This window comes from Sparus aurata, chromosome 10 (genome assembly GCF_900880675.1).
Source record: "Sparus aurata chromosome 10, fSpaAur1.1, whole genome shotgun sequence".
Taxonomy (NCBI): Eukaryota; Metazoa; Chordata; class Actinopteri; order Spariformes; family Sparidae; genus Sparus; species Sparus aurata.
In genome coordinates, this window is record NC_044196.1 from 19,313,602 (window position 1) to 19,415,195 (window position 101,594).

General features: G+C 42.7%; 3 protein-coding genes across 4 annotated transcripts in view; 2 read left to right on the forward strand and 1 right to left on the reverse strand.

Annotated features, from left to right (window-relative positions):
* The first annotated feature begins 20,476 nt into the window (after positions 1–20,476).
* rbpjb (recombination signal binding protein for immunoglobulin kappa J region b) lies at positions 20,477–69,794 on the forward strand. The gene is made up of 11 exons (XM_030431504.1): positions 20,477–20,713; positions 53,914–53,952; positions 62,244–62,339; positions 64,789–64,954; positions 65,213–65,387; positions 66,212–66,349; positions 66,625–66,737; positions 67,165–67,305; positions 67,613–67,768; positions 67,865–67,968; positions 69,258–69,794. The coding sequence occupies exons 1-11, from the start codon at positions 20,694–20,696 to the stop codon at positions 69,580–69,582; spliced, it is 1,473 nt and encodes a 490-aa protein (XP_030287364.1). The 5' UTR covers positions 20,477–20,693; the 3' UTR covers positions 69,583–69,794.
* Positions 69,795–77,631: 7,837 nt separating this feature from the next.
* On the reverse strand, positions 77,632–84,921 carry cckar (cholecystokinin A receptor). 2 transcript variants are annotated; one of them, XM_030429961.1, is made up of 6 exons: positions 84,839–84,921; positions 84,307–84,513; positions 83,593–83,844; positions 80,089–80,350; positions 79,531–79,658; positions 77,632–79,249 (listed from the first exon to the last, which is right to left on the reverse strand). In XM_030429961.1, exons 2-6 carry the CDS (start codon positions 84,434–84,436, stop codon positions 78,669–78,671), a joined length of 1,353 nt encoding a protein of 450 aa, XP_030285821.1. In that variant the 5' UTR covers positions 84,437–84,513; positions 84,839–84,921; the 3' UTR covers positions 77,632–78,668. The 2 variants fall into 2 exon arrangements, with proteins under 2 accessions (XP_030285821.1, XP_030285820.1); XM_030429960.1 differs by lacking the exon at positions 84,839–84,921 and having other exon boundaries at positions 84,307–84,671.
* Positions 84,922–87,405: 2,484 nt separating this feature from the next.
* tbc1d19 (TBC1 domain family, member 19) overlaps positions 87,406–101,594 on the forward strand; it is a 15,618-nt gene continuing 1,429 nt past the window's right edge. The window contains exons 1-20 of the mRNA XM_030432067.1: positions 87,406–87,615; positions 87,776–87,848; positions 87,951–87,996; positions 90,237–90,312; positions 90,487–90,561; positions 90,882–90,945; positions 91,840–91,886; positions 91,979–92,089; positions 92,261–92,333; positions 93,235–93,273; positions 95,504–95,616; positions 96,905–96,979; positions 97,426–97,488; positions 99,172–99,256; positions 99,445–99,489; positions 99,909–99,941; positions 100,057–100,166; positions 100,248–100,339; positions 100,980–101,095; positions 101,219–101,289. Of these exons, the coding sequence (XP_030287927.1) occupies positions 87,448–87,615; positions 87,776–87,848; positions 87,951–87,996; positions 90,237–90,312; positions 90,487–90,561; positions 90,882–90,945; positions 91,840–91,886; positions 91,979–92,089; positions 92,261–92,333; positions 93,235–93,273; positions 95,504–95,616; positions 96,905–96,979; positions 97,426–97,488; positions 99,172–99,256; positions 99,445–99,489; positions 99,909–99,941; positions 100,057–100,166; positions 100,248–100,339; positions 100,980–101,095; positions 101,219–101,289 (1,575 nt within the window). The 5' untranslated portion in view covers positions 87,406–87,447. The remainder of the gene's footprint in view (positions 87,616–87,775; positions 87,849–87,950; positions 87,997–90,236; positions 90,313–90,486; positions 90,562–90,881; positions 90,946–91,839; positions 91,887–91,978; positions 92,090–92,260; positions 92,334–93,234; positions 93,274–95,503; positions 95,617–96,904; positions 96,980–97,425; positions 97,489–99,171; positions 99,257–99,444; positions 99,490–99,908; positions 99,942–100,056; positions 100,167–100,247; positions 100,340–100,979; positions 101,096–101,218; positions 101,290–101,594) is intronic.

The following is a 101,594-nucleotide window of genomic DNA, read 5'->3' on the forward strand; positions in this document are numbered from 1 at the left end:
GGCCATCATTTCTATACATCGTCGTTACACTTTATTCAGGAAGTTGATTTGCTAATATCTTAGAATGTGGCCACAGTGCCAAAAAGAAGTAAAACAGGCATGAAACAAACAATGATGAAGAGTGTTTAGGGTTCATTACCAATACTTCAGGCTAATGCTAATTTCTGTTTTACCTAAAAATAAAAGGTTTTAGAGCACCTGGCTAACCTAATTATACCCAAAATGGTATAAACAGAACGTATTGGGTCCTTTTGGTTCTTGATTCAAAGGTAATGACAGTGGACCAATGTTAAACATGCAGAGAAAGCTTTTAGAATCATGTCACATCATACTAGCATGCTGAATACAGAGCACATCTTGTTATGAGACTTGCAGTTGTCTTAACGGTAAGAGGTCCGACCCCGGGTCACGTGACTTGGACTTGAGTAAGACTCGATTCACAATCTGGCGACTTCAGACTTAAGAGGAGAGGCGGACTCTGTGTTTACAACATCGATGCTCGGTGCTCACACACTGCAAAATGTGACACAGTGTTTCCGAGAAGATAAACTTTTGATAAGAAGCTGCCGGCCGCATTATCATCGCCATCTTGTTGCTGCTGTTGACATACATCCTGACGCAGATTTGAAATATGCATTACGTGTTCGTCTTTGTTTGGACTCACGGTATGGTAGGAATGTAAAAAAAAAAACATGAAAAAGCCCTCCCTCGAGCCAGTACTTGGTTTGTCTGTTCTGGGCCACTGTAGAAACATGGTGGTGAAACATGGCGGACTCTAATGATAGCATGATTATGTTTTGATCTTTATTTATGATAAACAATAAATCCCACACACTGTACCTTTTAAAAATATAATTCAAAATATATATTATTCAACATATAAAGTATTTTATATGACAGTCTTGTATTATATCACACTCTTTGTGAGTTAGTCACTGTTTAAGGAGTCTACTAGTCTTTGTCTAAATTGTTAAAGCTCCACTAAGAACCACTATATTATATACAATATTTCTAAAGGGTACTGCTACTTTCTTTTATTTACAATTTTTATTTTTGAGGAATTTTAATACACCTTATCTGAATCTCCCTCTCCACAGATCATATACTCCATGTCTGTGTTTGTCATGCGGTTACAGGTTCAGTTGGCGGTGGATGCTCACGTGACTTCTGCAGAAAAACGTGACGCATCATTTGACTCTCGGCCAAGTTTGAGCGCAGGCAATCAGATCGACCGTAAATGGGCCGCAGACTGTTTAACACGACGGACAGCTCCGTGGATCCTCGACGGCCTCGAGATGAAGCGCGTCTGAGCGTGTTCTTTTCACCCAATTCTAACTCACACTGATCCCTGAACGAAAAAAAAAACCTTTACGTGAAGATTTATCGAGCCATTAGTTACGTATGCACACTTCGCATATTAGCGCAGTCGCTCAAATGTAAAGCACTGAGGAAATGCACTTACTCTGCACTCCCAGTGTTATTTCACATATTTATTGCATCTTTTATTGTCTCTGCCTCCAATAATATTTAGATGGAAGGGGACTGATAGGAGCAGACGTCCAATAACACAGATAAAGTGCTCTGGGGGTGATTGTGCAGCGTTTTTTGAGGAGCGAGGCGTCTGCCTAAGTAAACTCGGCCCAACACTAAGGAATTGCGCTCTGGAACGTGGTGGTGTAACCGGAGCACGGGTTTGGGAATAGCCCAAGGGAACTGGGCTCAGTTTTCCAAAAGCCTCTATCTCCTGCGATATGTAGTGTGATTTGAGGAGAGTGTGTGCGTGCGTGCGCGTGTGTGTGTGTGTGTGTGTGTGCGTGCGTGTAACAGGGGAAGTGGATGGAGGGCTTACAGAACGGCTAAGTCAGGAAAACAAGTCTCAGGAAACCCTATACCTCACTCTGGCACCGACACAGACGTTCTTTCTTTCTCTTCCCCTGTCTCACCCTTTCTGTCTGTCTCTCTGTCTCTCTCAGCAACTCCTGTCTGTCTGTCTGTCTGTATATCTGTCTCTCTCCCCTCTCCGACTGCCTGTTCTGTAGAAAAAGAGGAGTGAAAGCAACAGCGGTCAGAGCAACAAGCGGACAAAAGCCACCCTTGACACTTCAGGAAACAGCTATGACCTTGTCGGGAGTTCAAACCTCTTTATACCAAGAGACTCTGCATGCTTTCTTTTTTCACAGTTATTTACCCTTTTGCGTCGCTGATTTTAGGAATTTCAATAACACTTACAAAACAATCAATGCACGAGCTAAAATATGAAAAAGATGTGAAAAACATGAAATCATTAGTCCCGCCTTTCATTTCGCGACTTTGTGACACCACGTCATGTCACCATGTCACACGTTTTGCATGATTAATGTGTAGAGGCTAGTTAGGCACGTAAGAATCGATTTAGCACAGCTGGCCTGTTGTTGTTAGCGATGCTGGCTCAGGCCTGTGTGAGCTGACCAATCAGAGGACATGGGGGCCTTAAAGAGGTTATTAGATTATTCTATTTATAATCATCTAATCAACTTTAAAATGAGCATTATACATCCCTTTTTAATTGCTCCTTGATCGTTGAGATGAATAAAGGGAGGGAGATTTTAAATTGGCATATCTTAAAGATATCATCCTAAATGTAACTAACTTCTCCATAAAGCAACTATTCAAATGTCATATGGGCAGGTCATAGTTATTTTTTATGATCTAATTATGTAATCCCAATTACATGTAATCAGTTCCTACCCAACCCTGTCATCTTTATTTTTCCTCTTTTTGCCTTTCCCTCTCTCTCTTCCTCTCCCCTGTCTGCACCCCTTTATCTCATCCCTTTTCCACTGTCCCTAGAGCCCTCCTCTGTCCCTGTCACCCCTATTTCCTTCGACTTTCCACTGCTTTTCCACTCTTTTCTTTCCTCCCTCTCCCAGCCCTAGGCTCTATCACCCCCTCGTCTTTCCACATCTCTGGACCCCTCGCTGCACCTCCCACAACAAACACACCTACTTACGACGCACCCCACTCATCTTTCTCCCCTTCTTTCCATTTGTTTGCTGCCATCTACTTCTCCCGACACCTCATTCTCCCTCTGTTTTCCTCCATCTATCACTATCGGCCTCTGTTTCCGTGTCTCCACCTTATCAGCTTGTCCTCTCTCTGCTCTCCCCCCACAGTTCTTTCCTCTGTCTCACCCTCTTCTCCTCTCTCCGTGTCCTCGGTGTGTCTGTGAGGGCAGCGAGTGGTCAGGCCTGCCTGCAGGCATCAACAGCACAGGGCCACTGCCTCGGGCTGTGTGTGTGTGTGTGTGTGTGTGTGTTTGTGCGCACACTAGGCTGATTGGCGCAATGCCCGGACCCACCTCCTGTGGTGAAACTCACTCCTTTTCTTCTTAGCAGTCTGGACTGATGCCCAGACTGACCCTCACCACACACACACACACATGCACACACAAAGATACAGGCACGCAAAACACATCCACAGATAGCCTGAGTGGCACACAGATGTGAGACATTAATACACAAAGTAACACACACACACACACACACACACACACACACAGATAAGTCTTATGAATATCCAGAGAGCAGAATCTCTTTTGGTTGGCCTCTGTGAGCCGTACATACACATGCATTTAAATGTGTTTGTGTGAGTATTTCTGCAGTGTGTGTGTGTGTGTGTGTGTGTGTGTGCGTGGTTGAGAGTTTCCTTGGCAGCCAGTGTGTGTATGCATGTCACACACAATGGGCCTGACTTCCACCCTCTCCTGTTCTACAAATTGACGTGTATATCGTTCAATTTAGGATGTTTGCATTAGATCAAACCGTACAGACAGAAAAATGCTCGCTTTTACAGTAAAGGAAAATTCCACCCTAAATTAATAACATCCGCGTGTGCTGCACAAGTAGTGTTATTTACCAGCATGGAAACAAGAGTGGAAAATAGTCTTGCGGTCTCACCACGAGGTCCATTTATATAGTTTATATTTTAATATGTATTGTGCATTAACATTTTTCGTCTAATTATTCTGTTTGCGACGTTCTTACTCTACAAGGAACAACTGTCACATAACCAAAGTATTTTCTGATTCTGGTTGTAGTCGCTGTTCTTTAGCTTTCGGCCACATCACATGGTTCTTCGTCAGCATGTGGTGTTGTCCAAGCCTTTGCAAATGTTCACTTCTTTTGGCATAAAAGCTATACTTGACTTCAAGAACAATTAACCCACAACGCCCACAGAATGCCACACAGGAAATGCAGGTGTAGGCGGAGGTGTGAAAGCAAAATTTTCTAGTTTACATTTTCCCAGTTTCACTAGGTTTTTCCGAAAAGTTGTGGCTATAACGACTTATTGTAAATCTCTTTCTATTGTATTTCTATGAATTCAAGTGAAAGCTATTTTTTCATCCCCCCCTCCCCACACCAGTCGTTTTTGTACAGTCCCTTACACTTAGGCATTTAGTTGAGAAACATTTTTCCACCGAACTTCGTTGTAACTGAACGGCACACATGCACACGTGCCATGACACTATCCGTTGCAACAGGAAATTCACTGCAGCAGACTACAAAAACTGAACCTTAATGTGAATGTTTCACAACTAAAAAGCAACGTGATGTAAGTTTCTGCAGAAAAATTGTTGGGTGTCTTTTCATCCATCCATCCATCCATCCAACCATCCATTACTGTGACCACTTATCACTTACAAGGTGTTGGAGTCGATCCAAGCTAACATTGTGCGAGTGGCGGGGTACGCCAGTCTCACGCCCCATATCACCAAATCTCAAAATGGATCTTTGGTGTTGGCTGTTGTGGCATCTTTCTCGAGGATTACTTTAAAAGTAACACAGTGTTGATTTGATGTCGAATTGTTTCTTCCTTTAGCATCCGTTTAGCAACAGAATCGGTACAGCAGGGACTCTTAACTGGAATCACGGGAGGAGGCGTCAGTGTTTTATCAGTCCCCTGGCACATCTTGCACAGCTGTGTCACTCTTTCCATGTCATGGTCAACTAGCGTGTGGCTGCTGGCCTCCACGCTCTCATATCTGCTCCTTGAGGCCGACTCTGAAATGTGAAAAGCCGTTATTTATTCAAGCCGTCTGTTGCGGTCTTGGTGTCGCTTGGTATCATTCCTTTTTTTCCCTCGGTGTCCACATCATTTAATGACTTTATTTTTTTTTTCTCTTAGTGGCTCCTCCCGCTCATTAGAGTAATAGATAGAAGGATAGATAGAAATAGTGAGAGCTACCACAATTCGTCCCAGATCCTTTCCCCAGATGTAACGCAAAACGAGGGCCAGCGTCAGGCCAACAGCAGCCCCGGCCCGGCTTGTTCCCTGACACTTGGATGCCAGCTCCTCTGTGGTTTTCAGCCAATGAGCTCACCCCTATTGAAAATAACAGCAGTGACATCACTGTTTTGGCCCATCGCTGATCCCACCCAGTCAGGAGTCAGAGGTAACCCGCAGTGAAGGCAGGAAAAGGGCTAAAAATGAACGGAAAGAAAGGGAGAAAAAGGGGGAAAAGACGGGAAGATGGTTTTTATTTAAAGGTAATAAGGTTGTTTTATAGGCAGAGTAAGGGGAAGGCGAAGGGTGAGGCCGGATTGAGCACAGACAACGCAGACACATATACACGTATATAAATAGAATCACATTTTTCTGTTGGCCTTCGCTGTGTTTTGGCTCCGTCGACCGACATTTAACTTCTTGTAGTGGTTTGGGCCAGTTTTTTTGTCTCAACCTTCAGACGCAGCTTTCTGTCTCTCCTTGCCCTCGAGGTCTCCGGCTGATGCGCCAGCTGCGCTTCCACGGCACTGACACCACCTCGCGTTGACCTCTTGACCATTCAACTTTGACCTTTGACTTCGATTGACTGGCCTGTAACACTCACTGCCACCAACTGACACACATTTATGAGGGCATCGGAACTCGTGCTCATAAGTAAAGAGGTCTAACAAGCTTCTGTTTCTTTTGCAAAATGTACAAAACTGCACTTTAAAGACAGGGTAGGGTGGTGAGAAGGCTGACACGGGACATGAAGCCGGCATTAAATAAAGCAAATTGTTGTCAACAGTCATTTCAGCAAGTGCCCCAAAACAACATCTGGTTATGTTCGAGTCATAAAGCCCTCTATTGGCCACATTAATTACGACAGAGGCAAAGGAGGAAGTCAGGTGACATTATTATAGAGCAACAAAGTCCTCGTAGGAAGAAGGTCAGGATGGATGGTTGAGTCAGCAAATCACGACACCTTGTTTCCTGTTTCAAAACTGGCTTGCGTGTTTCCTGTAAAAACAGGAAGCTATGGCGGGGACTGCCGTGGAATTTGATTGGCGTTTACGGTGACCACAAGCGCCCTCCTCACATGCCACCCCGGGCTGGGTCAACTGATGGTGCTAGCTGCACGGCTAAACCAGCTAATTAGCTATTAAGGGCAGCGACAGTTAGCAGCAGTTAAACGCTACTTTGGCAACGAGTAGAGCTGTCCATCAGGAAACTCCCTGATTCCCAGAGAGGAAATACTTTCTCCATAAAGTATGATCCAGTTTCAGTCGAATAAGTAAGTAAAGGTATAAAAGTGTGTTTTTGAAGACTAATCAGTGAGTCCGGGCCTCCAGAAACACTTTGGTGGACGACACTCTTGAGTCCAGTATGAGTTCCTTTTCTTTCTTTCTGTTTTTTTTTTTTTCATAGTTCCCAGGAAATGAAATAAGAAGAAAGAATACCTACAAACTGATTTTTTTCCATCATGGGACCACATACTGTACAGGCATGTACGTGTCATTTAAAAATCTATTTCTTATTTCATGGAAACTTTAAAGGGATCGATCCCTCACTTTATTTTACTGTCACAATGATGGTGAAGCTCTCCTCATGTTCATTTTTTGCCAAATTCCAACTGCCTCCCAACATCTGGTCACGTCGGGGTTCCTAATGGTTCGGCGACGGGGACACAAAATCAGAAAACGCTTCTGTATGTCATTCTAAAGGACGTGGACGGGCGGTATTTATAGTGTAATTTGGAGGGCTTTTTGACAAGTACAGCTCAAGATCTATGAGTGAAGGTTGAAAGAGGAACCATCATTGTCATCAAGACAAAACGAGGAAAAGTACGCGGAGGAAACGAAGAGGATCAATCAAAGAACCATTGATGTCAGAGACGCACCGCTATGCTCTTAACCTTTGCCACAGCAGGTACAAAGTAAAAACTCGAACTGCATTAAACCACACTGTCTTGCTTTGTTGGGAGGGCTGTGCGGCTCGTCACGATTTCTCCGAGACGTCCGCCGCCGTGATCTGAATCTCCAGCCCTGCGGTCGCAACCTCAGCTTCATTAACCTTGAGAAGGGTAATGTCACCCTCTCCTCCCAGTGATGTCATGTTTGGTGATGGGGCTCAGAGGTGTGAGGGAGGGTTTGTATGTGTGTGTGTGTGTGTGTGTGTGTGTGGACAGGGTGGTGACAGGGAGGAGGAAGACGAGGGGGATCCTATTTGTTTGTTTTGCCCTCCAGACGTGTCCGAGAGCAGATTAAGGGATTTAGCTTGAGGGGGGGCACGGACTTAAACTCCTCTCCCATTTGCATACCCGGTTGGCGAACACAAACACTCCAAGGAGGTCAGAGGAATCAAGAAGTTTCCCTTTGTTTGAAATGAAAGCAACTGCGGCGAGAGATAGACGGACGGAGGGACAGTGTTGACAAAACGGTGGCGTGACGGCGGAGGGGAAGGGGAGACCGGGGTGCCGTGTTGTTGACACTGCGATGCCTCTTCCAGTCGTCTGATCTTCCCTTGTTTTAGTGCTAATCCCAACTTTAAGCACCAACAGAATTAAAGACTCCAAATCCTGTAGCTTTGCCAGGTCTCGCACGCAAAGGCTTCTCTTAAAGTAGAGGAGCGTCTGTGTTAGCGAGCAGACACACGCCTCTTATCGCTGCACTGTTTTACGGCATTAGGTTAATTAATGAATGTATTTATTATGGCATAGCTAGAAATTTGCATGCGTTTGAGTTTCTTTATTAAGTGATGAACAGGGGACAGTTGTGAAATCTCAGGTATTTTCACTTAATGCTACTCTTTACTTCCGATGCCAGTGCTTGGGGTTAATGGTTTGGGTCCAACACCAAAGACACAGAGACCGGTGTACCCCGCCACTCGCACAGTGTCAGCTTGGATGGACTCCAGACCCTCACGACCCTGCAAAGGAGAAGTGGTTTATTGCAGACAATGGATGGACGGTTGAAACTTTTTCAACCATTGGAAATATGTTTTCCAAATGGACGTCTCCGTGTTGCTTTTTTCTTTGTCCAATTAACAGACCAAATGCCAAAGATATTATATTTGCAGCGATATAAAACTGAGAAAGTAAATGTTTTGGTGTCTTTTTTGCCCTACGAATCGCCGAAACGATTGTTGATTCATTCCCTGTCCGTCAGCCTCACTAAACCCTCAGATTAATCGCCCAATGGATTGAGCTGGGTTGCTTTTCGCTTCTTCTTCTCCGTCTTTTTTACGTCATCGCCTCCACCACCTGACGCCAGCCACGCGCGCACATTTGTGTGTGTATGTAATTGTGGTGGGGTTAAGAGGAGGGAGGACGGGTTTTTTTTTTGGGGGGGGGGGGAAGGGAGGGGTGCTGCAAACTGCAAACAAACGAATGAACGCCAAGCTCAAATTCAACCGCAGGTCGGCGGGGCAGGGCCCAGAGCCTGCCGTGGTGTGGCTTCTTTTGTAATGTATATCAAGTTCACCAAGGGCCTTTTCATCTGACAGGCCATTGTTAAAGGGAGGCTAGGCGGCGTTCTACCCCTCTCTTAACCCCGCCCGCCCGACACGGGAGCAGGTTGGCTTGCAATTGTTTTATGGAAATGCACGCGGGCCTGGCCGGGTGTCTGCCAGGCGAGGACTGAGAGGAGGGAGGGATTGTGTCTGTGTGTGTGTGTGTGTGTAGGATGGTGGTTGGGGAAGGGGGGTGAGGGTGGGGGGTGGTGTGACGCCGACCCCTTCGAACGCCCCTGACCCTGAGCAGATGGCGAGGCAGGGTCTCTCCGCTGAGCCAGAATTAATAGCGTGTGCCATGTCACATTGTCTGAGACAGGCTTGCTGAATCCCCCCCCCCACTCCTATCTTGATTTTTGCACCCCCTCTCCCCCCACCCCTCTCTCTCATCTCCACCTTTCTTCTATCGCTCCTTCCCGTACCCCTCCCCTCCTCTTCTTTACCTCCCATACATCACATCACTTGTCTCTTCCCCTCCTCTGATCCCCCCCCCCCAATACATCCCCAATCTCGTCCAGCTTCCCCACAGAGTGCTTACTCTTCCAGGCACTCGTTTGCTCATTCATTCACTCATTCATTTATTCATGTGTGCCTCATTCATCCCTCTCTTTAACAGACACTCATTCACAGGTTTGCCCACTCGCCGAGGCTTTATTGCAGGACAATTAAGGCACCTGCGTTTCTAAAGCTCCCCCGCTGAATGCCTGCCACCCCGTTTCCTCACCCGTCTGTTCACACTACTACTACTGTTCACCCGCTCACTTGTTCTCGTATCCGGCCCCCGCTCACTCGCTCATGTACAGTGTTGCTGGCTCAGCCCTATCGCTCTGTGTCACTCAGTCACGCCGCATAAATGCATATAAAATCTGAAACACGTCTTTTTTTTCATCAGTTTTTGGTCCTCCCAAACACAGAAAGCCTTTCACAAATGCTCCCAAATCCTAGCCTCACACTGCGGTGTGGATTGGGAGCTTTTGTCAGGTGCTGAGTTATGATTTCATAAGATGCACTTTTGAGAGTCGTGACTCTTGGGTGAAAAACATTTTCCTCTAAATCAATGAAAAGCCACTTGGCGGAAACGGTGCAAAAGTGCAGGTGCGGACTCAAGGGGCCCACATGTGTCCAAAAATGGGATTGTGCGAATTCAGTGTGGACTCCAAACTTTAATAGATGAGGACAAAACAGCCATGTCGCTAGAAGAGAATGTTGGCAGTTAACATTTCTGGAAACCACTCACACACTCGCATTTGTATCCGTCATACGTAACATCGAACATTTCAACATGACACATTACATCTTCATGACCTGACTTTCATATCAAGAGGTAGAGAGGCTGGTGGTGGAGATCCAGGCGAGATGGCTGCCAAGCCAGTGACAACTGTCCAAGACTGCGTTTCAGTGTTTGTAAGTGTGTAACCACTGGATCCTTTATTTTTAGTTGTTGTCATGAGTTCCACTTGTGATTAGATTTTTCTGAAGCTTTCAGTAACATCTTGTAGAGGATGGCGTTTGCTCAGCTCAGTCATAGAGATGGTTTGGTTGTTCTTGTGGTAGCTTAGTATGAAACTAAGGTCATGTTGTACAGCAACAAAACACTGTGAGCTTTAAACAATACAGAAACATAACACTCAGGGGTAAGAAGGTAAGAAGGTAAGTGTGGTAACAGTGGTGAAAACATTGTCAGTGTTCATGGTGAACGTGGTTAAGTTGGTTTAATTTAGTTACCATATGAGGTAGTAATGATGTGGACCCATACAGTCATATAAGTAGTAGCAGCCCTGCTGGAAATACCAGCATAGCCCAACACCAAAACTTGGTCTTGCTGCACCAAAACACATGCTGGTCTTGCTGGTGACTGGTCTATGCTGTTTTTTCCAGCAGGGAGTTTGAGACTTGAATGCCTCATCTCAGTGCACATCACTCTGCTAACAGAGAGCTACAGTTGCTAATGTTAACTTAGAAATGAAGTCCACTTACATAAACTAATGACTGGCTTCCAGCACAACAAGGAAATTCCACTTAATCCATTTAATGACAAGGTAAAAAGGTGTCAAATGTGGATCCCAAAGAGAACCTAGTCAATAAGCAAAATAATTGTCTACAAGAGTCATGCTAACAGTGTACAAGAATCGTGCTAACAATCAACAGATTCTATTAAAGTCATGCTAACAGTTGTGTGAGGCAGTACTTCAGCTAAATGCTTATGTCAGAATGCTAACTGTTAGCATTACTTAAGCTAAATGCTAGCTGTACTTCAGCTAAATGCTTATGTCAGAATGCTAACTGTTAGCATTACTTAAGCTAAATGCTAGCTGTACTTCAGCTAAATGCTTATGTCAGAATGCTAACTGTTAGCATTCTGACATAAGCATTTAGCTGAAGTACAGCCTCACACAACTGTTAGCATGACTTTTGTGGACTCTTGTCGACTGTTAGCATGACTCTTGATGATACATGTTTACAAACAGTCTACAAGATCCTAACAAGAGTCATGCTAACAGTCTACAAGAGTCTACAAGGGTTGTGCTAACAGTCTGTGTTAGAATGCTAACATGTTCACAATCACCATGCTAACATGGCGACGTTTAGCAGCTGTAATGTTCACCATGTTTAGCATTTTTGCTTAGCGTGTTTGAACGACAAGTTTTGCTGTTAAGGTAATAGTAACTGCCAGGTCACTGGAAATGTCATTAGTTTTGCAGGTTTTGGTTGTTCATCAGATCGTACATCAGGGGATCATCCAAGTTATTACAATTCACCCTGAGGGGAACATGAATGTCTTTACCACATCTCATGTCAATCCACCCAGTAATTGTTGAGATATTGCAGTCTGGACAGACTGACCGGCATTGCCATCCACAGCGCCACGACTGTGGATGTCCACTATCTAATCTGTGGGTGTGGATCCATCACAAATATTTGCAGGGCCTCCCTCTCTCTCTCTCTCTCCCTCTTTCCCTCCTGGAGCATGGTGGCTGCCAAGACTGGGACAGCGGGTCAGGGGTATGTTCAGCTCCCCCCCCTCATCCTAATCACCAGTCCTCTTCCTGCTCGCAATATGCCCCCCGCCGACCCCCGCCTCCTTCGCCTCCATCGGCCTCCAGACAAGACAGCCTGGGAGATGGAGGAGGAGGGGAGGAGTGCGCAGAGGGTCACGGCCTCAGCGGTGCAGTCACTTGGCCAGAGAGTGTGTGTGTGTGTGTGTGTGTGTGTGTGTTTGCATGCTCAATGTGTGGGCGTTTGTCAGTGTGCGTGTATGTTGCACTGTATCGCCTCCTCAGCCTTTGTGTGTGTCAGAGATTTTTTTCTTATTTTTTTTTGCAGACGAGGCAGCAAAATGTTTGCGAGTGTGTGTGCGTGCATGAGGAGAGCGAGCCAGTGTGTGGGCGTTAAAAGAGGCACAGGTCAAGGTTTTAGAGGTTCACTTGGCGGAGGTTTGTTCCCTCCGAACCCCCTCCCAACAGCCAAATATGCTGCGGTTAACAAAGTGAAGCTGTCTATCTAAACACTATCTCCCAAACAATTGCAACAGCAGCCCAGAAATGTTCAAAAAAAAAAAAAAAAAAAAGGTCGTATAAATATACAATATATCATGTTTTACAAGTTCATGAGTGCACGAGGGGCAGGAAAAATGAGAGCAAACTTGCAGGGATATTAGTTTAATAATCGCAGGCGCAATTATTCTTCTTCATTTCACCGAAACAATTCATCCCTAAGAAACAAAAAATGTATTTCTTTCATTGGGTCCGGGGTTGAGCTGACCAAACTACTTTGTACCCACTAATAACTGTCCATCAATCTTTTTGTCATGATATAATACAGCCCGTCACTCGCTCTTGTTAAAAAAACATTAACATTCAGCATTGTAACATTATCAGGCTGCTTCTGCTTCGAGCCTTCGCCGAGCTCTGGCTTTAGAAGTCTTAACTGACAGGGGCGGCAGGCCAAGCTAAACGAGTTATGCTCTTAGTTTACTGGATGTGAATATCCCAGGAGGGTTTTTCGCAAAGTGGAGCGCTTTACTTTTGTTGGAAGGGTCCATTGTTATGACATTTTGACCCTGTTCCTGATTAGTCTCTTAAGGGTTTGAATTTTGGAGGAGTTTTTTTTTTTTTCTGTCCTCTCCGAGAACACTGGCACTCGTCCTAGCTGACCGCGATACTGGATCTTTAGGCCCGGGAGATGATGTTTCAACCACATCCTGACAACAAACAAAATAACTTGTGTTGAGGTTTTTTTCGAGGATTCTTGCAGGTCCTTATAGCTTCCATAAATCAGGCTGTGGGATTCGTCCGAAAAACACAAAAGGGGGTCGAGAGGAGGCTTTTGTTTGGGGCTGCATGCATCGACTCAGATTTTCCGAGGTGGAACGTGGATGTCACTCACAGTAACACGCGTCCAGTGAAGCACTCCAGAAGTGAGAGTGACTGGATGCATCAGAGCTGAGTCATAAAAGAGAAGCCACTGATGGAGGGAAAAGCGCAAAGACAAAATCAACTCGGATTTCCTCTTCGCATGTTTAGTGATTAACCTCGCCTCTTTTTGTGTCGGTGTCTGATGCTATCATCGTTTTTGAGATGATTGCGCAAAAACACAGCAACAGCAATCTGACGTATGAAATGAATGATTTAGTTCATTTGGGCTTTATTTCTTAAAATGCTTAAAATGCTGATTCATCTTGGGGGGGGGGGGTCGATGAGTGTGCGTGCATTACCACATCATCTCAGAAAAACAGAGGAGTCGTGTTTCTGAGTTCCTGTGCCTGTCCTTGCTTTACTTAACAGCTACACTTGAGAAACAAGGATTTATTCTCCATGCGCTGCTTAAGGGAGTCTCGGTGGTGGTTTGCCGAAGGATTGGAGAGCATTACCTCACTAACAATCTCCCATCTGGACTGAGAACTGGAACCAGCAACCCTCAGGATGACTGTTTGGGCTGTTTTTGTAGATCCCTAATGCTCCTAATTCCTTACAATGTTTTTTTAAGGCTCTGTTTGAAGGAATAGCGTGCTTATTTGCATCTGTTCGGAGAGTAAGACAAGAAAGTCAATACCAATATCATGTCTGTGTGTTGATCTCAGACGGGGAGTTAGCCTAGCTTAGCATAAAGACTTGAAGCAGGGGGAAACAGCTAGCTAAAATCCATATAAAACGTACGGAGCTCATTTTAATCTCTTGGTTGATCCTGTACACAAACAGTGATTTGAAAATGACAGTTTGTGGTTTTAAGATAAGTTACATGCTGAAACTAGCCCGTGTCTCGATAAACAACAGTCTATCTTGTTTTGTGTAGCTTCTCTAGCTAGACTACAGGCTGTCAAATACAGTTGAGAAGCTGGGTTCATGGTAAGGTTTGCCATACAGGCACAGTGGTACCAAACCTGGCATCCTCACTGACGAAAAAATCCATGACAAGCTTTCCCCAAGTGTTATTTAACGGCAACTCACAAAGTAATGTTTTTATGTTTCTGCTTGTGTATAGATTAAACAAATTATACAAAAGTTGATATTTTTTACATCTTTAAAGTGGTTAGTAGACGTTTTTTTCTGACCAGATCCTGGCTAAGCTTACCTAACCAGTAGCTGGGTGGTTAGCCATGGCTAGCATTGTATACAACAGGGACACAAATCCCCTGTTTACAACAGCTACACCAATGCCATGCAAGATTAATACAGAAAATAAAACATGAAGAGCTAGCTAAACTGCTAACTTTAAGTTGAGAGCTTTCCTATAATTTTTATATTTTATTTTGTAGATAATGAGGTAGCGCAGGAGCGATGATTCCGTTGAGCACTATCAACAGACCATAGTGTGTCTAGCCCGATCAGTTTGCTAAGCAAAGCTAACCAGAAGGGTAACAAAAAATTAGGACATGATAGCAGTTTTTTAGGTAACATCCTCAGCTTTTGACCACTGAATGGTAAAAATGTGCAATGAACCAGACTGCTTGGTGGAAACTGTTTTTATTTTACTACCTGTTTGGATCCTAGCTGTTTCCCACGATTTTGTTTGTGCCAAACTAAGCTAACCAGCTGCTAGCTGTAGCTTCATATTTACCGAACAGACAGGAGTGTGGTATCAATCTTCTCATCTTACTCTCAGCAAGAAAGTGAGAGCATTTATTTCAGTTGATTTCTCTAAATGTCAAACTATTTCTTAACGCTCAGACATGAGTTCAATCTTCTCACTAACAGGGAAGAAAATAAATCAAGAATGAATCAACTTAATTTTACATTTAAGTTGGCCTAAAATGTACTGATTGAAGGTAATACCTCAGCTTAAAAAGTATGATATGTAAGTAAACCAAAGCCTCTGAACTAATCTGAGAAAAATCTTTAATATGTACTTTCAGAGCTTCCGTAGAACTTCTTGTAAAATGTTATACAATGTGTTTCATATAAAGAAGTCAAACTATATGGTTGGATGCCCACAAATGTGGGATTTCACTTCATTTAAACTCACTGACATACTTAAATTCCAAAAAATTCCCCCTTTTACAATGTCACATGTTTGTCAAGGGACAGTTTGGGAGCATAAATAAAGGCAACAAGCTGCTTTTTTACTTTACATAACATAATTCATTCAACATATTTTCGGAGCTCGTGATCAACTCTGCTTTTTTAATCAAAGCACAATACCCCGAGGCGGACACTGATTTAAAAAGATGGCGACAAGAAACGGAGCCAAGTCGGCCCAGACCGGCGCTCGTATAACTTTTTATGAAAAGACTTCCCTCTGGTGAAAACGAGAATGAAATCTTCCGTGAGCAATCCTCGGCAGGACGATCAGAGAAGTGCTATGGCTGCAGTGTTGACATCTCTCCTCGGGTAACGGAGGAAACACGCCAGGTTTTTGGTTTTTGTATCTAGCTGCTGATAACCATCGCACTAATGGATTTATGGGCCCTGGTGATTGTGTCATGCGTGTGAAAGCCCATAATCTGTCTCAATGAAAGGCTGTAAAATGTACACAGTGTGGGTGATTGCGCTTGATTATAAATTGGGGTAGCTATCAGATCATAAAGGCTTTCGCTTGGTCTAGAAACTCTCTGAAGGTGGACTCTACAAAGCCACTTTGGTATGAGTCAATCATATCGTCGTGCTTATTTTCCAATGTCACATTCAGGCCGTGTCAGAGCTGCCACATAGCGTGCCTGCGCAGCTCTCAGCCCGTATACGTTTGGCTTGAACTCACCGTGAACCGTACAGGTCCAGGAAAGGGGAAACGTCTCTTTCCTCATGCCTCTGATTCCCCCCCTGGCTTTCAAAAGAGAGTAAGCTTGCAAAACAGGCTTTCGTTCCCTCGACAGTCTGCAAACTTATCACCCTGTCACATTTTTCTCGATGCTGTTAGGCCCTGTGATGTCTCTGGTATCTAATTGTGATGACACTCATGTGATAGAAGTGGGAGTCTTTGAACAGAGAGCGGGAGGAGGGGGGGAGCGATTGTCCTCTACATTTGTCAAACCGCCTGCCCCCCGTCCACCTTTGGGTTTTCCCGTGTGGCTCGAGAGCAAGACAGATGGACCTAACGGACGGATGGACAGGCACGGACGCCCTTCCCTCTGCTGTGAACCCAGACTCACACGAGCCAGTTTTGATTAATCTGTGATTTATAATCGTGCGATGTTCGCCGAGGGAATATGATGAAGTCGCTCTGCAGTAAACACATGTAGGAGTTGTGCTAGCGGGCCAAATCCTGATTTCTTGTCTCTGTCTGGCACCCAGCCAATCCTTTCGTGTCAACGGCTCGTCTGCCTCGTCTAACATTTGACCGAGTGTCTCTCGACCCACCTTTTCTCCGCCTGCCTCTGATTCTCGCTCTGACTGTGCTCCATTGCTCATTTCAGGAAGTTTCACCACCCTCCGGTTGTATCAAATGACTTTGAGTCAAAGGGCTGCTAATCAGGGAAACCCAAACGGCACTTCCTTAATTGGCTCGCTCTGTTTTCACTCCTTAAAAATCTACAGATAAAAATCATTCCCCCTCTTTTATTTTAATAAGAAGTGCTAGTAGTGCTTGAGCTTAGCGGGATAAGCTGGATGTGAAAATTGCCCGGACCACAGCGCAAGACCTGTTAATTTCACAATTTCGGCTCAGCAAGGAATTACTAGATCTAACTGTCAATCTGCGCAACGCCTATCACAGAGTTGCTTCAAATTGGGTGACCCTTTAACCTCTCTATGAACAAATACAGGTGTTGGATGACAAATACGTGTATGTACGTCACACTTATATATATATAGAGAGAGAGATAACACAGATGGGGTGATCTCCTGCTGAGAGCGTGGAGTTTCCACATGGGGACAAGAATCTTTCTATCTCAATCCTTCATAGCCACGAGCTTAAGCAGTCAAGTGAGTGGATTTATAGACCCGAGGCTTATGGCTTAGTCACGATTGCTTGAATTGGCTCTGTCTCAATTAAAATAAATGGTTTTTACTCCTAATGAGAGAATGGGACATGGGGGTGTGGGGGTTGGGACATTTGTAGGAGCTTGCTGATTTAAAAAAAAAAAAAGAAAAGCCGTGGAAATGTGCTTTTTGTGCTGTCAATGAACAAATGACACAGAAAAGAAGAAAAACTGCATGTTTGAGGCAAGACCTATGTACTTGCTCTTTAAAGCATGCCAGGAAAGGTCAATGTTCAAACCCCGAACACGTCTAAATATAAAGTTAACATATCCTCAAAATAAGGGGCCTCTTCTCCTTTCCTATTCCACTCCCATTTTCTCTGAAAGGCTCTTGCACTTGTGTAGTCTCTCTTTTTTTTCCTTTTTTTTTTTTTTTTTACTGTGTTCAGCTGTAAAACATTTGAGGAAACTTTATGCTTCCCCATTCAACTCCGAGTGTAACTGGAGGTTCTCCGCCGACTATAAAAAATAGAGGGAAAGGAAAAATGGTTGAGGGCAGGATGAGGTCCTCGTCTCTGTGTCTTCATAGTGTGGGCGGCGAGCCAGGCACACTCTCATGCAAAACCTCATCCCTGCAAACTCTTTTCTCTCCCTCCTTTTTTTTCTCTCTCTCTCCCTCTCTCTCTCTCTCTCCCCCCCTCTCTCTCTTTTGGCAGAACAGTGAAGCTCCATAAAAATGAATTATGCTTCTGAAAAATCTGAAATGTGTAGATTTTCTACAGCCGTACACTGACCGGGGGAAGATCTGCATCTGCTACTTTATCCGGAGAAAGTGTGTGGAAAAGTACGGACGTATTAGTTTGAGTCTTTTATTATTTATTAATGTGTTCTTCATTATATATGTGAATTCAAAGAAACAGTTTGATATTTTAGCGCGTTTATACGTTTTTGTGTTGAGAGTACTACTTTTATGTGTCTATGGTAAATATGAAGCTGGGGACAACTAGCTTAGCTTAGCTCAAAGGCTGAAAACAAGGGGAAACAGCTAGCATTGCTCAGTGCGCAAGTGACAAAATCCACCTACCAGCACCGCTGAAGCTCACTGTAAAATATATTCTTTCATCTTTCATGAAATACGCTCAGAATGTATTAGCTGTTTTGTAGTTCCTGGGTCTTAAACAAGGGGTCCAACCTTGTGTCCTCAGCGTTACTACAGGAGGGCCTCCAAGTTTTCTACGTTTTTATTTTGTCAGAAAAATGTAACGTGACTGAAAATACACATTAACATTAATCCAACATAACATTAGCAAAGATAAATGTATAATAAAAAAAAATATACACACCACAGATGATAAGTTACTCATGATTCCTCATGCGGTCATGTGAGCAAGCTAACCTGACAGTATGCTAAATCACTGTGCCCTTCCTATCCATAACTATGTATCACTGAAACATGTTTGCCAGTTACCTGTATTATCATTCCAAGTGTGCTTTCTTTCTTGTGAGCTACAGCGGATTGTTTCATAATGTATCGAGCAAGAGACCGACATACCCCCGCCTCAGAAACCACTGAAGAAATTGGGAGACGGGGGAAGCTAACGCGGATTACATTGGCCATGCTACACCTGCTGCCGACTTGTACACTGCATTACAGGCCACCCTGTACATTATCGTAGGCTGAGTTTAATATGCAGAATTTTATACCATAGTAGTACTACCACCGTAGTAGAAGCCCAAACTCCATCTCTCTATTAGCTAAGGGCTCCTTGTCCTAAAAAACACTGAAGACCCCTGTGCTAGCTAATTCGCAGTATGTGTGGTAGCTAGCTTACGCTCGGACAGGAATTTCGCGTAGCATTGCGCGACAATAAGCATAAATAAAAAAGGCTATTTTCACACCTAAGAAAAACTCCCACAATTGACAGGCTTGTGCTGGGGTAACACTACGGCAACACCACTGGGACAAACCACAGGCACAACTGTAGTACACTGAACAAGAAGTACTACTTATACTAGAACAAGTAGCAATACTAATGCCGATTTGTTAAATTGAGTAAGGATTATGATTGTATTTGCTGTTTCGGACAGCGATATGTAGTTGCTAATTTTAGCAGAGCTATGTAGCATTTTGAGGATATTTCAATATTTGGGGTTTTGGTGTCCTCTATACCTGTATCATGGATCATCCGTGCTTTAAATAGTTGCACCCACATATTTCCAGAATAAAACAACTAAGCCTGTAGTTTGAATTATTCAATCCATTTAAACATTGTGGCAACTCCACCAAATCTTTGTTTTGTGTTTGTCTTTTTTAGTCAGTTTAATTCATCCAACTGCAACTTTTTCCATAAAAAACAGCCACAGGCACAATGCACGCACGCACACACACACACACACACACACACAAAACATCTAACAAATGAGAGTGTTGACTTGCCGTCAGTGTGGTCTCAGAAGCCTTCACTTTTATCTTCAAGTTGGAAAAGCTCCCACTAGAAGTCACTTGTAAGGTTAACAAAGATTGCCAAACATATTTAAATGAAGGCTGTCGAGACAACAACACAGAGACCTGCATGAAGGTTTACGGCTTTCGGGCCCCACCCCAGATAAACAAGAGTGACCTGACCCGTTTGTGGTAGGGGTGATATAACACATCACACTTTTTTTTTTTTTTTAAATTGCAATCTGGCTGGAGGAGAAACCGAGGCAGTCACAAACGGAAAGGCTAATAAAGCTCATACCACATTTCCAAGCATGATCATTCTAAATAATAGCCTCCCTTGTACTGAGGCTGAGGTTTGGGCTGTGAGGAGGGTGGTCATGGGGCTCCCCAATGTGATGGCAAGGCACTAATCTGCCCTGTATGGCCCATTCACATGTGTTCACACCATTGTTTCCACATTCTAAACAGGAACTGCAATGTTACCCAGGGGAATAGTAAATGTGCTGTGCAGAAACCCTCCGTTAATTCCTCCTCTTATTTAAAGTCAGCGTGTCCTTGCAGTCTCATCGCCTCTCCTGCTTGTTGTCTATACTACTACTGGGAAGTAAAATAAAAGTCAGCTTTTGGCTGTAATTACATGCAGCTGTTAATGTTGAACGCAGCAGAGACGCTAGAGCAGACAGAACGCATAATGCAAAATGTGTGTGAGCCTGGGAAAACCGAGGATTTCCTAACCACTACCGTTTTTCCCCCAAACCAATCGGTGCTGTGATTTATTACCCGGTAAACACGTGGGAATAGTATTTCAGCGCCACAAGATAAACAACTACTCCACTCCACGCACATCTCGCGATACGGGACGCTCCCACTGTGCTCGCCTATTGTGAGAGTTTTCCAACCCTCGCGCGATCTCCGAAGTTTCCCACGCCTGTTGTTGTGGCGTCTGCCCTTTTCGCTCACTCTCTCTCTCTCTGTTGCTGCTACCCGCCGCCTCCCCTTTTTCTCTGTCTTCCTCACCCAGCCCCTTTCTCTCCGTCTCCCTCGTCCCTACACCTCCAGTCTGCTTCTGTTGTCTCGGCGGATTGTTGGGCTGTGGGAGAGAAAGGATATCGCGAGTATTGGAGTTTTGGTGAGAGTTTGTGGAAGATGGCGCCTGTTGTGACAGGGTGAGTCTGAAATTCGGGGCTGGTGGTGGGGAGCGGAGTTGAAGAGAATACAAGTTATTGCCATGAAACAGCTTATTTTAATCCATGTGCTGTAGCCTGGGCACACTGCAGTGTTTTGGCTACTGGTCTAGCGGCTGAAAGTCATTTCTTTGTCTGAGTGTGTTTGCGTGCGAGTGCTTTTTCTTTGACCAGTGAACGTTACTTGCCCGAGCTGACTGTTGCTGCAGTGTTTTTGTGAGCTAGCCCCGGCTAAGCGATACTTCACCCTCGGTGGTCTTTTTTTTCCCAGACAACGGCGAGCTGTTAGCTAGCGGGGCTAGCCAGCGAGCTAAACACAACCAGTGGGGCATGGTTTTGAAAACTCACACACCGCCTCCTTTTCCCCCCGACTGAAAGCAAATGTATAATTCATGGTGCTGAATTTGTTCCCGAAACGTGCCCACCGTTTAGCCGGGCAGCACGTTTGTGCGAGTTGGGTTCACGACTTAACACAGCTAGCTGTCCGATAATGGACGTCAGCTAGCGATATGTGACTGAAACACGTTGCGGCTTTGTGAGCAAGGCATCCTTTTTGGCATTGTTTTTTTTTTTTTACAAAAATGTAGAGTGAATTCGAGGACGCCGTGGGATAGTTTTGGCGTTGCTGTGAATATTTAAGCCCGGAGCTGCCACACACAGCGAAACGCACGTACTTTTATGACTTCAGACGACAGTGCTGGAAAAATAGTATTTACTACTCACACAGCGATCTGCGTGGAAACTCTGTTAGCACATATATCTAATGAAAACCCTGATCCCACCGCTGGTTATCCATAGACGAGGAGTGTATCCTTGGACAAAATTCACTGATAAACACCTTCAATGCTGTGTGCGTAACCCTATCCCCACTGAAAAACAAATCTAATCTGATTTAATGTCGCATTTGCAGTCTGTTGATGATAAAAGTGACATTTTCTGCCCTGGAGAACTTGAAATAAAGTCCCCCCGACCCCAGATGAGCTCTAAATATTGGATAACCAGCTGCTTCTTCCGAATTAGATTTAAAGTTCTTTGTATCTCTGAGATGGATACATTTCCCCAAATTAAAAGAGTTCATTAGGCTTAGTTCATGTTCAGTAATTGCTACTAGATAATACATCTGTGATAAGAATGTCAGCCTGGGCTTTTTAATGGGAAAATTGCCTTTATTAACATTTTCAAACTGCCCATTGAATTGATAGAGAATGTCAAGGATATCTTTCATGTAAAGCAGAGCTGCCTTGTTTTTTGTACGTCATTGCATCGCCAGTAATATGATCATGTTATTGAACATAAATAAGCCTGGACCTGGTGTTTGTGTCCCAGTGAGCCGATTTCCTTGACTCCATTTATCAGTCTGTGGAGCAAGCCCCGATTAAAAACGATTTCCCTGCATGTTAGCTAGACATAAACCTATTTTTTTTGTTTTTTTTTGTTTTGCGTTGTAGGGGCTGTAATCCCCACAGACAGCGCAGTGGGTGACAGACATTTGCTGGGCTTGTTGGAGGTGTGTGTATGTTGGTAGGAATAGGGAGGTGGGGTAGGGTGGGGTGGGCTGGTTCACTGTGCATGTTCATTTGGGGCTTTCCAGCAGACCTGAACTGATTTCGGTTGAGGAGGGGGGTTGTAGGGGGAGTCGGCAGAGGGAGGTAGGGAGGGAGGGAGGGAGCAAACTAGAGGGCAGGCGGGTCAGGTCTGGGTGGCTGGCCACCTGTCCAGATGATATCTCCAGATTTGTGTGTTTGGCTGTGTGTTTTTCTGCGAGTGGGGGGGGGGGGGGAAGAGGGAGTGGGGGTCAGCGTGCAAGAGGAAGATGGGGTGGGTTTGTGTGCTCGGGCGAGAGAGGTTTAACAGAAAATTAAAGTGCCATAAGGGGTCTTTTTAGCCGATGGCAGGACGTGTTCACAGTAACGGTCGGAGGCATCACAGATCCCGACCACAGCCCCATGCCCCTGTTTGAATGGTTCTGGCTTTACACAGGGAGGGGCTCACAACCATGGGCTTGTTAATGGTATTATGGCCCTCTTGTAATAGTATTACAGAGAGGCTGTGGTTCTCTGTTTCTGTCTGAATTTAAAAGTTGTAACTAATACTGAGACCACTGTCACTAAATTCAAAAGTTTTTTAAATATTTGACCTGTGTTTGTTAAACGTTTTATTATTTCTGCCCAGTTTAGTTTGCTGTCTGGAAATCTATTCATCAACCATCAAGTGTGGGTTCTGTGTCCGAACACCATTCTTGATGTTTGATACTGGATGTGCACAACTGTTGGTGGCAGTTACTAATTAATCTGATCTTTATTAAGTGCTGTAGTTTAGTTCGCCTACCATTCCATTTGATATATTACTCCTGTAATTGCCAAAAGAGCTGGCATGGACAAAATTCACTGTACATTTCAAGTATCAAACACTCCATGTAGGCTTTAAAGGTGGCTGTGAAGAGCTTGTAGCTTGTAGCAGCCATTGGCTTAAATTCATGTCAGTTACAGTTGATTTACATGGCTTATATTAAAGTGGTCTTCGCTTTGACATCCTTGCAATGTGTCATGTACCTTAGATCCAATGAGGAATATCATTTTAAGCCAAACATACACTCAAGTTGAGTGCTGCAACTAACAGTTATTTTAATTGTCAGTTCATTTTGATTAATTTTATTAAAATTTATATAAAATGTTAGGTGAAACATGTCCATCTGTGTTCTTCTCTCAACATCCAAGATGATGTCCTCAAATGTCATGTTTTGGCCACAGCCCATACATTGAGTGTACTGTCATAGAGAAGGGAAGAAACCAGAAAATAACCACATTAAAGAAGCAGGAATGAGAGAATTTGGAATTTTTCTAGCCCCAAATATTAAAACCGATGAATCAATTTTCATAATAGGCGAACCAGTAAGACATCAACTACTAATTAACTGCCCACGTCTTCTTTTTATATTAATATCTGTTTTGGATCCACACTTCAGCGCTGCATTGGATGTAATTGTTGAAAACAGATAACACGGCTAGTGAAATTTATGATATTAGGACTGCACCAACAACTAGCCTATTGTCACAATCAGTTAAATGACATTTCATTTAGTTTCCAAAGATATAGAACAGAGAGAAGCCGAATATATTAACTTTGAAAATCTGGCAATAGCAAATGTTTGGCACGTTCGCTTAAAACATGTCTCAAACGATTCATCAATTACCAGAGTACAATTTTCTCTCAGTTGACTAATCCTTTCAGCTCTAGTTGACAACTGTTGTAATACTCTAGTGTGTTGTCACAATGTGCAAATTAAACTCAAAATGTTCTTCCCCTGGTATATCTTGGTCTTACTCTGAATACTATGTGTTGCCACAATGACACAGTTGTCAAAAGACCTCCCGATTACCTCCCTTCATGTAGGTGAGAGGCACAAAAACAAAAGTGAAAAAAGGGGACAGTGTTGCTTTCGTAATTTCTCCTCCCCTCTGCCAGAAAAACTGATGAACTGATAGCTGAAAGAGCAGCACTGTTCACCTGGGATGATAAAAGCATGAATCACTTATTTCAACACGGCTCTGCCTTTGCTGTGCCCCTGGGGGACGGGATTCCATTTAGCTCGCCCCCCCCCTTCCATCCCTCTGCCAAAAAAAAAAACGATAGAGTCTTTCAGGCCAAAAGCCAAGCGTCTCCGTGCTGGTGTAATGATACCACTGAGCCTGTCTTTGAGGCGCAAACCTTGTGTTCTTGCATTTGTTAGCAGGAGCAAATGAGTGCGTGGTTTGAGCTCTGCGACTGGGTTGAAGGTGAAATAGTGTGTGTGTGTACCCCTACATAAAAGTTGATCTGCGTGTGTTTGTGTATGTGTGTGCACGTGCATCCATTCCCCAGGGTCCTCTCCTCTTCCCTGCTTCCCTTTATGAAAGGAGAGGTTCAGAGAGAGCAGCAGATGTCGAAGCGCTGACCTTTATGGTGGCAAAGGCTCGGGCTAGAGTTAAAAGGCACCCCGGCCCCCCGCCCCTCAAAGCAGCAGCCCCATGTCCACACACACACACACACACACACACACACACACACACACACACACACACACACACACACACACACACACACACACACACACACACTCTGCTACCTAGGCTGCAAGACTGATGGATAGGTTAACGACAGAGATGATACAAGCCACCTGATCTGTGTGTCACCTCAGTATCCTGCAGCCCCCAAAGCTTTGCTGTATCCACCCAGAGCTATGAAAATCTTCAAAGTGTGTGGTGTGTACGTGGGAGGGTTGGGTAGGGGGTGTACAGGCCAGGGGGAAGCTGTACAGAAGTCGCAGGCAAAGCACCAAAGCAAATGCGCCACGGCCAGACATCTTTAGGGGGATTTATTCTCATGCTTACAGTAGCCTATTGTTTTGGGAGTTCATGCATATCCATTACTTCACATGATTGAAATATCCCCCGAAGCCTACAGTTTCATTCAGGGTTCAGATTTGACTTGTTTGGTCGAGTGCTGATGGGGCCTCTTACAGCACCACACGCCCTGGTTGACTCAGTGTCTTCGTTCTCTTGTTTCCCCATTCAGCCTGTTTGTGTGCGTCTGTCTGTCTCAGGGGAACAACCACAGGAGACACCCAAGGGGATAGAAATGCACATTTTTGCGTAATTTGGCTTGGATCTCCGCCAGCTTGGCACTCCCCGTTCTTGGTCCTCAGCCACGTGCTCAAGTGTGCACAAACCAGATATACCATCATAGCACATCTGCCTCCTTCCTGCTTATTCTTAGCTAGGGTGGCACAATTCATCCAAGTACGATCACAATTTAAATGTGGCCAAAAGCAATATGCAAATTGTAAGCTGCAAAACAACAAAGCGAAAATCTGTGACAAAGCAGCAATACATGTACTGTATGGTGCTGCAGGGACGCCCTGGCCCACAGGTCCTGTTGTTAGTGAAGACCCCAACAGATGAAACCCATCACATTTGAGTAGTTAACTTCAAATGTTAACTTTTGAAATTGAAGTTGTGATGGAAAAATAATCATTCCCACGGAACATGAATTGTATCGCAATCACAATATCTGTCAAAATATTCGCAATATGATTTTTTGTAGGGGAGTTGCAGGCTCTACACTCTCTGTGGATGTGTCATTACAGAGTCATTGGGTCTACTTGTTGACCCAGCCGGCCTTCATACAGTCTGAGGGCAAATATTGTGCTTTTCACTCCGTTACCTTTTTTGATAACTTAAGTTACAAGTTACTTTTGCAGAATCACATTGGATGGAGAATATTTCAATTCCGTTGTTGTCGTCCAAAAAAAAAAAAGCTTAATATTGGATCCGACAATCGGCCAGGCCAGGCCAATAATCTTGGATCTCCAGGTTAGGTTTGTATCAGTGATGCCTGTGATACCTCCTACCATGCTGAAATCTGTGACTTCAAATTGCTTCTTTTGTCCAACCAACAGTTCAAGGCTCTTTATTTACTATAATTTGCTATAATTAATGAGAGCAAATGTTTGACGTTTTCGCTTGGATGAATTTCGCTTGCATTACAGTCATTACATGACTGTAATGCTTAGAGGATTATCAAACTGGTTGACAAATAATTTCCTTTCAATCACCAAAAACATTAATCTACCATCATGCAGTTTTAGTTCCAAGCAGCGTCTCGTATGCAACCTCAAGTTTTTTTTCTCTGCACAACTAGCCAATATCCATGAACTGTGAGCAAAATAGTGTAACTTCAGGCACATCCGTGACAAACCATCCATACAGGATGAGTAGTATACAGTTGTTATTGGCCAATACATAAGGTGCAGGTATTGAAAATCAGTTCAGGAAGGAAAATGGTAAAAAATTATCTGTTGAAGGGCTTGTTTTGCCTAATGTCTCCAAGCCGTGGGCCTAATAAAGGGTTTGGATTTCTTGTACAAAAGCCACGACAATGGGGCATTTATTTACTTGTGCAAGACTTGGAATGCATTAGCCTGAGCTCATACTTTTTTCTCTTGGTCTTCCAAAAAATCTTGCTGCTGTTTGCTTCGGCGAGGATGGGATCGGAACATTCTGATGTAAATCTAAAGCCAGTGTGGTTTTGAAAACAGCCCTGGCGTCATGTTTGATAGAGGCCCAAGTCTTCTCGGTGTTGATGTTGGCATCTGCTTCCTGCTTAGCTAAGACAAGAGAGACGGAAAGCTAACGCGAGGCAAATGTGACAGGCGGTGGAAGTACGTACCTATCCGCTGACTCTTGTTTTGGAGTGGTAAGGCGTCTTTTCTCGCGCCCACTCTCCTCCAAGAGAGTTTCCTCAGCCCCAGCGTTCGCCTTTCCCTGCCCCTGTTCCTTTGCTGTTTGTAGCGATTACAGCTTCGCCAAGGGAATGGTGGTTTCTACTGTGTCAGCAGCTTTTGCCCCCGCTGTCCCTCCACATTCAGGATGTTTCATTCAGAAAACATGAACCAGTTCCCCCTGTCTGACTCCTGTTTGCTTTCATTCAGCTTCAGTGAGCAAACTCTTACCTACTTCCTATGGTGGAGCAGCTGAAATTCAGAGGAAGCCAATGTGAACAGTATTGACACTTATGTGTTTGTTTCTCTGTCTCTCTCCTTTGTTTTTCTTCATGTCATTTTTTTTCTCCACAGGGATGTCAGAAGGAGGTCTGTATTTTGAAGCTGTCTATTACTGATGCCAGGCCTGTGATGTATTGTATAAGATGAGAATATGCTGCTCTAAGCTTCCAGGAGAATTCACCAGAGAGCCATGCGTAAAGAGAAAAGCTTTATTTTCTTATCCTGTTGGCCCAAATAGTTGCTTTGTTGTTCTCATCTGTGGTACTGAGGGCCCAGAAGCATTGTTCAATGGTCTCGCTGCTTTTTTCATTCAGTCTGTTCTCCAACGACCATACAGAGCCACTTCTTCATCCCATCAGAGAAAGGTTGCAAATATACACAGGTTCTCCCGTGTTGGGAAAGCCCCTAACGAAGCCACCTCCCATGGCTGTAAGCAACTGCCACTATTACTGTATTAGATAAGGAGGGAGTGGCAAGCAGCGAGCCAGCCTGTAGTAAACCTCCCTGACCGAAATACTGTTGTAACCTTGGGACTCATAGTGGCATCATATAAAGTCTGCTGAGACCACAGAGCAGTTGCTCATCCTCTTTGGGTAAATGGTTTGTAATTGATGAAGACATGACGTCATCTTCTGCTGCTAATTGATCCTTGCAAGCCTTTGAACTGAGATCATTATAGCTATTTTATTGACTTTTTTAGAACTGAACGCATCAGTGCAGGTATTTTAATCAGACTTTTTAGCAGTACATTGTCAAATAGATTGTAGGCTACATCATGCAGATTCTGTGCAATGTTATTATGATACGATTTGCCTTTCCCTACATTTTGTTTCTTGCTCACAAATGCCTGTACAACCTTCGGTTGTTGGATATGAGTATTTGTATGTAAAGATTAATCTAAGCTTGTGAAATAATATGAATTGCTGGCGAGCTTGTTTTATTGCACAAGCAAGACAAATCTAATGCCATATGTTTGTTTCACAAAAGTAGGAATTTGTGGTCTGGGAAATATGTATATCGTTATCATGATATGGCACTATATATTGACTCTATCCTTATATCGTGTAGAGGCCGACAAGTTGGCCAGTATTTGCCTATCACAGATATATCTGTATTGGTGTATATGTTCGATATGTGCCAATATGAAGCTTTTTTTTTTTTGATAGCGGAAGAAATTTTAATGCAGAGGGTAATTTAATTATTGTGTTTCCCAGTAAGTTTAGTGTTTCAGGACACTACTCATCTCTATAAAAGCAAGGAATCTCTGTCTGTCTGTCTGTCTGTCTGTCTGTCTGTGTGTGTGTGTGTGTGTGTGTGTGTGTGTGTGTGTGTGTGTGCCTCAAATATCTCTGCGGATCAGGATCAGACTGACCTGAGAGTTTCATCATGGCTGCTGCTTGGTTCAAGGGTGTGCAACGTCGGATTTGTTTGGACTACAATGATACCGTGAATGAATTATTTCAGAAATGCTTTACGAGTTCCGCTAGCATTGCTAACCATAGCCTACATAGTCAAGTGCGCACCAGAGCCAATCACTGCACACTGTAGCCACGTGCGCACCAGAGCCAATCACTGCAGAGCCCACCGTCACCACCCACCTTAAGAAACAAGCAGATTTATAGCTGCAGGGCGCGAGCTAGACCGGGATTTTGCCGGCGGTTCGGTCCCGTTCTGTGTATCTAAACTGACTGTTGTGGATTTATGAGACTGAACGAGTCCGGGCCGAGTCTGTTCGGGTCTGAGGAGATCCGGACACGCAAGGACAACAAACTGTGGATGTTCATGTGTAGCTAGCTGCTAGCAACAGGGGGAAGTTGTCGGAGGGACAGTGACGGTGGCAGGAAGGAGCTGGGGGAAACATATCACTACGTATAACTTTGTAAATTTCAATTTTTTTTTAGCAAACAGCAATTTATATATTTGCATTATACGTAATAAAAATAGTTCATTAAACATATTTGTGGTTTTCACAGTAAAATATCTCAATTTTATCTACTCAGATTTGATGTTTTTTGTGATTTAAGGTCCACTGTGTTATAACAGTTTGTCAAAATGAAAAAATAACTGTACAGTAATTAGTTGTTAAGGTGAAATATAATGGCAAAATCAAAAATAGTCAAAAACTGGCAATTATATCCTGGAATATCGGATTTCACAACAAGCCTAAATATCCCTGATGTCTCACCTTCAAACACAGCGTCATTTGGCCATCCATGAAAAAGCTACTTAACCTCCCACTTTTCTATAGGAATACATATTTCCTACGGGCACTGCACTAGTCCATTGAAACTCCAAAATATCCTGCCTCCATTACATTTCTTTATCACAAAGATTTGATGATGAAATTTAAAGAGTATTTGGTAAAAAACGTGTCTGTGAATTGGCCAATATATCAATATTGTTATTGGAATTCTATACTTCCTCCCAATTGGTATTGGCCCCAAAAAACCAAGTATCAGTTTGGCTCTTGATGTTATAATTATATAGGGGTTCATATTTTATTCAAGTACCAATTGTTATCCCAACAATATTGTTGCAATTATCAGTCTCAAGCTAATGAAAATAATGGTTAGTTGCAGACTATGCTCCAGCCCATGATTTCTGCAAGCCATCCTTCACTTTGGCGTTTTCTAAGGCAAGTGATTGCATCCAGGGGGAGACTAGCAGCCTGCATCAACCCTCTGAAAGTGAGAGGTTTTGAGAAAGAGCGAGAAGGGCATGAAAAGGAGTTATCAAGTGTCAGGAAAATATTCCAGAAAAGAACAAAGAGCGAGAGAGGGGTTGGGATTCCAGGAAAGGCACAGTGTTATCTCCAATTGTTTCTTTGCATTGTCTGGTTGTTTAACTAAGGCTGCCGGAGAGTTTTGCTGAAGAATCCACCTGGTGGCATTCCTGTGGCTGTTGACGTCAGGAGGCTTTGGCCTTTGCTTTAGAATCACAATGAAGTAATAGACATGTGTGTCATTTTGTGGAACGGTCTATTGATTGTGGTTGAGGAAACAATGCTTTTTTTTTTCCCCGAAGAGCCGGGTTGTTCATGTTGTGGTTGATCATCTTGCACTTGTGGCTATAGCTCGATGTTCTTTACCGTTGCCATCATGTTGGAAGCACTGATCAAGAATGTACGTGAGGTTTCACATGAGCTCATGGAAGGAAACTAACTTGTTGGTTTATCCTAATAAGTCACCAGCAAAGTCTCTCTATTTATCACCCTGCTGGGTTTATTAGAATTGGACCTCAAATATTCTAACCTCAACCCCAACTCGCCTAAGCGTCTGTAGACAAATGAGCCCAGATTTGCCATAATTTACCAACTGGTGTTTTTTTTTATTCACCTCCCAGCATGAGAGTCTAACAGATTTTACTTTTGAAAGCATTCTAGGTTCAAGACAAATTGGTGTGTGTGGTTGGAATTTAGGAAACCATCTCTTGTCTCACATCTTGTTAATGACTGAGTAAACTATTTTAGAAAGACGGCATGTTTTGAAGAGGAACATGTAGCAGGAACAACAGCCCTCCTTCCCCACCACGACAACAACAGTGAAACCAGACAGCAGCCCTGAGCTAACAAAGTCGATGCTGAACTACACACACACACACACACACACACACACACACACACACACACACACACACACACACACACACACACAAAAAGTGTGTCGCGGTCTCTACATTTGGTTTGGTTTGCTGAGGATCATCTCACAGCATGTGGGCTAAAGGTCAGGTCTCTCTCTTTCTGTGTGTGTGTGTGTGTGTGTGTGTGTGTGTGTGTGTGTGTGTGTGTGTGTGTGTGTGTGTGTGTGCGTGTGGGTGGATGTGTGTGTGTGTGTGTCGCTCTCTGTTTCTGCCAGGAATTCTATTTTTTTCTCTTGTTGCAGTGCAGCCGGTCCTTTGAGTGGTTTTGAGGCAAGGGCAGGGCATGACAGTGGTTAGTTTGCCTGAGCTGATAGATGTCCAGAGAGACTGTGGCTCGTTTTCGACAGTCCCATTTTTATAATTAAAGCTTGTATGCTGGAAAGATCCAATCATATAGTTGTAGAGCTGAAATGACTAGCTATTTAATCGATTAACTGGCAAGTTTTTTGATAACCTGCTATTCATTTCAATGTTTTTTTCTGGTTTTAGCCCCTCCAATTGTGAAGATTGGCTGCTTTTCTCTATCTTATATCATTGTTTCCAATTATCTTTTGGTTTTGGAAAGTTGGTTGAACAAAACAAGACATTTAAAACCAAAGCGAGGGCTGCAAGATGTGTTTAAATGTAATTTGCAAGATGGAATGATCAGTTATTCATTACAGTTTTCATTGTCACAGAAAGAACTAGGCATTTATTTGTGTTTGAGCCAGATAAACGTGTGTTGTTTTCTTACATCTGGACAACAAGATTTGTAGGCAAGGGCATCTCTGCGGCACCACAGTACCTTATTCCAATGCTGTTTGTCACACATTTTAACCTGATCAAAAATTTGCACCTTTTTTAATCTGGGATGTTGGACACGACCGAACAGTTAATCAAGAAAAGACTGCACTGAATTAAGCTAAAACAATTACTTGAATGATCAATTTGGTGATGACATAAAACTATTAAGCAACTACTTAGATACTCAATTAACTCGCCATCTTTTTATTCCAAAGCAAAATTGGCAAAATTTCACGTTCTGACTTTTTACATGTAAATATTTGCTGTTTTTCTTACTCAATGAATTGAATGTGATTTGGGTTTTGAATAGTTCGATGCCTTTTTTTCGCTCTAGGAAATCATGACAGACATTTCTCAGACAAAATTGAGAACATATTTGCTTGATTCATCAGTAAATAAAAGGTTGCAGCATTGTAGTCTCAAGGCCAACTTACTAGTTGGATGATGAAGAAAAGTTCCCGACAAACCTATTCACTATTCAAATGGCTGCATGATATGAAACACCTGGGTGCTGAGGTTGTCGGCGGCTTCGGTGAAGAATATTGACTCATCAAGAGTTGCTTTAGTATGAGTTAATCAAGGCACAAATACAAGAACTGGTCTGGGCAGTGTGATCAGTGCCGGTGGAAAATAAATGAGAGTGAAATTCAGTAAGGAGGCAACAGGGTTGCATAGTGAGTAGGAAGGCCACCTTTCAACAAGGAGAGTTGTGATGACAAGCATCTGCCCTGCTAATGCACTCAAACCCCAACGGCCCCAGTGAAGCTAACTGCTCTGAGCTTTGTGGAATAAAGCTTAAGATCATCTCCTTGTCGTGTTTACGAGTATAATAGGAGAATTTAAATAAAGACGGCAACATACTTCTGCTTATTTGAGATGTAACATGTATGATATGTTTAAGGTAGCTCCAAAAATATGTGGTGTAGCAAAGCTGCTAACTGCAACTCTTTACACTCTTTGCTCTTACTCTGTAGCTGTAGCGACTATATGCCAATAGTAGGTTAGCTCAGTTAGCCTTGGGCCCTATTAGCTGGCAGTGGTGTACGTGGACCATGTACAAGCAGGTAATGTTTGCACTTCTGTCTGTTTGGTGGGTGGTTTGTCAGCAGGACTACAAAACTACTGAACAGATGTCTATGAAACTTGAAAAGAAGGATGGGTCTCAGTCGACAGTAGACCCCATTGACTTTTGGTGTGCATCCGGATAAAGGGACAGATCCAGTAATGTGTTTTCTTTCTGTAACATTGCAAGAAAGGACTAATTTCAACAATGAAAAATATTAGGTGTATTTGGGAGTCTATTATCACTCAGTACGTTTACAAGCACAGCATAGTCGGATTTCAGCCATAGTTTGACTGTGCTACTCAATTGGACAACTGCAAATGTCCGAGTATACATGCCACTGAGAAAATCGAATTATTGGCCGAAGCATGTCATACCCCGGTACTATGGGCGGCGCTGTACCTATTTCAACTAGTGGTAATAGAGCCACCTCCGACTGACCTCTTTACATCACCAGCAACAACAAACTCTGCCTCGGCATTCGAGAAAGATGGCGTACAAAGAGCGAGACGAAGCTACATCTTTGTACATTTCGTATATGGTGTACATGATAATTACACAAACTAGATGCACAATGGCGCTCTTGCTTGCGGTTATTTCGGAGGAAAAACACCGCCGCCGCCGTCCTTCTACTTCCGGCTCACGGCCCTGGGAAAAAATCTCGAGCCTGCGCAGAACGCAAAATCCGAATCCAATCTGATAAGAACGTATACATGCACGAGTAATGCGACTATCAATCGAATAATCTCTGTGTTTTAATCCGATTATGAGAGATCCAATCCGGTGCAGTTTTAGTCACTAAGGTGTATACATGCATCTTAAAAATCCGATCATAGTCTGACTAACCCAATAATTTGGTTTTCTCAAGTGTCATGTAAACACACTGATTGAGTGGACTTCTACGGAGGTATGTCTGCTCTGCTGAATGCCATTCTAGTTTAAGCGATTGTGATGGACATTTTTCACTACTTTCTGACATTTTCATGGACACAACAGTGTGTTGGGGCTTCAGCTGCTTGTTTTTTGTTTAGTTTTTTTCAACCAAAAGATCAGAATCCAAAGAAATTCAATTAATCATCACAAGAAGAAACGGCAACATCCTCACGCTATCTGGAAGAGGTGATGAATTTGTTTTCATTATAGCCGCTGATTAATTTTCTTCCTCTGTGCCAATTTTTAGCTTGAGATCCAAGAGTTTGACAAGGATTGGATAGATTGCTCTGCAAACTAAGAAGTTTGAGTGCAGAGCAGTTTCTTTGTACCCTCCAGAAGGGCAAGAAAAAGCCACTGAGCTTTCGCAAGGCAAAGGTGCATCAACACATGGTTTATAAAAGGGAATCATTGGTTGACACTTGTTGACTTGTGGTCAGCCATGTGTTTTGCAAACAAATGTGTGCAAACAGAGTGAAGGCCTCGAGTTTGATCCTCACAGCAGCCAGTGTGGTTATCATATCCTTTACCAGAAACATTACCTGCCCCCTCATTGTCGGCTGTTGTGCACAAGAGCACAAGCTACAGTAGTGCTGCTGCGGTCGATCTCGACAACTTACAATCCTTTCCCCCTGGGTTCCCTCTCTCGTTCCAGCAGTGAGTCATCAGCTCAGCAGAGAGTGAGAAGCGGGGAAAGGGGAGCGGGAAAGGGTGGTTCATTCAGGGTTCAAGGCTCCCTCGCCTCGTCCCTCGCTCCGCTCTCCTGACAGTTTCCCTAGAGCACATGACCCGTCTCAACCCTAAACCCCAGCGTTTCTGTGTGGCTCTTTTGCTACAGTCACACTTGTCACCTCGGTGCAGTTTTTTGTTATGAATGTCTAATTACGTGAGATCACTTTTCTGTGTCTTTGCGCTTGGCCTGAAAATGTTCTGTTCTGTGTCTCCTGCGGCTGTGTTTACTTAGAAAAGCCCATGTGACGTTGTCTGGTTCTTCCAATCTTTTTACACTTCTAATGTGAGTGAGTGGACTTGCAATAGCCAGCTGTTCAGGACGTAGTGGTTCAAGAAGTTTGTGTTTTCCAGAAGGTACTTTTGTTTAACTTGTCCTTAAACTAAATACTGTTGTGGTTGGATTGTCTCTTGATTAGATACACTTTCAGCCCAACACAGACTGATGACTTTCTTTTTCTGTGTGTACAGACATGTTGTAACTGCACTCTGACAAGATTGGACAGCAAAACTCATGTTTATTATAGTCCTAAAAAGAGAGATTGTGCAAGGATGAGACTGCTACTTCTACTGAAGTTTGCGTGCAATCCAGCTAGCCCCTTGTGGTCTGGCTAACTGCACAACAAATGAGCTGATAAGCTAACAGGAGCTACAGTCGTGGATGTATAAAATGAAAACAGTTGGTAGCGGTTCGCGGTTACTCTTGTGATATGCTGCCCCTATTTGTTGGGAGTCTCATATCACAATAATAAGACGATATCAACGGGGATCTGACTCACGTGTAAAGAAAGAAAGATATAAGTGTAAAATGTTCACTAAGTGACTCAAAATAGCATTTTTCCTTCCTGATACTGACTCGTCGAGTTTAGTACGTGCAGACCTCTTATAAATTACGTGTTACTGAATTGTGACAGGGACGAGGGCAATAGTGATTTCAACATTTTAGGTGGTAGCAGAGGCATTCGTATACTGGTATCTGAACATCCTTAATTTCACTCTCATGTAAACCACAATCACACTTTTGGTATCTGAAGAGGTTCCTTTGCTGTGTGTCTCAACCTGTTGGAGGTGTGATGATGCAATACATGTCTTGTGTTTCCTCTATCGTCTGTCTGCCTGAACAGAAAACACTCATGGACTCTACATTCATGGCCCAGAGCTCAAGCTCTGTCAGACCGGGGTGAGGTGATTTTTACCTTGTGTTCAGTAATACCTTGTTCTCTATTGAATTTTTTTCATTGAGGCAAATAAGTTCAGCGATGACCTCTTTGCGGATCCACTGCGTCTGGTCAGACATGTCGGACTATCTTGATTGAGGACACATGTTATCTGAGAATTGAATGGAGCCAGGTGGCACGCAGTATAGAGAAAACAGTCAGACCTGCAGGATTCACAAAGGAGACTTCATTAAAGATAGAACAGGCATCAGGGGAGGGCGTTATATGTGTGTGAGTGCAGGTTGGCTCCACAGCGCACACTGGAAATTTCATTATGTTGTGTTCACGACATGTTGTATGTGCAAAAGAGTATGTTCCAGCCTGAGCGCCAGATTACACTCGTTAATGTGTACCGTTGATGTGCAAGTGAGTGTACGTCTCGATGTCTTATTGATTGTGTGCCAGGCCAAGACGAGTTTTAAAAGTCTGTCCAGAGAGCTCCATATGGAGCATTGATGTCGGAGTGTGCGGTCAAGAGGGGGAGAGACGGATGGAAGGAAAATTAAGGGAGGGAGGGAGGGAGGGAGAGGGAGACAGAACGAGGAGGCCTTTTCTTTGGCTTTTCTGCCTCTGTCATTAAGCTCTCCCATGTCAAAGACAGATGGAGCTGGTGCCCTGTGTGTGTGTGTGTGTGTGTGTGTGTGTGTGTGTGTGTGTGTGTGTGTGTGTATTTGTGTATGGAGGCACTTGCAAGTGCAGACTGATGTGACCCACCCAACTCTAGAGACAGACACACACACACACACACACACACACACACACACACACACACACACACACCATTGAGCCCTGCCCTTGATTCTGCCTCCAGCGGGGCATCTCAGGGCAGCTACCAGACCTCTGCCATCTGCAGTCAGTCAGCCTTGAGGGTCGGACAGCTCATCAGTAGTCAGTTAACTCCATCAACTAAGTTCTCTCTGTTTGGGCTCCTATCTGCTCATGCAACATTAAATTCTAAAAGATAATGTTCAAGACCCTTAATGATTCAGATCACATCTTCCTTAATTTTTTTTTTTTTTGTTTCATTTTGCCCTTCTCTTTTAGGATGGCAATCAGAGTGGCTTAATGTTAGGGGAGATGTTGAAAGTAGAAATTCTTTTTAAACGCTTAAAGCCGTGCTTGACTCATTCAACCCACACATTGGTCAGTGGTTTGCCTGCTTACAAAACAAAGGCATTTGGGTGTTATTTGGACGTAAGGAAAAAGGGCCAAGCAAGGGCATGTGTGACATAGTAAAGCCGTATTTCACATCCAGTGTTCCTAGGTTTCTTAGGCGCAATAATTTGGGTTTAGGGGGGGCTTCCCGAAAATGTAGGGAAATAGTACATTTCATTATTTAAAAAAAATGCAGTTTCACATCATTTTGGACCATTATTATTACCATATATGTGAGCAAACAACTGAAAACGTGCTGAAGAAGTTCACTAGTGACTAATAACAACCATTAAATCTGTCATTTAGTTACTTTTGATGCTCTCCAAATTGATTTTACATTTATTTGACTTAGATGGTGTAAAGAGCATGTAAATAGAACTGCCTTCAAGAAAGGGAATGGACTCCCCCTAAAATTCAAGGCACACACGAATAACTAAAATTAGTCATGTAGCCACAATCATGCGCTGTGCCCTTTCATGTGACAGTATGTGGCCCACGACACTGCTTTTACTTTCAGATCCATGTAGTTTATTGTAAATCCAGTAAGACACTCAACCCACACATTGGTCCTTTATTGATCTTCCTCTGTTTTCTTGCTCGTGTATCCTCTCCCTTTCCTTGTGGATAGTTGTGGTTGCTTCATAGCTCCATATATTTGTAGTGACTCTGCCCTCACCACTCCTAGTTGGCTGCTGCCATTGTTGGCATGGACGGTGGCACATGCCGGGCAGCAGTGCCAAGCACACAGAGCGAGCCTCCACATCTCTCTGTTGTCTGGGAGACTTTCTGTCCACTTGTCTTCCCCCAATTTAAGTCCCTCACATCGTCCCTCTAGCCTCCACCCCCTCTTTGAAGCCCTTGTCCAGGGTTGACTTAGGATACGAGTTTACTGCCCAAACTTGGCCCACCTTCACTGCGACAGTTTTTTCTCAATGATTAAATACGTGCCTGAAGGATGTGTGCGTAATACCCTCGCTGCAGGCCACACACAGCATGGCAGGGTGCTGCTGAGGAAGTGAGCCTATGAGTTAAAGGAAAAGTCTGCTGTTCATGGTTGGTGTGTGTTCTAACTGCGTAACAGTGTGTGTTGGGGTTGTGACATCAGTATGCAGGTATTTTTTTTCAACAGGCTGCCAGAGCAAATGTAGCCAGCGGGCACACATTTCCAAATTTCTCTCACTTAGTCCCTTCCACACAAACACATTCACTTGCCTGGTGAGACATGTTATTTCCACCCATTTTTTACTCTGTCCGGTCTTGAAAGTTTTGAAATTACGCCATACGCAGGTAACTATAACAAGGAGCACAGTGTCTCGATCCCAGCCTGTTCGTGTCTTTCAGGTAGTGCTGAATGTTGGCAGGACTTCACGAAATAAAGCTCCCAGGCATGAGTTGGTACTTCTCAGAAGTCTTTTTTGAGCTCGATAACAGGTTAGCTTGTCAATGCCAGACCATTATTTTGCTTTGCTTATTGTGTCTGGTGAATATCAATAAGCTTGTTGACAGGTGTAAGTTCATGTCAGCTGTACAAAAGGTGGCTGTCAGCTCCCTCCGTCGCACACATCAACATGAGTACCTTCTGCACCTGAACGCACCACTGACTAGACTGCTGTCTTTGTTTCTGTGAAATAATCCATACATTTTGAGATTCATGCTTGTTTTTTTTAAAGATACTTTGAAAACGTCTTTTTGATTGTTCTTGTTTTCTGAGTGGCGAAGTCACCTGAACACTGGGACAACACAAATTGCTTCAATTATATTGTATTTACTTGTAACCTCTGTATTTCAGTATTAATGGTTTTCGTATTTCACCGCAATCTTTCTTCAGAATCGCTGTAGGAGTTTGCCTGCAGTACTTGTTACTTTAATTGTCTACTTTAATGCATGCATTCTGGCTTGCCTCGCTTTTCTGTTTCTCTCTCCTGTCTGCTTTTTCGACAACACCACGTTATCTAAAGTCAACTTAGAAGCACTTTTTCACCCGCGATTCAGTTGTCGCAACAGCAGGTGAGCCGTGTGTCAAGGAAGCCGTTCAAAACCAACGCACACCAAACGGCATCACAACAACCAGGCACACTTACAAGATTGTACAAAACAATGGCATACGTAGGCGTAGTTGTAGATGAACATCTTATATCAGAGAGCGTTTCTATCTCTGCATAGCATGTGTGATTGACAGTAGACGGAAGGGAAGAGCAAAGGCAGATCACGGATGGCATCGTTCCATCTTGGGCAGATAAAAAACAATTAAAAGTATGAAATGCTAAAATTGGTTACCAAATACACTTGGGTGCCGCCCGCCCAAGTCAAGTCTAGGTGTGTGAAACGCTGATAATGCAGCCGAAGACGCTTTGTTTTATTCATGATTATTGAATACCTAGTGACGTCTAAAGTTTCAGTGCACTGATTTAAATTTGGACAATACGATTTATAGTCAAACTGTGAAAATATCCCACCTCTGTTACATCTCGTTGTCACATGTTTTTGATCACCAAATTTAAGGGATCATTGCAAAAAATATGTGTATATTAGCTGATATATCTTCAGCGGAATTTCCTTCTCCCTCCTCAATATTGGCATCGGCCCAAAACTCTAGTATCGGTCGTGCTCTAATGTCAATATTGTGGTTATCACCACGCCCCTAGTCAAACTGCAGGAATTCATTTGCTTGGTTATGCTGTATGACTTTGATTAGCTTTAAGACCCATTTAGGCTTCCAAGTAGAGTGCACTCGATGGACTGTAGCTGATTTAGACAAATCTAGAGATGACATGTAGATTTTCTTTTATCCCCCATCGACCAATTGATTGGATTTGCCTCAAAAATAAGCCTGCCCTGGTAAACTCTATGTATAAGCACCTTGTTTTCCGCTAAAGGTTAGAGCCGGGATCATACATTTGGTGTCACTGAGACAGCCCATGGCTATTGAGGCCAGTGGAAGCTGTGAGGGAGCATGATGTTGATAATGAGGTGTACAGCCACTCCGAGGAGTTGTGATATCTGCTATCAGCCCTCAGGCAGGGAAACCAGACACCTTTTTATAGGCCTAATCCCTCTTCCCATCCCTCCTCTCTCCCTCACACTGCTGTTTGTGTGCGCTGTCCTGGAGCTCTGTGTGTATAGTGTGTGCGCGTAAATGCAAATCCACCTACACAGTCTCATATTCACACAGGGCCTGTGTCAGAGTGCAGATGACCCACCCTGGTGACAGATGTGTGAAAAATGGTTTAATTAGGTGCAGATTGAAGCTTGCCCTCAATGAATCTAGCACTTTTTATATCTTGATGTAATGATATAGTACGAACTATTTATGAATATGTTTTGGGGGGTATTTATGATTATGACATCATCAGAGAAGATTATTAACAGCTGTGTTTATTAATAGTATAATCTGTTTCAGGCCACATCCACATGGATGAACACACATTGCCTGCCAGTTGACCTCAGAGGTCACACCCTAACCCTTGACCTTGAGCATATGAATGATGGCGTCTGGCGTCTGTGGGGTTGTGTTTTGGTCCCCAGGGAAGCTCTAGGTCCACAAAAGATGGATATGTGTGTGTTTGTCCATCTGAAATGTAGACAAAACATGAAAGTGCTCCGCCAAATGTGTCAACCATTATTAATTTCACAACATCAGAGATGAAGTTTACACAATGCAGCCAATATTTTCTTTTAAACTGATCTAATCTTTGAAAGGAAATCATTTGTTTATCTTGCGAAACAAATTAATTTACATTTTTGAGTAGATTCCAAAGAACTCTGTAGTTTTTGATTCTTGTCAACTCCGTGTGATGCATAGATTGTTATCTCGCTCTGACCCGAATTTCCTTTGCTCTACCATATATTTTGCAGTCTTACATGGGGAGCATTTTACTGTTGCTGCAAGAACAAGAGCATTTCGCAAACCAGTTACTAACACCCAGGCTATTCACTAGAAGTCAAACATTCTTGAGCAACACAGAAAAGCGCAGTCACTGCACATCAGTTTGGATAAGAGCCTTCAGCAGTGTCATCTGTAGTGCAGGTTAACTGGGTTCTACTATGATCAATTGATTTCACAGTCATATTTCTTACATTCATATTTGTGCCTTTTTGTCCCCTGGAAACAATTTCCTTTGTAATCCGTGTTTAATGATTTGGGGATTGCTGATGGTGAGATCCCTCGTGAGAATGTAGCATTGTTTTTCAGATGTTTGTCTCAGGGTAATTGTTTCTTTCCTTAGTTTTTCATGTGATGTTATTTTGGTGCATTTAATTTATGTAGTGTAAGAGTTTAATATACCACAACTGATCCTTTTCCTCTGGAACATCTGCCCAGGGTTACAGATGAAAAGTAGCTTTGGTACAATACGTGTATTGTGCATTTTTCCCTTCGGAATAAATAATAAACAATAAACAGTTTCTGGTAATAAAAAAAGACATATTTTAACTTTTAGCCGAAAAACAATAATAAAATATTGGTGATAAAACTTGGCTGACCTTCAAAATATTAATTCTCAAGGCTGATCTTGTCTGAGAACATTAATCTAGTCATGTTGTTGTTACCACAGAAAAGTTTGTGAGACCCAGAAAACTGAACTCCTCCTGTTTTGATTTATTAGAGATGTATCAGGTACATGCCTGAGCAACAGAGCAAAAACTGTATGTGTATCCGTGCGCTTTTTGCATAAGAGCATGTGTCTCTTGAGAAGTCTGACACACAGTGCTGAGGACATGTCAGGGTGTGTATTTCGGTCTCTTCTGAGCCTTCGGGTGTTGATGTGTGTTTTTTTCCTCCGCACTGTTTGGACTGTCAGTCATAGCTGTCAAACACATCCCCGTATGAACGGCAGGCTGGGTTCACACTCTCTCAATCAACCCCCCGTTGCGTGTGCATGTGTTGACGTGTGTTAATGCGTGTTTGTGTGTTAGCATGTGGAGGTGGGTGGTCGCTGCTCTATTCATAGCAACTGCCACCCCACTCTGTCACCAATACCTCATATGTCAAACTACCTGTCAAAGAGCGATGCGAGAACCCCTGGGTTTTCCCTCCGTGCTCTACTCAGGTTAATTTTATTCTATTATTATTTATTCAATCTATCTGTGCTCTGTAGATTGTATATATAAGTGAGGGAGACTTCTGAAAAAGTGATTTATCAATGAAACTAAGAGCTAGATTTGGTGTTCATTTTTAGTCTCCTGTGGCAACACAAATTGAATTCCAATTTCAGGAGTCACATTCTCACAGTCTTTCATCCATAAAATATCTAATGTTTTAGATCATCAACGTGACGGCTTTTAACCAGGGCCGTCAGTATATGCTTTAAGTAGCTTGTGGAAAATAAGATATGCCATATTCGGCAGTCTGCAGCTGTTTTTACGGTGTGTAAGATAAATAGTCAATCACACGTATTATTTTCTGCACAAGAAATGAAGTAAGTTCTGCCTTTTCAATTTCAGGTTGTAGTTTAAGTGGGCAGCAGTATTTTTTTTTTTTTAGGTAAAGATGACTAGGGGATCCGTCTAAAATTGTTTAATGTCAGTCATTTGTTAGTTGGAACATTTTAAAGCAACAAAATGGAAACTGCAGGTCTCAAGACTAATGGCATCCTGTTTTAGTTCTGCAAGTGTGTATGCATGGCTGTTGCTTAGCAAATAACTGAACTGAAGTGCTGACAACAACTGAGCGTGTCTTCTCATGTTGTTGCCATAGTTACTATCATTGCCTGGCTACTCAGCGCAATACCAAAGTAAAATATGACAAAGTGAAATCTTTAGAGTAGGCATTATACGCACTTTCGACACAGGGACAAACCCTGTTTTCCCGGATATAACACTCTAACATCAAATATGGGTTGAAATCGCGTGGAGAGCTTGTTAGCTGTCGGCGTTAGTAGTTCCTGCAGTGTGTTTGGCTGAGGGAGCTAACAAAGCTAACTCAATAGCTAACAGTGCAGGACTGAAACTGAGAATTTCTGTTCAGACCAACGTGAAGCTGTTTTGATTTGACAGCGGGTTTACAGTAAATAAGTCGTACTTCAGCTGAGTACAGTTTGATTGTAAAACTTTGGAAAAATTGTACTTTGAATGCTAATACTTTAACTAAGGATTTTATTAAACTAAAACACTTTATTGCATTAGCCAACATATATTGCAGAGTTGATGTTGGCACCTCAAGAATGCTGTAAAACAAACCAAAGTAAGATTTAGTTGACTTTTAAAACATTTATCAGATTCTTTTGAAAAAGCTGCATTTTATTTGTATCTTTATATTGTTAGAATATTTCGTAACGCTGACATGTTGTGACTTTTCAGTCTAAAACAAGGTTGCGGTGCAGCTCAACAAAATCGGGCACAGTATGGAAAAAGTAATTGTTTTTGAGGTTTTAAATTCACATGTTTTGTTGTGAAGTAGAATCTTTATCCACACAGTAATTGTGGTTGTCTTATTGCTGGCCACTATTAACAAGTGTAACCACCGGCCAAAACCTTCATATCAAATGAAGATACACGACTTTGAAAAGGAGAATGTTTGTAAATCCTGATAAACTGTAGATAAAAATCTAACCCCCTTTTGACTTCGATAACTCCCATCTCATTTCTAGATGACTGGATGTCTGCCGCTTACTGTCAGCCGGCCTCTGGTCCAGATTTGACAAATATATTTTTTTTCCTTCCCAGAGATGCTCACTATGAGTTTGTGGTTGCGTGTGTGCTCTGTGAACGAGGCCTGAGGGGAGGTTTGGTATGGAGTTTCACTCTGCGCCTTCGAGTCGTGCCTGCTGCTGGTTAGAGGTGTGGGGTTTTAATAAGCTACCACAAAAATACGGTCTGTCACCCTCCGACTGCTGGTGTGTTTAGCCTCTGAGAAATTAAAGTGTCAGTCTGATTGTCAGCCTCTGCGTATGTGTCGCAATCTGTGTATGTATTCTAAAGAAGCCAAAACGATAGAAAATGTATATTGGGAATAAAGTAAGCAGAATTGCCAATCTGCAGTAGGTTTTTCAATATTGCCAGTTGTGTTAGTTTATTAAATGCTAGCTGTCATATTTTTGGACTGGTATGCAGGAGTAGGAATCTCCTGAAAGACAATATTCTGTTTTATTCTTAACATTTTAAAGCCTGCATACTTCCAAAAACCTTACAAGCTTTTTATTTTCCCTCAGAATATTGTTGTTGGCAGGGCGGAAGCGCTTTTATCAATTTTCCCATGGCTCTCAGGCTACAGTGTAGTTCCAACCAGCGCAGACAACAATTTGGTTGGCGAACGTAATCCATCACTGTAAAAGAGAAGCTGACAATCTCGCTTTGCAAAGTTGCATCAGACTGGAAATCTCAGGCTGTAAACTTTTACACCATGAAGGATGTTCCCTTCGTGTCACGGTCAGATTAATGTGTGCGCTCAAGCAAACAAGCAGGTGACATGACGGGGGTGAGTCTGCGATACTTCCATGTTCTACTTCTCTGATTTTTGTCTGTCTAAAAAGTTTTAACCAATAGTGAGTGCTCTCTGTGGTTCAGTTGTGAGGACCCTCATTCTGTCAGTCACAAGCCAGTCAAGCCAACAGATGAAGCAAAGCAATGTGCCTCTGCCAGCCATCGTCCTTCAGATTAAATGGAACAGAAATCCAGTTACAATTTACCTTCTTTCCTTTACAGTGGTATCTTTCGGTCTTCATACAACTGGTACATTAAGTTGTTGTACAGTTAGACATTTAATGAGAAGGTTAAACAAAAATTTGCCAGTATTGTCTGACCAACATAAAATTAATTGTATCACAGGAAACCTGCCTGGTGACTGGAGAAGGAGCAAAAGGGGAATTTTTATTGGCCAGTATTAATAGATGAAATCAGTTGGGTACATCCCTGCTAGAGTGGCAGCCATGATCAGAGCCAAGTTTGCTGATAACTGTAGTTATCTGATTAAGCGGCTTACCTCTACATTTAAAAAATAATGGTAGAATTTACATATAAAAATGCGATTTTTAGAGTATGAGCTTGCTGATAACTGTCACTGTATTTTTTTCTTTTTTAAATACCTCAGATTTTCTCTCTATAAAGGGGCAATGTAATATTCTATGCTACACATGTTTTGTTTGTTAAATGTCAGAAAATAGTGAAAATTAATGTTAGTTTCCCACAACTAAATTATATGACACCTGTTTTAAAAGTAAAGTACAAACAAAAGCATAATTTTGCTAGTTACAAAGCTGTAACTAGCAAATGTGTTCGTGTTGTGCATTGTTGCTTGGAAAATTAGTGAAATAATCATCAAAATGGTTAGATGAATCGACTTGTTGTTGCAGCTCTATTTGAAACCAGAATTGTTTACGAAATAGGGTCACAATGAAATCTGACTGTCTGGTGTTAGCATTAGGGCTGCAACTAGGGTTTATTTTCATTATCAGTTATATTTTTACGATTTAATTTAGTTCACAAACTGTCCAAAAGACACTTCTCAGAGCCCGAAGTGCTGTTCTTTTCTCTTCTTTGGTCTAGCCAACAGTCCAAAACCAAAAGACTTTTCATTTACTAAAGATAACAAAGAAATGCAGCAAATCCTTATTTTTAAAGTGAAACTCTCGCCAAAAAGCAACCGAGGCTTTATTTGTGATTGAATATGAGTCAAACTTTCGTGTAAATGCATAATTACGACGAAAGAGGCACTTTTAAGATTAACCGTAGTTTCGTTTTTGGGAAAGCCAATTTTCAGTGGAGTGCATGGGGCACTGGCACGCTAGCATGAAAATCGCTATTTTTAAAACGGTAAGCAGGCTCGACACAACATGAAACTTTGCTTGTAGTATCACCAGGGACTCTACACATGAACATGAGCATTGTTTGTGTACGCAGAGTTTACTAAAGAGATCGTAGGAGCTGGATCTCCGGCGCGTCGCCATCATGGCAGACAAAAAGTGTCGATCCCCGAGTGCGACCTAACAGGCAGGAGAGTAATGGTGGACCTCCTTCCTGTTAGGTTGCACTCGTAATAATTTCGTCGTAATTATGCATTTACAGGAAGGTTTGACTCATATTCAATCACAAAGAAAGACTTTGTTTCTTTTTGGCGAGAGTTTCACTTTAAGAAGCAGGAACAACTAACTTTTCGCATGAAAAATGACTGAAGCGAAACATTGATTGTCATTATAATTGGTATTCATTTTATTTTGACTTTCTTACTGGTATATCAGAAAAAAAGTTAGCATTAAGCACCAGCCTTCTTTTTTCTGGCTCAGTGCAGTTTAATCCAAACGTTTGTCCTGCTTTGATATTTACCAAAGTTAATGCCCTCCAAGTACTTGATAGACACAGGCTCGACACCCTGTGAGCCAACAGTGACATCACTCTCACTTCCCAGTGAAAGCCCCGAGTCAGGACATCCTCTTCCACTGTAAATGGAACAACAGTTTGTCTCATCTCATACCACTCGGCTGGCCTTGGCACACTCACCCATGAGTAACCATGCCAGGGTAAGCTACCTGCTGTTTAATGGGCCTATCGTGTTCCTAATGGGATATCGGCAAAGTGAAAAGGGCCTATTTGAGGCTCCATAAACAGGCCTGGAAGGGACGAGGAGTGTGTGGGACATGAGCTTGGTGGTTTACAAGGCTTGAAAAGCAGCACTTCTCTCTACACAACTAAAGCTCTTTATAGTGTGCCGTTGATATTAAAATAACTCTTATTTGATTTGGAAGCAGTGATGCTGGTATAACCATATTTTCTCAGTATAGTTAGTATAGTCTTTTTGTTCAGGTTTAGACTTTTGTAGGCTCTGTTTTTAACAAAACCACCAACAAACTCCAGTACTGTTGTCGAAGATTAATCTGCAAAGTGGTCATACTTGACTTTAAAATGATTGCTTCCTCATATTCTTTTTTTGGTGGATGATTTTTTTCAATGGCAGAAGTGCAGCCAGTACATCAGTTTCACATCATATACTGCTGAAATACGCCTGAAATAGTGCAGCTGGAGGCAATGTTGAACGAAGAAGTTTCTATTGGTTCTGTATTTTGCTTTTTTGGTCTCAAATTTAATGCTTTGGCTTCTTTTCCTTGTCCCCATAGGTACTTAATTGATAAATGAGACCTGGTTTCAGCAGAAATCACGCGTTTGTGTTACTATTTTCCTGCTAGTATAACCCTCTGTATGCTGTGGTATTGTAGTGAATCCCGTCCCGTCGCTTGATTTGTCACCACTGCAGCTCGACTGCAGTGTTTGTCACCCTCGTTGTATCCTGCGGAATCGGTGATAGTAAGCAGGAGGTGAGGAGGAGGGAAGGGAGAGTGGTGATAACGGATGGAGAGCAAATCAGACAAAACTCATCTAACACCGCTTCCTTTTCCTCCATTGACCTCCGGCTTCACTTGAGTGTCTGCGTGTGTGTCAGAGGCATAGTAATAGTCACTTTTCGTCCTCAAGGTTGGCTGCATTCGGTAATGCAGCTCGCGTCAAGGGGTATTATTCGCAAAGGAAAAAGATGAGACAAATTTTGGGTGTGAGCGCTTGTTAAATAGCTGCGTGTGTCGCACTCGCAGAGATGGAGCCCTCTGTGCCTCACAAAGTGGGATTCAAATGTGTAAACAAAATTATAGAACAGAAGTAGGCCATATGAGTTTGAACATTGAACACATTTGAAAGTGACTATCTTGCTTCAATGGACAAGAAGGCTTTAAGTCAATCTGCAACTAAATGCCTCTTTTGGCTTTTATGCGGCTCATTACAATTGATATAAGTCAGATTTGACACTTTCATGTGCCTGAACTTTCTTGAACTTTGCTACAATGCATGTCATTTCATACTAAGGCCTACCCTTCATAAACTGCAGATGCAACAGTCAGCATGCCTTTTTTTTTTCTTTCTGCAACTCTACCTTTTGCGGTTTCCTGTGTTTGGTCTCCTTTGTCTTGTTGGTATTTGTGTCTCAAGTGAATGCGTCGAAGTGAGCGCGTGGAGGTGACGCGAAGCGGCGGTTTTTCACAGAACTTGCAAACCCAACACTTTAACACATCTGACCGACTTCGCCTCTCTTTTTACACATTGCTCCTTCGCAGTAAAACCGGCCTTAATGTCTGCAGTAGTTTCCTAGAATCACATCAAAGTACTTGAAGCTTTTTAGAGATTAGGATGCAGATTTTGATGCATGCATACTTTACTTTCATCAGGCTTTAATTTTCATGATCGATGTTACAAAATCTTCAAAAAGTAGCGTGTGAAAGCAGCCTCGACTGATTCGAGTTTCTTGCGCCCTCTCTCCCCTATTTCACCTTCCTTTTCTCTCTCTATATCCACCAAATCCTTCCACTTCAGCTCGGCGTGGATCCCATTCTCCCTCTCTCCACAACGTATTCGCTTCTTCTTGCCTCGCCTTTAATCTCACCCCACACTCCCCGCAGTATCCTCTCCTTCATCGCTCCGTCTTTGCAGTGGCAGGGGTGAGGTTAAGAAGAGGGGGGGGAGAGAGGATGGGGAGAGAGGATGGGAGGGAGAAGAGAGCCGTCTGGAATCCATTAGCCAGTTGAGGCATCAGTGTTTCGCTGTGGGAACCTTATTGATTGCCCTCCTTTATAATTATTCCACCTCCACTCCCTCCTTCTGGCTCTTGCACCAATCATGCTTTCAGTTTTTTTCTCGCTTTCTCCTGCCCTTTATCCCCTCTCTGCCTCTTCTCCCTTGCTTTTTTTATTGCTATTTTCATCCCTCTGTTTGTGTTTGCGTGCCTCTTTTTTCAATTTCGCACCATGCTTGCGTGCCAAAACTCCTCACCAACCGCGCGACACACCATCGGTGTGTTTATAGATGGCATGTAAGGTGTATTGACACACTTATCAGCAGCATGCAACGCTACCACATCCTACCCAAGGAGAAAGACTGACTCACACACACACACTCCTCTTGACACACACCCCTCCGTACAGTCACCTCCATGTGCTGCATGCATCCTCTTTATGCCAGCCATGTGCCTTTATCTGCGTGTTATTGTAGTGCATCAATAGACGGATGTTGATAGGTCAATGTTTGTTACCCCTGAAAAGTGGTGCATTGCCATAAAAAGGAAGGCACTCAAAATGTTTCCATGTAGTCAGTGAGCTATTAAAGGAAACAAAAGGCCAGTTGCAGCGTTTTAACTTTACTACAAACCTACAGTATGTGCATTGGCATTGTAGTGCTGCTTAGGAACAGTTTGTCGCGTATCTGCAGTGACTTGCGCTGCCATTGTTTGCTGTTGCTGCATCAAGAGGCTGATGGAACGCTGTGGGGACTTTGACCTCAGTGTGTTTGTCACAAGCTCTGGAAATTAGTTTAGCCACGAAACTGGGAGGGCATAGAATTTAACATTTTTATGAATACATAACAAGGTTATTACATGACAACAAGATATAACTTTTCCTTCCTTAGCTAGTAGCAGAGAACAGCGAAGAAACTCTAGTTAACCTTAAACATCACAGTTTATCTGTAGCTATATTATGTATAATGGTAAATACATCAGTTACAGATGCATTGTCTATTATTCACAATTAATGGACTGTAAGTTCTTTTTCAGGCTAACAGCATACTTTGTACAACTGTCACAGTTATACAGCGTTGAGCTGCATGGAACTATAGCTAGCTGGCTAACCTTAGCTTGCTTGCTCACTGCTGTTATCGCAAGCAAAATACTTGTTGCTATAAATACGCATTAGGGTCCGTGCAGTGGCGGAATTAATGAATATTGTTGGCGCCAGGAGTGCAAACGGTTACTGTTTGCCCACATTGCCGTCTGACGTCAACAGAAACAGAAATAATTCTGCTGCCCATGATTTTTGACATGGGCCGTTTTTGTTGGGTGCTGTCGCACACAACCAGCCTGCAGCAGCGCATGTGCATTGCATGAAAATGTTAGCTTGAGCTTATATATGGTTAAGAATAAGGCATAATAGAATAAAACAGAACCTGTGAAGCATTTATTCAAATGTAGAAATAAGAATTCATTGGGACCAAAAGGATGACATGACATGAATACACATGAGGGTTTTATTCCGTGAAATAGTATCGCTGGAAATACGCACCATCAGCCTCTGAGCATCTGCAATCCACATCAGCTTCATAGAAAAAAACACAAAATAACTTACTTTAACCAATTTTCTTTGTTGATACAGTAAATATTTCTTTAATATATTTCCACGAGGCCCTTCTTCACAGATCACAGGCAACGAACTTGGCATATGATATTCCTCACACTCGCAGCTGTAGCACAGTCAGCGAGCTGCATGTTGATTGAGTCCAGTTCTTTTGTGATCATTATTTTTTTTTTATCATTATTGATACCACAATATAATACATTTAAGCAGTCAGGCGGTGAACCCAAATTTATACGTCTTGTCTGGGACAAGCTGGAGCAGTAGGTGCCAGTGGAGGCTGCCTTTTAGTTGCTGCAAGAGGACTTAAGATCAGTGAGTTGGCCTTCAGCTCACCAAGAAAGTTTGCATCCATCGAGCCTGTGGAAGCTGATGGGCGAGAGCTCAAGTCTGCCGGTGTTCACCTTTTCTTGTTGTCTCTGCATCCTGAAAGTAAACGGCTAACATTACACTCAGGGTTCTCCCCAGAAATTATTAGTGTAGCGGCGCACCGTCTGTCCGGGGGGGGGGGGGTGCGAACGCTCGTCAACGTCAGTCCGGTGGGGGGGGGGAGACACGGACGGACAGACGGTCATCAACTCCGTCAGCCGGGGGACGGACGGACGCTCATCGCCGTCAGCCGGGAGCTCCTAGCCGTCAACCGGGGGACGGACGGACGGACGGATGGACGGACGGACGTCACCGTCACGCGCGAAGTATAGCGGCGCTTACCTAGCGGTATAGCGGCGCAGCGCCGCTGTTCCACCGTCTGGGGAGAACCCTGACACTATAAACAAACTACACTATTGCCACATGACTTCAGTGTCACAACCACTAAAGTTCGTACTATACACACACTTTTGTACATTGATCAATCTGTGCGTTTGAATGTTAGATTCTTGAGTTAGGAAAGTTTGCAAGTAGATCCATCCTTTAACGTTTCATGTCCCCGCCGTCCTCTGTAGTTTCAATACAAAACACTTGTCAGCAACCGCCTTTTTCATGACAGTCCTGATGTAAATATACAGTTAGATTAGGGCTGATGTAATATCAGATTTTCACTACACAAATATCACAGCTTAAGAAATTCATGCTAACAGTATTAAGTCGATCTTTAGTTATAAGGCAACCAGATGAACTCACAAACAAAAACTGCACAAGGCCGAACATCTTGACTGGATTACTCAGACGACGTTATCGCGTGTATTATTAACAGTCGAATTGTTTGCTGCAGTTCTTTATAATATGTTTTGCTTCTGTTTCTTGGTGCCACGTTCTAATTCAGATTTGATTCCCGCTCTGACCTAATGAAGGCCAAACAGACCGAAATGTTGTATAAATAAATATTTTAAGTGTAAGCGAGACAGCGTGTGGGTGTTCTTCTCATTGTTCTCGGTTCAGTAAATAGAAAACAAGGCACTATTTTCCTGGCTCCATTTCCTGCACACTGTGTACCAATACGAATTTTTTTTTTTTTTTTTTTTTTTACACTCACATTTTTAGATTGCAAATGAGGCGTACAGTCAAGCTAAATTGATGCATTTGACGCCTGACCAGTCAACAAAATAACAGAGAACAATGTGAAAATATTAACAGGAGGCATGTTTAGTCTACTAAGTCTACTATCTGTATATGAATAATTTAAGCGTGATGTCTCGTTAAACAGATGTTAGTCTACATGTTCTAGGTGTGTTTTTTCTTTTTTCGGATGTTTGCTTTAGCTGCAGTATTTCCAGAGGTAAATGGTATTGGGATGCTCTTGGAGCTCTCTCTATGGATGATACTGGCTGAAGGCGGTAGCCAGCGTGTCAATAACTGACACAGTGCCAAAGCTCTCCAGGTGGAACTCACACTAGTGAATCCAGCCTCTGCACGTGCCAAGACGCAGCCTGTATTTTTACTTTATGAGACTAATAAGGCTGTGATTATTTGGCTGAACGCGGAGCTTTGTACTGGCTGACAGCTAATGACAAACGTGTGAGGCGTTAATACCCTCAGGTGAATCAAAAGGAAGTCAATGGTTCTGCTCCACTCTTTTTAACCTTTGACTCTTGTGGCCATTATCTGCATCTTTTTATTATAGTTTTTCTTTTTTCTCTGTTAAAATTGCCACTTTAGTCAGTTTGCATATTAATTAAACAAAGAAGTGAAACTGCTTGACAATTCAGATGTATGCTCTGAGGGAGAAGCAGGAGAAAAAACAAGCAAAATTAAAGCGTTTGCACTTCTTATCGATCTGTGATTACTCATGAAAAAGTTCAGAGTACAGGTCGTGCACGTCACTGCTTTACCAACAACCCCAAGAAGTTGACCAGAAAACAGTCATCCCCGGCACCGATATGTTACGTTGACGGCCTTTTTGTGGTGCTTGCAGTGGTTTCCTTTTACATGCAATCTATGACTTGGAGCTTTCAGGTATGACTCAGTTACACTTCGCTGAACTTTAGGACAGTATCTTTATAGTGAGCAAAGTTATATGATGCTGTCATGATAGTGAAAATGAATGATTAATCACTGGAGAGGCGACGCCAGGGAAATGTAGAAATGCTTGAAGAGTTAAATAAGTTGTCACTCATGTGTCATCCTCTCAGTTTTAGATGACAGGGATCACCCTCCGCTTTTCTTTGCATTTTGAAGCGTGTCAGGGGGCTCGTCGCTGCTACGCAACCCGTGGCATTTTAACTGACTGTCAAAATATGATTGAAATACTCAGCGGAAAGTTGATCTGAGTTTCCTGTGTGTCATGCCTTGGACAGGCAGCAGGACTTTTTTTTTAAAAAAAAAAGCCTAAACGATAGTTTCCACAGCGTCTTTATGGGCAGGAGAGAAAAAGAAAACCTATGTTAGTTTCCATCTTCTAATATTTTGACAACAATTTCCATTAATTGGAAGTATTTGCCTGAGGGCTGACCCAAATGCTAGAAAGCCTGTACCATTGCCGTGGTGTTTGACATCCAAATCGTTTTTCGAAGGACGGAGACGATGCGCCGGCTGTACCAAAAAGAGGCAAAGGACTGATGGAGAAACCAAAAATTAAATAACTTGTTTTGCCGCTAATGTTAAAAGAGGTGCTGCTTGTTTTTGCCGTCTCGTTTCTTTGGTCTGGAATCAATGAGTAAAAAATTAGCTTGTAAGAATGATTTTCAAACATTTTCATTTTCACAATTTTTGACACACATCAAGCTGAATTTGCACACTCATTTGAACGAATCTGTCTTCTTGTTGAAGTCAGATTTTCCACCACTCTCTCCATCTTGAGATCACTGTGAAGAGATAAAGTGAGCGCGGTATCTCATATCTTTTTAGAAATACAGAAGCATTTACCCTGTTGCAATCCCAGCGGCATTTAGTTTTCAAAATGCTGCATGTTGCCTCGGACCAAGTAAAATCTGCCATCAGCTACTGTGCACCACTGAACTGAAAGCAGTGTCAGAGATGAAGTCAGAGAGCTTTTGCGGTTGTTATCGGGTTGCTTTTATTAGCTTTGTACGCTCGATGCATTTAATGCTTTGTTGTCCCACATTGAGGTCTGTATCAGCACCACATCTATTAGATGTTCAAAGCTGACGACTTGGATAACTAGTCATCCCCTGAGTGCTCAGCGTCTCAAGCCTTCCAGCCCTTATTGTTGAGTTTGCCATCAAGGAATTAATTTTATTCTGCAATATGATAAAAATGGTGTCTAAACATGCTCAATGACATCTGAAACAGAAGTGGGTTTTTTTCTGATGATGCACAACCTGTTTTGACATGCCATCAACATGAGTTAGATCGTGTAGACCTCAGTGTCTGTACACCTGCTATCACCTGCCTGCTTTCATGAACACACGAAAACATCCACAGACACGTCCTGTCACTTGGCTTTGTTTGAGCACAGAGCTGCTGCATGCTGTCAAGGCCACAGCGGCGTGTGTGTGTGTGTGTGTGTGTGTGCGTGCGTGTGCGCGTGCGTGTAGGTGCACCATTGTGTAATGCTGTGTTTACTCTGTGTGTTTTTGTGGTTGATAGCCAGCCCACTCATGTTTTCTTCTCACTCTGTGTCTTTGCAGGAAGTTCGGGGAGCGCCCTCAGCCACAGCGCCTAACAAGGTGAGTGCATTAATACACACACACACACACACACACACACACACACACACACAACGCATTCTTTCCTTAAGACCTTGTTGTATTGTCATAGTGGTATTTGTATGTCTTCCTGTTTGTGGAGGGTTTCTTGTTAGTAAAATGATTCAAATGTTGCCTAAAAGAAATTGCATCTCATTTCAGATACACACAGTATTTTTAGGTAAAAACGTTAAACCTTACAGATTAAATTATACTCAATTTTGAGTGTTTTCTTACTCTGAAATGAGTCCACGAGTCTCAGTGTAAACCTCCATTTAAATACGAGGAATTAGTTCTTGCCTGTAACTCACCAAAATAATTTAACAGAGATTTTTCCAGCTGTGCGAAGGCTCCAGGATGCGACTGTTTCGGTTGCACATATGCCGAAATATCTATCAAGTGTGACTAAACATTTTCATTGGTCGCACCAGTGCACCTGATATTTAGAGATAAAAAGATCAGATTAAAAAATGTGTGCAAATATTTTTAACAAACACCAACCACATATTCATTTAAACAGTCATTTACATAATGTGTTTAGAAATCAAATGAGAATACATTATTGGGTGAAGCTACATTATGCTACATTAAAGTTAGAATGCCAGTACTCAAAACAAATTACTTCATAAAATCCATAATTTTGGCTCTGAGGAGCTAGTGACTATTTCCAACACTGATGATTTAAGTTGGTGAATAAGTACAGTGCTGATTGGCTGCATATTGTTTCCACAACAATAGCACATTAATTTGGCAAAGCCACAACACTGCATGTGTAGTTTTACTCGGCACTGCTGGCCTGATTGTACATACTTTCACCGCTGGACAGCTGTTAACTGTTGACTCCTGCTGTATTACATCACCCCTGCTCTGCTGTTGATTGTTTATTAGTCAGATCTCTTGAGTTTGTCACTCTCAAGTCCCCTGGGACATTCCTCAATACACTTATGTTGAAATGAACCCCATTGTCTGCAGAGAAACAAGACGGAGAAGCAATAATTCACCTTTACTGAGGACTTGTAGTCTAAACTTGCACTCTGTATGCACTGTACAGTGTGCAGCTCTGACGGGCAGCGCTGCAAGTTTTTGATTATTCTGCTCCTCTCATGTTTGTTCCAAGTCATTTGGAGCAACATTTGGGTGAACACATAACGTTGATGGATGTTGTGGTTTGCTTCTGGAGATGTGTGTGTGCGTGTGTGTGTGTGTGTGTGTGAGTGTGTGTGTGTGTGTGTGCGCGCGCACTTGTTTGCTTGTTGGTGTTTTATTTCTTTGTTACTGGGAACGGGCATGGGTTTGCCTGCGTGTTTGTGTGCGTGTGTGCTCGTCGTTTGCGCGTGGCGCTCAGCAGGGAAAATGAGGGGTTGCGTCGTGCCTGGAACAGCCGAGCATGGTTTTGGAAAAAAGGGGCCCCAGCACCTTTTTGATGTGTCCCCCTCTTCATTCATGTGCTGCCAGTCCGCTGGCTTGCGCTGGCCCGTCCGTTTGTGTGATGGTTTCGATGGCCAGAAATATGACGGGCACAAAGCAGTCCTTACCCAGCAGCCTCAAGGCTTAAAACACAAAAACTTCACTGTGTGTTTGTGTCTTTGTACCCTTGTGTCTCCCGGTGTCGTGTTCTTTGTGTTTGTCTCTTTGTATCTCGCTCAGTGTCCTCGTGTCTGCATGTTCACTCACACCCACTTGTCCCTCCTCTTGCAGCCCCATGGTTTTCTGTCAGGCAGCTAAAACAGTGCACTGTCCTGCAGGGGCTTTTTAGGGCAGCTAAAGCTCTGTGGGTCCTGCAGGGCCTCCCTGTCAGGAAGGCTACTCGACTGGAAATGCAATACATGACACACACACACTGACACTGACACACACGCACGCACGCACGCACGCACACACACACACACATCTTAGATTCAGACAGACACACACAAACAGACACAACACATGAACATACAGGCGGGATAAGCTGCCTCTTCTGTTAGGGGAGCCGCCCCTTCAAGGGCTTATTCACCCAAACAACGGCTCTGCAGAATCCATCGCCTCACATGGAAACGCTCAATAGAAAACAGCCTTTCAGATATCAAAAATGTTCGTACTCGGACTGAAATGAAACCTTGATAACGACAAATTTGGTACAGGGTATTAATCGCTCTGCAATTGCACACTTGCATTCAAATTCTTTTGACTTTCAATAATTTTCTTTTTTTCATTTTGAGTGAAAAGACTACAATATATCTGTTAGTGGTCAACTCTAGAATTAATCAGCAACTGTTTTTCTAATCTGTTAAAAAAAATTTCTTTTTGAGAAAATTCAGTCAAAATTCTGATTGCAACCTCTAAAATCTGAACATTTCCGGGTTTCTTTCCTGCCCATTAACGGCAAAATCAGACATCTTATAGACTAAATGACTAATTGATTAATCAAAAGTGTGACTGCCAGATTAATCAGCAATGAAAAAAATAGTTATTTGCAGCCCTCGCATGTTTATTTCCTCCTCTAACTGTCGTGAAATCTTCTGCCCTTATGTTTGCACCAAATTTAAAGTATAAACATCTAATTGTTTCTCTCATTGGCTGTTGATGCTTTTAGGCACACTTATCTCTCTTTGGCACTGCGCTTTGTTTTATAACGTATTTTGTGCAGTAAAACATCAGAGCAGTGATCTGGGCCAAGTTATTCCACGGCCCTGTTGTTTAAGGCAACTTCCTATCAGCGTTTTATAGGCTCACAAGGGCCTTCTGGAGGTCAGACATCAGACATCAGACATTGTGCAGGCTCTTCTCTTTAGTTCGCCACTCATACATTCACAAATGGAGAGTAGATTAAAGTGGAGGGTGAGCGGCAGCCTGGTGCAGCTGACTGTTGATGTCTTAACCCGGAGCCTGACACCACAAACGTGTGTAATCTACCTTTTGTGATTCACGAGGGCGCACACTAATTGCAGTCTGATCATGTTAATTGAGCTATTTCGCCACGCACGCGTGTTTTAATGTGCCCCTCCACTGTGTGTGTGCGTGCACGGGTGTGTTTTGAGTGCGTATGTTCACAGGGGGTCCTGTGACAGCCCCACTCTGCTGTAGACGCTGCGGCAGATGTACAGGACAGATGCCTGTCTGCTCGGCTGCATCTGTAGCCTGGCTTAACCTAGCCCCTCCCCTCTCTCTCTCTCACACACACACACACACTTGCATGCTTGCCCGACCCCCTGTAGCGCCTGCTGTTGAATATGTATCTCTTTTTATGAATCTGTCTGGCACATTTTTGTCTCACTTGTCGAGCGTTTCCTCTTTTGTTTTCTCTTGTATGTTAACCTTTTTCTCTCCTTCCTCCGTTCATACATCTGTCAGCTCCTCTTCTTCGTCTTGTTTTTCAGTGATGAATACCCTTTCGCACATTTTCTTCACCTAAAAAAAAAAAAAAAAAAAAAAAAAGCCATCAGAAACTAAACCCGAGGTTAACTTCCTGTGTCATTTGCTCCTTGTCCACCACTTTGTGTCACACTCTCTCTGTGTGGTTGTTTGCTCCTGTGTTGCATTGTTTCAGCTCTTCTCCACCAGTATTTCCTGCACGTTGCATATATGGCCTGATTAACTGTGCACGTGTCTCGTTAGTTCAGGTAAAGAGTCACCATCTGCATCACAAATCTGCTTGCGGCTAAACTGCCAACGTTTCCGATGAAAAATTATTTTTCTTTGCGTAGATGCGTGGTTGCATTGTCATTGCCTGCCCCTTGTCGTGTGCTACTTTTCATATTACATCTGTGTGTGTGTGTGTGTGTGTGTGTGTGTGTGTGTGTGTGTGTTTCAGTTCAAGATTGAGGTGCCCATTACACTCACTTCCTGTCTCTGATGAAATCTGATGAAATAAGGGGATTGATTTCCCAGTTTGCCCTGTATTTCTGTGTCGAGCTCTAGATATGTTTGTGTCGGAGTGTTTTTAATGAGTAATCTCACTCTACATTTATAATTCTTATTTATGCACACGTCTGACTTTTGTGTCATCTTGTGTGTCTGCACGCTACTCTCGCATAGGAAGTCAGGCTGTGCACTGGTCACTGTCTCTCTCACTTCTGCTTCCTTTCAGCTCTCAGGAAGAGACCTAATCTCTATCTCTTGTGTGCGTTTCAGTATGTGTAAGAGATGAGCAATTACTCAGACCTCCCTTTTATCCCCTTCAGCATCACTTATCCCTGCAATTACCATGAGTTTTAGTTTATTCATATTTCCCCCTCCTGTCGCAGTTGTTACAACAATTGCATCACATTCTTGTCTTTACAGGCAGATAATGAAGTCATTGATTACAGGCAGCTTCTTCAGCATCATTACGGTTATCATTCCCCTACTGCATCTCTTCTCATAAAAACTATGCCGGACTACTTTTCAGATGTCCATTCTCTGTTTTAACACTGTCCTTAAAGGTTAAATGTACCCCAAAATGACATTTCACTCATTATCTTCTCCTCCTCATGCTGTAAAGTAAAGCCCAGAAAGTTGTTTTGCAGACTACAAAACTTAATCCGGCTATCCATCATCATTTCATCCAACATGGTGTGAGCAGACAACTGAATTGTCATTTTCCTCTGAACTTCTATTGGTTTTGAACTACCCGGTTACTACTCGAGCATGGCAGTGAATGGTGCATGAAAATGCTGGTGTGGCTGTGTCATGTGTCTGGCACAAGCATACAAGATGCTCACTAATGAATGGCCAGTTCTGTCTAGATGATGACAAGGAGCCACCGCTACATATTTTTCCATGAAACAGCCTTATTCGGTTTATTTGCACTCATCTGCGCTTTACATATTGGATGTGTCATTGTCATTTGTTCCCCTTTCTGGTGGGTGTTTTTCCCCTCTTGTGAATGTCCCTTTAAAGTTACGATTTCACCCTGAATTTCCCCATTCTTTTTTTGACGGTTTACGTCATCGTCTCATAAATATCGATGGCATGGTTTTTATGGCTGCAATGCAACATTACACTGGAAGGAATTTCAAGAAAATATTACACGCTTTCCCTCAAAATTCAGTCCGACATATTTGGTATCTTTGTAAACGCTGGGTTCCCCACTAGAATTTAATATAAAATTCTGTGGGTTTGAACAATGCTTGGCTCCATGACATGAGTTTGTAAAGACGGACCCACCACTGGGTTAATCATTTGATCCCAGGATATTCAGTTTCATGTGATCATTGCCACATGTTGGGGCATCTTTGTTATCTATTTCAGAGGTCATTCAGAGGTGGCTGTGAAGTGGGCAGCCGCGCTTAAGAGGGCATTGCCGATGACGGCGCGTTTAGAACGGCTGCAAGTGAAAGCTTAATCTTCTGGTGAGGCATTTCTGTCTTGACGGGGGGGAATGGTCTCTCCCCAACTCAGCCACAGTGGTCTGGAACGGTTTGGTGAGCAGTGAAACAGTGTTAACCACAAGCCAAAGCTGTCGCACGAAGCCTACCCGACACCACTGTGAGATTCTGGTGTCATAGAACAACTATGCTGCAATGTTTTTGAATATTTACTCGGAGAATAAAAGATGACATTAATTATAGAGGCTGGGGGATTGTGGTTGATTCGACTTTTATTCTTTTTTTGGGGGGGGATTGATTTAAAGAGGTGATAATTGGAGTTTGTGAGGTGGCGTTGGAAACGGAACTTAAGCAGAAAGTTGTGTTTTCACAACACACAGCAGAAGGGCAGTGATTACCAGAACACTAAATGGGAGAGAATGTGTAAGTGGATTGTTCTGGAAATCTGCGGTTAATATCAATTAAAGCTGCCATTCACAGTTATTTTTGTTATTGATTAATCTGTTGCTTATTGTCTCGATTAATCAATTAATTGTCTAGACCCCGAGATATTAGAAAAATGTTGTTCTATTCCCTTTTACTTCATGATGTTTTTATTAAAGATGCAAAGATGAGTAAATTAATCAGTTAGTTGGTTGAAAAGAAATTAACTGCCACCTTTTGTTGGTAATTGATTAATTGTGTCAGTGATTTATTCAAGCAAAAATGTGAAATATTCGCTTGTTCAAGCTTCTTGTTATGTAAGAATTTGCTTCTTGTTTTTGTCATCTATGTTAGTAAATCAAGAGTTTTTAGGTTTTGGACTGTTGGTTGGACAAAAAGAAGCAATTTCAAGACATCACTTTGGGCTCTGGGGAATTGTGATGAGCAATTTTTGGACATTTTATAAACTAATTGATTAACTGTTAACCAAGTGTTCTTCAGTCCTGGTACTCGGGAAGTGAACCCTGACCTGCAGGTTTTAGATGTTTCCATGTTCCCCGTCTCCATGTTTCCTCTGTAAGTGTTTTGTGGCAGTGGTGGCTGGGGATATTTTTTGGTATTCCCAACCCATCCCTGTTGGTTTTAGTTTTGTTTCAGGTACTATAGGTGGTTGCAGCTAATGGTTTCATATTTGGTCATTCCATCAACATTTAAAGGGCAACCTTTATCCATTAGGCCTCATGTTTCGTTTCTGTTTGTTTTTTTTGTTTTTTTTATCATCTACATTATAATTTTCAATTTCCCATCATATCTAGCTGTGCTGGTAATCTTCTCAATCTCTTCTGAAGGGTTGTAGAGGAAACACAATGACTGTATCTCAACTGTACGGTATACCTGAAAATGCTGCAGTTGCTGACTCATTTCTTTTGAAGTGACTCATCATTTTAACGCCAATATGCACGCATACTGCCGTGTCCAGCAAAAATGCGCGAGTGTGTATATGAGTCTCTCGTTTTATCTGTGATGTCACCCTTCCTGCAAGTCGTGCACGTCTTGTCACATCATCAGAGGTGTCCGGTGTCATGTGCCGGCCCTGCAGGTCTGACATCTGCAGGTTCGGACTCCACATAATTGATCAGAGCTGAGTCTCCCCCTGCTGTGTCTCTATCTGACACTGGTCAGTGCAGCGCTCCTTTCAACCCCAGAGGAAGGTTATGTCATCAAATGTAAACACAAGAAAAGTGAGATACTTCAGCACATCCTTGCAAAAAAAAAAGAAAAAGAAAGACCTCAGCTTGTGAATGTACTGTGCCCTTTTCTCCTGGCTTTATTTCAGGAAAAGAAATAATTTTCTCCATGTGGTTTGTAAATGATATCAGATTGCGTTGGATCAGTTAAATGGCGTCAAATGTTTGGAATTCTAGGATTGCACCTCTGTCATCTTCGGTTACGCTCGCAGGCGATGATTATTTTTGGAAAACAGTGAATAAACAATGGAGAGTAATTTTGGGTTGCCGTGAGGCTCAAATTGCAGCTTTCATCCAGGAAAATAATTGTCTCATCACACAGTGAAGTGAGAAATAAAACATTTCCCAGTCCATTATGAAATGGATAAACCAAAATCCCTCCAGCCTTCCTCCTCCTCCTCCTCCTCCTCGTCACCCCCACCCTCACACACACACTCTAATGGGCCCCTTGCTTTTCATAACAAAGGTCCCGTCTAACCCGAGCGTGCGGCCCAATATTGCGTGGCAGAGTGGAAAGCTGTGTGTGTGTGTGTGTGTGTGTGTGTGTGTGTGTGTGTGTGTGTGTGTGTGTGTGTGTGTGTGTGTGGGAAGCCCTCTGAGCGCCCCAGCGTGTCAGGTGTCACTGACATCTGTGCGTGTGCACTGATTGGGTCGGGGTGTGTTAGTGTCCATGTGTGTGATGCGTCTTAATTGTGCATCTAAGCCCCAAATCTTTGACCTCTTGCTTCTCCGTCCAGCAAACCTCTCTCCCAGATATTAAAATAATTTCGGGCTTGTTTGTGTAAAGGGGGACCGGGGAGGTGTGGGGAGGGTTTGGCGGAGTTGACAGAAGTAATTGGAGCGCGGACCTTGCAACATTTTGACACGAGATGAGGAATCTTTGCTGGTGAGCTCAGTTCTGTTTTTGTTTTTTCAGCTCTGGTGTTTTCTTTTTTTCCCTTCTCTTTCTACCCCCACCAACCCTTCCTCATCTCCCCCCCCTCCTGCTCTTCTCTTCCTTTCCTTTCCTTTCCTTTCCTTGCTGTCCCTTTGAGCCGGTCATTAACGGTTCAGCCCCCTCCACACCTCAAATGGACCCAGCAGGGGGAGAACATAGCTTTTTGGCTAGCAGGCCTTTCCGGCTCTGAGGCTTTTCGGAGGTCATTGCGAGTGTGTGTGCGCATATGTGTTTCTTTGCCTTCTCATCACAGTACGGTTCCCACAGCGACCCTCGGGGTTCTCTCTGAATCAGTCTCAACATACCTATTATCATTTCGTCTCATCTGCCGTGCTCTAAATGAACACCTCTCTCTCTCCTCTCTGTTTTATCTTGCAGAGAAGCGATGAGGAATTACCTGAAGGAGCGAGGTGACCAAACTGTCATGATCCTGCATGCAAAAGTTGCACAGAAATCCTATGGCAACGAGAAAAGGTGAGTGAGGTTCTGCTCTGGTGTGACTGGTTATCAAGGTTTCCTCAGGCCTTGTTGATCATTGGGCCTTGTAATATAAAATGGAAAGAAGGTTTCTGACATTCATTAATGGACAATCTTGCCAGTATCTCCTGACTGATTTCTTTGTTGGCGAATCAGTTTGAAAAGTGGTTATTTGCTTTTCTTGCTGAAAGTTGGATGAGAAGATCAACGCCTCTCACGTGTCTCTTCAGTGAATATGAAGCTTGAGCTAGCAGCTGGTTACTTAGCTCAACGTGAAGACTGGAAACGGGTAAACAGCTAGCCTGGCTCTGTCTAGAGGGAACAAATCAACCTTGAAGCACTTATTTGTTCATTCTTTACAAAAAGAGTTTTACAGGGGTTGATGTCGCCATTTATTTCCTGGGAACAGGCTGGCTGTTTTTTACACTATGCTAAACTAAGCTTCTGGAAGGTTTACAGATTTGTAATGTGTGTCACTCAAGGGGATCTCAGGCCAAAGAAATGAGTGAAAAACACACACTCCAGCTCTACCTCTGTGCAGCGTTGGCAACTCGACCTCTCTGACCTCCCTTATCAAAAGAGGGCAGAGGAGGAAAAGAGCGGCTGCCGCATGAGGTCACATTCAGATGAAGGCCACAGAGAGGGGGAAGGAAAGGGGGTTATGAAGGCTCCTCTGGGGGGCTGTACCTGTGAGACCATGCTGCATTTAGGTGTGAGGGTTGAAGGACGAGAGGTGTGAAGGTCTCAGAGGTTTACAGCTCAGCTGAACCCATCTTTCACAACCACTACTACTTTTTTCTCTTTCTCTCTCTCTCTCTCTCGTCTTTTCTTCCTGTTACTCTGCCTCTCACCTTTCTACCTCTCGCTTTCAAACTTTTTATAGCTTTCCCCCCCCCCCCAACACCACCACCACCACCATCACACCCCCTTCTTGCTCATTATGCAACTCTCTTCAGCGCTCCGTCCTCCGCCTGTTTTCTTGGCCCGGGCTGACGGCGCTGCTTGCGATCTCATCAGGCCTCTATCTCTTGGTAAAACAGCAGGCCAAGTCCGAGACACCTCAGAGAGTTGGAGGAGAAAGACAGAAGAGACGGAGAGAAATTCCTCAAATATTGTAGCTGTCTTAGCCAGTTAAAGCGACAGCCGGTCACATTCAAACACACGCACATCCTTGCACAGGTTGCTGGATTGTGGCAGTGTGGGTCTGTAACCTATAAACCATCTAGCAGGATCACAGACAAGTGTTTGAATGAGTCTGCTTAGTCCCGGAGGGGATTTCTGCTGTATCACAGTCACATATACAAAGTCGGGCTCCTTTCCCCTGCGTGCATGTCAGGGTTTCAACATCCTCTGGCCCGTAAAGCCCCACGGTGCACTTCGTGCTGTCTGGCACCTCTGATTACTTCTGTCGTAACAAGGGGAGCCCAAGAGAAGTGGGCGCACGGAGAATGCAAATGCTCTCCCTTTCTAGCTGCCTCTTTTCTGTCTGCGCTTTTTATAGGAGGTGAAAGTAGACAAACACCCACAGAGACAGACAGGGGTGTTGCGAAATAGGTCGCCTTCCAGTTCCACACTGACGCATTTGGATTTATCTGAAGCGCGCTGCCTCACTGATGAGTTGATTTGAAGTGATTCTTAATGGAGTTTTGTAGGAAGAATCTTCAGGGAGGAAAAAAATAAGAGGTATTAAAATCCTTAAATGGAAAAAAAGTGGCCTTTTTCTTGAAATCCCTGGTTTATATTTGTTTCAGCAGATCAGTTTCATGTTGGACTGCTCATGTTAACATCTGCTAAATTAGGCTAAACGGCTTGAGGAAAGAGTGTTTAGTTTAGTTGTGCACAACAATATGTTGATAAAGGTTTCTCAGAGTCTGGGTTAGCCTAGTTTAGTACAGGTCTGCCCTCTTCTGGTGTAAATCAGGTGACGCACATAGTCATCCTAACACTGTTTAAACAGGTGCTACACTTGTTTTTGCTGAGATGCTGACATCCAGACTAAAATGTTTCTCCTCTCCTTGAAATGTGTGCTTTCAAAGATAAGATTTCTTTCAATATTTTTCACTTTGTCTCAAGACGACACTTGTTTACAGTAGCAGGCTGAAATTAGAGCTGCAAAGATAACTTGAAAAAGGTCAATTTCCTCTGAATCTAGCTTTGGAAATGTAAATATATTCTGCTTTTTTAACTTTTTTTATGACGGTAATATGAATATGTTTTTGTTTTATTCATCATTTTGTGACATTTTAAAGACCAAATAACTAATCAGTCACTTAAGAAATAATCAGCCAGTTTAAAAACAATAAAAAAATTGTGGGTTGCAGCACTGGAGCAAGAACAGGAGTAAATAGGGTCGCAGGTATTTGTCATCTGAAGCGGGACCTGCTTTAAGATATTTCTAGAAGATTTGAATCCAAAATCATCCTCAATATTTACGCCTGTGTTCCAGGTTCTTCTGCCCTCCTCCCTGTGTTTACCTGATGGGCAGTGGCTGGAAGAAAAAGAAGGAGCAGATGGAGCGAGACGGCTGCTCCGAGCAGGAGTCGCAGCCCTGCGCCTTCATCGGCATCGGCAACAGCGACCAAGAAATGCAGCAGCTTAATTTAGAGGGAAAGGTACAGCGCACACACAGACACACACAGACACACACAGTTTGACTCTGTGTGGCATTACAAGAAGACTCAGCATTTAAAAGGTTGTTGATTCCAACCATTTTTCTGCTGACAGTAGTGACAATACGTAACTGATGAGTTGTATTCGTGTGTTCACATTTTTCCAAGGTTGCACCAAATAAATCTATTTGCACCAGAAAAACCTGACCATAATGTGTTCTGATTTCTCCTCTGCCCTCCCCTCTCCGCCGTGTCCTGCAGAATTATTGCACAGCCAAAACCTTGTACATATCCGACTCCGACAAGAGAAAGCACTTCATGTTGTCCGTCAAGATGTTCTACGGCAACAGCGCTGACATCGGTGTCTTCCTCAGCAAGAGGATCAAAGTCATCTCCAAGCCCTCCAAAAAGAAGCAGTCCCTCAAAAACGCTGACTGTGAGTCTTTAGCTCTTTGTGCCTCATATACTTTTGTCACTAAAGTCTGCTGTTCGCAAGTGACTTTTTCAATTACAGTGTGACCTACAACCGTATTTTTTGTCAGTAAAACATTTTCATTAATTTTTTATATCTCTAGTTTGAAACCAATTAACACATTGTATTTATATAAGTTATGTTCCCTTACATGCCAATAAAGTCCTTCTTATATGACAGCATCTTTAAAAGTTAAATAATTGTATTAGTATTAAGTTAACACCCCTGATAACAGGATGAGGGCCATTGTTGGGCCTGTTACTGGCAGGTGGGTGAGGTATAGAGCAAGATGTATGTGATTAAAGCTCTTAAACACTGATTTCGACTTCGTGGGGACGTAAATAATGTGTTTAATCTGAATGATTTGTTTAAAAATCTGTTGCTGTTTTTAAACCTAGAGTTTTTGTATTGTATATAGTGCTGACATTTTAACTCAGTTCACAATTTAATTCACTAAATTTTTCTTGTTTTATCCTTTTGTTTTCTATTTGATTTGATTTGATTTCACTGTGTGACGTATTTAAGTATTTATTTATTTTAATTTAATTTTATTCATTTTATCTTTTCTTAACATATAATTTATTCTATAAAGCATGCTGTAACAATTGTTTATCATAATCATGAACAACTCCCTTATTATTTCCAACCACTAGAGGGCAGCGCAGCTTCACTTTAGTGTCCACTAACCCAGTTTCAGTATGTAGCACACCTGTAGTGTCCACATCAGCTGGCCTGTGAGCAACGTCTCATGTTTGGATCATTACGTAACCTCTCCTGTCTGTCCACAGTGTGCATCGCATCGGGGACCAAGGTGGCGCTCTTCAACCGGCTGCGGTCCCAAACGGTCAGCACGCGCTATCTACATGTGGAGGGCGGCAACTTTCACGCCAGCTCCCAGCAGTGGGGCGCCTTCTACATCCACCTGTGTAAGCCCTCACTCACTCGCTCACTCTGAGCTTCTGCTGCTGCTACGCAATCATTACACGAATGAGAAAATCACAGAGGACAGTGAGGAATGTGGTTTGACAGCTTGTCACTTTGTCTTCATGTTTGTGTAGTGTAAATGTAGTCCACGCTGTAGAATAGTAATTACACACGCACAGAGGGCGATTGATAAACTGAATGTGGGTTTGTGTGCGTATGAAATGTTGAGGCCAGCGGGTGGCTCACTTCTTATTCCCCTCTTACGTGTGTTTTTCAGTGGACGACGAGGAGTCAGAAGGAGAGGAGTTCACTGTGAGAGACGGTTACATCCACTACGGCCAGACCGTCAAGCTGGTGTGCTCGGTCACCGGCATGGCCCTGCCTAGACTGGTAAAAAGAAACGCTTCATTTGAGACAACGAACAGGGCTGCATTCTGTCAAAAGTTACCCTCGTGTTCCTCTCAAGTCGATGATTTCTTTTCACTTTCTTCTTTCTATTCACCTGGCTTTACTGCATTTCCTCCACCCTTACCCCCTGCCTTTCTTCTTTCCATCACTCCTGACTTACCGTTCTCATCAAGTCACTTTTTTCTTTCTTCGTCTTTGATTTCTTCCCCCTTTTTTTCCATTTCCCCGTCTGTCCTCCACTCGGCGAATCTCCCTTGTAGTGTTGTCACGATACTGGAATTTCTAACATCAATTCAGTATATTGAAAAAAAAAACAAAAAACACAGAAAATGAGTATTGAAATGTTTAAAATACTCTATTGTTTTGACAACCCCTTTCTCTCTCTCTCTCTCGTCTTTGTCTCTGTCAGATTATCCGTAAGGTGGACAAGCAGACGGCGCTGCTGGACGCCGACGACCCCGTCTCCCAGCTCCACAAGTGTGCCTTCTACCTGAAGGACACGGAACGCATGTACCTGTGCCTTTCCCAAGAAAGGATCATCCAGTTTCAAGTAAGTGTCTCGCCTCCAAACACTTTCTTCACTTGTCACTCATCAATTCAGGGCCGACGTGGCTTCACTCTCAGACCTCATCTTATATGATTGAGGATGATTGTTCCTTGTTTTTATTACAGCCTACTGTAAGGGGCTGTTTTAGGACAGGATGCCATTTTTCTTTTCCTTTTGAAGAAGAAGACGCAGGCCCATTACCTCCAGCATTTTGTCTTATTTGAACGGACGTAAAGCCAAAGAGAGACATTTGATTGCAGTCTTTAAGAGTCTCGATTGGCTGTAATTGTGTTCAATTGTCTCCCCTCAGGCCACTCCATGCCCAAAGGAACCAAACAAGGAGATGATCAACGACGGCGCCTCCTGGACAATCATCAGCACAGACAAGGCCGAATACACTTTCTACGAGGGCATGGGCCCCGTCCACTCGCCTGTCACCCCCGTGCCTGTGGTAGAGAGCTTACAGGTACTCACTGAAGAGGCAGTAACAGAAGATAAATCTGCCTGTGGTGTAAGTTTCAAATATTCTTTGAGTCATCTTTTTTTTTTCTTTCGTCTGCAGCTAAACGGCGGAGGCGACGTCGCCATGTTGGAGCTGACGGGACAGAACTTCACTCCAAATCTGCGGGTCTGGTTCGGAGACGTCGAGGCTGAGACCATGTACAGGTGCGTCTTCGCTCTCTTGTCATTCTCCTGAAAGGTCACATTGATTTTTAGGCCATTTAACTTGGTTAAAGCTTAGTTTTGTGTTTTGTTGATGCACCCTGTAATTTACCTCATTACTTGAAGTGCTCTCTCCATTTCTTGGCCAAAATGATTATCTGCAGACTGGCTAGAAAATCTCGTTTTTCCCTTCTAGCATGCAAATGTCAATTAGAGCTAATTTTAGGATTTATTAGGGATCATCTAGAGTTAGAAAATGACAGGCTTTGAGTTCAGTGAATATAATCAAGAAGTCAGTATTGCGCTTTGAGTTCATAAAAGCTTCAAAATGCTCCCTGTCAGGCCTAATGCGAGAAATGAATACACATCTCAGCTCTGAGTGATTTAGCTCACAAGAGCCAGGGTCGTATAATCCGTCCATCCTTCTACTTCAAACTTGTGATAAGTGAGCCAGAAACGTTTTTAAAGCGTTTTAAGGTAATATTAAACACAAGATGCTTCAGCTTCTCCTCTTGTCATGTTGAGTTTTATAGACCGATTAGATTTTATGTGTTTATCAGGACCACCTACCAAGCATCATGTCCCTGAGTGCAGTCCTGAAGGGCTCCGAGATGTTTTGTTTTAAAGATTATTGGGGCTTTCCTGCTTTTATTTGACAGTTGAAGTAGATATGCAGTCAGGAAAGAGAGAGACAGAGAGGGCCCAACAGGGTCTCGCATATATTATGACACAATATCAGGTTTTTATAAGATTTGATGAAGTCATTTCTATCGTCAGGTATTTAATAGGTTAGATTATCAAAAAGAGACATTCTGGTCTGGTAATTTGAGACTCAATAGGTTGGGAAAAGACAATGAGTCCTTTTCATTTTCTATGTACCTTTTAAAAATGTCTGTTTTTTGTTTTTCGGAGCTCAAGTAAGCATTATTTTGGGTAATCTGCCAGTTATTTTCATGATTAATAGTTCTATCGCCCGCTAAATGTCAAGAAACAGTAAGTACTGTTGGTTAAAATCCCCTAAAGTCTTTAAATGACTTATTTTGTCCTGCCAGCAGTCCAGAACCCAAAGATTATTGATGTATCATCACATAAAACAAAGAAAAACACGAAAGCCACACAACTAAGAAATTAAAATTTGTGAATCTTGTATGTTTTTGCTCTAAATATTTACATACCTGATTTTTCCATCATCAAAATAGTACAGTTGTTTTGATTTTGTGCTACTATAGAATTTGTGTTGTTGCTCTTTATAACGACGTCTTTGTGTGGTATCTTTTCACCACACCCTGCAGGTGTGCGGAGAGCATGCTGTGTGTGGTGCCCGACATCTCAGCCTTCCGTGAGGGCTGGCGCTGGGTGCGGCAGCCCGTCCAGGTGCCCGTCACGCTGGTGAGGAACGACGGCATCATCTACTCCACCACACTGACCTTCACCTACACGCCGGAGCCCGGGCCGCGGCCACACTGCAGCGCCGCCGGGGCCATCCTGCGGGCCGGGAACTCCAGCCTGCTCAGCAGCAACAGCCAGGACGCCGGCCCCGGCGTCTACGGCCCCAACAGCACCTCCAACGCGGGAGTCACATCCTCATCCTCCACCGCCGCAGCTGTGGTCTCCTAACGCACACAGGGGGCCACTCACTATGATATGCCTTGAGAGCAAATGTACCACAAGGTGTATAAAGACTATGGGAAATAATAAACTGACTCACTCGTAAGTGCTGCGTTTAAATTTTGGATACAAAGAAGCTGAAAAAAAAAATTGGTGGGAGAACAGAGCGAACGCAGGGGGAATCTGAAGGAGGAGTGACATCATCGCGTTGTCGGCCAACGGGAATAAAGCGAAAAAGTGCTCCTTGCCACGCCCCCCTCTCCTGTGGTTACTTTAGGGACCTGCCTATCCAGTACTGGTGTTCGGAATGAGTGAAGTTCCTGCAGGCTCAGAGCACCAGCACCTTTCTACGGGAAAATCGCAACAACAATACATCCACCATGTACAAAAAAATTCTCTTGAAAGGAAAGTATTTTTTGTGCCCCCCCCCCCCCCCCCCCCCCCCCCCAAGACCCGCCCACCCAAACCCCCCTCCCATCACTTGTTTTAGAATTATTCCTGTTGTGTTACTTTGCCTTCATTTTCCTGACTGGGGGGGGCTGGATGTATTGTTGTTGGAGGGAGTGCGAGGATGCAGAGGGACACACATAAAACGTGACGATAACATAGTTTTTATGGACCAAGGATCTTGTATAAGCTTTAGTAAAGGTACATTTTTCTCCATACCTTTTTTGTATTAAACATATAGTACACTTTTGTTACCAAATAGTTTCTATTCTTCCTCTGAGCTTGGGCTTTTGTTTCCCCCCTTTGAGGTCCAAAATCCCAATCTGTATGTTATTGCGACCTTACTACAAACGCCTGCTTTTTCAGTCTTGGGACTGAACTTTTGTTTCATTTTGATAATCTTTGCTTCTTCTGTCGGGGAAAAAAATTCTGAAGTCTGGGTCGTTTTTTTATTTACATAAGCGAAGGTTGTTGTTTTTTTTTGTTTTTGTTTTTAATTGGGGAATAACCTCAGAGGGCCTATATTTTATCATTGGTTTTTATGAAGTCTTTAAAAAGAAAAGCTTTAAGCAACGCCTCTGCCTTGCCTGCAATACTCTATGTGCGCTATGTCTCCTTTCGGAAAAAGTCTACACATCAGTACATCTCACATGGAGCCATAGCAACATTTTGCAGAATTCATCAAGAAACTAGACTTCCAATGTTACGAAAAACATTGAGTTTGTCATTTTTCAAACTAATGTAACAAAGTGTTGTCAAAGGATAGCCTTAGTACTGTATATTCTTCCTGTCAAACCGGTCACATATCTAATATCATGTATCTGTTGCTCTATAGGTCACTGTATCAGATAACGTAGTGAAACTTGTCTCTCAACACCCAGCGAGGTGTCTTCCAGTGTGTGCTGTAGTTCTGGTGGCATTTATCTCCAAAAAAAAGTAAAAAGAAAAAAGACGGACACTTTTCAATTTGATGTGGCCTTACTGATAACTTCAATTGCATACAAAAAAAAAAAAAAAAACGAAACAAAAAAAAAATTCACCTTTTTTTCTTATCTGCTGTTTACTCACCTTGGAAGAACCTTTGCATAGCACAAAAACAAGCTAATGCCTGGCTTCTTATCACGGGAGCTCTCGCCGCTCCACGCTGTCGTGCAGAGCAGCCTTCTGAAGGATCTCTCGGCCTTCCTTTTACTTTTGTGTACAAGTACAAATAAGCCCGTTTTTTATTCTCATGCGGTGCACGGCACCTTTTCACTTTTTTGGTACAATGTCTCACGAGCGCTGTAAGCTCTTTTCAGCCTTCTTTTTTTTATACCGAAAAAGAAAAAAAATCTCCTGTGGTTTCATTATCTTTGCAGAAAAAACAAGCGTGTGTACACTGAGTAGTTGCACTCATCACGTGTTCACGGCGACCGCGTCTCCTGTAGGAGTTTAAAGGCCTTCTAAATGTGTATTATTGAAGATGTGCATTTTTCCAAAACATAACAGCAATATTGTACAGGTCATTTCATTGTCTTTGTCCGCCTGAGCACTAGTTCACCAGCCAGCAAATATATATGTGTGTGTGTGTGTGCGTGTGCGTGTATGTGTGTGTGAGTGAGTGTGACTGTCATATATGTAGTTGCTGTAATGGATAATGAGTCAGACTCGCTCCATTTCAAAGAGTGCTCCTCCAAAAAAGTTTTTTTTTTTTTTTTTTTTTTTTTTTTTTCTTAAAAAGAGAAAAACGTTGAGGTTTTTCTGTCTTCCACCAGGATCCAAATGTCTGATAATTGTGGGAAAAAAAAACATTCAAAGGCAATACTTGTGATTATACAGTACAACTGTGTACAACTTCCGGGGAAAACAAAAAAACAAAAAAGAACAACGATACTGTAACTTGAATGTCTGCTTGATGAAGTATATCTGAAATTTTCTTACAAACAAACCCTTGAAATAGGATCAAAAAAGGATTCGCTTGCACCCTCCCCCTTCAATGTAAAAAAGATTAAAAAGTTAAGTTATGCCCCCTCCCCATTTCGCCACCTGTCGGTCATTAATGTTAAATGTTTTATATTGTAATATTGATATTTTTTAAATTATTGGTACAAAGTCTCCCCTTGTCTTATGTCAAATAAAAAAAAAAAGAAAAAAGTGCATTATTGCCCGTGCTGCCTAGGTCGGCCTGGGAGTGTATTTTTTTAAAAGAGGCCACTTCCTGTCTATCCTGGAAAAACCGTCGAGGAGTTGGTGCTGCAGCCGTAGTGTAGCAATCCAAAACCTGAAAAATATTTCTCGCGCTTCTTCATGCTGAGCTCTTGCAGGTCGACCTGAACCCTTTACTCTGCAGGATGGAGATCACGAAATCTTAACTGTAGATTTTTAACCTGAGTGTTTTTTCTATGTTTACTAGCTCTAAATTCAGCGAGTTTTTAACATTAGCATCCTCCTCCTCCTCGAAGCTTGGATAATTTGGGGGGTTTTTTTTGTTTACATGTTGCCTCTTTAGGCTAACCCCCACCCCTCTGGCTCCTCTTCATTGCCTCACGCGAGTCTGAGCTTTGTCACTAATAAAAAAAAAAAAAGGGGGGTGATGCATGTTTTTTTTTGTTTTTTTTTTAAAGAAAAAAATGTGTCGCCTTGACAATCCGAGCTGGTTTACAGTTTATTTTTTTCTCTTCGAAAAACGCCTGGAGTTCGAAGAGATAGGGAGGAATAACTTGATGCCTCATTCATTAAGGGGATTAAAAGCGGTCAAAATAAAAATGTTACATACTTACATTACATTCTTTTAGAGACGCACGCTGTATTAATAACCTGGCGACAAAGCTTTCAGAGAGGTAAACAAAAACATCTCATCAGCGATGCTTTTTACAGAAAATATCTTAACTGGTTTCTTTCTCTTTGTGTGTCTGGTCATACTTGTTTTGCTCTTCAAAAAGCAGCTGTTTCTTGTGTTTGTTTTTTTTTTGTTTTGTTTTTTTATAATGAGCTCTGAACAATGTATGTATCCTCTAATATGCCAAATGTCTTTTTATAATGTAGTTTTCATGCACTGCTAAACAAAACAGGGCAGAGTGAGAGGCAGCTTTAAACAAATACAAAAGAAAAAAAAAGGAGTGTGGAGCCCTTCTCTGTCGCACTCAGCCTTACTTCTCCTTAAGACTATTTGGCTGTTTGCACTACAGAGCGCTAACCTTTTCTTTTTTTTTTTTCTCTCTCACACATTTCATCCTCACTCTTTGTCGCTCATGTTTATGTATGTACATTTGGAGTTTCACCCCGTCTTTTTTTTTTTTTAAAACATGCAGCCTGTTATGCTTAGCTTTGCTACAGTTGGATCACTTTTTTTTGTTGTCATTTCCCTCCTCTTCCTCTTCTTCTTCTTCTCCTCCTCCATGCCCTTTCACTATCTTTCACTCTCACTGTATCTGTGTATTATTCTAGTAAATGGTAAGCAGAGGTGTCATTGTGGTAGTATACTCAGTGCTCAAAGGGTTGCTGATGGTAGAAACCTGTGCCGTTTGTAACATTTAGCAATAACGTCAAAACAAAGGGGACGGTTTTTTGATAACATACGTTAGTTTTGTTTTTGTACATATTGCAGCTCCAGGTTCATGCTCAAAAAAATCTGTATGTCATTAAAAGAAGAAAAAAAAATGAGAAAAAAACTTGCAATATTGGCATAAAAATGAGAAATAAAAAAGTGATATAAAATCTCACTTGTCTTCATTTTTTTTATGGTCTTCAGAAGCGTTAGCATGTACCTTTTTTGATTTTTTTTTTACACTACAGGTTTTAATTGCAAGAGTACAAATGATTTCCTGTGTCCTTTTTATGTAAAGAAACATTAACACTTAAAGGGGTTCCATCATTAAAGGGGCTTTTTGGAGTCCACAACACAACTATTTTGGATAAATAGTAAATCCATCGTCAATTAAACCTTAGTTGATAGTTACTTGACTGTCAACAATGAAATTATTTCTACACCATTGATTAAGCAATTGTTTTTTAGAGTCGCAAATGTTTACAGTACTTTGTAAAAGGTTATTAAATACTGGGTAGTTCATCTCTTAACATTTGGATGATCATTATAAAGTTGTAACTGCTGTTTATCAATCTTTACAGCTGCTTGGTTGATGGTTTATAAAGCATTTCATTGTCTAACAATGAGGTAACTTAACTAAAACTTAATTAACTATAAGTCTGCCATTTATTTATGACTGTTATTGTAAAGTGTTACCCAATAAACATTTCCTCTAGTGACCTGTAAGCATCTCCCAGTGGCTGCAGGGTGACTGCGGTTCTTCTTTGCCCAAATGGAGCTCTTATCCCCGGGTAGAAGTCCCAGCAGATTTCCCCCTGTTTCTTTCCGCCACTTGTCTGGGCCCTAATGCCCTCTGTCCTTTAGATCCACTTTTATTAAAGCCGTTAAAAGCTCCGGGTTACACTGCCCAGAGTCTCTTGCAGATACAGTTGCACACTGTGCACTCGAGGTCTTTATATGGTCAACCAGACATTGGATATTCTGAGATGGGTTGTGTGTCTGCACAATAGGAGACATCAATATTCCCAGAACTGCTTTCAGTTGCACATTGTGGTCAAAAAGTCTGAGACCAGGACTTAAAATACTTCTATTTTGCATTTATTTCAATAATAGAAGAGTTGAATCTTTGAAATGAATTTCAGAATATCAACAAAACACTCAAGGTGGCGTGGATTTCACGACGTTGTTGAAATCTGATGACCTATGTTATCCCTGCAAGATTTGACAGTGTTCCATAAAGCTCTTATAGAGTCCATAAAGTTCTTGCTTTAATGATCGTTGGTACTGGAGCTGGCATGGACTCCACAAGTCTGTTGTCACACCTGCAAGCTTTGCAGGAACTCCTTGGTCTCTTTCTTTGGTATTTAAGTAGATTGCGCAAAGCTTTGATGTGTGTTTGGGGTCAAACTTGTAGAGTCCATGCCAGCTAGAGTGCATGGTCTTATTAAAGCAAAAGGAGGCCACACCAAACACTTGTAATATTCAAAAATCATGGAGATTTTAGTCTTTGGTATATTCCCAATTTGCTTTAACGATGCTTTAGCTGGCATGGACTCTACAAGTTTGACCCCAATCGCACCTCAAGGCAAGAATGCAAGAACTACTTGAAGACTTAAGAAGACTGAGGAGTCCTAATTGTAATGGACCTTTCTTCTAACAAAATGCCATTGATGAAACATTGTGTAATCATGCTGGGATTACATGAGTGATCAACTTGTGGAGTCCGTGCCAGCTTGAGTGCATCCTCTTATTTAACGAAAAAGGGGGCATACCAAATATGATAATAATCAGATATTCTGAAGCTGATGGAAATCTTTGTATTTGGTACATCACCGTTTTGCTTTAATGACACTCGTGCTGGCATGGACTCCACAAGTTTGACCCCAAACACGCCTCAAAGCTTTGCAAGACTTATAAAAAACCAAAGAAGACTAAGGAGTCGTAATTGTCATGGACCCTCTTCCACAGTCACATGACAACAACCCCATGGAGTCCATGCCCAAAAAATTGTTATATACTCGAAACAAACGCAAGATAAAAGTATTTTGACTGATGGACTATTTGACTGTATGTTACATAAAAAAAAAGAACCTGTAACATCGCCAGGATTACATTCAATTATGTGCCCACAGGTTTAGCAGGACTTCCGACAAAGTAGGCACATTGTCATGCAATGAGGGTTCAAATGTCTTCATAAATGTAAGAATTTACACAACAACATCGAGGTCACACAATGAACATTGCAACATGTCGACACAAGAAAAAACAAAAAGGTAATAAGTTGCTACATCGACGCTGCTATATTTAACAGTAAGAATCAGCGGTGCCGGGAATTCTCTCTTTGAAGACGAGGGGATACAGGTGTTCAACGTCCCACATATGATAAGGCCTCCCTCAAGTTCCCACAGTACACACAGTACAAGCCCCCTTCGGCACACACATACACACACACACACACTCACAGTGGGTCAAGGACGATAGCAGGGCTGTTTGTGCACTGGAGGATTGTTTTGAAGCTGCTTACGCTGCAGCTCTGCAGCGTGACAGGCATGTTGTTGACCCTGCAGCGTCTAAAAAGAAATTAAAGGGTTTACATTACCGCTGACTGTTTATTTGATTTCTTTTATGTACTTTCCAGGCCTCGAGGCTGGGGCCACTAGTTTGCAAACCGTTTCCATACAAAAAAGTGAAATGTTTAATCAAAAGGAATGGGCTGACATTTTTGTGAATACGCTTATTCACTTTCTCTCTGCAGTAGGTATGGAGCTACAGTAATGCCAGGAGGTGATTAGCTTAGCTTAGCATGCAAAGTATGAGTAAGTAAAGTTTTAGGAAGTCTGTCTGGTTAAGTATTAAACAATCAAGTGCAACATTGTGGTTTTAAAGCTGATGTAGTCTTACTGGCGACATTGGAGGCGCTTGCTGTTTCTTGCTAATCACTTCGCTAACTGCCTCCCAGCTCTAGCTTCACATGGTAACGATCTTTTCATTTCACTCAGGACAAGAAGGCAAATAGGCAGTCCACCCAAATGTCACAAATCCAATGGCTGCCTAGAATGCAGGAACAATTGTTAAAGACTAAAACATGCATACGTTGAAATATGGTCAGGGGTAGATATCCTGTGAATTATACATGATTTGTAGTGCATAAACACTTGAAAATTTAAATCTTGGCCTCAGTTGACAAAACCATCTTCCCTCAAGGTCTACGTAGGTTTTTAAAACCTGATTTGTGGAAGGGCGCTCGAGACTTGATGAGTGTTCGGACAGAAAAAAGCTGCTTGCTCATCACAGGGCTGAGGTATAGAGACAGACAACCAATCAGCTCCTATTGCAGCCTCGTCTGATTTAGCATCAAACATAGATCCTGTTGAAACAGCTCCAATGGAAAAACATACATATTCCATGTCTAGCGTGTTGAATTTTTTATTAATGATTAACCAATGTTAGATCAGCCGACTATCAATTGGCGCTATTGCTTACATGTTGTATTCCGAGTCGTGGACAGTTTGGGATGATAGGTTTTAGCCACTCATCAATAATGTCAAGCTCTCTACCAGAAATCAGACTGAAGAGCTTTTGATCGTATCACATGATGTGATGTGCAAATTCCCCCCCTTTTTTTCTGAGCACCTTCTGTCCATGTTGGCTCCAAAGTTAGTTTCACAATTGGACCATTCCCACCACAACCGGACACACTACGCTGATAAAGACGAGATACGGTCGAAGGCTCCAGAACAGTTAAAGTGAAACTCTCGCCAAAAAGCAGGGCAGGATAGTAATGGTGGACCGCTCCTCAAGCCTGCCTGTTAGGTTGCACTCGGGGATCGACACTTTTTGTTTGCCATGACAGCGGCCCACCAGATGTGCTTCTGCTAACGTGAGTTGTCCATAAACCTTCTTTTTAGTAAACTCCGTGTACACAAACAATGTTCTCAATGCTCGTGTTCGTGTGTAGAGACCCTGGTGATACTACGAGCAAAGTTTCATGTTGTGTCGAGCCTTCTTAGTGTTTTAAAAATAGCGATTTTGATGCTAGCGTAAAAGTGCCCCTGCGGCCCATTGAAAATTAGCTTGCCCAAAAACAAAACTTCAGTAAATCTTAAAAGTGCGCAATAAAAAAATCGCAATAAAATAAAGCCTTGGTTGCTTTTTGGCGAGAGTTTCACTTTAGGTTCCCTTGAGGTGAGATTCTTTTAGTCGACTGATATAAGTCGTACAACTTTCTTTTACATTTTTTACCGGGTGACATCGGGTGGGTTCATGTCGTCCCATCATACCACCATGTGAAGATAGGAAAGACGTTTTTTGTCTGAACTGGTCCTATTTTGCAGTCTGAAACCTTCTTGTATTGATCGTTGGTTTGCACACTTCTCTCCGGAGGCACAAAAGACTATTCGGTCCCTGTGCGGTTACATATTCTGTCGCCACTCATTGTAGTAGAGAGGAACAACAATTAAAACAAGAGTATATGGAGAGTGGTGTTCTACATTAAAGGTGCACTTTGTAGTTTTGTGGAAGAAATTGAAATCAGAAGAGAAAGATCTTCGTTGACCGAATTATTTTTGTTTTGTGTATTTGTTTCCATGACTTAATAAACTGTGTCATGTGCCGTCACTGTCGTACTGTTTTTCTTTGTTTATATGTGGCGGAGCCTGCCACTTTTCTAGCTTCAAAAACAGTGTTCTGGGACCTTATTTTCCTCTGATTACAGCTTGTTTGTTCACTTATGGAAAACATTTATATTTCTGAGTTTGTGTTATTCCCTCATTAAAATTCAGATCTTGAATATCTTCTCCAAAACCACATAGTGCCCCTTTGAATTGATATTCTGCTTCATAAATACACTCCCTTGCTAAGTCAGACTTGAGGTCCTTCATAGGCTTCATATGACTGGGCATCCACCCTCGGACACTGCAAGCTTGCGTTGACCTGCTGTGAAAGCACCGGACGTACACCACATCACGTCACACTCCAAGCTAAAGCTTCGTAGCTGCTCATGAAGCTGTCCCATAAGCACTGTGGGGCCTTTACGTTGAGACTCCCCTCAAGTGTTTGCACTCAGACCACAGCTCTTACACACACACACACACACACACACACACAAACGTATCAGTCCAGTTTAGGTCAGCTCGCTCCAAGCTGACGTACGGATGCCGGTGTAGGTGAAGCGTGTGCTGCCCCCGCTTGGCGGTGTATGGCCGTTTTGTTCGGCCGTCTTCGCCCCCGCTCTAGATCTGCCCACATCCCCTTTGGCCGTCCCGGCTGACCTCCCCAGGCCGCCACTCCTCCTTAGGCAGCTGCAGCAGGTGAAGGTGGCGAGCATCCCCTGGCGGAAGCGCTTGTTCATGAAGCAGTAAATGATGGGGTTGACGCAGGCCGAGGTGTAGGACAGCAGGTGAATGAAGGAGATGGGCGCGCCGGTCAGGCGGTAGGCCGAGCGCCGGTCGAAGGCCTGCCAGGCGTTGACCACAAAGACGGGGGTCCAGCAGAGGAAGAAGAGCAAGACGATGACCAGGAGCATGCGGATCACGCGCTTCTTGGCCATCAGGTTGGCCGTGGAGCTGCTGCTGCACACGCGGCCCACCGTGGTTTTGACGCTGGAGTTGGCAACGTTTCCCGTGATGCTCTTCCTTTTAGACGGTTGCATGTAACAGCCATCGCTGTCGCCGGGCTTGATGCTGCCTGTGCTGGACTGTCTGTCTGTCAGGGGGAGAGAATGTGAAAAGGAGAAGATCAGAGTGCGAGAGTGCAATTTCATCAGCAGCGTGGGAGCAAAAGCCCTCATGACATGGAAAGTCTGGGTCACGTCTGTCACCTACAAATGGAAGATTTCTCTAAGAGCTAGGGCAGCTTTTCCAGTCGATCAGGATGAAATCGTAAACCACTTGGCTTGGAGCTGAATACCACAAATAATGGAAGTCATAACGTATTGATGTCAGCCTGCTGTTGATGACGTGGCTGTGCTTGTTTCATTTTCCTACCTCTGCTTGATTTCCTGCTGGAGAGCTCAAACTTGATGCCGCGGTACAGCTCCAAGGAAATGAGTCCATAGGCTGTCATCATGATGATCCCTGGGATTAGGAAGAGCAGCAGCAACAGGGACACGTACCTGCCAGGGACACATTTGGAGGATGCAGATGAGCGTCTGTTGTGTCTGATTTAAATGAGCACCAGAGCCAATGTGCTTTGCTATAATTAGAAACGCCTGCCTCTCAGTCAAGATTAACATCATCATGACAAAATTACTGTTTCATTGAGTGTGTTTGCTGCGTAATATGCCTTTAACGTGTTCTGCATTGTTTAATAATTTTGATCATTGACTTTTGTGTGCTTTTATTCTGAAGGGACACATCTCTATCATGCCAGAAGATTTCCCCAAGTGGTCGTCTCTCACCAGCAGCATCAGACTGAGAAAATCAATAAAGGGCCATCTGAAATTAGCAAAGAGCTACTCCAGCTGCCACACGGTCTGAGTGTGAACACACCCTGGTGGGACAGTAAAGCTACAGCGCTCCTTAATGCACTTATTTTCATCTCACCAGGACTGCTGGATGACGTCATTGGGCCACATCAGGCGGCACATGTGCCCGGTGCTGTTGTTGCGGCGAGTGAAGGGCTTGAGGGTGCTAGAAATGGGGTACGGCAGCATCAGGATGAAGGATGCCACCCAGGTGGCAGTGATGACCTTGGCGGCGTGAGATTTAGTCTGCCACGTCCTGGAGGTCAGTGGGTTGCAAATGGCACTGTAGCGCTCCAGGGAGATGGCCACCAGGTTGAAGGTGGACACACTTACTGAGACACCTGCACGGATGAGAACGTCCAGAAATAGATCACTGACAATATGACTGGAAGTGTTGAGTGCTGGCAGGCTGAGACTTATTGAGGCCTACATTTTTAACCTTTGGACAAAGCCATGCTAGTTGTTAGCCCTTTTCCCCGCCTTTATGCGAAGTTAAGCAAACCAGCCCCTGCCTGCAGCTTCATATTTTACATATTTATCAATCTTTTCATCAAACTCTCGGCAAGAAAGCAAACATGCATGATTTACCATGACTTTTACAATGACTTTGGGGCACGATGTTTTTGCGGGCAGTTAGCCTAGATTTGAAGATTGATACCACTCTCTATCCGCCAGCAGCTGGTTAGCTTAGCTTAACCACCCAAAACCACAGTACGTTTTTTATATGGAATAAACTTATGAGATACCACAGCTTTTTATTTTTTACACCATTGGACAGAACCAGGCAGGCTGTTTCTAGTCTTTATGCAAAGTGAAGCTAATTGGCTCCCGGCTGTAACTTCATATATTAATGTAAAGACATGAGAGTGTTTTCAATCTTCTCATACAACTCTTTTTCTCAGAATGGGACTATTCATATAACATCACCCTTCTCTTTGGTTTTCTGCTGTGGGCTTTGTAACACCGAGAATGGTCATCCTCTGTGTTTACTGTACTGCATGTGATACTATGGCACATTAATGTGTCGTCACATTAAATTTAACTGCTGAGCGGTGACAGAGCCCATGCTGCACCAGATCCCCGCTAACACACTCAGTAACAATAACACAAAGAGTTATAAATACTTCCAAATAATCGCTGTGTACAATCCGAGAGAAGCGACACGTAAACAGATAAACATGTGGACAAATGAGGTAATAACCCCTGATGACAGCACTCTGATCTCACCGAACGGAGCAACAGGATGTATATGGAGACGAATGAAAATCGGATTTCCTATCGGATCTGTAATTGGATGAAAATGAATCATTTGTATAGGTGCACCATCCGTAATGACTGCACCTTATTGCAAAGGGCCCAGCAAAGCTTTTCCGAGAGGTAGAAGAAGAAGAAACCTGGGGAGAAGCAAATTAAAGCCAACGAAGGGCTTATTCCCATCCATGAAATAATTTGGAGGTAATTTAAATTGGAAATGGGTATTAAAAATATGTGATGAGTCCTGAGAACACAAATTCATTGGTATGATGTTAGAGAACATGACTGAAAGGATTTTACACATTCTTTTTCTCATTATATAAGCCCACTGGCTTAAAGTCTGACTACAAGTGAAGCTGAAAGTACAAATTTTAGTTTGATGATGTCCTATTTTTGGTCATACTTAACACAATTATGTTACATTTGGTTTAATTAAAAATTGCTTCAAAGGACTCCACTCCTCCACCTCAGTGCGGCGGGTGGGGGTCCTTCAGGAGTTGCTTCAAGAGTTGGTGGAGACCAAAAACAGAGCAAAAAAGTGTGTAAATAGAGTATTTACATTTTCCACGTTGCCAAAAAAACAAGACCCCCAAAAAAATTAATTTGTTGCTCCATATCTGGATTTTAAATTTTCTGTTTCTCTCTTGTCCCAACGCTGTACTTACGCTCTGGTTAGGTTTTGGCACAAAACCCACTTGATTGCGGTAAAGACAAGATCACTGTTTGATTTAAAATACCTGTTTTGGTCAGCACAAACGGCTCAAAATGTGCAGAGGTTTCCCAAAAACACCTTTAATGTATCTAGTGATGTTATGCTTACAAATGTTGAAACGGCATTGTCACCCCCTCAAAACATCCAGTGGTGTCACCCTTACAAATAGTGAAACCCAGACTCGAACTGTGTTCACTGGCTTGGCAGCCTTGTCGTCTGTAACTCCTCCTCCAGATATGAAAGTCAGATAATAAACATGTAACGTGAACATAATTTGACATGTTTAACATTGTATGTTGGGCTGGACTGGGCTGGGGAGTGGCCAAAACAATTCAGTTCTTGCAGGTTCGACTGGAAATTCCATTCTCAGTCTATTATCTTTTAAGGTTTCAGCATCATAAATTTCTGCATGTACACACACGCCTTTCACCCAGATTCAGAGTGAGCAGATTGAGAAACTCTCCCTTTTCAGTAGATGAATGAGAAGACAGCCCTTGGGGTGAAACTCTGAACAGTGCAGCTCAGACCAATGAAGAAATGATAATGATATTTTTTTAGTAGAAGGAGAAGTTCTGTCCTCAGTCATTGTGTTCTTAAACTGACTGGATATACTGTCGTCAAACCATCATTTCGCCCGACACCCTGTAATCATTCGTCAATGTGACAGCCTCGACTGAATTTTAAAAATCCAAGATCATTTCCTCGCTTCGGCTGGATGATAAAGTTATTCAAATCCTAATCTAATAATCCAAATATAGCCGCTAGAACAACTGAACTGTTACCGCATATACGGCTTCAGGCAAATCTACACCTTCTTGCCAACATGTTTCATTTGACCGGTGATGCTTTTAGCTCATTTTTTTTTTTATTCTTTTTTTTTAGCCCAAGCTCATTAAAGCACCTCAGGCATTTGAACATGCAGGACAAGTCCTGAGACGACTTCAGTTATCTTCTTTAATGCAATTGCACACACGATAGAATGAAAATATGAAAACAATGCAACATGGACACGCAAATTGCAAATTGTTAATTGCAAATTGCAAGATGCAAAATTTGAATGTCATTTGCTCTCGGCAAGCAGAAGAATGTCTACTTTAGATGGTAATGATAAATTCACGTATCACAATTTTATTTTTTACATAGATTTTAACAATATGGTAAAATTCTGGGGGTGGCTGTTGGTGTTTTCATACCAGATTAGAAAGAACATGAATAAAAGTCGTAAAAGTCGAGAACATTTCACAATTTATCCATGAAATAAAGTTAAAGGGGCTCTGTGGAATTTCTTTATTTTGTAAACTAACTAAAGGAGGCACTGGTGAACGCACAGTATGTCACGTCCTTTGGAGTTTAAGCGTAAAATCCGACCTGAGTCCTTCACAAAGAAATCCACAAACCAACAGCTTTAAACAACTCGAACAGATCATCCACAGGCTTGCGTAGACAAGCGAGTGAGAGACAGGGGTGGTCTCATTTTTCACATCAGGTTACGATCTGCTCTTATACTGCCAAATAAAAGTGATTAACATATCAAATGCCACACATTTTTAATTGGAGGCCCTTTAATACCAGAAGACGCCAACAATCCAGATAATCTGCTGTCATCCTTCCACTCACCCATGAAGTACATGACCAGCTTGCATATGACAGTGCCGAAGATGAAGTCCCTCATGAGGTTGGGGATGAGGGTGAAGGGGATGCAGACCAGGGACACCATCAGGTCGCTGACGGACAGGGACAGCAGGAAGAGGTTGGTGACGGTCCTCATGCGCCTGTTCCGCACCAGGACGGCGATGATGAGGCTGTTGCCCAGGACGCTGAGGAGGAAGATGAGGCTGTAGAGGACGATCCGGACCGTCTGGTTGATATCTGAGTCACAGTGTGAGGAGGCACATGAAGTCGTCACTCTTAAATTCAGTCACAACCACTCTAATATTCATAAAGTGGTCATATTTGGCGAGTTTTTGTGTTTCAGTGTGTGCAGAATTGTATCTTTCAGGTCTTTTGGATCATATATAATAAGCGTTTTATTCTTAGTCCTGTGCGTCATAGCAGTTCATATCACTTTACATAGGCAGAACTAGTGCACAGTCTCAGCACATGTGTCACTACTAACACCGAGCAGACTGCATTAGCTTTACAGAGGACCTGAGCCATATGCGTAATGCGCACTGGCGCAAATAAAGATGCCCAAAGCGGTCGCTCATTTGGCATAATCTGGAGATAATTGGCTGCTTTTGGAGCAAAATTAACATCGAATTTATGAATAAAATTACCCATTTTTGGACAGGGTGTTTCTCAGTATCTGAGGATTAAATCGGTGTGTGTTACCTTTAGGTTCTGGCGAGGGGTCCTGCTCGCCCTCGCACTCGGAAATGTTCTTGATTCCGAAACTGCATAAAATCTTATTCAGGTCGGTTGAGTTGACGAGGAGCATGTCGTGGATGGTGAACGTCTCCATTGCGCTTTTTTTTTTTTTTCCCCCTGCCCGGTAGCCTCAAGTGAAATCAGTCATAGGGAAGAGCATTCGTCAAGCTTCTGCAAAAGAAAGATACAAAAACAAAACAAACAAACAAAGAAAAAACTGTATATTCCCTCTCAGCCGAATTTGGAAAAGGATAAGAAATAAAAAATGATGATAATAATATTCTCTACAAGTTGCCCGTTCGCGCTCTGTCTGGTGCGCTCTGCTCCACTTTCTGACAACATGTGGACGGTCGCATTCTTCAGTCTGTGCGAGTCAGCTCCCCCCCCCCCTCCTCCTCTTCCTCCTCCTCCTCCTTTTTTTTTTTCTTTTTTAAATAAAACACCCAAATCATAAATCAGTGCGTAAGTAGTACCCTTCTCTATTCTTTATTAATACCTGAAATACTGCTACATATTTAAAGCCAGGTATTCCAGCTCGCAACGAAATGCCACCGGTGCTCCGTTCTGCATCCACTCGAGGCTGTCCATGCCCACGGTCCCCCTCTGACCCATTTCAGAGCGTGATATTGCCCGCCGTGGCATTTTCGTGGGAGCTTGTCAGCAGCAATATGGAGGGGCATACTGACTCGTGCTGTAATTGCTGTGATGGGTGGAGAGCCTTGCTGTCATTAGCGCCCAAACAGCACCAACTCCGATATCTGGGCATCAGTCACGGGTGGAGCTACGGTGCATATCCCTGCTGAAGGAGCCTGTTGTGACCTGTTATTGATCAGGGCAAGAGATGGCAGGCCCGTTGTCAAGAATCAAGTGGAAGTTGCGCCCCAAAATAAACCTCAAACTCAACAGTAAGTTTACAAGAGAGAGACCTGCTTTCCCTAAATTGTATTGAGTCTTTGCTTAAAGGTGCAATATGTAAGAATTGGCCTCCTGTCAAATTCATGCTCATATGGGTCGGCATATCACCTGATTAACTGCAAATTGTCGTTAACCGTAGCTGCCATTAGCTTCTTAGCTCAGTTAGCTGTACAGTGAGATGTCCAGACTGGGAGTTGGAGGAGCTTTGGAAGGGGACGAGGCAGAGCTAGTTGGTTAACATGCCAACGTCGGTAGATAACTCTGCAACACAATATATGTAGACATCATCACATCATAACTGGTAATTGCCGTTAGCTGGTTAGCTCAGGTCTCCGTGCAGGTAGTGGTAGTGGGGTTTTTTGGACTGTGATGGGGCTAGCTGGGTTAGCACGCTAACTTCAGAAGATATCTCTGCAACAGACCTCATCATGTCACCATCGATTATTTCAGATAATCTATTGGATAAAAATCTCACATACTGCCCCTTTAAGTTATAGTTGAAACCGCCTACCAGCAAGTAAAAGTCCCGCATTTAAAATCTCATTAATAGGAGTTCAGAGGTATCATCAGCAAAATCCACTCAACTGATTTATTCCCCATAATATATTTACCCTGTTATGGTACTATATGATTGTAAACGAATGTGTTGGATGGTTAAAGCTGATGCATTCATGTGTCAATGACATAGTTGGTTGAGGTGGAGCTATTATTGTGTAGTTTCATCTTTCATTATATTCAATAATCTGATCATATAACAATCAGATTACTTAGACTGTCAGATACTTATAAGTACAGTGAGTAAAAAGTACAATAATCCCTCTGAAAAGGAGTGGAGTGGAAGTTTAAAGTGGAACAAAATGGTACTTGGTCTTTGCTTAAAGAGTTAGTTCACCCAAAAATGAAAATTCACCCATTATCTACTCGCTCCCCATGCCAATAGGGAGTAAGGTGAGGTTTCGTTGTCCGCAAAACAAACATTGATGCAACAAAACAAAAAAACAACCAAAAAATAACATGAAATGGCTCCGTACAGCTTTTCAGTTGTAATCTGGGTCTCCAGAAGCCTCACGGTCCCAAATTGGTTTTGTAAAACACATTATTTCACAGAAGCAGTTATATATTAAAATTTGTGTAAATAACCTTTTTCTTAAAAAAGCGATTTGTTTGGTTCTTGAGACTTGGATTATGTTGGACCAACTACCAGAATAGATAAACAGTGTTCAAACAGTGTTCTGGGTCCCCAGAACACTGTTTGAAGCTAGAAAGTTGGCAGGGTCCACCACATGTAAACATAGTAAAACACTGTGAAATTGTGTTGTCCTTTAAGGTCAGTTTGTTTATTCAGTCACGAAATAGAGAATGTGTTTATCTAGTCTGTTTAGGCGTAAAAGAAATTCAGTCAATGAAGATCTTTATCTTCTGATTAAAATTTTCTTCCTCAGAACCGCATAATGGTCCTTTAAAATATAAGATATGATGTGAATGTGAGGGCTGACCGTTGGGAGGATAAACAACAGCACACTCAGTTACCAAGAATAACAGCATCTTGTGTGTGAGTCCTTATTACTGCTGTCATCTATGAGTGTGTGCAGACTTGCTGTGTAAGGTCATCTGAGTGAAGATGCACTCCTATGAGTTCATGTGACGATTGGGTGTGCGTGCTCTTGTCGAAGTGGAGAAATTCAAACTCAGAATTTACATTTTTACAATATTAACGAGGAAATAACACAAACTCGTAGATATTTATCTTATGCTTTATTCAGTTTATTCATCCATGAAAACAAAGAAAGTTTATTTATTTTGTTTGTTCGGTTATAAGTATTTATTCATCTGGTAAAATGTGTTTCCCAAAACTACACAGTACATCTTTAAGTGCAATACTTGAGTACATGTCTACTTAGTTACAACCCCTCCTGATATTTTTCATGCGTCAAGACGGCTTAAAATGTGATGAATGTGTAAATTACTAACTTGTAATACATAACTTGTGGCAATAAAAACACACCATACAAAAAGACAAAAATAAATCTGAATTTGTTACCCTTTCATGTTGCTCTGGTGTACCCTCGGAACAGATTTTCTCCTCGGAACCAAAAGTCTCCGGCTCTTGTTTCCCCCCCTGCACGCACGCTTACCCTCCGTCCTCAGTTGCTAAGTAACCTCTGCAGGGGGCGGCTGCCGCATCGCCGGATGCTACTAGCGTACAAAACATCAAACTGTGCCGTTCCAGACGCAGAGCTAAACGCCAAACTGACAGGGAGGATGGACGAGGGCACCGAGTTGTCTCTGACCATCGCTCAAATCGTCCAGCGGCTGAAAGGAAGCCATTTACACTCTCAGATAGAGAGACAAGCCAAAGTGAGTACAGGTAGCTAGCATGTGGCTAACGATGCGGATGCAGGTTGCTGTCAATCTCAGAGTTGAATTCCTACTTCCAGTTTGTTTGTTTTTTTATTGCTTTTATCTCAAACTTTAAACTATAACAGCTTTATTTGTGTTCTTCCCACGTGTTATTTAGGAGTGTTTACATCAACCTGAGATAAAATTGGAGTCCCTCAAAGAGGACGTGCGCAGTTTTCTCAAAACATCAGGTGGGCACAACATTTACAGCTTCTGTAACCCACGCACACTGGCACTGCTCACTTCCGGTTGTAATAAAAATGATGTATTAATTTTCTTTTAATGTTTTTCAGGCTGGGAAAGAAAGCTACAGAATGCAGTGTACAGAGAGCTGCATGTGTAAGTTACATTACATTCGTGAAACACTAGCATGAATTAAAAAAAAAAAAGTGAACAGACATGTGTACAAATGATGCTTTAAATTCTCAATATTCATTTAATTTGCATTGTCCAAATCTGTAAACACACTCAGGATTTTAAGCGAAATTTCCAGCCACAGTAGGAGAGAAAGAGAAGCTTACGGCAGATATAAATCTCAGAAAATGTGTAAGTTGTCCTTTACTGGAGTGGCAAGCATACTAGATATGATGCAAATGGACTGAACCTTGAGCAAGTCAATGGACACGCCTGAACATGAACCTTAATGCATTTTGGCTGGTGGGTTTAAATGATGTGACATTTCAGGTCACATCATTTAAGCACCGCAGGATATTGGTCATTTTCATTCAAAAACACACCCAGGCTTGTAGCCTGAATCATTAAGTTGTGCAAGCACGTAAGAAGAGTGGCGTAAAGATTCATCTGTTTGACACTTAACTGCCCACAGATGTAACAGATGCTGTCACCCACTTGGCAGCACAGAGCTCTCCGCCCCCTCATCAACACTAAATACTTATCCTCTTGCTCCTTTTATTATTTCTAAGTCTAAATCAGCTCTGCATAATATGGTAAAGCACCGTATTCAGTTATTTGGACACATGTTGTGACAGTAACATGTGGCACGAGGAGTGGTAATCATTTTTGCATCACCATTTCCGTATCCACTGACAAAAACTTTTAAAATCACAATAAGATGATACTTGTCAGGGTCTCTGTACTAGAAAAACATATTTCCTTACGTCTAGAGTTGAAGATCTTAAGGCCAGGGCCTCTCTGCAGCAATGCACTGCTTCATTATAATGATGTTTTGTCACACATTTGACCTTTCCCCCCAAAATTGCAGCTTCTGCGATTTGGATACTGCAGTTGTCCATATTGCGCTTTGAAAAAAAACGTGATTAATTGTGCAGCCTTTGTCTTAACACAAATAGAAAAGAAAAACCAGCTTACATACATTTACATACACTCATCTCAAGAGCTTTCAGAGCCTCTGAGTGATAGGCAGGTGCTTCCAAAGTTGATTATGCGGAATTACACCCAAGATACTCCCTTATTCATTCAAATACGGTTTATATGTATTGAGGTAAAGCATTGTCATATTTTCTTGATAAAGAAATATTAATTATTTGCACACACTTGTTTACAAAGGCTGAGGACTTGTTTGTAAGAATTAGGATAAAGCTTATGATGGCGTAAACGTGCCGTTGTAAATGTGGTATATGCCTTAATTTCGTCCCTCCTGTCAGTATTATTGGCCACCAATATCGTTGAAATGGGGTTATCAAACACTTACGGCAAAGAAAATTCAACTGAAGCAGGATGTTTAAGTTGAACAATAAATGTTATCGTCTAAAGTGACAGCAGTGCACTGACACAGTAAACTTAAGTGGGAATTGAATCATTATAAATTACTCTAAGCATCTTTTTTTTCTGCATTAAAATGTCTAAAAAGAATTCAGCCAAACTGGGCAGCACATACCGTGATGCTGATAAATCTGTATATCAGCCGATAATATCAGGATGTAAGTTCCCTTTTCGGTCTCTTTACGAACCAATCGGCTAAGTAAGTTGAGAACTCTCTGAATGTCAATAAATAGCTGTGATAAGTGTCCTCTCTTACCTTTGAGGGTAACATCCCCTCCTCGCTCTCTCTCTCTCTCTCTCTCTCTCTCTCTCTCTCTCTCTCTCTCTCTCTCTCTCTCTCTCTCTCTCTCTCTCTCTCTCTCTCAGGGCTCACCACACCGAAACATGGGACACTTAATGTTGTGCTTTTAAAGGACGACATATAACATCGACTGATGCCTCCTCGGCCATTAGTCAGCCCTATGTGCTCTTATAGGTGTTTAGATTAGGTCGAATGTTGTTTAACGCACTGAGACCTTGAGTCATTCAGTATGAGCGCGAGGGGAAAAGACGCGAGACGATTGCTCTGACTCATCTGGGCTCCGTGCGCACGGCCTGTTTGTAAGAAAAATCTCAACATTTTATTAGCTCTTTTGTTTGACAGCTCACTTCTCTCAAGCACTTGAACGCGGTCCTCTCTGAGCGATGTGTTGTTTGTGTTCATAGTGGCTTCAGTCCCTCAAAGCTGTCAGTCTTTTTGTCAAAACACAGCAGGTTTTTTTTTTTTTTTGCTGTATTTACTTGATCAACCTTCATGTGTTGCACTGCCCCTCTGCTCTTGTGTTTGCTTATTCTAGCCAGCTGCCCCCGAGCCATCCCGCGGCTCCTCCAGAGCATCTCAAAGAGCCGCTGGCCTACATGCGCAAGGCACAGGTCAGTCTGTCCACTTTCATCTTCATCACCCCTCACTTGTTCTTCTTCTACCTCTGTGACTCTTTTTGTTTTGCCTGCCAAATTCAAAGTCGTAGACGTATTCGAAACAAGGTATCTGAAGCCCAAATCTTTCTGCCTGTGTGTGTTTGTTTGTGTGTGTGCTCTCTTACACAGGCCAGCTGGGAAAAGCGCGTCCTCAAAAGCCTGAACAGCATGAGTACAGAGCTTGAAGTGCCTCTGGCTCGCATGGTAGCTAAAATATTGTCAGTCACAGCTAACGTAGCATAATTACAACAGCTATTCACATTCTAGCTTCTCTTTGAGTGCAGTGCATCGTATTTTCATCGTGGTTAGGTTTAACAATAGCCGAGGGCTAGTTCAGCAATGATTCTGGAGCTGTACACTGATATTAAACAGGCACTGCTGTTCAGAGTCTGTTTATTTGTGTGCACAATTCAAATTTATGACCAAAGAACCTTATTTTCCGATTTGACATTTTCAAGATTGCTCCTGTTTTAGCCGTATGCCTTGTTGAAGTCGTCTCTCTCTTTTCGGCCCCCGCTCCGCAGAGGCCCGCAGTGGAGCAGAAGGAGCTCACCAACAAATGGAACGAGATGGGCACTGATGAACCAGGTCTGGAGACATTACCCAGGGGTTTGGCCCCCAAGCGGTCTGCCTTTTATGAAAGATTACTGTTGATGTGTGTGAACGCAGGTGCATCTTTCAGACGCTGGCGTATTAACACATCTCTGATTCAGATCTACCACTTCCATGTTTGTTTTTTAAACTGGTATTTATCCAGGGGAGGCTCTCTTAGGGACTTAAGAGTTTGACTGGGCAACATCTGACTAGTATTTAGTGTATTTTCCAGACTCAAACGTATGTTTAAAGTACATTTTGAAGAGGAATGCATCCAGAATATTCGTATTTCATTTTTGAAGATATCTACTCTCTATCGTATCACATGCTTCGCCTTGAAAACCTTAGCCATTTCAGTACATTCGGTAGTACATTGACAAAGAATCCTGTGTCCTAACAATGCTATCACAGCTCAGTGGCGTACACTAACATTTAGGATGTGCCGTCCCCCGGCTATAAACACTTTGGACTGCGAGTATAGAAGCTGTCCAGGCTCCTACGACAGAGCTGCGATAACGAGCAGCACCCCTCCTTCTGTCCAAAACCTTAATGTGCCCTCGTTCTGCGGATGACACCGCACTTGAATTTACTGCCGCGTCATAAAGGCGGTGGATGAAGTCCCACTTGAAGCCTTTTGCTGGTCTTTTTTGACTTTCGCAGAAGGGGCCAACTCCGGCTGCGTCACAGATGAAGTGTATTCAAGTTCAAGTTGATGAGATTGACTGTATGGTTGGATTCATTTGTGTAGTCTAGGTTTTCCAGCTGTTAAATCTGTTTTGAAATTGCATATGTAAACATAGTGTACATGTAGCAGCTGGAGGAACCACTTAAGAAATGTGCTTTAATAAGTATCAACTCAGATACATGAACGTTTTTGTATCTCTGCAGATTTAAGTCGCTTTAGGCCTGTCTACGCTCCCAAAGACTTTCTGGAGGTGAGCATAGCTCTTGGACATCAAAGTTTACGGTTAGTAGATTAAGTGAGGTAAATGTATCTCACTATCCTGCGTTATTGCTCTCTACGCAGGTGTTAATCAGCCTGCGGAACCCCAATCACGACAGCAGCGAGGACGTCAGCGTCAGGAGCCACTGGGGTCTCATCCAGGTTCCCCTTAATGTCAGGGACATCCCACAGCTGGTAGGGAGCCATTGCGACTGCTCATGTGTGTGTTTCTTTCTGCAAGTGTTTCGTCCATTACTGACCTCAATGCATTTAAAGTACACCCTGTTGAGCTGCTTCAGGAAATGCGCAATAGATGGATATCAAACTCTGAATATCTTGTGGTGTTTTTTTGTGTTAACCTCACAGAGACGGGCTTACTCAGAGCTGAATCTGACCACGGGCCAGTTGGGGATTGATGACCATGCACACATCCATCCAGGTATACGAAAAGAGCCATCTTAGTGGAAGGAATAGTTTGACTTTTGTTTGACCCTTTGTTTTCTTTCCCAAGAGTTAGAATCAGATGATTGATACCACTCTCACGTCTGTACGATTAATGTGTAGCTTTAGTTAGAGACTGATTACCTTAGCTTAAAGGCGAATTCTGGTATTTTTAAACCTAGGCCTTATGTTTACATATTTTGGGGTGTGAGTGATTAATAGGTACATATAGTTTTGGAAATGGTCCAGTAGATCGCCTCAGCCTGCAGCCACAGCATGGGCTTTAATGGCTGCAGTGTAATCCTTTGGGGCAAAGGTTTCTGCCACTGACAGGTTGCGATTGTTGTTATAAAGACCTGACAACATTATCAAAAATATCCTACAGAAATAGAATGGCTGCTGGCTTAGGTGATCTTCTGGACTGTTTCTAAAACATTTTGTACCTAGCTAGTCTTTTACACACCAAAATATGGAAACATAGGCCCCGGGATTCTCCTTGAACACCCAAACTGGAAACGGGGGGGAAACGATGAGCTGGGCACCATTCAAAGCTAATAAAACCAACCTTTTGTTTTGACAGTAATGAATCAGAAGTACTCTGTGATCAATGTGTTTACTGAATGAACAGCGGGGTTAAACGGTGTGTATAACACTCTGGCCCTCGTATCAGCCTGTGTTTCTCTCCTGTGACTCATGGCTGTCTGGGTTTTCTCAAACTGTATCTCTGTTAAGTCCAGATATTGACATTGTTACAGTCTGGTGTTCAGGCTTGAAATAGAATCATATCCACAGTCTCTGTGTTTGTAAATCAAACTGATAGCATTAGCTTGAAAGACCGAGCCACTACCAGATGATCATTGATGCATCGGTTTTGTTCTTTTTTTCTGTTCCCTATGCAGACTTGTTTGAAAACGAGTATGTTCAAATCGGGAAAAAAGGTGAGTGTTATTATTGTTTAATTGCTGTCTGTGAATTTTTTTGTTTGTTTGTTTTCGTAATCATTTACTTGAATAGAATTAAGTAAGGCCCAAGCACCCAACGCAACATGGATTTCATCAGTATTGACTCTCTTTAACCTGATATTAACTTCTGTCTTTCTGTGTTACGTGATTCTGAGTTTATATATTGTGCTTAATTTAGACCATTAAAGATTTTGATTTATTTATACTTTAAGAGTCTCTCTGGGGTTAAGTATGAAAAAAAAATCAAGCCGTATCCATCACTTCTTTAAAGAAAAAAAACCTGAAAGATAGGTACAAATACTTATTATAGACACGGCTATAAAAAGTAAAAAGACGTTCTGAAGATGCATTTAATCATATATCGAGTTGTAACAATCACTCACTGGCCGCATATTAGTAAATCCCTCCCTCCGCGCTTTCAGGTGCCTTAATCGGCCTGTGACACACTTTAACTCTTGTCTCACTGCTCTGCTATGAACCCAGCGTAAACACCGACCTTATAATGGACACCAATCAGACATCAATCGACAAGAAGCTTAAAAACACAAACTCGATTTTATATACACAGCCACAAGAGCGTGGTCCACTATTTCACCCCCGGTTGGCTGCCGAGCTGCGAGTTGTATTCCAGGCCAAGTGTTAAGTGCACTCAAATAGGAAATTTAAGAGCCGAGGAGTGTGTTCGTTTATGTTATGACTGGCCAGCACCTTATGTCAAGGGCTGTGTGTTTTTGGCTACTGTCACAACAGAGATTTAGCGTAGAGTGGACATGTGGGAGAGATTGTTGAGTGTTAGGGCAGTTATGTAATAATTAACCATTATGGGAACGTCTGTGTTATAATTTTTTTAATGTTTATAAGGTTTCTGAAGGGGTAGATTGAAATCGTGAACCTGTGTGTACATTTCAGCATTGATGTTATGCTGCGACTCACCCGCTCTCTTAGATTTTTAATAGACATATTTGTAGTCCCCATTGAAGGATGTTTTAGTTTAGTTCTAATGGAGGTCACGCTTTCCAAGTTTTCTAGGGAAAAAGAAACAAACCTGACCAGTTTAAGAACTGTACCGCCTTGCTTGTTGTCGTGCAGGTGTTCATTTTCTCAGCTGATCCAGTTGGCTCCGTCCCATTTTGGATGACTCCGCTGTTTGTACATATTATGTCATTCTTGCCATTTCTGTTGATTCTGTTGGTCGGATGCATTCTTGCTCTGCAAAGCAAAGTTCAGGTTTTAACGTATTCTGTGTTCCTCCAGTCTTTTGTTTTTTTAGCTTTGTAGTTTACCTTCAAAGTGAGACTACACAAGTGAAAACAATTGGATAATGCAGAATTTTAAAATGCTCTAGGGCAGCAGCACAAATAGAGTCATAACTACAAAATTTACCTTTTTTTTTTTTGCATTAGCCACTGTTAGCTAATGGTAAAACCTGTCTGTGTATTGAATTGTACAACGATGTGTTTTACTGAATATGAATGAAGCTTTCTATGTATAAGAGGAAGAATGTGGTCAAACTCTAACTTTAAAGTTTGACTGTGTAGCTTGTAGGGGGGATTGAGGGGAAGAAATTGTATAAGATATTTATAATGATTTCATTACTTAATAATCACTAGAATATTCACTAAAAACCGTGTGGGAAACGAGAGTGAGACGAAAGACGCTAGGTCCTCACTTCTAGATGCCAATAAATCCTGCAGACTGGACCTTTTAAAATGTACTGGAAAACTGGATATGGCAGGAACTGGCAAGAAGAATCCAGTGAGTTTTTACGGGCAGAAGATAGTTAGCCTAATGTAGCATAATGACTGATCACAGGGGGACACCGCTAGCCTGGCTTGGTTCAAAGGTGGAGAATCCACCCAGCAGCGGCTGTAAAGCTCACTGATTAATATGATATGTCTCATTTGTTTGCACAAGTGGTGGTTTTTACAAGGTGAAGTTTGTGCCAGGGTATTTCTTGGCATGACGTCTTGGAGTCCCACGGTGAGGTTGCGAGGCAAGCAACAGAGACTCCACAAAGTAACTGAGAAATTGTCTGGTGGTTTCTTCTTTGCTACCCTTCACATAGAGCCATGCTAGCTGTTCCCCTCTGCTTCCAGTCATTATGCTAAGCTAAGCTAATCCTAGCTCCAGCTCCTTCCTGCCTTTACGTCTCATTCACTGCTTTCATCTTTTTCCCCTCTAACTGTTTTGTCTCCTCTATGTCCAGTGGTTGTGGAGCAGGACAGTGCAGCAGCGCAGCAGTACAGCAGGCAGGGCTGTCCCACCGGGCTCCGAGCAGACCTCTGGGCCCTCATCCTTAACTCTACTAACCAGCCACAGGTACTATATGCACACACAAGCACAAACGCACAGCTGCTTTACATGCTTGCGATGGCTGTAAGTGTCATGAAGCAGCCAGCGGCTGCACACACAGCTGCAGTGATTCCCAAACTGTATGTTTACTACGAGGCTGCAGTCATTTTCACAGTTAGCAGCCGGGTATGTTTTTGTTTCAGTGGAGAATTCTGACTGCATTGTTCGTTTGTATGATTGGGTTTTACATTGTACAGTAAAAACCAACATATGGGACACCAACTGACCCACAGCCTCTATGTAATCTGCGTATTAGCCCCCGGATTGTTTATCTCAGCTCACTGCGGCTTGTCCCGTGTGTACAAATGCAAAGATAATCAAATGCTGGTGATTCAGCTCAGTTAGCCCAAACAGAGCAGCCGCCCGCCTGTGTGGCAAAGCGCTGTGTAAACGCTTCAGTCCAGAGTCCCCGGCTGAGGCCAAGTCGATAAAACAATGCTTGTGATGGGAAGATTGATTTCTGAGGGAGAGTTACGGGGATCTGACTGAGGCCTGGAGAGTGTTCGCATGCGCTCTGGATGGCGCAAGGGCAAACACATTAAACAGTCAGAGTTGGTGCAGGACAGTATGTGCATTGTCTCAGTCTTTGTTCAGATTCGTGCTAAATTACATAACATGCTCACTGCTAAATACTCTCTGAATGAAATAATCCTTTGGTCACAGAATACCTTACTTTGAGTGTCATCTTGCCGCATAAAAGGTAGATCTTTCTTTACAATTGCAGCAATCGTCAACCCTAATGTCCAAGATATATGATGAATTTCAGCAGGACCTGTTTTAAGTCTCCTCCACTGATGCCGTCCACATCACCGTGACCGTTTCAATGTTCTACCTCAGCTGTCAAAATGAGTATCTCTGTTTCTGTTCTCCTCACATCCTTCCGCAACGCTGATCACTGCCAAGGCGCTTCACAGCCGCCACACGAGACATTTTTATCGCTCCGTCCACCCTCTCGCCTGTTCTTCGGCTCATTTATGATAAGCCGTCTCAAACCGGAGGCGCATTTGAGTTTAACCATGTGGTCGGAAACATAATAGCCATCCTTTAGGTTTGGTGTAATCCTCCTGTCAGCGCTGTCAGAGCACGTAAAGTCGATTTAGCAGCATTTGTAAAGGGGGATATTTTACCTATCACATTTATTACTGGAACTTGCATTTTAGGATTAATAGCAAGTCATAAACAAACATTTTGTCGGCAATTTAATGTATAAACAAGACCACACATACTGTTTACGTTGGATTCTCTGCGGTTTCAGGACGTGATGCATTATGAACAGCTCACGGCTGGAGTCATCCAACATGACCTGCTGGTGGACAACCTCATCTATAAGGTACGCTCCTCTACACCGCCACTGTTTATGAAGCAGCATAGCCAAGATGGACCAGTGAGTTATAAAACAAATACCAGCATTCCCACTAATCCTTGAAATCTTTAAAAGTTGGCGACTTTTTAGGGGACAATATCAAGACTTTGAAAGCTTTTGAAAATAGACATAAGTGCCTGAATTTATATATTTCGCACAGAATAGAAATGTAAGTCCTTTTGATATTTTCTTAACCACATTCAAGCCTTTCTCTGTTTCTGTTTCTGTCTGTGAGTCTGCGAGTCCTTGAATTTTATTTATTTATTTATTTTTTTGGTTTTCTGGTAAACTGAGGACTCCCATCAGCAAAACATTTGTCCTGCTTCACATAAACCTTGATACTAAAGTTATCTGGAAACATAGCTGTAACATTTACTGTACCTTTCCCATGGATTTTTTCCCCTGCTCTCCAGGATGTGAAGCTCACCGCCAGCAATGATGACTACTACTTCGTGTTTGAGGATTTCCTCTACCAGGTAGGATCAACCCTATATATCCATGACTAAATGAGCAACAATTATAAGCAGAGTTCGGGACAAAAACAGATACTCAGTTATTGTTTATAAAGATTAAGCACAACCTAGGTGTGGTTAGATTTGAATTTATTGAAAGTGGCAGGAAAATGTAAGCAAACCTCCCTAAACCTGTTATCACATTTGGCTTGATATGTTGCCTAATCCTCAGTTTTCCAGAGAAAAGTGGCAACTTCATGTTGTTTCTTTTTACAGTTCAAAACCCAAAGACTCTTCATTTACTGTCATAAATGACAAAGAAAAACAGCAAATTCTTTCATTTAAGAAGTTGAAACCAGCAAGTATTTGGCATTTTTGCTTGAAAAACGAATCAAACTATTAATCGATAATCAAAATAGTTGGTGATTAATTTTCTTTCAGTCGACTAATTGATCAATTGACTAATGGCCGCAGCTCTGGCAATCAGTTATGTAGATGCCTACAAATACAAAATACAATCGCTGATTGTTCAAAATTAAGAGGAAGAATTCTTCTGACTTCCTCAAAGACTCAAACTCATCAGTTCACTCTCATGTGAGAACAGTTACTGTATGACAACATTCCGCTTTCCTTTACAGTTGCACGGACAAGGATATGAGTTGTTATTATTCTCTGGTAGTCACTTCTCTGTTTGCCTTTTGCGCTCAGCTGATAAACCTGCGTATACACTTGGCAACAGGTTTATTCAGCAGCTGTTAACATGTCATGCTCCCCGGTGGCTAGCCGATGAGTACACAGGCGTAACACGAACAAAGCTGCAGTATCACCGTCAATATTGGCCGCTGGTAAACTCACTACCAGGCAGTGAAAGAATCCGCCCGCTGTGGGGTGAGCGTTGTGCTGTTTGAGTTTTTCACATGTAATTCCTGGTAAATGTTAGAAGAGGAGTCACATCGTGAGACGCACTGATTGTGGAATACTCGGCCCATATAGATGGGGTTTAGTTTTTGTTCTTTATTCCACCTTTCTTTACAAGAAAACAAAGAATTGTCTTTATTATAATATAAAATAAATAATAAAAAACTGCACTGCTCTTAAGTCACACAGAGTTAATACGAAGTAAAATGCCTTTCTGGTCCGGGCAAAAGACTAAATTTATCTACTTTCTTTCATCTCTTTCTAATAGTCTATAGAGATATGAAGCAGGTACACTTAAAGGTCACACAGAATACAGTGTCGATACATACTGAAATCCACTTGTAGTCTTGAACAAACGGCTGCTGGTCTCATTTTTGCCCTAACAGATTAGTTTTCCACCCGATGTAATTCATCTGAAGTGGCCTATAGGAAATGAAATCTGTCCTCAAAAAGGCACAGAAATGGGACTGTGATGGAAAGAGCTCCTACTTATACAGTCATTTTGTGAAACAAGAAGCCACTCAAGGCTCAGTTACCGTCTGCTTCAGTACATCCTGGATGTTAGCTCCAGGTGGGCTGCATAATAGAATTCTTGCTCAAGAGGAAGAACTGCAGCTCAAGGTCATCACCGGATCCGGGGAAATAGAAGAAAAAGTGCATTAATCACGGTCTCCATTGGATACAATCACAATATCACAACAGTTGAGCATCTGTAAACTGCAAATTGAATCCAATTTCAGTTACACCTATCTCTAGTTTATCCAGATGAATGTGCGTGTGTGTTCCCAGGTGTTGCTGTGTTTCTCTCGCGACACGGCCGTCTTGGATCACTTCAAATACAACAGCGCCACTCCGCCCAAATCCTACATCCAAGGTGAGCCGATGTCCACTTCAACAAGGGCGCACACACCCAGTCATCACATGAACCAGAGTGCCACTTCACTCAGATGACCTTACACAACAAGTCTGCACACATTCATAGATGACACTAGCAATTAGGACTCGCACACCCAAGATGCTGTTATTCTTGGCTGCTGATGTGTGTGTGTGTGTGTTCAACAGGGAAGGTCGGAGAAGAGGAGTGTGCTGTTGTTTATCCTCCCAACGGTGAGCCCTCACATTCACATGACATTTTATATTTTAAAAGAGCATTATGTAGATTTGGGGAAGATATTTTGATCAGATTTTCTTATGCCTAAACAAACTAAATAAGCAAACTCTCTTTATTTTCAAACGTATTTAAACAAACTAATTTCACATTCTCTGTTTTTATGTGGTGTATCCTGCCACCTTTCTTGCTTCTAACATTGTTCTTGGGGCCTTATTTTCCACTGGGAACAGCTTGTTTATGCAGTTTTGGGAAACATAAATATTTCTAAATTTTGTATCATCAACCAAATGCTGTTTTTGAGTTTCTTCTCCAAAACTACATATTGCCCCTGTAAAGCATTTTGTCTGAAAACAAAAACTGCTTCACTGTTGCTTATGTCTAATAAATATTCATGCGTATTAACTTGTTTAAGCAGGTGTGATCCCCTTTCACGGATTTTCAATGTATGGTGAGTTCGTTTTGCACCTGTTAACCTTCAGTTCTCACGCTAAACTTGTAGAAGGAACCCTGCAAGAGCAAGAGATAACATTGCGTGTGTGCGTGTGTGTGTTTTTGTCCCACAGTGGCACCTTTGTGTTTCTTGTACAACGAGCCGTCCAAGCTGTACAGCGTTTTCAGGGAAATGTACATCCGCTACTTCTTCAGATTGCACTCCATCTCCTCCTCTCCCTCGGTGAGCTGCCTGGTTTTTGTATGCGACCGCTTTGTTTGTGTGTTTACGTCTGTACATCTCATGCACATGTGCTTCCTGCAGGGGATCGTGTCTTTGTGCCTGCAGTTTGAGCGGCTGCTCCAGACCCACCTGCCGCAGCTCTTCTACCATCTCCGACAGATCGGGGCGCAGCCGTGAGTACGCACCGCCTTCATCCCCTTCTCTTTGGGGTCCTGTGCATCTCACAAGTAAGGCGCTATACCAAAAACTATGGAATTACAGACCTAAAAGAGCGCAAAATTGCATCGTGAGATGTTGAACGTGCTGTCACACGCAAACAAATCCTGCTCAGGAAATATTTTGCTACAAAAACAGTATGATTGAATGGAGTCTACAGAGGAAGTGAAACTACATAAACCTGCGATCCTGAATGACTCGTTCTTCCTGCACATGTGTTTGTCCTGGTCCAGGTCTAAAGAAGTCATATTTTAAATAAAGGAGCCGTTAAAGAGGCTTTTTCTTACTTTTGACACAGCTTTTCTTTCCATTTCTATTCACATCATTAAAACTAAAGCATTTCTACATCTATATATTTCTGCCTAATACAGTGTAAGAATCATGTGAACACTTCACACAGGCACACATCTTATTTTTGCTATGTGCTACTGCCATCTTGTGGTGAATTCCTGGATTACAGTTTCCTAATCAAGAAAGTGAAACACATCTGTGGCTATTTAAAAGTTCTCAGAGTATTATTTTTCATCATTGTAGATCTCACGCTCTGGCAGCTCTCCTTTAATGAGTCGAACACAAACAGATGTTTTTTGTCCCCAGGTTGCGTATCGCCTTTAAGTGGATGGTGCGAGCCTTTTCCGGCTATCTGTCCACCGACCAGCTGCTTCTCCTCTGGGACCGAATCCTGGGATACGACTCCCTGGAGGTAGTTGCGGGTAAGAGACAGCCACTTTTCTCTCTCTTATTCCAATCTCTTCTCTCCCCACATGCCATGCCATCCTTCACTTTTTCCTCTATTAATTGTCCGTCACTCTCTTAACACCCCCCTCCTCCTCCAGTCCTAGCGGCAGCTGTGTTTGCCTTCCGGGCCGAGAACCTGATGGAGGTGACGTCACTGGCCTCAGCTGAGGTACGTCTGTCTCACTTTATATTTGCGTGTGTGTGTGTATGTGTGTGTGTGTGTGTCTGACATTCTAATGCCAGTCCTCTGCCTGTACCCCTCACATACTCCTGGAAGGCTGTAAATAGCTGTTGATGAGCAGCCAGTACCAGTAACCCAGTCTTCTGCGTGCACATGTCTGAAAAAAACGGCTTGCTGGACACTTAAGAAGAACTCTCACCCTCTTTACCCCGCCCCACAACACTCCCCAAGTCCTCTACCGCCATGTCCCATCAGAGCTGCTGTTCCTTGTTCTGCAGCTAGACGGGTGCAGA

What these genes read in the sequence shown, in the direction of transcription:
- cckar (XM_030429961.1), bottom strand. Translation starts at nt 84,436, where the DNA reads ATGGAGACGTTCACCATCCACGACATGCTCCTCGTCAACTCAACCGAC. An exon ending in GCTGGTCATGTACTTCATGG is followed by an intron (nt 80,351 to 83,592) that starts GTGAGTGGAAGG and finishes TCATCCGTGCAG; the next exon opens with GTGTCTCAGTAAGTGTGTCC. An exon ending in GACGTCATCCAGCAGTCCTG is followed by an intron (nt 79,659 to 80,088) that starts GTGAGATGAAAA and finishes TGTCCCTGGCAG; the next exon opens with GTACGTGTCCCTGTTGCTGC.
- rbpjb (XM_030431504.1), top strand. Translation starts at nt 20,694, where the DNA reads ATGGCGCCTGTTGTGACAGG. An exon ending in CAGCCACAGCGCCTAACAAG is followed by an intron (nt 53,953 to 62,243) that starts GTGAGTGCATTA and finishes TTTATCTTGCAG; the next exon opens with AGAAGCGATGAGGAATTACC. An exon ending in CGCCTTCTACATCCACCTGT is followed by an intron (nt 66,350 to 66,624) that starts GTAAGCCCTCAC and finishes TGTGTTTTTCAG; the next exon opens with TGGACGACGAGGAGTCAGAA.